This window comes from Telmatherina bonti (assembly GCF_933228915.1).
Source record: "Telmatherina bonti genome assembly, chromosome: 6".
In the NCBI taxonomy this organism is placed as follows: Eukaryota; Metazoa; Chordata; class Actinopteri; order Atheriniformes; family Telmatherinidae; genus Telmatherina; species Telmatherina bonti.
In genome coordinates, this window is record NC_136624.1 from 8,651,830 (window position 1) to 8,796,008 (window position 144,179).

The 144,179-nt window shown below is 42.8% G+C and overlaps 1 long non-coding RNA gene across 1 annotated transcript; it reads right to left on the reverse strand.

Annotated features, from left to right (window-relative positions):
• Positions 1-10,963: 10,963 nt before the first annotated feature.
• LOC306757524 lies at positions 10,964-50,330 on the reverse strand. Its single transcript, XR_013771353.1, has 3 exons — positions 50,266-50,330; positions 50,097-50,171; positions 10,964-11,048 (listed from the first exon to the last, which is right to left on the reverse strand). It is a non-coding gene; the product is annotated as an uncharacterized lncRNA (long non-coding RNA).
• Positions 50,331-144,179: the final 93,849 nt, after the last annotated feature.

Genomic DNA, 144,179 nt, shown 5'->3' on the forward strand with positions numbered 1-144,179 from the left:
TCAAACATTCTGGCGGCAGTGACAGGATTACGACGCAGCAGATCGCATCTATCAGTCCAGTCCAAGTCTTCTAACGTTTGTGTTCGACCTTCCTGTTTTAAAATCGTTTTAAGAAGATTTTGCCATCTCAGATCCGCGGAAGAGAATGAACAAAACCATGTAGGAATCCCAAGTTGCCGAACACAAGCCATTAGGTCTTTCTGTACTCCCTGCCAAAAGGCTGGAGTCCCTCTAATAGGCTTAAGGAACCGGAAACCATCATCTACCTCTAACAACTGCTTCAAGGACTCCTCGTTTTCTACATTCACCTCACCTCCTTTTCCTTTTCTTAATGCTATGCTAACCTTAGAAACAACCTGCTCTACTTCTGACATGTACTGAGCAAAGAAAATATACTCTATATTCTGCGCAAACCTTCTATCCGCATGTAAAACTCGGTTATTAAAGTAACGAGACAGTGTCAGATCGTAAGCACGACTTTCATGGAACATATTACAACCTCTAGGAAACAACACTGGAAAACACTTTGCTTCATTTTCTTTATCTGTCAACAACTTAACTGGGTTATTACCCTCAGCTGGGGCAACATTAACTATACTGTCAAAATACTGATCTAGAACTTCCTGACCAATATCTACCGGCATCAGACACGTGTCTGAAAACATGCAATGTTGCTGCCGATCATGCAGCATCTCCTCATTGTCAGCATCATCTGCAGCACTCTCAACTACTTCCCCCTTTTCCTTTTCTTCATCCTCAAGATGATCTAAACTACACAACTCATTAACCCATTCCTCATTAAAATCTATGTCTTTATAAAACTTATTTGATTGCTTTAAAACCCGTAAAGCTTGCCTAATGTGCATCGTATCTACAAACTCGTACTCATAATGGCCTTTATAGGTTAATTTACGTTTTAATTTTACTGCTAATAAAGAGCCCTCCATATTTGAGCGGGGCAGCATGTTAGATGTTTGAACTACATTCGATGGAACGCAGGTTACTGGTCCATGAACTCCATTTTGACCACCTTTGGGCAATGCAAGCATTTTCATGAACGGAATATTTAAAGCAATCAAATGTTGTTCTAACCTATTCAAACAAGCTAATTCTGGGGGAACTGGATCTACTGCCAACCTATTTGTTACACTTTCAGCAGGCATTTGGCCAAGTGAAAGTTTACGATGACAAGTGTAACAAATCCAAAGATGGCCTCTACTAGAACTCATTATCTGACAGGGCTGAACACAATCCTCACTACATTCATGCAAGTAGTCAGTTTTAATACACCTGTCTGCTAAAGAAGCTATTATCTCAGTCTTGTTATAAGCAGCCTCCCTACAACTCAACACCTGATGAGGAAACAACAGCCTGAAACAGACACAACAAACATACTCAGGACCATGTTCAACTTTGTTTAAAAACCTGTCTGTGAAGAACTCAATATTCTGTGTTTTATCTTTATCTTTAATTTCTTGCCTCTTTAGTTTCACTACTCTTTTCGCCATTTCTCTGTGACGCGCATCCTTCGCATATCTCATTTTGCTTTGGTCCTTTACATTTTGTCGATGACGCTCATCCTTTGCATATTTTAGTTTGCTTTGGTCCTTTACGTTTTGCCGATGACGCGCATCCTTTGCATATTTTAGTTTGCTTTGGTCCTTTACGTTTTGTCGGTGATGCGCATCTACTGCATATCTTTTTTTGTGTTGCTCCTTCATGTTTTGTCGGTGACGCGCATCCTTCTTATATTTTATGTTCTGTTGGTCTTTTACGTTTTGTCGGTGATATGCGTCCTTTGCATATTTTATTTTGTGTTGATCCTTCACGTTTTCTCGGTGACAAGCATCTACTGCATATTTTGTTTTCTCTATATTTCTAATTTGATTTCTTCTCATTACTTTCTTATATTTAGACATATACAAACTTTTGTCATGCTCTTTGTCCTTTTTGGAAGTGGATGTGTCACTTTTGGATGAAGTATCTTTCATAAAAACTTTACCTGACAATCTGGTACGATACGCTTCTGAACAATCTACTTTACAGTACCCATAACAACTTTCTAGTTGTGGTTCTTTAACGCAAACTACAGTCTCATAATGATTACCCTGGCAGTTTTCCAAATAAATGGATTTTTCTGGCACACTGCTACTGCATCCATATTTTAACCAACGACCATCTAATAAGGTGAAGACATTAATACCCAATAAATCTGCTGTCGCTTGTATTTCTAATTCTGTGGCCCAGGTGCTAACATATTTCATTTTTGATTTGTCTATGTAATCTGCCACAGAGGAATAACCTTCTCTTAGACTAGTTCTATATTGGAAGTCATTTTTTATTAAATGTTTAACAACCGCTCTCCTAATTTTGATGTGATGCTTTTGTGTGCCACTCACTGCCTGAGAAACGGCCCTAAAGTAGCAGCTACCGTCAGCAACTATGTCCCTATTTTGGCATGGAACGCCTAACACGCCGACACGACTAGACGCAGCACTATTTACACTTTCAAACTCTATTTTTAATTTGGTACACAATCTTTGGCAAGTACTTTCACAGAGAGGGTTAAACATAAGCTGTTCATGTTCTTCACTGACTAGCTCCACATCTGAACTAACATGCTGACTTAGCAAAACCTGTTCCTCAACATCAAACTCTTCATCTGAAACATGACGACGTTTCTTTGCCACATGTTCAGATGGGCTGGAAAGGTCCGTTTCATCCCAATCTGCTGACACCTGACGTTTTACTCCTCGCTTGTCATCATCAGAATCACAACCAAATAAGCTACTCGGCACATTGTCAACACACTCCCTGCTAACATCAACACCATTTATCTCAAAAGGCTTGCTACGACCACCTAACATCACTGCCAAACGACTGAAGTGATCAAACACTTCCCTAATGGAACCAAAGTACAAAACTACACTGGTACCATTCACATTCAAGAGACCGGTAGGACCACGTGAATGAGAGTCTACCACGGCATACCTACCACCAGCAGATATGACAGCACATGTATTTGAACACAAGGTCAAAAGACATGTCTGGTACTGAGATAACATCCTTTCCAGCCCATTTTCTAAAGTCACATATGCTCCACACTCAATAAACTCTCCCTCTGTCACAGTGACATCCCCACTCAGAGTATCGGGGAACTCAAACTTAAAGTTCTGCCAGTACAAAACCCTCTGTCTCGGCAACTCTGGGACCATCAAAAAGTTTTCTCCTGAAGGGATTATACCACGGTCCTTTAGATCACTATAGAGGTCATCTCCTAACCACAGAGCTAAATCTAAATCTTGTGTCCTCCAATTCATCACACTAGACACCATATGTCTGGCTAAACTGACCAAAGCTATCGCCATGCACTGAACTCCTGGATTCCTAAACTGACCGTGCCCCTGGTGAAATGAACCCCGAACAACATCAACATTAGCCATACTCACCTCACTTACCTCCACAGTAGCTTCCTCATCTTCATCAGTAGAAGACAACACACCCTGGCTCTGTGATGTCTCAACCTAAGCAAGGAAATCAACAAGCAATGGGCTCAAAACACTGTCATGTGTAATAATAAAAATATTTGATGCTAGTCTTTAAGAACAATATTCCTTACCGTCTTCACCTCCACAGTGGTCTCGGACTCCGACGACGACCCCCGGCTGGATGAAGTGTCGGTCTAAAGAGAAACCAAAACAAGTGTATCTTACTATACATCTACCCAAAATAGAAATAAATAAAATACATGAGAAATTCCCCCCCCCCATACAATACAGAAATATGAACATATACACACATTTATAATTTAAAAAGACCTTAAAACACAAAATAACATTTCTTACCTTCTTCGACTCCACAGTAGCCTTGGAGTCAGACGACATCCCTCGGCTGGATGTCGTCTCGGTCTGGGGATTTAAAAAAAAAAAAAACCAACAACTTTATTTTACTACATCGTCACAGGAAAAAGATTCAATACAAAAATTTTCATTGCCAAATCTCCTTACCCTTTGCTTGTCCGGGCGAGTCCTCTTGGACTGGTGTTTCACACGCCGCCTCTGTCCAAAACACAAACAGATTTGCACACCATGAATTTGATATGGACACTGAACACATTCAGCATTATAGAAGTCTATCGTTAATCAATGACTCTTTCAGAACAAAACATTTTATGACAACCCATAAACATGTTTGTCTTTATGCACTTTACCTTTGGTGGTGAAACACCAGCGAAGACAGCAGGAGATGTCAGATTCGATGGTGAAACCTTCTCCATCTCCTCCAACATCTCACTGCTGAACAGCACAGGATTCAGGGGGATGCCAGCAAGCTAGAAATACAAAAACAGAAACACAAGCAGTGACTTTTACTGCTTTTCCAATTGGAGCAAACCTTTCTTCAAACGTCTTTCTGTACAATTATCACACTGACCTCCCGCTGAACTGCACTGCATTTTCCAGAGGACTGAAAAAAAGGAAAAAAAGAAAAAAAAAAGAAAATTAAAAAATAAACAGGGATAATTTTTGTCTGTGGAACTGTGACAACAATAAAAACCTTAGAGCTGTGACATTTCCTGCCATATTATTATTACCTTGCCACCCGGACGAACAGCAATCCACTCCTCGGGGCCTGGACTCCGACGGACACGCACCTCTCCCTTCACAACCACACGGGGAGTGAAGCGAGGAGGTGGTGACGGACGACACACCGGGGGGGCTGGTGGCACGGTCTCCAGTTGCTTCAATAAAAAATGAAGACATAATAATTATAAACAACATAGCTTTTTACATACTTGGTCAGCAGCCAAAATCACATCCAGCTGAATGTTTGTAAGGTAAAAAGTGTTTTAAATAAAAAAGGGCAAACCAGGTAAGCGACGTCGAACAGCAACTCTGCAAAGCGCACCATCCCGACGTCATCACTCAGGTGCACCTAGTACGACGACATGAATGAAATGTTAAGTTTCTCCACAACATCTCTCACTAAATACACACAGCTCTATTCAAACAGTTTGTCATCTCTGGATCAGAAGGTCCTGGATTCCATCCCAGCCACTGACTTGAGCATGAGTGCAACAAACTTCATCAAGATAAAAGATTTACTTACACCGTCACGACTCCACATGCTGAGGCACCGCCGGGGGAAGTAATCCACGAGGTGGTAGTACTTCACAGCTTTCAAAGAAAAACACATAGCACAGCTCTTTATGCTTGCAAAACAACACAATTACATACATCTATATACCACGATGCAGAAGATAAAATACAATCACGACACATGTCTGATGTCTTCTTTGATAAACATGCAACAGCACAAGTACATATTTTAACGTACCCATGCGGGTTGCCACGCGGTGAAACTCCTGACGGTAGAGCTCTTGCAGGGATTCCTCGACAGTCAGCCTCGGGGGAAAGTCCAGCACACACACCTGTAGAGAAACAACTCATCAACATCTCTCGTTTTCTAATCTTTTCTTGAACAGTCAGAAGGCTATCAATTTACACATTTTTCTGTCAACTTTTATCTGATGAAATTCTGTTCACACTACTGAGTTTAAACATACTGCAAAAACACTTTAGTCATTTAGGAAAACAGACTTCTCAAAGACTGCTCTTACATATGCAGTATCAAAACATTACAAACAAAAATATGCATTTTACATAAGTGTTTGAGCTGTATTCAGAGAAAACAGCTTTTACATGTAAAATACAAGTGAGAAGCCTGCCACATGCCTGCCACAAAGACTGTAATTTCAGGGTGTGCTTACCTTAGGCCAGCGACTGCAGACGGCGGCCAGGTACCCCTCAAAGTCTGCAGCCACATGACCGATGGTGTGCTTGGAAGTCAAGTCATTGCTCGGAGCTAAAACGCACACCAAGTCGGGTGTCAGAGGGACTACTGCGTTAATCACCTCTGTCCTCAACTCTCGGGCGCTAGCTCCAGGCGTTGACATGAACCCCCACGCCAGACGCTTCCCGTCGACCTGCACGATGCCATCTAAAATAAAATTTAAAAAAAAAAAAAAAAAAGTTTCTACTGTAATTGTTTTTATCTGTAAAACATTTTTATAAAACACATCAATACAGCACAAATGAATACTTTATTGAACATACAAAATAGTGATGTAAATACCTGCAAGGCTTCGAAGATGGGAGTCACCAATGGCTAAGACCACCTGAATGAGAAGATTTTTGTATTTATATCAATATGGACTGTTCACTTGGGTAACTATTATGTTAGTCTATTTCAAACACAACATTACCTTCTTGCCATGGGACTCCTGCGGGAGGACCAGTTTGTGCTGCCGCCCGGTGAACACCGACGTCTCCCACTTCTCCACCTGATGTCGGTGCCCAGTTCCGTGCGCTACAGACATACAGAGAAAATAGATCAACAACAGAATAACAACTAACTAAAAATACTTGAATACTTGGATTAGAACTTTATCAGGCAACTGGTGTGCAGGGGTTGCCATACAGTAAAAACTATTAAAATATACAAAGATGAAAAATATATGAAGTATAAAAATATATGAAATATGAATACAGGCAGATAAGGTGCAAATAAGAGATACATACGCGCACAGTGGACCTTGGGAGGCTGAGGAGAGGCCTCGATCGTCAGTCTGTTGGCTGCCCTCCTCATGGCTGCCTGGCATCTCCGGAAGTTCTTCTTTCTCGGCATCTCTGCAAAAAAAAAAAAAGAAAAACCACAACACACACACTCACCTGCACACACACAAACACCCCCAACAGAGAAACAGGCGCTCACACAAACAGTCTTACACAAATGCTGTATAAAGAGACAAAATAGGTTAGACAAAATACAGAAAAATAAGCATCAAGAAAAAAACTGAATATGTGGTACGTCTACGTGAATGATAGTGGTATAACACAAACATTTGCAAGCCATCATCAATTGCAATGAAGACAACATATTTTTGCTTTTACCAAATAAAACTCCACAAGACTAAAGAAAAGGTAAATCACCACAATTATGGAAAAGGACAAAAAATCACAAGTGACACATTCATAATTAATTTTTATTGCCTCTAGAGTGGGTAGAAGCATAAGCTTATAATGAAACCTGTCCCAGTGATAAAGAAATATAACAAAAACAGCAGTAGCAGAAACACAACAGCAGCAACCATCCATCAGTGATACCTGTACAATGATATCCTCACTATCTCATAATCGATAAGAATACAAGAATCAACTACAGTGATGAAGAAACAACAACTGGTCAAGCCAGCCTACACTTTATTTTAAGTGCGCGTTCACTTTCAACTTTATGGTAAAGCCAACTTCTACCAACGATTACTTCGGATTTCAAAATAAAGCATCTCACAAATAAAGCACAAAAACAATGAAATACTTTTATTGTGTACTTTACCTGTAATGCATTCAGAAAGTTCCTTACACACAGAAATAAAATGCATTATCAGCTAACTTTGAAGTATGATATAATTCATTTCTTGAATGGTTAGTACACCAAACCTGTACTGTAAGTACTTCATAGTTTCTGCACAAGTAGTATATGAGGTACTGTATGGGTTTGGCGGACTAACTATTAAGGAAATTAATTTTAATCCACTTCAAAGTCATCCAAAAAGGTCTTTCATTTTACGTGTTTGACACTTTATAAATGAATAACAGGAAAAGTACACAGTAAAAGTACTTCATAGTTTCTGTGCAAGTAATATATGAGGTACTGAGTCCAACTGTATAGGTTTAGTGGACTTGAAATGATAATAATGAAACCTGCCCCCAGTGATAAAGAAATAGAACAAAATACAACAGCAGCAGTAGCAGCAACACAAAAACAACCACCCAGTATATCAGTGATACCTGTACAATAATATCCTCAATATCTCATAATCTATAAGAATACAACAATCAACTACAGTAATGGAGCAATGCAGCAAGACCAACAACAATAGCAACAATTATATCAATAATAACAGAACTACTCAGTTTATATAATACATCTGCATTCTATACTATTTCTGCCTTGCTCAGTTATCATTTCTGGACATTTGATAAGTGTGGTTTTGTCATTGTTACCCCACACCTCCACACAGTACTGTAACTACAGTAATATCAATTAACAAAACAGAGTGTGAAGCGACTGGTAATCCAGAATCAGCCTAATACTCATGACTGCCTCTTTCATGTCATATTTAACACTACTGTTACCAGCAAAATATCTGGATATTTCGTTTTCTTTGTCCCACTCTTTCTAAGTTGATTTAATATTCCTCAAATGTTTTTTTTTATATCATTTTTAGTCTTATTTAGCTTTTTTCTGTAATACAATTTCTTAGTATATTAATTATTATTCTTATATATGAGTTAATATATCAATTAAATTGTTAACTTTTAAATTTATTTTCAGATTCTTCAGAACTTACTCTAAAAACATCCCAACTTTATAGCATCATCTCACTAAATATTCAGTAAGATCAAGCCATTTTCACAGAAAAACTAAATAAGATGCTCAGCAAATTTAGAGCTTTGAGCAGAAATCTCCATTCATGTCCAGTGAAACTTATGCTGAATCATCTCCTAAGCTAAATTAGCTTAGCTTAGATATCCATGTAAGAGAGGCATTTAGTTAATAAAAACACTGTTCGCTGTTAAGACATATATATATATTTTTTTTAGCTCACGTTAAAAAAACAAAACAATACAAACCAAAAACCCCAAAACACATCGAACTATAATTTCAATGCAGAGGGATAAACAGGTTACAGGCTACACGAAGCTAAGCTCGACTTAAGCTAAGCTAAGCTAAGCTAAGCTAAGCTAAGTGAGCCAACACGGTGAAAAACATCTAATTGATCAAAATAAAAATGATAAACTTACCAGTCAAAGACACGAAGGCTTTATAAGAAGTTCTCCCGGTTGAAAAGCTCGAAAATCTCTGGATGAAGTGACAATAATCCACCAATATTCAGACAGGCTCTCAACGAGACGTGCGGTCAGGTCAGAAGCTCGATCTGAAAGACCGGAGAAGCTTCTGGAAGCTTCTAGAAAACAAGACGTCCGACCGGACACATCAAAGGAGCTGACGTGCACCTGCAGTTTGCAGCGCAGCAGCAGCTCTGACGAACGTTTTTTTTTTTTTTCTCAATAAACTTTATTGAACAAAGCCAGTTTTACAAAACGAATTTTCTATTGAATATCAACTACATTTAGGAGTTATTCGCTGAATCGTGGTTTTTGTGTTTATAATGACTGTGGGGATGCTGCTAGTTTTATGAATGACAGCCCTGTTGTGTCAATAAACAAATAAATAACACAAAAAGTCTCTCTTCCATATAAGGAAAACAGGAGAGTGAAGGCTTTTTTTTTTTTTATACACAAAAGCCTGCATGATTTTGTGACGCAGCGTTGAAGCACTTCTCCGCAGCTCCACGGTAAAATTATCCGGATGTGAGAAAGCTGAGATGAGAAAAAGGTGGATTGGAACACAAAGATGAGGATGACAGCTGGAAAAAGCGCTTCTTGTGGATGTGCCAGTGAAAGACAAACCACTGTGGTACAAGAAAGGGAACACCTCGTTGTCATCTTGAAGACGGAGGGGATTAAGGTGATGACACCTTGGACATGGATGAATAAAGGAAAATAAATAAACAAATAAAATGGAAAAAAATACAGTATATTTTGTATTCAGTGACCCATAAATGTCCACATGTACATACATACATACACACACACACACATTATATATATATATATATATATATATATATATATATATATATATATATATATATATATATATATATATATATATATATGTGTGTGTGTGTGTGTATATATATAATTTATTATTTTTTAGGTGGGGCTTTGTCAAATCTGCCTATTGTTGAAGACAAACAATAATTATAGCAATAAAAAAAATTCTACTTTAAAAGTTATGTATTTCACAAGTACTTTATTATATCATAAAATGACAACAATGACAAATACCAGAAATTCATAATGTAGCTCAAAAGAAAATTTTGTTTTATAATGACAGGATTGTATTTAACATCTTATTTTATACAAATATTTTTGTAAAAAAAAAAAAAAAAAATGACATTAATTAGCTCATAATATATTTTGAAATATAAACAGTGGTAAAACAAATCTACACATAAATATTTGTCACAAGCCTTAATAAGACAATAGGCATGAGAAGTGCTTTTGGTGGCGGCTACAGAAAGTAAACACCAGCATACCTTTCCTTAAAAAATCTAACCTCACTCAAACTTTTGACAGGACTTTTGCAACAATCTACATTCAGTAATAATTCTTTGACTACTAAATAATGAACACTAGAACCTGATGAATGAACTGATTTCATATTTGGTTTTCTCCAAGAACAACAAAAAATCAAATAAAACTGGTAGAAGAATTTAGTTTTCCTCTCCTTATTTAAGGCAAATCTCTCAATAATCCTCCTATTAAAGTCTGAATGTCCCCCACAAGCTTATTCTCCATGCATGGCATGGCGTTGAGGCGATCCTGTGTCATGGAGTTTCTCACAGTCGAGTAGAAAAGCATTTCTCAGATTCAGCAGTTGTTATGGTGTTGACATAATGATCTGGAGAAGGCTGTGACTCATCTGAAGGTTGTTCTTTATGAAAAACTGCTACAGAGGCACTTCTGCACCACAACCTTTAACTTCACCGTTCTTGTAGAAGAGGGATAGTTCTGCCTTGGCCTTGTCCAACATGGGACATGCCTCAACAGTCGTGTTTAGCTGCTTCTCAGCGTGCACCAGGATGGTCTCACAGACCTGAAGCAAACATCAAAAGTTTTCAATTATAAGGAAGTTAGACCTTAGCAATTCTATTGATAAGGGGTGTCAATAATTCTGTACCAGATCTTCAGTATTGTTCTAGCATCATGTGACCAAAGTAAGAATATAAACTACATGGATTTGACTGAAAATATGACTGACCTCTGTAGCCAGCCTCTGTTGTTCTCCTGGTCCCAGCATCCTGTCTCTTCACCGGCTGTCCAGCAGTGCTGTCCTCACAGAGAGACGGGACTGACATCCTGGTCCAAACAACATAATAACATAATGAAGGTTTTTATGCACTAAAAACATTCATGAAACACCATAATAATCTAAATCTGTCGATCACTTGACCTGTTTAGGTCACAGTCTGGATTAAGAAAAGGTTTATCATAAAACTTAAAAGAATCTTTCTTTGAATACCAAAAGAATAAAATGCGATGTGCTTCATAAGAATAATTTGCTGTGATGTCAAGTCAATAAACTTATGGCTTTTACAGTCTTAAATGAGTGACTGCTCTATTTAACAATAACTTTCTGAATAAACAATAAATTATAATTTATATAAATATAAATATTTACCTGATGTTGAGCATGTTGTCTTTGAACCTCTGAAAAAGAGTTTTAATCCAGACAGGGTTGATGTTTAATTTCTGAAACTGGTTGAACAGCATATCCACATGAGTCATGGTTTGGTGGACCAGTACATTTTTTTTTTTTCCCACTGGATAGACATTGTTTATGTCCATAAAAATACATTGGATCGGCATCAAAGTTAACTGCATTTCTATTTTGTAGGTCCTTAACATGGTCCACAATGGAGGGGGGGGCGGGGTGTCTCCGGCATGAGGCGAGGACCCGATGGATGCCGCTTGCGGCTTTAATTAGGGTCCGAGCCATACGAAGTATGGCAGGGCCCTATTGTTATTGTAATGTTTATTATTATTCTCCTCGTTCTGAGCACAACTCGGCTATTTTTCACCCCCTTAGGCCCCGTGAAAAGTTGCGAAACTTGGCACACACCTCAGTCCCGGCGAAAATAGCGATATTCTGGGGTCCGCGTGCACGCCAATGCAAAAATGCCTCGACGGCGCCCCCTAGAAACGCCAAAAATGGCCTCTAGAATGGGGTCAAAAAAATTTAGTTTGACGTAGGACGACAAAATTCGGTACACATGTCTATCACATCAAGACAAGTAAAAAAGTCATTGAAACGCCTGTTGTCATGGCAACGGGCTTTCCGCCATCTTGGCGTTTGCGGCCATTTTTTGGCCCGTTTTTGTCAATTTGGGCGCATCGCATTTGAACGAACTAGTCTGAGGCGATTCATGCTATTGGCTCCACATTCGCCATGGAGCTTCGTGACAAGATGGGTACCAAAAGTTATTCAAATCTTTTTGATAGGAGAAAGCGTGTTACCGTGGCAACCCATGGAAAAAAGCGTTCTCGCCATGAAACACGGTTCACTCATATCTTCGCAGAAATACATCCGATCGGAACCAAAATTAAAATAATTCATGTTTGGTAGGTCCTTCACGCATTGTAATATGTATTGTGGGTGGGGCGCATTTTGGGGGGGGGCCCCTAGGGGCCCGATAGTCTACTTTGACCTATGGCTATGAAATTCGGTACACATGTATAAGTAACCAAGACGAGCAAAAAACTCTATTGAGAACCTGTTACCATGGCAACGGGGTGTCCGCCATCTTGGCGTTTATGCCCTTTTTATCACTTTAAGCGCATCGCATTTGAACGAACTAGTCTGAGGGGATTCAGGCTATTGGCTCCACATTCGCGATGGAGCTTCGTGACAATATGGGGACCAAAAGCTATTCAAATCTTTCTGATAGGAGAAAGCGTGTTACCGTGGCAACCCATGGAAAAAAGCGTTCTCGCCATGAAACACGGTTCACTCATATCTTCGCAGAAATACATCCGATCGGAACCAAAATTCAGATAATTCATATTTGGTAGGTCCTTAACGCATTGTAATATGTATTGTGGGGGGGGGCACATTTTCGGGGGGGCCCCTAGGGGCCCGATTGTCTACTTTGACCTATGGCTACGAAATTCGGTACACATGTATAAGTAACCAAGACGAGCAAAAAAACTCTATTGAGAACCTGTTACCATGGCAACGGGGTGTCCGCCATCTTGGCGTTTATGCCCTTTTTATCACTTTAAGCGCATCGTATTTGAACGAACTAGTCTGAGGCGATTCATGCTATTGGCTCCACATTCGCCATGGAGCTTCGTGACAAGATGGGGACCAAAAGTTATTCAAATCTTTCTGATAGGAGAAAGCTTGTTACCGTGGCAACCCATGGAAAAAAGCGTTCTCGCCATGAAACACGGTTTGCTTATATCTCTGCAGAAATGCATCCGATCGGAACCAAAATTCCAATCATTCATATTTGGTAGGTCCTTAACGCATTGTAATATGTATTGTGGAGGGGGCACATTTTGGGGGCGGCCCCTAGGGGCCCGATCGTCTACTTTGACCTAGGGCTACGAAATTCGGTACACATGTATAAGTAACCAAGACGAGCAAAAAACTCTATTGAGAACCTGTTACCATGGCAACGGGGTGTCCGCCATCTTGAAAAAAATACTCCTCTCCATGAAACACGGTTCACTCATATCTTCGCAGAAATACATCCGATCGGAACCAAAATTCCAATACTTCATATTTGGTAGGTCCTTAACGCATTGTAATATGTATTGTAGGGGGGGGGGGCACATTTTGGGGGGGCCCCTAGGGGCCCGATCGTCTACTTTGAGCTAGGGCTACGAAATCCGGCACACATGTGTATCAACCCTAGACAAGCAAAAAACTCAATTAAGCACCTGTTACCATGGCAATGGAGTGTCCGCCATCTTGGAAAAAAACCTTCTCGCCATGAAACACGGTTTGCTTATATCTTTGCACAAATTCATGCGATGTGCACCAAAACTTTAACTATTCATATTTGGTAGGTCCTTAACACATTATAGAATGTATTGTGGGGGGGGGGGCACTTTCTGGGGGGGGCCCTCAGGAGCCCGATTGTCTACTTTCACCTATGGCTACGAAATCCGGCACACATGTGTAACAACCCAAGGCGAGTAAAAAAGTGCATTGACCACCTGTTACCATGGCAACGGGGTGTCCGCCATCTTGGTGTTTACGCCCATTTAGCACTGTATGTACATTGTTTTTGAACAAACTAGTTTTGGATTCGTGCCTTTTACTTCACATCCACCCGGAAGCTTTGTGGCGAGTTCGGGTGGAGGGTTCGGCATGAGGCGAGGACCCGATGGATGCCGCTTGCGGCTTTAATTAGGGTCCGAGCCATACGAAGTATGGCAGGGCCCTATTGTTATTGTAATGTTTATTATTATTCTCCTCGTTCTGAGCACAACTCGGCTATTTTTCACCCCCTTAGGCCCCGTGAAAAGTTGCGAAACTTGGCACACACCTCAGTCCCGGCGAAAATAGCGATATTCTGGGGTCCGCGTGCACGCCAATGCAAAAATGCCTCAACGGCGCCCCCTAGAAACGCCAAAAATGGCCTCTAGAATGGGGTCAAAAAAATTTAGTTTGACGTAGGACGACAAAATTCGGTACACATGTCTATCACATCAAGACAAGTAAAAAAGTCATTGAAACGCCTGTTGTCATGGCAACGGGCTTTCCGCCATCTTGGCGTTTGCGGCCATTTTTTGGCCCGTTTTTGTCAATTTGGGCGCATCGCATTTGAACGAACTAGTCTGAGGCGATTCATGCTATTGGCTCCACATTCGCCATGGAGCTTCGTGACAAGATGGGTACCAAAAGTTATTCAAATCTTTTTGATAGGAGAAAGCGTGTTACCGTGGCAACCCATGGAAAAAAGCGTTCTCGCCATGAAACACGGTTCACTCATATCTTCGCAGAAATACATCCGATCGGAACCAAAATTAAAATAATTCATGTTTGGTAGGTCCTTCACGCATTGTAATATGTATTGTGGGTGGGGCGCATTTTGGGGGGGGGCCCCTAGGGGCCCGATAGTCTACTTTGACCTATGGCTATGAAATTCGGTACACATGTATAAGTAACCAAGACGAGCAAAAAACTCTATTGAGAACCTGTTACCATGGCAACGGGGTGTCCGCCATCTTGGCGTTTATGCCCTTTTTATCACTTTAAGCGCATCGCATTTGAACAAACTAGTCTGAGGGGATTCAGGCTATTGGCTCCACATTCGCGATGGAGCTTCGTGACAAGATGGGGACCAAAAGCTATTCAAATCTTTCTGATAGGAGAAAGCGTGTTACCGTGGCAACCCATGGAAAAAAGCGTTCTCGCCATGAAACACGGTTCACTCATATCTTCGCAGAAATACATCCGATCGGAACCAAAATTCAGATAATTCATATTTGGTAGGTCCTTAACGCATTGTAATATGTATTGTGGGGGGGGGCACATTTTCGGGGGGGCCCCTAGGGGCCCGATTGTCTACTTTGACCTATGGCTACGAAATTCGGTACACATGTATAAGTAACCAAGACGAGCAAAAAAACTCTATTGAGAACCTGTTACCATGGCAACGGGGTGTCCGCCATCTTGGCGTTTATGCCCTTTTTATCACTTTAAGCGCATCGTATTTGAACGAACTAGTCTGAGGCGATTCATGCTATTGGCTCCACATTCGCCATGGAGCTTCGTGACAAGATGGGGACCAAAAGTTATTCAAATCTTTCTGATAGGAGAAAGCTTGTTACCGTGGCAACCCATGGAAAAAAGCGTTCTCGCCATGAAACACGGTTTGCTTATATCTCTGCAGAAATGCATCCGATCGGAACCAAAATTCCAATCATTCATATTTGGTAGGTCCTTAACGCATTGTAATATGTATTGTGGAGGGGGCACATTTTGGGGGCGGCCCCTAGGGGCCCGATCGTCTACTTTGACCTAGGGCTACGAAATTCGGTACACATGTATAAGTAACCAAGACGAGCAAAAAACTCTATTGAGAACCTGTTACCATGGCAACGGGGTGTCCGCCATCTTGAAAAAAATACTCCTCGCCATGAAACACGGTTCACTCATATCTTCGCAGAAATACATCCGATCGGAACCAAAATTCCAATAATTCATATTTGGTAGGTCCTTAACGCATTGTAATATGTATTGTAGGGGGGGGGGGCACATTTTGGGGGGGCCCCTAGGGGCCCGATCGTCTACTTTGAGCTAGGGCTACGAAATCCGGCACACATGTGTATCAACCCTAGACAAGCAAAAAACTCAATTAAGCACCTGTTACCATGGCAATGGAGTGTCCGCCATCTTGGAAAAAAACCTTCTCGCCATGAAACACGGTTTGCTTATATCTTTGCACAAATTCATGCGATGTGCACCAAAACTTTAACTATTCATATTTGGTAGGTCCTTAACACATTATAGAATGTATTGTGGGGGGGACACTTTTTGGGGGGGCCCCTAGGGGCCCGACCGTCTACTTTCATCTCGGGCTACGAAATTCGGCACACATGTGTATCATCCCAAGACAAGCTAAAAAGTCAATGAAACACATGTTGCCATGGTAACGGGCTGTCCGCCATCTTGGCCTTTACACACATTCTTTTCTCAATATGTGAATTGTATTTCTCTATTAAAATGAACTGGCTGTGTGGGTCCTTCACATGTAGCATTAGGAGAACCAGGACTCGGGTGGAGGGTTCGGCATGAGGCGAGGACCCGATGGATGCCGCTTGCGGCTTTAATTATTATTATTATTCTTCTCAGCACAACTCGGTCATTTTTGACCCCCTTAGGCCCCGTGAAAAGTTGCGAAACTTGGCACACACCTCAGTCCCGGCGAAAATAGCGATATTCTGGGGTCCGCGTGCACGCCAATGTAAAAATGCCTCGACGGCGCCCCCTAGAAACGCCAAAAATGGCCTCTAGAATGGGGTCAAAAAAATTTAGTTTGACGTAGGACGATGAAATTCGGTACACATGTCTATCATATGAAGACAAGTAAAAAAGTCATTGAAACGCCTGTTGTCATGGCAACGGGCTGTCCGCCATCTTGGCGTTTGCGGCCATTTTTTTGCCCGTTTTTGTCGATTTGGGCGCGTCGCATTTGAACGAACTAGTCTGAGGCGATTCATGCTATTGGCTCCACATTCGCCATGGAGCTTCGTGACAAGATGGGGACCAAAAGTTATTCAAATCTTTTTGATAGGAGAAAGCGTGTTACCGTGGCAACCCATGGAAAAAAGCGTTCTCGCCATGAAACACGGTTCACTCATATCTTCGCAGAAATACATCCGATCGGAACCAAAATTAAAATAATTCATGTTTGGTAGGTCCTTCACGCATTGTAATATGTATTGTGGGGGGGGGGGCGCATTCTGGGGGGGCCCCTAAGGGCCCGATAGTCTACTTTGACCTATGGCTACGAAATTCGGTACACATGTATAAGTAACCAAGACGAGCAAAAAACTCTATTGAGAACCTGTTACCATGGCAACGGGGTGTCCGCCATCTTGGCGTTTATCACTTTTTAATCACTTTAAGCGCATCGTATTTGAACGAACTAGTCTGAGGGGATTCAGGCTATTGGCTCCACATTCGCCATGGAGCTTCGTGACAAGATGGGGACCAAAAGTTATTCATATCTTTCTGATAGGAGAAAGCTTGTTACCGTGGCAACCCATGGAAAACAGCGTTCTCGCCATGAAACACGGTTTGCTTATATCTCTGCAGAAATGCATCCGATCGGAACCAAAATTCCAATAATTCATATTTGGTAGGTCCTTAACGCATTGTAATATGTATTGTGGGGGGGGCACATTTTGGGGGGGGGCCCTAGGGGCCCGATTGTCTACTTTGAGCTAGGGCTACGAAATTCGGCACACATGTGTATCAACCCGAGACAAGCATAAAACTCAATTAAGAACCTTTTACCATGGCAACGGGGTGTCCGCCATCTTGGAAAAAAAAACCTTCTCGCCATGAAACACGGTTTGCTTGTATCTTTGCACAAATTCATGTGATGTGCACCAAAACTGTAACTATTCATATTTGGTAGGTTCTTAACACATTATAGAATGTATTGTGGGGGGGGCACTTATTGGGGGGGGCCCCTAAGGGCCCGATCGTCTACTTTGAGCTAGGGCTACGAAATTCGGCACACATGTGTATCAACCTGAGACAAGCATAAAACTCAATTAAGCACCTGTTACCATGGCACTGGAGTGTCCGCCATCTTGGAAAAAAGCCTTCTCGCCATGAAACACGGTTTGCTTATATCTTTGCACAAATTCATGCGATGTGCACCAAAACTTTAACTATTCATATTTGGTATGTCCTTGACACATTACAGAATGTATTGTGGGGGGGGCAGTTTTTTGGGGGGGGCTCTCAGGGGCCCGATCGTCTACTTTCACCTATGGCTATGAAATTCTACACACATGTGTAACAACGCAAGGCGAGTAAAAAAGTGCATTGACCACCTGTTACCATGGCAACGGGGTGTCCACCATCTTGGCGTTTTCGCCCATTTAGCACTGTATGTGCATTGTTTTTGGACAAACTACTTTTGGATTCGTGCCTTTTACTTCACATCCACCCGGAAGCTTTGTGCTGAGTTCGGGTGGAGGGTTCGGCATGAGGCGAGGACCCGATGGATGCCGCTTGCGGCTTTAATTAGGGTCCGAGCCATACGAAGTATGGCAGGGCCCTATTGTTATTGTAATGTTTATTATTATTATTTTTGTCAGCACAACTCGGCCATTTTTGACCCACTCAGCCCCCGTGAAAAGTTGCGAAACTTGGCACACACCTCAGTCCCGGCGAAAATAGCGATATTCTGGGGTCCGCGTGCACGCCAATGTGAAAATGCCTCGACGGCGCCCCCTAGAAACGCCAAAAATGGCCTCTAGAATGGGGGAAAAAAATTTTAGTTTGACGTAGGACGACGAAATTCGGTACACATGTCTATCACATCCAGACAAGTAAAAAAGTCATTGAAACGTCTGTTGTCATGGCAACGGGCTTTCCGCCATCTTGGCGTTTGCGGCCATTTTTTTGCCCGTTTTTGTCAATTTGGGCGCATCGCATTTGAACGAACTAGTCTGAGGCGATTCATGCTATTGGCTCCACATTCGCCATGGAGCTTCGTGACAAGATGGGTACCAAAAGTTATTCAAATCTTTTTGATAGGAGAACGCGTGTTACCGTGGCAACCCATGGAAAAAAGCGTTCTCGCCATGAAACACGGTTCACTCATATCTTCGCAGAAATACATCCCATCGGAACCAAAATTAAAATAATTCATATTTGGTAGGTCCTTCACGCATTGTAATATGTATTGTGGGTGGGGCGCATTTTGGGGGGGGCCCCTAGGGGCCCGATCGTCTATTTTGACCTATGGCTACGAAATTCGGTACACATGTATAAGTAACCAAGACGAGCAAAAAACTCTATTGAGAACCTGTTACCATGGCAACGGGGTGTCCGCCATCTTGGCGTTTATGCCCTTTTTATCACTTTAAGCGCATCGAATTTGAACGAACTAGTCTGAGGGGATTCATGCTATTGGCTCCACATTCACCATGGAGCTTCCTGACAAGATGGGGACCAAAAGTTATTCAAATCTTTCTGATAGGAGAAAGTGTGTTACCGTGGCAACCCATGGAAAAACGCGTTCTCGCCATGAAACACGGTTTGCTTATATCTTCGCAGAAATGCATCCGATCGGAACCAAAATTCCAATAATTCATATTTGGTAGGTCCTTCACGCATTGTAATATGTATTGTGGGGGGGGGGCACATTTTGGGGGGGGCCCCTAGGGGCCGATCGTCTACTTTGAGCTAGGGCTACGAAATTCGGCACACATGTGTATCAACCCGAGACAAGCATAAAACTCAATTAAGCACCTGTTACCATGGCACTGGAGTGTCCGCCATCTTGGAAAAAAACCTTCTCGCCATGAAACACGGTTTGCTTATATCTTTGCACAAATTCATGCGATGTGCACCAAAACTTTAACTATTCATATTTGGTAGGTCCTTAACACATTATAGAATGTATTGTGGGGGGGGCACTTTTTGGGGGGGGCCCTCAGGGGCCCGATTGTCTACTTTCATCTTAGGCTACGAAATTCGGCACACATGTGTAACAACCCAAGGCGAGTAAAAAAGTGCATTGACCACCTGTTAACATGGCAACATGGTGTCCGCCATCTTGGCGTTTATGCCTATTTATTACTGAATGTGCATTATTTTTTAACAAACTAGTTTTGGATTCATGCCTTTTACTTCACATCTACCCGGAAGCTTTGTGGTGAGTTCGGGTGGAGGGTTCAGCATGAGGCGAGGACCCGATGGATGCCGCTTGCGGCTTTAATTATTATTATTTTTGTCAGCACAACTCGGCCATTTTTGACCCCCTTAGACCCCGTGAAAAGTTGCGAAACTTGGCACACACCTCAGTCCCGGCGAAAATAGCGATATTCTGGGGTCCGTGTGCACGCCAATGTAAAAATGCCTCGACGGCGCCCCCTAGAAACGCCAAAAATGGCCTCTAGAATGGGGAAAAAAAATTTTAGTTTGACGTAGGACGACGAAATTCGGTACACATGTCTATCACATCAAGACAAGTAAAAAAGTCATTGAAACGCCTGTTGTCATGGCAACGGGCTGTCCGCCATCTTGGCGTTTGCGGCCATTTTCTTGCCCGTTTTTTCAATTTGGGCGCATCGTATTTGAACGAACTAGTCTGAGGCGATTCATGCTATTGGCTCCACATTCGCCATGGAGCTTCATGACAAGATGGGGACCAAAAGTTATTCAAATCTTTTTGATAGGCGAAAGCGTGTTACCGTGGCAACCCATGGAAAAAAGCGATCTCGCCATGAAACACGGTTCACTCATATCTTCGCAGAAATACATCCGATCGGAACCAAAATTCCAATAATTCATATTTGGTAGGTCCTTCACGCATTGTAATATGCATTGTGGGGGGGGCGCTTTTTGGGGGGGGCCCCTAGGGGCCCGATCGTCTACTTTGACCTATGGCTACGAAATTCGGTACACATGTATAAGTAACCAAGACGAGCAAAAAACTCTATTGAGAACCTGTTACCATGGCAACGGGGTGGCCGCCATCTTGGCGTTTATGCTCTTTTTATCAATTTGGGCGCATCGCATTTGAACGAACTAGTCTGAGGGGATTCATGCTATGTGCTCCACGTTCGCCATGGAGCTTTGTGACAAGATGGGGACCAAAAGTTATTCAAATCTTTCTGATAGGAGAAAGCGTGTTACCGTGGCAACCCATGGAAAAAAGCGTTCTCGCCATGAAACACGGTTCACTCATATCTTCGCAGAAATACATCCGATCGGAACCAAAATTAAAATAATTCATGTTTGCTAGGTCCTTCACGCTTTGTAATATGTATTGTGGGGGGGGGGGGCGCATTTTGGGGGGGGGCCCTAGGGGCCCGATAGTCTACTTTGACCTATGGCTACGAAATTCGGTACACATGTATAAGTAACCAAGACGAGCAAAAAACTCCATTGAGAACATGTTACCATGGCAACGGGGTGTCCGCCATCTTGGCGTTTATGCCCTTTTTATCACTTTAAGCGCATCGTATTTGAACGAACTAGTCTGAGGCGATTCATGGTATTGGCTCCACATTCGCCATGGAGCTTCGTGACAAGATGGGGACCAAAAGTTATTCAAATCTTTCTGATAGGAGAAAGCTTGTTACCGTGGCAACCCATGGAAAAAAGCGTTCTCGCCATGAAACACGGTTTGCTTATATCTCTGCAGAAATGCATCCGATCGGAACCAAAATTCCAATAATTCATATTTGGTAGGTCCTTAACGCGTTGTAATATGTATTGTGGGGGGGGCACATTTTGGGGGCGGCCCTTAGGGGCCCGATCGTCTACTTTGAGCTAGGGCTACGAAATTCGGCACACATGTGTATCAACCCAAGACAAGCAAAAAACTTCATTGTGCAGCCGTTACCATGGCAACGGGGTGTCCGCCATCTTGGAAAAAAAACTTCTCGCCATGAAACACGGTTTGCTTATATCTTTGCACAAATTCATACGATGTGTACCAAAACTGTAACTATTCATATTTGGTAGGTCATTAACACATTATAGAATGTATTGTGGGGGGGACACTTTTTGGGGGGGCCCCAAGGGGCCCGATCGTCTACTTTCATCTCGAGCTACGAAATTCAGCACACATGTGTATCATCACAAGACAAGCTAAAAAGGCAATGAAACACATCTTGCCATGGTAACGGGGTGTCCGCCATCTTGGCGTTTACACACATTCTTTTCTCAATATGTGAATTGTATTTCTCTATTAAAATGAAGTGGCTGTGCGGGTCCTTCACATGTAGCATTAGGAGAACCAGGACTCGGGCGGAGGGTTCGGCATGAGGCGAGGACCCGATGGATGCCGCTTGCGGCTTTAATTAGGGTCCGAGCCATACGAAGTATGGCAAGGCCCTATTGTTTTCCAAATGTTTATTATTATTCTCCTAAGCACAACTCACTCAATTTTGACCCCCTTAGGCCCCGTGAAAAGTTGCGAAACTTGGCACACACCTCACGTCCCGTGAAAATTTCGATAATTTGGCGTTTGTATGCACGCCAATGCAAAAATGCCTCGACAGCGCCCCCTAGAAACGCCAAAAATGGCCTCTAGAATGGGGAAAAAAAATTTTAGTTTGACGTAGGACGACGAAATTCGGTACACATGTCTATCACATCAAGACAAGTAAAAAAGTCATTGAAACGCCTGTTGTCATGGCAACGGGCTTTCCGCCATCTTGGCGTTTGCGGCCATTTTTTTGCCCGTTTTTGTCAATTTGGGCGCATCGCATTTGAACGAACTAGTCTGAGGCGATTCATGCTATTGGCTCCACATTCGCCATGGAGCTTCGTGACGAGATGGGGACCAAAAGTTATTCAAATCTTTTTGATAGGCGAAAGCGTGTTACCGTGGCAACCCATGCAAAAAAGCGATCTCGCCATGAAACACGGTTCACTCATATCTTCGCAGAAATACATCCGATCGGAACCAAAATTAAAATAATTCATATTTGGTAGGTCCTTCACGCTTTGTAATATATATTGTGGGGGGGTCGCATTTTGGGGGGGGCCCCTAGGGGCCCGATCGTCTACTTTGAGCTAGGGCTACGAAATTCGGTACACATGTATAAGTAACCAAGACGAGCAAAAAACTCTATTGAGAACCTGTTACCATGGCAACGGGGTGGCCGCCATCTTGGCGTTTATGCCCTTTTTATCACTTTAAGCGCATCGTATTTGAACGAACTAGTCTGAGGGGATTCATGCTATTGGCTCCACATTCCCCATGGAGCTTCGTGACAAGATGGGGACAAAAAGTTATTCAAATCTTTCTGATAGGAGAAAGCGTGTTACCGTGGCAACCCATGGAAAAACGCGTTCTCGCCATGAAACACGGTTTGCTTATATCTCTGCCAAAATGCATCCGATTGGAACCAAAATTCCAATAATTCATATTTGGCAGGTCCTTAACGCGTTGTAATATGTATTGTGGGGGGGGCACATTTTGGGGGCGGCCCCTAGGGGCCCGATCGTCTACTTTGAGCTAGGGCTACGAAATTCGGCACACATGTGTATCAACCCAAGACAAGCAAAAAACTTCATTGTGCAGCCGTTACCATGGCAACGGGGTATCCGCCATCTTGGAAAAAAAACCTTCTCGCCATGAAACACGGTTTGCTTATATCTTTGCACAAATTCATACGATGTGCACCAAAACTGTAACTATTCATATTTGGTAGGTCCTTAACACATTATAGAATGTATTGTGGGGGGGACACTTTTTGGGGGGGCCCCTAGGGGCCCGATCGTCTACTTACATCTCGGGCTACGAAATTCGGCACACATGTGTATCATCCCAAGACAAGCTAAAAAGTCAATGAAACACATGTTGCCATGGTAACGGGCTGTCCGCCATCTTGGCGTTTACACACATTCTTTTCTCAATATGTGAATTGTATTTCTCTATTAAAATGAACTGGCTGTGCGGGTCCTTCACATGTAGCATTAGGAGAACCAGGACTCGGGTGGAGGGTTCGGCATGAGGCGAGGACCCGATGGATGCCGCTTGCGGCTTTAATTAGGGTCCGAGCCATACGAAGTATGGCAGGGCCCTATTGTTATTGTAATGTTTATTATTATTCTCCTCGTTCTGAGCACAACTCGGCTATTTTTCACCCCCTTAGGCCCCGTGAAAAGTTGCGAAACTTGGCACACACCTCAGTCCCGGCGAAAATAGCGATATTCTGGGGTCCGCGTGCACGCCAATGCAAAAATGCCTCAACGGCGCCCCCTAGAAACGCCAAAAATGGCCTCTAGAATGGGGTCAAAAAAATTTAGTTTGACGTAGGACGACAAAATTCGGTACACATGTCTATCACATCAAGACAAGTAAAAAAGTCATTGAAACGCCTGTTGTCATGGCAACGGGCTTTCCGCCATCTTGGCGTTTGCGGCCATTTTTTGGCCCGTTTTTGTCAATTTGGGCGCATCGCATTTGAACGAACTAGTCTGAGGCGATTCATGCTATTGGCTCCACATTCGCCATGGAGCTTCGTGACAAGATGGGTACCAAAAGTTATTCAAATCTTTTTGATAGGAGAAAGCGTGTTACCGTGGCAACCCATGGAAAAAAGCGTTCTCGCCATGAAACACGGTTCACTCATATCTTCGCAGAAATACATCCGATCGGAACCAAAATTAAAATAATTCATGTTTGGTAGGTCCTTCACGCATTGTAATATGTATTGTGGGTGGGGCGCATTTTGGGGGGGGGCCCCTAGGGGCCCGATAGTCTACTTTGACCTATGGCTATGAAATTCGGTACACATGTATAAGTAACCAAGACGAGCAAAAAACTCTATTGAGAACCTGTTACCATGGCAACGGGGTGTCCGCCATCTTGGCGTTTATGCCCTTTTTATCACTTTAAGCGCATCGCATTTGAACAAACTAGTCTGAGGGGATTCAGGCTATTGGCTCCACATTCGCGATGGAGCTTCGTGACAAGATGGGGACCAAAAGCTATTCAAATCTTTCTGATAGGAGAAAGCGTGTTACCGTGGCAACCCATGGAAAAAAGCGTTCTCGCCATGAAACACGGTTCACTCATATCTTCGCAGAAATACATCCGATCGGAACCAAAATTCAGATAATTCATATTTGGTAGGTCCTTAACGCATTGTAATATGTATTGTGGGGGGGGGCACATTTTCGGGGGGGCCCCTAGGGGCCCGATTGTCTACTTTGACCTATGGCTACGAAATTCGGTACACATGTATAAGTAACCAAGACGAGCAAAAAAACTCTATTGAGAACCTGTTACCATGGCAACGGGGTGTCCGCCATCTTGGCGTTTATGCCCTTTTTATCACTTTAAGCGCATCGTATTTGAACGAACTAGTCTGAGGCGATTCATGCTATTGGCTCCACATTCGCCATGGAGCTTCGTGACAAGATGGGGACCAAAAGTTATTCAAATCTTTCTGATAGGAGAAAGCTTGTTACCGTGGCAACCCATGGAAAAAAGCGTTCTCGCCATGAAACACGGTTTGCTTATATCTCTGCAGAAATGCATCCGATCGGAACCAAAATTCCAATCATTCATATTTGGTAGGTCCTTAACGCATTGTAATATGTATTGTGGAGGGGGCACATTTTGGGGGCGGCCCCTAGGGGCCCGATCGTCTACTTTGACCTAGGGCTACGAAATTCGGTACACATGTATAAGTAACCAAGACGAGCAAAAAACTCTATTGAGAACCTGTTACCATGGCAACGGGGTGTCCGCCATCTTGAAAAAAATACTCCTCGCCATGAAACACGGTTCACTCATATCTTCGCAGAAATACATCCGATCGGAACCAAAATTCCAATAATTCATATTTGGTAGGTCCTTAACGCATTGTAATATGTATTGTAGGGGGGGGGGGGCACATTTTGGGGGGGCCCCTAGGGGCCCGATCGTCTACTTTGAGCTAGGGCTACGAAATCCGGCACACATGTGTATCAACCCTAGACAAGCAAAAAACTCAATTAAGCACCTGTTACCATGGCAATGGAGTGTCCGCCATCTTGGAAAAAAACCTTCTCGCCATGAAACACGGTTTGCTTATATCTTTGCACAAATTCATGCGATGTGCACCAAAACTTTAACTATTCATATTTGGTAGGTCCTTAACACATTATAGAATGTATTGTGGGGGGGACACTTTTTGGGGGGGCCCCTAGGGGCCCGACCGTCTACTTTCATCTCGGGCTACGAAATTCGGCACACATGTGTATCATCCCAAGACAAGCTAAAAAGTCAATGAAACACATGTTGCCATGGTAACGGGCTGTCCGCCATCTTGGCCTTTACACACATTCTTTTCTCAATATGTGAATTGTATTTCTCTATTAAAATGAACTGGCTGTGTGGGTCCTTCACATGTAGCATTAGGAGAACCAGGACTCGGGTGGAGGGTTCGGCATGAGGCGAGGACCCGATGGATGCCGCTTGCGGCTTTAATTAGGGTCCGAGCCATATGAAGTATGGCAAGGCCCTATTGTTATTGTAATGTTTATTATTATTATTTTTTTCCTCAGCACAACTCACTCAATTTTGACCCCCTTAGACCCCGTGAAAAGTTGCGAAACTTGGCACACACCTCACGTCCGGCGAAAATAGCGATATTCTGGGGTCCCCGTGCACGCCAATGCAAAAATGCCTCGACGGCGCCCCCTAGAAACGCCAACAATGGCCTCCAGAATGGGGTCAAAAAAATTTAGTTTTACGTAGGACGACGAAATTTGGTACACATGTCTATCACATCAAGACAAGTAAAAAAGTAATTGAAACGCCTGTTGTCATGGCAACGGGCTGTCCGCCATCTTGGCGTTTGCGGCCATTTTTATGCCCGTTTTTGTCAATTTGGGCGCATCGCATTTGAACGAACTAGTCTGAGGGGATTCATGCTATTGGCTCCACATTCGCCATGGAGCTTCGTGACAAGATGGGGACCAAAAGTTATTCAAATCTTTTTGATAGGAGAAAGCGTGTTACCGTGGCAACCCATGGAAAAAAGCGATCTCGCCATGAAACACGGTTCACTCATATCTTCGCAGAAATACATCCGATCGGAACCAAAATTCTGATAATTCATGTTTGGTAGGTCCTTCACGCATTGTAATATGTATTGTGGGGGGGGGCGCATTTTGGGGGGGGCCCCCAGGGGCCCGATCGTCTACTTTGACCTATGGCTACAAAATTCTGTACACATGTATAAGTAACCAAGACGAGCAAAAAACTCTATTGAGAACCTGTTACCATGGCAACGGGGTGTCCGCCATTTTGGCGTTTATGCCCTTTTTATCACTTTAAGCGCATCATATTTGAACGAACTAGTCTGAGGGGATTCATGCTATTGGCTCCACATTCGCCATGGAGCTTCGTGACAAGATGGAGACCAAAAGTTATTCAAATCTTTTTGATAGGAGAAAGCGTGTTACCGTGGCAACCCATGGAAAAAAGCGTTCTCGCCATGAAACACGGTTCACTCATATCCCTGCAGATATACATCCGATCGGAACCAAAATTCCAATAATTAATATTTGGTAGGTACTTAACGCATTGTAATATGTATTGTGGGGGGGGCACATTTTGGGGGGGGCCCCTAGGGGCCCGATCGTCTACTTTGACCTAGGGCTACGAAATTCGGCACACATGTGTATCAACCCAAGACAAGCAGAAAACTTCATTGTGCAGCCGTTACCATGGCAACAGGGTGTCCGCCATCTTGCAAAAAAACCTTCTCGCCATCAAACACGGTTTGCCTATATCTTTGCACAAATTCATACGATGTGCACCAAAACGGTAACTATTCATATTTGGTAGGTCCTTAACACATTATAGAATGTATTGTGGGGGAGACACTTTTTGGGGGGGCCCCAAGGGGCCCGATCGTCTACTTTCATCTCGGGCTACGAAATTCGGCACACATGTGTATCATCCCAAGACAAGCTAAAAAGTCAATGAAACACATGTTGCCATGGTAACGGGCTGTCCGCCATCTTGGCGTTTACACACATTCTTTTCTCAATATGTGAATTGTATTTCTCTATTAAAAGGAACTGGCTGTGCGGGTCCTTCACATGTAGCATTAGGAGAACCAGGACTCGGGTGGAGGGTTCGGCATGAGGCGAGGACCCGATGGATGCCGCTTGCGGCTTTAATTATTATTCTCCTCGTTCTGAGCACAACTCACTCAATTTTGACCCCCTTAGACCCCGTGAAAAGTTGCGAAACTTGGCACACACCTCAGTCCCGGCGAAAATAGCGATGTTCTGGGGTCCGCGTGCACGCCAATGCAAAAATGCCTCGACGGCGCCCCCTAGAAACGCCAACAATGGCCTCCAGAATGGGGTCAAAAAAATTTAGTTTGACGTAGGACGACGAAATTCGGTACACATGTCTATCACATGAAGACAAGTAAAAAAGTCATTGAAACGCCTGTTGTCATGGCAACGGGCTGTCCGCCATCTTGGCGTTTGCGGCCATTTTTTTGCCCGTTTTTGTCAATTTGGGCGCATCGCATTTGAACGAACTAGTCTGAGGCGATTCATGCTATTGGCTCCACATTCGCCATGGAGCTTCGTGACAAGATGGGGACCAAAAGTTATTCAAATCTTTTTGATAGGCGAAAGCGTGTTACCGTGGCAACCCATGGAAAAAAGCGATCTCGCCATGAAACACGGTTCACTCATATCTTCGCAGAAATACATCCGATCGGAACCAAAATTAAAATAATTCATATTTGGTAGGTCCTTCACGCATTGTAATATGTATTGTGGAGGGGGGGCGCATTTTGGGGGGGCCCCTAGGGGCCTGATCGTCTACTTTGAGCTAGGGCTACGAAATTCAGTACACATGTATAAGTAACCAAGACGAGCAAAAAACTCTATTGAGAACCTGTTACCATGGCAACGGGGTGTCCGCCATCTTGGCGTTTATGCCCTTTTTATCACTTTAAGCGCATCGTATTTGAACGAACTAGTCTGAGGGGATTCATGCTATTGGCTCCACATTCACCATGGAGCTTCCTGACAAGATGGGGACCAAAAGTTATTCAAATCTTTCTGATAGGAGAAAGCGTGTTACCGTGGCAACCCATGTAAAAAAGCGTTCTCGCCATGAAACACGGTTTGCTTATATCTTCGCAGAAATGCATCCGATCGGAACCAAAATTCAAATTATTCATATTTGGTAGGTCCTTCACGTATTGTAATATGTATTGTGGGGGGAGGCACATTTTGGGGGGGCCCCTAGGGGCCCGATCGTCTACTTTGAGCTAGGGCTACGAAATTCGGCACACATGTGTATCAACCCGAAACAAGCATAAAACTCAATTAAGCACCTGTTACCATGGCACTGGAGTGTCCGCCATCTTGGAAAAAAACCTTCTCGCCATGAAACACGGTTTGCTTATATCTTTGCACAAATTCATGAGATGTGCACCAAAACTTTAACTATTCATATTTGGTAGGTCCTTAACACATTATAGAATGTATTGTGGGGGGGGCACTTTTTGGGGGGGGCCCTCAGGGGCCCAACTGTCTACTTTCATCTTAGGCTACGAAATTCGAAACACATGTATAACAACCCAAGGCGAGTAAAAAAGTGCATTGACCACCTGTTACCATGGCAACATGGTGTCCGCCATCTTGGCGTTGATGCCTATTTATTACTGAATGTGCATTATTTTTTAACAAACTAGTTTTGGATTCATGCCTTTTACTTCACATCTACCCGGAAGCTTTGTGGTGAGTTCGGGTGGAGGGTTCGGCATGAGGCGAGGACCCGATGGATGCCGCTTGCGGCTTTAATTAGGGTCCTCGCCATACGAAGTATGGCAGGGCCCTATTGTTATTGTAATGTTTATTATTATTATTCTCCTAAGCACAACTCACTCAATTTTGACCCCCTTAGACCCCGTGAAAAGTTGCGAAACTTGGCACACACCTCAGTCCCGGCGAAAATAGCGATATTCTGGGGTCCGCGTGCACGCCAATGTGAAAATGCCTCGACGGCGCCCCCTAGAAACGCCAAAAATGGCCTCTAGAATGGGGGAAAAAAAATTTAGTTTGACGTAGGACGACGAAATTCGGTACACATGTCTATCACATCCAGACAAGTAAAAAAGTCATTGAAACGCCTGTTGTCATGGCAACGGGCTTTCCGCCATCTTGGCGTTTGCGGCCATTTTTTTGCCCGTTTTTGTCAATTTGGGCGCATCGCATTTGAACGAACTAGTCTGAGGCGATTCATGGTATTGGCTCCACATTCGCCATGGAGCTTCGTGACAAGATGGGGACCAAAAGTTATTCAAATCTTTTTGATAGGCGAAAGCGTGTTACCGTGGCAACCCATGGAAAAAAGCGATCTCGCCATGAAACACGGTTCACTCATATCTTCGCAGAAATACCTCCGATCGGAACCAAAATTAAAATAATTCATGTTTGGTAGGTCCTTCACGCATTGTAATATGTATCGTGGGGGGGGGCGCATTTTGGGGGGGCCCCTAGGGGCCCGATAGTCTACTTTGACCTAGGGCTACGAAATTCGGTACACATGTATAAGTAACCAAGACGAGCAAAAAACTCTATTGAGAACCTGTTACCATGGCAACGGGGTGGCCACCATCTTGGCGTTTATGCTCTTTTTATCAATTTGGGCGCATCGCATTTGAACGAACTACTCTGAGGGGATTCATGCTATTGGCTCCACGTTCGCCATGGAGCTTTGTGACAAGATGGGGACCAAAAGCTATTCAAATCTTTTTGATAGGTGAAAGCGTGTTACCGTGGCAACCCATGGAAAAATGCGTTCTCGCCATGAAACACGGTTTGCTTATATCTCTGCAGAAATGCATCCGATCGGAACCAAAATTCCAATAATTCATATTTGGCAGGTCCTTAACGCATTGATATATGTATTGTCGGGGGGGGCACACTTTGGGGGGGGGGCCCTAGGGGCCGATCGTCTACTTTGAGCTCGGGCTACGAAATTCGGCACACATGTGTATCAACCCTAGACAAGCAAAAAACTATATTAAACACCTGTTACCATGGCACTGGAGTGTCCGCCATCTTGGAAAAAAACCTTCTCGCCATGAAACACGGTTTGCTTATATCTTTGCACAAATTCATGCGATGTGCACCAAAACTTTAACTATTCATATTTGGTAGGTCCTTAACACATTATAGAATGTATTGTGGGGGGGGCACTTTTTGGGGGGGGCCCTCAGGGGCCCGATTGTCTACTTTCATCTTAGGCTACGAAATTCGGCACACATGTGTAACAACCCAAGGCGAGTAAAAAAGTGCATTGACCACCTGTTACCATGGCAACATGGTGTCCGCCATCTTGGCGTTTATGCCTATTTATTACTGAATGTGCATTATTTTTTAACAAACTACTTTTGGATTCATGCCTTTTACTTCACATCTACCCGGAAGCTTTGTGGTGAGTTCGGGTGGAGGGTTCGGCATGAGGCGAGGACCCGATGGATGCCGCTTGCGGCTTTAATTAGGGTCCGAGCCATACGAAGTATGGCAAGGCCCTATTGTTTTCCAAATGTTTATTATTATTCTCCTAAGCACAACTCACTCAATTTTGACCCCCTTAGGCCCCGTGAAAAGTTGCGAAACTTGGCACACACCTCACGTCCGGTGAAAATTTCGATAATTTGGCGTTTGTATGCACGCCAATGCAAAAATGCCTCGACGGCGCCCCCTAGAAACGCCAAAAATGGCCTCTAGAATGGGGCAAAAAATTTTTAGTTTGACGTAGGACGACGAAATTCGGTACACATGTCTATCACATCAAGACAAGTAAAAAAGTCATTGAAACGCCTGTTGTCATGGCAACGGGCTGTCCGCCATCTTGGCGTTTGCGGCCATTTTTTTGCCCGTTTTTGTCAATTTGGGCGCATCGCATTTGAACGAACTAGTCTGAGGCGATTCATGCTATTGGCTCCACATTCGCCATGGAGCTTCGTGACAAGATGGGGACCAAAAGTTATTCAAATCTTTTTGATAGGACAAAGCGTGTTACCGTGGCAACCCATGGAAAAAAGCGTTCTCGCCATGAAACACGGTTCACTCATATCTTCGCAGCAATGCATCCGATCGGAACCAAAATTCTGATAATTCATGTTTGGTAGGTCCTTCACGCATTGTAATATGTATTGTGGGGGGTTCGCATTCTGGGGGGGGCCCCTAGGGGCCCGATCGTCTACTTTGACCTAGGGCTACGAAATTCGGTACACATGTATAAGTAACCAAGACGAGCAAAAAACTCCATTGAGAACCTGTTACCATGGCAACGGGGTGCCCGCCATCTTGGCGTTAATGCCCTTTTTATCACTTTAAGCGCATCGTATTTGAACGAACTAGTCTGAGGCGATTCATGCTATTGGCTCCACATTCGCCATGGAGCTTCGTGACAAGATGGGGACCAAAAGTTATTCAAATCTTTCTGATAGGAGAAAGCGTGTTACCGTGGCAACCCATGGAAAAAAGCGTTCTCGCCATGAAACACGGTTTGCTTATATCGCTGCAGAAATGCATCCGATCGGAACCAAAATTCCAATAATTCATATTTGGTAGGTCCTTAACGCGTTGTAATATGTATTGTGGGGGGGGGGGCACATTTTGGGGGGGGGCCCTAGGGGCCCGATCGTCTACTTTGAGCTAGGGCTACGAAATTCGGCAGACATGTGTATCAGCCCGAGACAAGCATAAAACTCAATTAAGCACCTGTTACCATGGCACTGGAGTGTCCGCCATCTTGGAAAAAAGCCTTCTCGCCATGAAACACGGTTTACTTATATCTTTGCACAAATTCATGCGATGTGCACCAAAACTTTAACTATTCATATTTGGTAGGTCCTTGACACATTACAGAATATATTGTGGGGGGGCAGTTTTTTGGGGGGGGCCCTCAGGGGCCCGATCGTCTACTTTCACCTATGGCTATGAAATTCGACACACATGTGTAACAACGCAAGGCGAGTAAAAAAGTGCATTGACCACCTGTTACCATGGCAACGGGATGTCCGCCATCTTGGCGTTTACGCCCTTTTAGCACTGTATGTGCATTGTTTTTGGACAAACTACTTTTGAATTCGTGCCTTTTACTTCACATCCACCACGAAGCTATGTGGCGAGTTCGGGCTGAGGGTTCGGCATGAGGCGAGGACCCGATGGATGCCGCTTGCGGCTTTAATTAGGGTCCGAGCCATACGAAGTATGGCAGGGCCCTATTGTTATTGTAATGTTTATTATTATTCTCCTCGTTCTGAGCACAACTCGGCTATTTTTCACCCCCTTAGGCCCCGTGAAAAGTTGCGAAACTTGGCACACACCTCAGTCCCGGCGAAAATAGCGATATTCTGGGGTCCGCGTGCACGCCAATGCAAAAATGCCTCGACGGCGCCCCCTAGAAACGCCAAAAATGGCCTCTAGAATGGGGTCAAAAAAATTTAGTTTGACGTAGGACGACAAAATTCGGTACACATGTCTATCACATCAAGACAAGTAAAAAAGTCATTGAAACGCCTGTTGTCATGGCAACGGGCTTTCCGCCATCTTGGCGTTTGCGGCCATTTTTTGGCCCGTTTTTGTCAATTTGGGCGCATCGCATTTGAACGAACTAGTCTGAGGCGATTCATGCTATTGGCTCCACATTCGCCATGGAGCTTCGTGACAAGATGGGTACCAAAAGTTATTCAAATCTTTTTGATAGGAGAAAGCGTGTTACCGTGGCAACCCATGGAAAAAAGCGTTCTCGCCATGAAACACGGTTCACTCATATCTTCGCAGAAATACATCCGATCGGAACCAAAATTAAAATAATTCATGTTTGGTAGGTCCTTCACGCATTGTAATATGTATTGTGGGTGGGGCGCATTTTGGGGGGGGGGCCCTAGGGGCCCGATAGTCTACTTTGACCTATGGCTATGAAATTCGGTACACATGTATAAGTAACCAAGACGAGCAAAAAACTCTATTGAGAACCTGTTACCATGGCAACGGGGTGTCCGCCATCTTGGCGTTTATGCCCTTTTTATCACTTTAAGCGCATCGCATTTGAACGAACTAGTCTGAGGGGATTCAGGCTATTGGCTCCACATTCGCGATGGAGCTTCGTGACAAGATGGGGACCAAAAGCTATTCAAATCTTTCTGATAGGAGAAAGCGTGTTACCGTGGCAACCCATGGAAAAAAGCGTTCTCGCCATGAAACACGGTTCACTCATATCTTCGCAGAAATACATCCGATCGGAACCAAAATTCGGATAATTCATATTTGGTAGGTCCTTAACGCATTGTAATATGTATTGTGGGGGGGGGCACATTTTCGGGGGGGCCCCTAGGGGCCCGATTGTCTACTTTGACCTATGGCTACGAAATTCGGTACACATGTATAAGTAACCAAGACGAGCAAAAAAACTCTATTGAGAACCTGTTACCATGGCAACGGGGTGTCCGCCATCTTGGCGTTTATGCCCTTTTTATCACTTTAAGCGCATCGTATTTGAACGAACTAGTCTGAGGCGATTCATGCTATTGGCTCCACATTCGCCATGGAGCTTCGTGACAAGATGGGGACCAAAAGTTATTCAAATCTTTCTGATAGGAGAAAGCTTGTTACCGTGGCAACCCATGGAAAAAAGCGTTCTCGCCATGAAACACGGTTTGCTTATATCTCTGCAGAAATGCATCCGATCGGAACCAAAATTCCAATCATTCATATTTGGTAGGTCCTTAACGCATTGTCATATGTATTGTGGAGGGGGCACATTTTGGGGGCGGCCCCTAGGGGCCCGATCGTCTACTTTGACCTAGGGCTACGAAATTCGGTACACATGTATAAGTAACCAAGACGAGCAAAAAACTCTATTGAGAACCTGTTACCATGGCAACGGGGTGTCCGCCATCTTGAAAAAAATACTCCTCGCCATGAAACACGGTTCACTCATATCTTCGCAGAAATACATCCGATCGGAACCAAAATTCCAATACTTCATATTTGGTAGGTCCTTAACGCATTGTAATATGTATTGTAGGGGGGGGGGGCACATTTTGGGGGGGCCCCTAGGGGCCCGATCGTCTACTTTGAGCTAGGGCTACGAAATCCGGCACACATGTGTATCAACCCTAGACAAGCAAAAAACTCAATTAAGCACCTGTTACCATGGCAATGGAGTGTCCGCCATCTTGGAAAAAAACCTTCTCGCCATGAAACACGGTTTGCTTATATCTTTGCACAAATTCATGCGATGTGCACCAAAACTTTAACTATTCATATTTGGTAGGTCCTTAACACATTATAGAATGTATTGTGGGGGGGACACTTTTTGGGGGGGCCCCTAGGGGCCCGACCGTCTACTTTCATCTCGGCCTACGAAATTCGGCACACATGTGTATCATCCCAAGACAAGCTAAAAAGTCAATGAAACACATGTTGCCATGGTAACGGGCTGTCCGCCATCTTGGCCTTTACACACATTCTTTTCTCAATATGTGAATTGTATTTCTCTATTAAAATGAACTGGCTGTGTGGGTCCTTCACATGTAGCATTAGGAGAACCAGGACTCGGGTGGAGGGTTCGGCATGAGGCGAGGACCCGATGGATGCCGCTTGCGGCTTTAATTAGGGTCCGAGCCATACGAAGTATGGCAGGGCCCTATTGTTATTGAAATGTTTATTATTATTATTATTATTATTATTCTCGTTCTAAGCACAACTCACTCAATTTTGACCCCCTTAGACCCCGTGAAAAGTTGCCAAACTTGGCACACACCTCACGTCCGGTGAAAATTTCGATAATTTGGCGTTTGTATGCACGCCAATGCAAAAATGCCTCGACAGCGCCCCCTAGAAACGCCAAAAATGGCCTCTAGAATGGGGCAAAAAAATTTTAGTTTGACGTAGGACGACGAAATTCGGTACACATGTCTATCACATCAAGACAAGTAAAAAAGTCATTGAAACGCCTGTTGTCATGGCAACGGGCTGTCCGCCATCTTGGCGTTTGCGGCCATTTTTTTGCCCGTTTTTGTCAATTTGGGCGCATCGTATTTGAACGAACTAGTCTGAGGGGATTCATGTTATTGGCTCCACGTTCGCCATGGAGCTTCGTGACAAGATGGGGAGCAAAAGTTATTCAAATCTTTTTGATAGGAGAAAGCGTGTTACCGTGGCAACCCATGGAAAAAAGCGTTCTCGCCATGAAACACGGTTCACTCATATCTTCGTAGAAATACATCCGATCGGAACCAAAATTAAAATAATTCGTGTTTGGTAGGTCCTTCACGCTTTGTAATATGTATTGTTGGGGGGGGCGCATTTTGGGGGGGCCCCTAGGGGCCCGATAGTCTACTTTGACCTAGGGCTACGAAATTCGGTACACATGTATAAGTAACCAAGATGAGCAAAAAACTCTATTGAGAACCTGTTACCATGGCAACGGGGTGTCCGCCATCTTGGCGTTTATGCCCTTTTTATCACTTTAAGCGCATCGTATTTGAACGAACTAGTCTGAGGCGATTCATGCTATTGGCTCCACGTTCGCCATGGAGCTTCGTGACAAGATGGGGACCAAAAGTTATTCAAATCTTTCTGATAGGAGAAAGCTTGTTACCGTGGCAACCCATGGAAAAAAGCGTTCTCGCCATGAAACACGGTTTGCTTATATCTCTGCAGAAATGCATCCGATCGGAACCAAAATTAAAATAATTCATGTTTGGTAGGTCCTTCACGCATTGTAATATGTATTGTGGGGGGGCGCATTTTGGGGGGGGCCCCTAGGGGCCCGATAGTCTACTTTGACCTAGGGCTACGAAATTCGGCACACATGTATAAGTAACCAAGACGAGCAAAAAACTCTATTGACAACCTGTTACCATGGCAACGGGGTGTCCGCCATCTTGGCGTTTATGCCCTTTTTATCACTTTAAGCACATCGTATTTGAACGAACTAGTCTGAGGGCATTCATGCTATTGGCTCCACATTCGCCATGGAGCTTCGTGACAAGATGGGGACCAAAAGTTATTCAAATCTTTTTGATAGGCGAAAGCGTGTTACCGTGGCAACCCATGGAAAAAAGCGTTCTCGCCATGAAACACGGTTCACTCATATCTTCGCAGAAATACATCCGATCGGAACCAAAATTAAAATAATTCATGTTTGGTAGGTCCTTCACGCATTGTAATATGTATTGTGGGGGGGGCGCATTTTGGGGGGGGCCCCTAGGGGCCCGATAGTCTACTTTGACCTAGGGCTACGAAATTCGGCACACATGTCTATCACATCAAGACAAGTAAAAAACTCATTGAAACGCCTGTTGTCATGGCAACGGGCTGTCCGCCATCTTGGCGTTTGCGGCCATTTTTTTGCCGGTTTTTGTCAATTTGGGCGCATCGTATTTGAACGAACTAGTCTGAGGCGATTCATGCTATTGGCTCCACATTCGCCATGGAGCTTCGTGACAAGATGGGGACCAAAAGTTATTCAAATCTTTCTGATAGGAGAACGCGTGTTACCGTGGCAACCCATGGAAAAAAGCGTTCTCGCCATTAAACACGGTTCACTCATATCTTCGCAGGAATGCATCCGATCGGAACCAAAATTCTGATAATTCATGTTTGGTAGGTCCTTCACGCATTGTAATATGTATTGTGGGGGGGGCGCATTTTGGGGGGGGCCCCGAGGGGCCCGATAGTCTACTTTGACCTAGGGCTACGAAATTTGGTACACATGTATAAGTAACCAAGACGAGCAAAAAACTCTATTGACAACCTGTTACCATGGCAACGGGGTGTCCGCCATCTTGGCGTTTATGCCCTTTTTATCACTTTAAGCACATCGTATTTCAACGAACTAGTCTCAGGGGATTCAGGCTATTGGCTCCACATTCGCCATGGAGCTTCGTGACAAGATGGGGACCAAAAGTTATTCAAATCTTTCTGATAAGAGAAAGCGTGTTACCGTGGCAACCCATGGAAAAAAGCGTTCTCGCCATGAAACACGGTTTGCTTATATCTCTGCAGAAATACATCCGATCGGAACCAAAATTAAAATAATTCATATTTGGTAGGTCCTTCACGCATTGTAATATGTATTGTGGGGGGAGCGCATTTTGGGGGGGGCCCCTAGGGGCCCGATCGTCTACTTTGAGCTATGGCTACGAAATTCGGCACACATGTATAAGTAACCAAGACGAGCAAAAAACTCTATTAAGAACCTGTTACCACGGATACAGGGTGTCCGCCATCTTGGCGTTTATGCCCTTTTTATCACTTTAACACATCGTATTTGAACGAACTAGTCTGAGGGGATTCAGGCTATTGGCTCCACATTCGCCATGGAGCTTCGTGACAAGATGGGGACCAAAAGTTATTCAAATCTTTCTGATAAGCGAAAGCGTGTTACCGTGGCAACCCATGGAAAAAAGCGATCTCGCCATGAAACACGGTTCACTCATATCTTCGCAGAAATACATCCGATCGGAACCAAAATTAAAATAATTCATATTTGGTAGGTCCTTCACGCATTGTAATATGTATTGTGGGGGGAGTGCATTTTGGGGGGGGCCCCTAGGGGCCCGATCGTCCACTTTGAGCTAGAGCTGCGAAATTCGGCACACATGTGTATAAACCCTAGACAAGCGTAAAACTCAATTAAGCACCTGTTACCATGGCAACGGTGTGTCCGCCATCTTGAAAAAAATACTCCTCGCCATGAAACACGGTTCACTCATTTCTTCGCAGAAATACATCCGATTGGAACCTAAATTCCAATAATTCTTATTTGGTAGGTCCTTAACGCATTGTAATATGTATTGTGGGGGTGGGGGCACATTTTGGGGGGGCCCCTAGGGGCCCGATCGTCTACTTTGACCTAGGTCTACGAAATTCGGCACACATGTGTAGCACCCCACGACGAGCAAAAAACTCAATTGACCACCTGTTACCATGGCAACGGGGTGTCCGCCATCTTGGCGTTCATGCCCTTTTAATCCCTTTAAGCGCATCGTATTTGAACGAACTAGTCTGAGGGGATTCATGCGATTGGCTCCATACTCAGCAGGAAGCTTCGTTACAAGATGGGGAGCAAAAGTTGGTGAAATCTTTCCAGTAGGACAAAGCATGTTACCGTGGCAACCCATGGAAAAAAGCGTTCTCGCCATGAAACACGGTTTGCTTATATCTCTGCAGAAATACATCCGATCGGAACCAAAATTAAAATAATTCATATTTGGTAGGTCCTTCACGCATTGTAATATGTATTGTGGGGGGAGCACATTTTGTGGGGGGCCCCTAGGGGCCCCTATCGTCTACTTTGACCTAGGGCTATGAAATTTGGTACACATGTATAAGTAACCAAGACGAGCAAAAAAAGTCAATTAAGAACCTGTTACCATGGCAACGGGGTGTCCGCCATCTTGGCGTTTGTGCCCTTTTGATCACTTTAAGTGCATCATATTTGAACAAACTAGTCTGAGGGAATTCATGCGATTGACTCCATGCTCAGCAAGGAGCTTCGTTACAAGATGGGGAACAAAAGTTAGTGAAATCTTTCCAACAGGACAGAACGTGTCACTGTGGCAACCCATGGAAAAATGTGTTCTCGCCATGAAAGACGGTTTGCTTATATCTCTGCAAAAATGCATGCGATCTGCACCAAAAATGTAAACTTTCATATTTGGTAGGTCCTTAACACATTGGAACATGCATTGTGGAGGGGGGGGGGGGGGGGGGGTCCCCGAGGGTCCGGAACAACTACTTTGACAGAGGGCTATGAAATTTGGCACACATGTATTAACCCAAGACAAGCAAAAAAAAACTCAATTAAGCACCTGTTACCAGTACAACGGGTTGTCCGCCATCTTACCATTTATGCACTTTTTATCACTTGAAGCGCATTGTATTTGAACGAAGTAGTCTGAGGAGCTTCATGCGACTCGTGTCTACTTTTACGTAGGAAATTCAAATTCCGCACAGATAATAACTCACATGGAGTATAAAAGTCCATTACGCACCTGTTGGAATGGCAACAGGGTGTCCGCCATCCTGCCGTTTTAAAGCTTTTTTTTTTTCCCCCACTTATTGCACACTGTACCTAAACAATTTTGTGGGAATTTATGCGACTGACTCCAAATTTGGAAGTAAGCTTAGTGACAAGATCAAAAGTTGTTCTAATCTTTCTAATAGGAGAAACGGTGTTACCATGGCAACCAATGAAACAAAGCCTTCTCTCCATGCAAAACAGTTTACTCACATCTCTGCAGAAATACATGTGATCTGCACCAATATTTACAGCATTTATATTTGTTAGGCCCATGACACATTACACTATGCACTGTGGGGGCTGCTTATAGGGGGGGTCATGTGGGTCCCCAAATCTCCACTTTGATGGGGGAAAATGAAATTTGCCACACGTATAACACAAGAACAGCAAAAGTAGTCCATAAAGTCCATTACCATGGCAACAGATTGTCTGCCATCTTGGATTTTGTGTCCATTTGTTTACTGAATGCATATTGTGTTTAAAGAAAATTGATTGACTGACTGATTGGGATTCCTGCAGATGACAGCAGGGAGCTTTGTCACACGATGGGGATCAAAAGTTATTCCAATCTTTCCAATAGGAATGGCAACCCACAGAAAAACAGTCCTCTCTCATAAAGTAAAATTCACCCATATATACACTAAAATTGGCAGCATTTATTTTCCTTTTTGCTTCCAACCACATTATACTCTGCCTAAATAGGCACGATATGGTCGGCGGGGGGCCATAGTGCTAACCAAAATGCCAGTATGTAATCAAAAAGGTTAGCTGGCTACAATAACACAACCATTATTACTAAGCAGATCATGTTAGCAAGTATATCACCATGTTGTATTTTTGATGTCTTCTGAATTTCTTCCATTTTGTTTTATAAAGTCTTTTAGCATAAAACATGCATTTTGTGAATACAAAATAATTTTACATAAATTCATGGAAAATGCTTTGCAGCAATAAATAACATGACCTCCTTTGTCAGCTGTACATTCTTCCTTGGGGTTCACAGTGCTCCTGCACCTACCTTTATTTCTGCACACTTCACACTCACCATGACTCTGATAAAATGCTGTGTATTTCAAGTTTTTACAATTGAGTGCAAATGCTCAGAAAACAACTGTGTGTGCCCTAACCAATGACAAATATTTTCAATGACTAAATATTTACTTCAGACTTTTGTTAGAAAATAAATAGCAAAAAATTGGTTTATTATAATCCGTTTTGACCATAACATTCATGTGTTTATAGTAAACCAGTTCACCAATTACAACAGATACATCATATCTATACAATATTTTTTTCTCATTTGCATTATTTTTTTGTACCATGACCGACAAAAACTCCAAAGACATGCTGTATAACTTAAAAAGGAATTTATTCATATGGCAACAAATTAGAACTCAAGTTCATTAAAAAATGCTATGTATAGACTATTATCTAAACTCCACTGTTGCTACAATTCTACAGTTTATTTTTACCACTATACACAGGATATGTAATGGGTTAAAAAAATAAGAAAGGGAAAAATTAGGGAAAATAATACAAAAGACTGTCTTCCAATTCATCTTGGTGAACACCTTCTTGCCAACTGCTACAAGCCAAAGTCTCCTAGGGAAATGACAAAAAAAATGTATGAGTTTGTGCATATGTAAATGTACATATGCCCCGCACGCATACACACACATGCATATTGCAAGCATCAATCACATGAAAGATACATAATTGCATCAGGCAATGTTTTATTCTAGACATCACTTCTCTACTCAATATAGTAACACTATAAAATACAGTTTTGGATTACTATAACACAAGCGATACTAATGCTACAGACTGGTCAAGGTCTAACAAGGATACAGCGACTGTGCCTCTGTAATAACCGTAAATACACAGTGCAACTATTAAATATGAAGCCTCAGGTTACAGCTTTTTTCATGCTCTTCACAGGCCTAATGAGGATCAGGACCACCAACAGAGCTCAGTGTAACTTTGTTCATCATTGGCTTCTGTTAGCTAAAGATAAACTACTAATATAAACCAGATATAAAAACACTCAAGAATATTTTTTTTAAACCAAGACTTACTGAAGTGTGTCACGAGTCTAATTGTGTGAAAAAGTAACTGTATAGGATAATGAATACTTACATTTACTTGTGTACCTACCTTGGCTGCAGTTACCTGTTCACTTAATTATCTCTGTAATTACACTTAAACACAACAGTTACATACAACTAAAATGATCCAATTTAATAAAACCAATAGAAAAAGAGGCATGATCCTAAACAACATCCAACAACCTAACCACACAGCGCAACAAAGCCTGTATCGACAACTTTGCAACTTGGATCGCTACACTACACTAACACTAACAAATTAAAAACCATTTATTTTCTATTCAACCACCAACAAATCTAACTATTTTAACACTTTCACTACTTCCTAGACAGGGAGCACAGAATACCTTGGAACATGGACTAACAGTTGTACACAATATAATGGATACCAAGAGAGGACTAAATTAACTTATTACGCGCAAATGATTTCAAACAGGGAACTCAGGTGAAGAGCAGCACAGCAACTACATGTTAAATATATTGACAGTGGAGAAAACATTTCTTAAGTTAAAAGCATGTGGGCTGCCTTACTTAAAGGAACATATGATGCCCTCATGATCACTAAAATATGTAGGCACCACTACCGCTTCTACTCTATAATTACTATTTTTAACATAAACATGGTCAATTAAGGTGCCTTTCTCTGTTGTGGCTGACGAAACATGTTGTTCATATCCTCTGTCTTTCATTTTCTGACAAATTGTTGAGGACTTCAAAATGTCCTCATTGAAATCACCAAAAACAACTATTGTTCCACTATGTGACTCTAATACATTTAGCAATGCTTCAAAATGTCTGAAAAAGAGAGAAACAGGATATGATGGTGGCCTGTAAATGACTGCTATTAAAATGTTGTATGTGGCACATTTTACAGCTAAACACTCTACATTTAAACCTGCTACTGTGACACTTTCAAATTCTACATTACTGTCACAGTACATACCAACGCCACCACGCTGTTGACTTTTAAGTGAAGTTAACACTGGATTAATGTTTGTGTAGGCTAAACTACGTGGAGCATTACTAAACCTATATCCAGTGATTTCTACAGAATCTAAGCTAACATCAGCAGGTATCCATGTCTCTGTCACAGCAATACAGTTAGGCTGCAAATGCTGTGTACAGTGGGCCAAATCTGAAACATGGCGATTTAAACTCTGAACATTCATTAGAAATACTCTAAAACCATCCTTTTCTACTGTGTGGCTTTCAGATATAAATGGTGGCATATTATTGATGGCCTCTTTAATGCTGTCATTACAATAAACAACTTTTTCTTTAAACTTCTGAATAATCAAACCAGACAAGCTTCTAACTCTACTTAATGCCACATAAGCCTGTCCTGGTGCAAAGATCTTAGCTAAAGAGACGACAGCACTATCTACTGTAAGGCCCTGTACTTTGTGTACAGTACAGGCCCAGGCTAACTTTAATGGAAACTGTCGTCTCATGCCTTTTTTATTGGCTCTCTCTTCCTGAGGTTCAATTGGTACTGAACCTACTAACTCTGCTGATGGATAAGTGGTTTGTTTCTTCGTCTTGATGCCTATCTTCTCATCATCAAATTTAACATAAACTCTGAGAGGAAACTCATTTTTAACAGGCTGTTCAATGTGAATCACTGTGCCACATACACCATTTACTAAACCATCATTTACATCAATGTTCTGAGACAACATGACTCGAGCATTTTTACCCAAATACAACTCCCTTGGTAAACTAGTTTTCTTGGCCCTAACATGATGATCTGACTTTAATTCTAATTTACCAGTTTTTTTATTGTAACCAAAGTCCTGAGCAGTTATAATTATGTAGTCAGGACATATGCTTGTTAACTGTTTCTCATTATATTCATCAACCTGGGAATTTGTAGCAAAAATGTGTAAGGCTGTGCTCTCTTCACCTGTTTCACACTTTTTCAAGATGTTTATATCGCGTGCTAACATCTGTGTGCCTTTTTTATGCGTTCGCATCCTATTTAATAATTGCGCAAACTCTTCATCTTGTTGCCGAACGACTGTTGTTAACTCGACGAGCTGAAATAAACTAGACCACAACGTCATATTTACATCCTGCACATACAACGCTTTTCCCTTTACCGGGGGCAACTGATAAAAATCTCCGACCGCGATAATGCTGACGTTACCGAAAGGGTTATAGTCACCAGTTTGTTTGATTTGTCTCAATCTGCCATGGATATAAGCCAATAGATTATGATTGACCATGGAGATTTCGTCAATTATGACTATCTGCAAATCAGCATATTTAACACGCAAAGAGTTCAGCTTTTCCTCACTCAAAGGTGTGTAAGGAAGGCTGACGTCTTTGCCAATGCCAAATGTACTGTGGATAGTCGCTGCATTTAAATGATAAGCAGCTATTCCTGTAGGAGCCGTTAATAAAACACAAATATTATCTGGCTTCTGACAAGTTGGTGACAATAACCTCGTAGCCTCATACTGAATCGCTCTAACTAGGTAGCTCTTTCCGACTCCAGCTCCTCCAGATATAAACACGTGGAGGGGTTCTGGGTTTCTACCATTTACTTTGTCTAAACACCAGTTGCGGATTTTATAAAAGACCGAGAGCTGCTTCTCATTCAGAGATCTAATTAATTCTAGGCCCTCACTTCTACTCATTAGGTTATTAGTTTTTTCTAACTGACACGCCTGATCGTTCCTAAGAGCTAAATCTGGAATGTTGTCGATGGGCTCCTGACCTACTTCTACATCTTCCTCTGGTGCCTGTTCTTTTGCTTTAACTTCTTCTTTACATTCTAAACGCTCTACTTCCTGTTCAGGGCAGAGATTTGCCCAAGCATCTACTGGGCCTTCCTCATTTTCAAGTTTATTCTGTAACTCTTCTAATTCGTCTGAATCTTCTACCTCGAATTTGTTCCTATTCTCATCGACGACAGATTTAACTGTGTGTTCTGATCCATCACTAAAGATCACGGAACCATTTTCATAAAACTGTTCGAACGTCGCACAGTCAGCAGCTTTTAGATCGTCTTCGACGCGGTACGGAAGAAACAACTGTAACTGACTTTTGTAATATAATTCGGGGTTTTTTGTTTTTGAAAAGCGCGCATAACGAACTACAGCGGGTTTTGTTCGTGTTCGTTTTAGAATAAACCCTAACCCCCTTTGCAACTGTATCGCATCCTTTGACTTTTCATTTCCTCTCATAACACGATATTCAGACACGAACGTCGCAATGCACATATCATTAAAAGTGCTATTATTAGGCCTACTTTTATAGCGATCTACGACACTAACCATCCACACGTCGTCTCCAGATAGTCCACTTTCTTGGATTAAACTAATCGGTTTACTCATTTTAACTATTTTGTCCCCTGTTGGTATAAACTCTACTTTACGTGAATTCTCCTTTAAATGCATTCCCGTTAATCTATAAACTGCCTCTTGAGCAGACACGTCACGACTGTTGAGATAAACGCTGCCAATTGTTTTCAGTGCATGTTGAGCATTCACGTTTCCATCTTTTGTCGCTTCTTTATGCGCTTTACTAAGTAACAGTCCTACCTCTTTTTCTGATTTACTGATGTATGAAATAATGTAAACTATAACGGCGTACGCATCGGTTACATATTGAATATCTAAATTTGCATTCCAGCATTTTAAAAGAGACTTGTTATATGGATTTATCCATGCCTCTTTAATGTCTCTTTTATAAATAATTTTGGTTTTGCACATATTCAGTCGCTTGTAACAAATCTCAAATATTTGCTGATTAATATTTAGATGCTGGAACAACTCATCTAGACTATTAAAAGTCTCCTCTTTTACCGCTTTTTTCACTGCCTCCAGAGTTTTTAATGCCAAATCCTTATCTACCTTAAGCAGGTTATAATAGTACTCATTACCACATGTGCACCTTTTTACTTCATATTTTTTATCCGAATCAGAATCTGAATCACTTATTTTCTTTTCTTTTCGTTTCTTGCATTTATCACACTCATTTGGATTCAAATTAACATTAACAACAAATGTCCTACCTGACACTGGTCTGGGGAAATTAAAGCGACATTCAGTGCCACCTTTTTTACAACTTTTTGAATGTCTCTTTGAATGTTGCTGCACAGATGTGACCTTCTCCAATAATGTCTCATCCTGTGCTGGTAGCTCGCATGTTACATACTTATCAATAAAAGCTACCACTTCTTCATCTGTGTTTGTATCTATTTTAGGTGCATTTTCTATCCAGAAAAGACAGTGCACATGAGGACTCCCGCGGCATTGAAACTCTACCCGGTAAAAGTAATCAATAATTTTTCCTATTGGATTTGAAGAAGACATAAGGACCTCCTTCAGAAAACAATGCCAGCGGAAATCAAACATTCTGGCGGCAGTGACAGGATTACGTCGCAACAGATCACATCTATCAGTCCACTCCAAGTCTTCTAATGTTTGTGTTCGACCTTCCTGTTTTAAAATCGTTTTAAGAAGGTTTTGCCATCTCAGATCCGCGGAAGAGAATGAACAAAACCACGTTGGAATCCCAAGTTGCCGAACACAAGCCATCAGGTCTTTCTGTACTCCCTGCCAAAACGCTGGAGTCCCTCTAATAGGCTTAAGAAACCGGAAACCATCATCCACCTCTAACAACTGCTTCAGGGACTCCTCATTTTCTACATTCACCTCACCTCCTTTTCCTTTTCTTAATGCTATGCTAACCTTAGAAACAACTTGCTCTACCTCAGACATGTACTGAGCAAAGAAAATATACTCAATATTCTGCGCAAACCTTCTATCAGCATGTAGAATTCTGTTGTTAAAGTAACGCGACAATGTCACATCATAAGCACGCCTTTCATGATACATATTACGGCCACTAGGAAACAACACCGGGAAACACTTTGCTTCATTTTCATGATCCGACAACAACTTAACTGGGTTATTGCCCTCAGCTGGTGCAACATTAACTATACTGTCAAAATACTGATCTAAAACTTCCTGACCAATATCTACCGGCATCAGACACGTGTCTGAAAACATGCAATGTTGCTGCCGATCATGCAGCATGTCCTCATTGTCAGCATCATCTGCAGCACTCTCAACTACTTCCTTCTTTTCCTTTTCTTCATCCTCAAGATGGTCTAAGCTACACAACTCATTCACCCATTCCTCATTAAAATCTATGTCTTTATAAAACTTATTTGATTGCTTTAAAACCCGTAAAGCTTGCCGAATGTGCATTGTATCTACAAACTCATACTCATAATGGCCTTTATAAGTTAACTTGCGTTTTAATTTTACTGCCAATAAAGAGCCCTCCATATTTGAGCGGGGCAACATGTTAGATGTCTGAACTACGTTTGATGGAACGCAGGTTACTGGTCCATGAACTCCATTTTGGCCGCCTTTGGGCAACGCGAGCATTTTCATGAACGGAATATTTAAAGCAATCAAATGTTGTTCTAACCTATTTAAACAAGCTAATTCTGGGGGAACTGGATCTACTGCCAAATTATTTGTTACACTTTCAGCAGGCATTTTGCCATTTGAAATTTTATGGCGACAAGTGTAACAAATCCAAAGATGTCCTCTACTTGAAGTCAGTATCTGACAGGGCTGAACACAATCCTCACTACATTCATGTAAATAGTCAGTTCTAATACACCTATCTGCTAAAGAAGCTATTATCTTAGTCTTGTTATAGGCAGCCTTCCTACAACTCAACACCTGATGGGGAAACAACAGCCTGAAACAGACACAACAGACATACTCTGGACCATCTTCAACTTTGTTTAAAAACCTCTCTGTGAAGAACTCAATATTCTGTGTTTTATCTTTGTCTTTTATTTCTTGCCTCTTTAATTTCACTACTCTTTTAACCATTTCTCTGTGACGCGCATCCTTTGCATATTTTATTTTGCTCTGGTCCTTCACGATTTGTCGGTGACGCGCATCCTTTGCATATTTTATTTTGCTCTGGTCCTTCACGATTTGTCGGTGACGCGCATCCTTTGCATATTTTATTTTGCTCTGGTCCTTCACGATTTGTCGGTGACGCGCATCCTTTGCATATTTTATTTTGCTCTGGTCCTTCACGATTTGTCGGTGACGCGCATCCTTTGCATATTTTATTTTGCTCTGGTCCTTCACGATTTGTCGGTGACGCGCATCCTTTGCATATTTTATTTTGCTCTGGTCCTTCACGATTTGTCGGTGACGCGCATCCTTTGCATATTTTATTTTGCTCTGGTCCTTCACGATTTGTCGGTGACGCGCATCCTTTGCATATTTTATTTTGCTTTTTTCCTTCACGTTTTGCCGATGATGCGCATCCTGAGCATATTTTCTTTTCTTTTGGTCCTTCACGTTTTGTCGGTAACGCGCATTAACTGCATATTTTATTTTGTGTTGGCCCTTCACGTTTTCCCGGTGACGCGCATCAACTGCATATTTTATTTTATTTATATCCTTAATTTGAGTTTTTCTCATTACGTTTCGATATTTTGACATATAGTTCTTTTTGTAACTGGATGTGTCACTTTCAGGTGAAGCCTCTCTACTTAAACCTTTGCCTGACAATCTAGTACGATACGCTTCTGAACAATCTACTTTACAGTACTCATAACAACTTTCTAGTTCAGGTTCTTTAACACAAACTACAGTCTCATAATGATTACCCAGGCAGTTTTCCAAATAAATGGATTTTTCTGACACACTGCTACTGCATCCATACTTTAACCAACGACCACCATAAAATGTAAATACATTAATGCCCAATAAATCTGCTGTCGCTTGGATTTCTAATTCTGTGGCCCAGGTGCTAACATATTTCATTTTTGATTTGTCTATGTACTCTGCCACAGAGGAATAACCTTCTCTTAGACTAGTTCTATATTGGTAGTCATTTTTTATTAAATGTTTAATAACCGCTCTCCTAATTTTGATGTGATGCTTTTGTGTGCCACTCACTGCCTGAGAAACGGCCCTAAAGTAGCAGCTACCGTCAGCAACTATGTCTCTATTTTGGCACGGAACGCCTAACACGCCGACACGACTAGACGCAGCACTATTTACACTTTCATACTCTATTTTTAATTTGGTACACAAGCTTTGGCAAGTACTTTCACAGAGAGGGTTAAACATAAGCTGTTCATGTTCTTCACTGACTAGCTCCACATCTGAACTAACTAGCTGACTTAAGAAAACCTGTTCCTCAACAGCAAACTCTTCATCTGAAACATGATGACGTTTCTTTGCCACATGTTCAGATGGGCTGGAAAGGTCTGTTTCATCCCAATCTGCTGACACCTGACGTTTTACTCCTCGCTGACTGTCATCATCAGAATCACAACCAAATAAGCTACTTGGCACATCGTCAACACACTCCCTGCTAACATCAACACCATTGATCTCAAAAGGCTTGCTACGACCACCTAACATCACTGCCAAACGACTGACGTGATTAAACACTTCCCTAATGGAACCAAAGTACAAAACTACACTGGTACCATTGACGTCCAACAGGCCAGTAGCACTACGGGAATGAGAGTCTACCACAGCATACCTACCACCAGCAGAAATGACAGCACATGTATTTGAACACAAGGTCAAAAGACATGTCTGGTACTGAGATAGCATCCTTTCCAGCCCATTTTCTAAAGTCACATATGCTCCACACTCAATAAACTCTCCCTCAGTCACAGTGACATCCCCACTCAGAGTATCGGGGAACTCAAACTTAAAGTTCTGCCAGTACAAAACTCTCTGTCTCGGCAACTCTGGGACCATCAAAAAGTTTTCTCCTGAAGGGATTATACCACGGTCCTTTAGATCACTATAGAGGTCATCTCCTAACCACAGAGCTAAATCTAAATCTTGTGTCCTCCAATTCATCACACTAGACACCATATGTCTGGCTAAACTGACCAAAGCTATCGCCATGCACTGAACTCCTGGATTCCTAAACTGACCGTGCCCCTGGTGAAATGAACCCCGAACAACATCAGCATTAGCCATACTCACCTCACTTACCTCCACAGTAGCTTCCTCATCTTCATCAGTAGAAGACAACACACCCTGGCTCTGTGATGTCTCAACCTAAGCAAGGAAATCAACAAGCAATGGGCTCAAAACACTGTCATGTGTAATCATAAAATATTTGATGGTAGTCTTTAAGAATAATATTCCTTACCGTCTTCACCTCCACAGTGGTCTCGGACTCCGACGACGACCCCCGGCTGGATGAAGTGTCGGTCTAAAGAGAAACCAAAACAAGTGTATTTTACTTTACATATACCCAAAATAGAAATAAATAAAATACATGAGAAATTTCCCCCCCCCCATACAATACAGAAATATGAACATATACACACATTTATAATTTAAAAAGACCTTTAAACACAAAATAACATTTCTTACCTTCTTCGACTCCACAGTAGCCTTGGAGTCAGACGACATCCCTCGGCTGGATGTCGTCTCGGTCTGGGGATTAAAAAAAAAAAAAACAAAAAAACAACAACTTTATTTTACTACATCGTCACAGGAAAAAGATTCAATACAAAAATTTTCATTGCCAAATCTCCTTACCCTTCGCTTGTCCGGGCGAGTCCTCTTGGACTGGTGTTTCACGCGCCGCCTCTGTCCAAAACACAAAGATTTGCACACCGTGAATTTGATATGGACACTGAACACATTCAGCATTATAGAAGTCTATCGTTAATCAATGACTCTTTCAGAACAAAACATTTTATGACAACCCATAAACATGTTTGTCTTTATGCACTTTACCTTTGGTGGTGAAACACCAGCGAAGACAGCAGGAGATGTCAGATTTGATGGTGAAACCTTCTCCATCTCCTCCAACATCTCACTGCTGAACAGCACAGGATTCAGGGGGATGCCAGCAAGCTAGAAATACAAAAACAGAAACATAAGCAGTGACTTTTACTGCTTTTCCAATTGGAGCAAACATTTCTTCAAACGTCTTTCTGTACAATTATCACACTGACCTCCCGCTGAACTGCACTGCATTTTCCAGAGGACTGAAAAAAAAAAAAAATTAAAAATATAAACACGGATAATTTTTGTCTGTGGAACAGTGACAACAATAAAAACCTTAGAGCTGTGACATTTCCTGCCATATTATTACCTTGCCGCCCGGACGAACAGCAATCCACTCCTCGGGGCCTGGACTCCGACGGACACGCACCTCTCCCTTCACAACCACACGGGGAGTGAAGCGAGGAGGTGGTGACGGACGACACACCGGGGGGGCTGGTGGCACGGTCTCCAGTTGCTTCAATAAAAAATGAAGACATAATAATTATAAACAATATAGCTTTTTACATACTTGGTCAGCAGCCAAAATCACATCCAGCTGAATGTTTGTAAGGTAAAAAGTGTTTTAAATGAAAAAGGGCAAACCAGGTAAGCGACGTCGAACAGCAACTCTGCAAAGCGCACCATCCCGACGTCATCACTCAGGTGCACCTAGTACGACGACATGAATGAAATGTTAAGTTTCTCCACAACATCTCTCACTAAATACACACAGCTCTATTCAAACAGTTTTTCATCTCTGGATCAGAAGGTCCTGGATCCCAGCCACTGACTTGAGCATGAGTGCATCAAACTTCATCAAGACAAAAGATTTACTTACACCATCATGACTCCACATGCTGAGGCAACGTCGGGGGAAGTAATCCACGAGGTGGTAGTACTTCACAGCTTTCAAAGAAAAACACATAGCACAGCTCTTTATGCTTGCAAAACAACACAATTACATACATCTATATACCACGATGCTGAAGGAAAATACAATCACGACACATGTCTGATGTCTTCTTTGATAAACATGCAACAGCACAAGTACATATTTTAACGTACCCATGCGGGTTGCCACGCGGTGAAACTCCTGACGGTAGAGCTCTTGCAGGGATTCCTCGACAGTCAGCCTCGGGGGAAAGTCCAGCACACACACCTGTAGAGAAACAACTCATCAACATCTCTCGTTTTCTGATCTTTTCTTGAACAGTCAGAAGGCTATCAATTTACACATTTTTCTGTCAACTTTTATCGGATGAAATTCTGTTCACACTACTGAGTTTAAACATACTGCAAAAACACTTTTAGTCATTTAGGAAAACAGACTTCTCAAAGACTGCTCTTACATATGCAGTATCAAAACATTAAAAACAAAAATATGCATTTTACATAAGTGTTTGAGCTGTATTCAGAGAAAACAGCTTTTACATGTAAAATACAAGGGAGAAGCTAATCATGCCTGCCACAAAGACTGTAATTTCAGGGTGTGCTTACCTTAGGCCAGCGACTGCAGACGGCGGCCAGGTACCTCTCAAAGTCTGCAGCCACGTGACCGATGGTGTGCTTGGAAGTCAAGTCATTGCTCGGAGCTAAAACGCACACCAAGTCGGGTGTCAGAGGGACTACTGCGTTAATCACCTCTGTCCTCAACTCTCGGGCGCCAGCTCCGGGCGTTGACATGAACCCCCACGCCAGACGCTCCCCGTCGACCTGCACGATGCCATCTAAAATAAAATCAAAGAAGGTTTCTACTGTAATTGTTTTTATCTGTAAAACATTTTTATAAAACACATCAATACAGCACAAATGAATACTTTATTGAACATACAAAATAGTGATGTAAATACCTGCAAGGCTTCGAAGATGGGAGTCACCAATGGCTAAGACCACCTGAATGAGAAGATTTTTGTATTTATTTCAACATGTGCTGTTCACTTGGGTAACTATTATGTTAGTCTATTTCAAACACAACATTACCTTCTTGCCATGGGACTCCTGCGGGAGGACCAGTTTGTGCTGCCGCCCGGTGAACACCGACGTCTCCCACTTCTCCACCTGATGTCGGTGCCCAGTTCCGTGCGCTACAGACATACAGAGAAAATAGATCAATAACAGAATAACAACTAACTAAAAGTACATAAAATGCTTGGATAAGAACTTTATTAGGCAGGCAATTGTTGTGCAGGGGTAGCCATACAGTAAAAACTATTAAAATATACAAAGATAAAAAATATATGAATATAAAGTATAAAAATATATGAAATATGAATACAGGCAGATAAGGTGCGAATAAGAGATACATACGCGCACAGTGGACCTCGGGAGGCTGAGGAGAGGCCTCGATCGTCAGTCTGTTGGCTGCCCTCCTCATGGCTGCCTGGCATCTCCGGAAGTTCTTCTTTCTCGGCATCTCTGCAAAAAAAAAAAAAAAAAGAAACCACAACACACACTCACTCGCACACACACAAACACCCCCAACAGAGAGACAGGCGCTCACACAAACAGTCTTACACAAAAGCTGTATAAAAAGAGAAAATAGGTTAGACAAAATACAGAAAAATAAGCATAAAGAAAACAACAGAATGATACTGGTATAACACAAACATTTGCAAGCCATCATCAATTGCAATGAAGACAACATATTTCTGCTTCTACCAAATAAAACTCCACAAGACTAAACAGAAGGTAAATCACACACAATTATGGAAGAGTGACACATTCATAATTAATTTTTATTGCCTCTATGTCATGTGTTGGATAACATGCAGTAATCCAACCATTAACTTGTGTGTTCCACCCTCATAGATTTAAGTGTAACTACTATCAGGCAAAAATATTTTACTAGAAAATTTAGGTTTAAAAGTTGATTTGAACATGATGATAAATCTAAAAACAAAACAAAAACAGAAATAAAACATGAAAAAATGTTCAAAAGGAGTGGGTAGAAGCATAAGCTTATAATGAAAGTCATAAAGAAATGTAACAAAAACAGCAGTAGCAGAAACACAACAGCAGCAACCACCCATCAGTGATACCTGTACAATGATATCCTCACTATCTCATAATCTATAAGAATACAAGAATCAACTACAGTGATGAAGAAACAACAACTGGTCAAGCCAGCCTACACTTTATTGTAAGTGCGCGTTCACTTTCAACTTTATGGTAAAGCCAACTTCTACCAACGATTACTTCGGATTTCAAAATAAAGCATCTCTTTTTTTCTTAGTGATATGATAATTATAAAAACTAAATAAAAAATTTGTTGCTCAACACGTGAAAAGTGCAATAAAATGAATATATTCAATAGTTTGTCCACCAAACCTGTACAGTTGGACTTAGTACCTCATATACTACTTGCATAAACACTATGACTTACTTTTCCTGTAATCAGTTAATAAAATCTCATACACGTGAATAATCAGACCTTTTTGGATGATTTTCAAATGTAATAAAATTAATTTCTTCAATAGTAACTTTTTCAATAGTTAGTCCACCAAACCCATATGGTTGGACTCAGTACCCTATGTACTGCTTGCACAAAAACAATGAAGTATTTTTACTTTTCCTGTAATCTATTGATTAAATGTCTTACACATAATTGATTGACCTTTTGGGATGATTTTGAAGTGTAATAAAATTAATTTCTTCAATAGTTAGTCCACCAAACCCATATGGTTGGACTCAGTACCCTTTGTACTGCTTGCACAAAAACAATGAAGTATTTTTACTGTATACTTTTCCTGTTATCTATTGATTAAATGTCTTACACATAATTGATGAAAGACCTTTTGGGATGATTTTGAAGTGTAATAAAATTAATTTCTTCAATAGTTAGTCTACCAAACTGTACAGTTCTAAATACCTCATTTGCTTCTTGTACAGAAACTATGCAATACTTTTACTGTGTGCTTTTCCTGTAATCAATTCATAAAATCCCATACACGTGAATAATCAAAGACTTTTTTGGATGATTTTCAAATGTAATAAAATTAATTTTTTCAATAGTTAGTCCACCAAACCTGTACAGTTGGACTCAGTACTTTATGTACTACTTGCACAAAAACAATTAAATACTTTTATTGTGTACTTTACCTGTAATGCATTCAGAAAGTTCCTTACACATGGAAATAAAATGCATTATCAGCTAACTTTGAAGTATGATATAATTCATTTGTTGAATAGTTAGTACACCAAACCTGTACTGTAAGTACTTCATAGTTTCTGTACAAGTAATATATGAGGTACTGGGTCCAACTGTATGGGTTTGGCGGACTAACTATTAAGGAAATGAATTTTAATCCACTTCAAAGTCATCCAAAAAGGTATTTCATTTTACGTGTTTGACACTTTATAAATGAATAACAGGAAAAGTACACAGTAGAAGTACTTCATAGTTTCTGTGCAAGTAGTATATGAGGTACTGAGTCCAACTGTATGGGTGTAGCGGACTTGAAATGATAATAATGAAACCTACCCCCAGTGATAAAAAAAAATAGCACAACAAAATACAACAGCAGCAGCAGCAGTAGCAGCAACACAAAAACAACCACCCAGTATATCAGTGATACCTGTACAATATCCTCAATATCTCATAATCTATAAGAATACAACAATCAACTACAGTAATGGAGCAATGCAGCAAGACCAACAACAATAGCAACAATTATATCAATAATAACAGAACTACTCAGTTTATATAATACGTCTGTATTCTATACTATTTCTGCCTTGCTCAGTTATCATTTCTGGACATTTGATAAGTGTGGTTTTGTAATTGTTACCCCACACCTCCACACAGTACTGTAACTACAGTAATATCAGTTACCAAAACAGAGTGTAAAGCGACTGGTAATCCAGAATCAGCCTAATACTCATGACTGCCTCTTTCATGTCATATTTAACACTACTGTTACCAGCAAAATATCTGGATATGTCATTTTCTTTGTCCCACTCTTTCTAAGTTGATTTAATATTCCTCAAATGTTTTTTTTTTTTTTTTTAGATCATTTTTAGTCTTATTTAGCTTTTTTCTGTAATACAATTTCTTAGTATATTAATTATTATTCTTATATATCAATTAATATATCAATTAAATTGTTAACTTTTAAATTTATTTTCAGATTCTTCAGAACTTAATCTAAAAACATCCCAACTTTATAGCATCGTCTCACTAAATCTTCAGTAAAATAAAGCCATTTTCACAGAAAAACTAAATAAAATGCTCAGCAAATTTAGAGCTAGGAGCACAAATATCTCCATTCATGTGCAGTAAAACTTCTAATCATCTCCTAAGCTAAATTAGCTTAGCTTAGATATCCATGTAAGAGAGGCATTTAGTTAATAAAAACACTGTTCGCTGTTAAGACATATTTTTTTGAGCTCACGTTAAAAAAAACCAAAACAATACAAACAAAAAAAAACCCCCAAAAACATCTAACTATAATTTCAATGCAGAGGGATAAACAGGTTACAGGCTACACGAAGCTAAGGTCCACTTAAGCTAAGCGAAGCTAAGCTAAGCTAAGTAAGCCAACACGGTGGAAAAACATCTAATTGATCAAAATAAAAATGATAAACTTACCAGTCGAAGACACGAAGGCTTTATAAGAAGTTCTCCCGGTTGAAAAGCTCGAAAATCTCTGGATGAAGTGACAATAATCCACCAATATTCAGACAGGCTCTCAACGAGACGTGCGGTCAGGTCAGAAGCTCGATCTGAAAGACCGGAGAAGCTTCTGGAAGCTTCTAGAAAACAAGATGTCCGACCGGACACATCAAAGGAGCCGACGTGCACCTGCAGTTTGCAGCGCAGCAGCAGCTCTGACGAACGTTTTTTTTTTTTTTTTTCAATAAACTTTATTGAACAAAGCCAGTTTTACAAAACGAATTTTCTATTGAATATCAACTACATTTAGGAGTTATTCGCTGAATCGTGGTTTTTGTTTTTATAATGACTGTGGGGATGCTGCTAGTTTTATGAATGACAGCCCTGTTGTGTCAATAAACAAATAAATAACACAAAAAGTCTCTCTTCCATATAAGGAAAACAGGAGAGTGAAGGCTTTTTTTTTTTTTTTTTTTTTTTTTATACACAAAAGCCTGCATGATTTTGTGACGCAGCATTGATGCACTTCTCCGCAGCTCCACGGTAAAATTATCCGGATGTGATAAAGCTGAGACGAGAAAAAGGTGGATTGGAACACAAAAATGAGGATGACAGCTGGAAAAAGCACTTCTTGTGGATGTGCCAGTGAAAGACAAACCACTGTGGTACAAGACAGAGAACACCTCGTTGTCATCTTGAAGACGGAGGGGATTAAGGTGATGACACCTTGGACATGGATGAATAAAGGAAAATAAATAAACAAATAAAATGGAAAAAAATACTGTATATTTTGTATTCAGTGACCCATAAATGTCCACATGTACATACATACACACACACACACACACACACATACACACATTATATATATATATATATATATATATATATATATATATATATATATATATATATATATATATATGTATGTGTGTGTGTGTGTGTGTGTATATATATTTTATTATTTTTTAGGTGGGGCTTTGTCAAATCTATCTATTGTTGAAGACAAACAATAATTATAGCAATAAAAAAAAATCTACTTTAAAAGTTATGTATTTCACAAATACTTTATTATATCCTAAAATGACAACAATGACAAATACCAGAAATTCATAATTTAGCTCAAAGGAAAATTTTGTTTTATAATGACAGGATTGTATTTAACATTTTATTTAATACAAATATTTTTGTAAAAAAAAAAAAAAGACATTAATTAGCTCATAATATATTTTGAAATATAAACAGTGGTAAAACAAATCTACACATAAATATTTGTCACAAGCCTTAATAAGACAATAAGCATGAGAAGTGCTTTTGGTGGCGGCTACAGAAAGTAAACACCAGCATACCTTTCCTTAAAAAATCTAACCTCACTCAAACTTTTGACAGGACTTTTGCAACAATCTACATTCAGTAATAATTCTTTGACTACTAAATAATGAACACTAGAACCTGATGAATGAACTGATTTCATATTTGGTTTTCTCCAAGAACAACAAAAGATCAAATAAAACTGGTAGAAGAATTTAGTTTTCCTCTCCTTATTAAAGGCAAATCTCTCAATAACCCTCCTATTAAAGTCTGAATGTCCCCAACAAGCTTATTCTCCATGAAGAGCATGGCATGGCGTTGAGGCGATCCTGTGTCATGGAGTTTCTCACAGTCGAGTAGAAAAGCATTTCTCAGATTCAGCAGTTGTTATGGTGTTGACATAATGATCTGGAGAAGGCTGTGACTCATCTGAAGGTTGTTCTTTATGAGAAACTGCTACAGAGGCACTTCTGCACCACAACCTTTAACTTCACTGTTCTTGTAGAAGAGGGACAGTTCTGCCTTGGCCTTGTCCAACATGGGACATGCCTCAACAGTCGTGTTTAGCTGCTCCTCAGCGTGCACCAGGATGGTATCACAGACCTGAAGCAAACATCAAAAGTTTTCAATTATAAGAAAGTTAGACCTTAGCAATTCTATTGATAAGGGGTGTCAATAATTCTGTACCAGATCTTCAGTATTGTTCTAGCATCATGTCACCAAAGTAAGAATATAAACTACATGGATTTGACTGAAAATATGACTGACCTCTGTAGCCAGCCTCTGTTGTTCTCCTGGTCCCAGCATCCTGTCTCTTCACCGGCTGTCCAGCAGTGCTGTCCTCACAGAGAGACGGGACTGACATCCTGGTCCAAACAACATAATAACATAATTGAGGTTTTTATGCACTAAAAACACTCATGAAACACCATTATAATCTAAATCTGCCGATCACTTGACCTGTTTAGGTCACAGTCTGGATTAAGAAAAGGTTTATCATAAAACTTAAAAGAATCTTTCTTTAAATACCAAAAGAATAAAATGCGATGTGCTTCATAAGAATAATTTGCTGTGATGTCAAGTCAATAAACTTATGGCTTTTACAGTCTTAAATGAGTGACTGCTCTATTTAACAATAACTTTCTGAGTAAACAATAAATTATAATTTATATAAATATAAATATTTACCTGATGTTGAGCATGTTGTCTTTGAACCTCTGAAAAAGAGTTTTAATCCAGACAGGGTTGATGTTTAATTTCTGAAACTGGTTGAACAGCATATCCACATGAGTCATGATTTGGTGGACCAGTATATTTTTTTTTCACTGGATAGACATTGTTTATGTCCATAAAAATACATTGGATCGGCATCAAAGTTAACTGCATTTCTATTTTCTAGGTCCTTAACCTCGTCCACAATGGAGGGGGGGGCGGGGTGTCTTCGGCATGAGGCGAGGACCCGATGGATGCCGCTTGCGGCTTTAATTAGGGTCCGAGCCATACGAAGTATGGCAAGGCCCTATTGTTTTCCAAATGTTTATTATTATTCTCCTAAGCACAACTCACTCAATTTTGACCCCCTTAGGCCCCGTGAAAAGTTGCGAAACTTGGCACACACCTCACGTCCGGTGAAAATTTCGATAATTTGGCGTTTGTATGCACGCCAATGCAAAAATGCCTCGACAGCGCCCCCTAGAAACGCCAAAAATGGCCTCTAGAATGGGGAAAAAAAATTTTAGTTTGACGTAGGACGACGAAATTCGGTACACATGTCTATCACATCAAGACAAGTAAAAAAGTCATTGAAACGCCTGTTGTCATGGCAACGGGCTTTCCGCCATCTTGGCGTTTGCGGCCATTTTTTTGCCCGTTTTTGTCAATTTGGGCGCATCGCATTTGAACGAACTAGTCTGAGGCGATTCATGCTATTGGCTCCACATTCGCCATGGAGCTTCGTGACGAGATGGGGACCAAAAGTTATTCAAATCTTTTTGATAGGCGAAAGCGTGTTACCGTGGCAACCCATGCAAAAAAGCGATCTCGCCATGAAACACGGTTCACTCATATCTTCGCAGAAATACATCCGATCGGAACCAAAATTAAAATAATTCATATTTGGTAGGTCCTTCACGCTTTGTAATATATATTGTGGGGGGGTCGCATTTTGGGGGGGCCCCTAGGGGCCCGATCGTCTACTTTGAGCTAGGGCTACGAAATTCGGTACACATGTATAAGTAACCAAGACGAGCAAAAAACTCTATTGAGAACCTGTTACCATGGCAACGGGGTGGCCGCCATCTTGGCGTTTATGCCCTTTTTATCACTTTAAGCGCATCGTATTTGAACGAACTAGTCTGAGGGGATTCATGCTATTGGCTCCACATTCCCCATGGAGCTTCGTGACAAGATGGGGACAAAAAGTTATTCAAATCTTTCTGATAGGAGAAAGCGTGTTACCGTGGCAACCCATGGAAAAACGCGTTCTCGCCATGAAACACGGTTTGCTTATATCTCTGCCAAAATGCATCCGATTGGAACCAAAATTCCAATAATTCATATTTGGCAGGTCCTTAACGCGTTGTAATATGTATTGTGGGGGGGGCACATTTTGGGGGCGGCCCCTAGGGGCCCGATCGTCTACTTTGAGCTAGGGCTACGAAATTCGGCACACATGTGTATCAACCCAAGACAAGCAAAAAACTTCATTGTGCAGCCGTTACCATGGCAACGGGGTATCCGCCATCTTGGAAAAAAAACCTTCTCGCCATGAAACACGGTTTGCTTATATCTTTGCACAAATTCATACGATGTGCACCAAAACTGTAACTATTCATATTTGGTAGGTCCTTAACACATTATAGAATGTATTGTGGGGGGGACACTTTTTGGGGGGGCCCCTAGGGGCCCGATCGTCTACTTACATCTCGGGCTACGAAATTCGGCACACATGTGTATCATCCCAAGACAAGCTAAAAAGTCAATGAAACACATGTTGCCATGGTAACGGGCTGTCCGCCATCTTGGCGTTTACACACATTCTTTTCTCAATATGTGAATTGTATTTCTCTATTAAAATGAACTGGCTGTGCGGGTCCTTCACATGTAGCATTAGGAGAACCAGGACTCGGGTGGAGGGTTCGGCATGAGGCGAGGACCCGATGGATGCCGCTTGCGGCTTTAATTATTATTATTATTATTCTCCTAAGCACAACTCACTCAATTTTGACCCCCTTAGACCCCGTGAAAAGTTGCGAAACTTGGCACACACCTCACGTCCGGTGAAAATTTCGATAATTTGGCGTTTGTATGCACGCCAATGCAAAAATGCCTCGACAGCGCCCCCTAGAAACGCCAAAAATGGCCTCTAGAATGGGGAAAAAAATTTTTAGTTTGACGTAGGACGACGAAATTCGGTACACATGTCTATCACATCAAGACAAGTAAAAAAGTCATTGAAACGCCTGTTGTCATGGCAACGGGCTTTCCGCCATCTTGGCGTTTGCGGCCATTTTTTTGCCCGTTTTTGTCAATTTGGGCGCATCGCATTTGAACGAACTAGTCTGAGGCGATTCATGCTATTGGCTCCACATTCGCCATGGAGCTTCGTGACGAGATGGGGACCAAAAGTTATTCAAATCTTTTTGATAGGCGAAAGCGTGTTACCGTGGCAACCCATGGAAAAAAGCGATCTCGCCATGAAACACGGTTCACTCATATCTTCGCAGAAATACATCCGATCGGAACCAAAATTAAAATAATTCATATTTGGTAGGTCCTTCACGCTTTGTAATATATATTGTGGGGGGGGCGCATTTTGGGGGGGCCCCTAGGGGCCCGATCGTCTACTTTGAGCTAGGGCTACGAAATTCGGTACACATGTATAAGTAACCAAGACGAGCAAAAAACTCTATTGAGAACCTGTTACCATGGCAACGGGGTGGCCGCCATCTTGGCGTTTATGCCCTTTTTATCACTTTAAGCGCATCGTATTTGAACGAACTAGTCTGAGGGGATTCATGCTATTGGCTCCACATTCCCCATGGAGCTTCGTGACAAGATGGGGACAAAAAGTTATTCAAATCTTTCTGATAGGAGAAAGCGTGTTACCGTGGCAACCCATGGAAAAACGCGTTCTCGCCATGAAACACGGTTTGCTTATATCTCTGCCAAAATGCATCCGATTGGAACCAAAATTCCAATAATTCATATTTGGCAGGTCCTTAACGCGTTGTAATATGTATTGTGGGGGGGGCACATTTTGGGGGCGGCCCCTAGGGGCCCGATCGTCTACTTTGAGCTAGGGCTACGAAATTCGGCACACATGTGTATCAACCCAAGACAAGCAAAAAACTTCATTGTGCAGCCGTTACCATGGCAACGGGGTATCCGCCATCTTGGAAAAAAAACCTTCTCGCCATGAAACACGGTTTGCTTATATCTTTGCACAAATTCATACGATGTGCACCAAAACTGTAACTATTCATATTTGGTAGGTCCTTAACACATTATAGAATGTATTGTGGGGGGGACACTTTTTGGGGGGGCCCCTAGGGGCCCGATCGTCTACTTACATCTCGGGCTACGAAATTCGGCACACATGTGTATCATCCCAAGACAAGCTAAAAAGTCAATGAAACACATGTTGCCATGGTAACGGGCTGTCCGCCATCTTGGCGTTTACACACATTCTTTTCTCAATATGTGAATTGTATTTCTCTATTAAAATGAACTGGCTGTGCGGGTCCTTCACATGTAGCATTAGGAGAACCAGGACTCGGGTGGAGGGTTCGGCATGAGGCGAGGACCCGATGGATGCCGCTTGCGGCTTTAATTAGGGTCCGAGCCATACGAAGTATGGCAGGGCCCTATTGTTATTGTAATGTTTATTATTATTCTCCTCGTTCTGAGCACAACTCGGCTATTTTTCACCCCCTTAGGCCCCGTGAAAAGTTGCGAAACTTGGCACACACCTCAGTCCCGGCGAAAATAGCGATATTCTGGGGTCCGCGTGCACGCCAATGCAAAAATGCCTCGACGGCGCCCCCTAGAAACGCCAAAAATGGCCTCTAGAATGGGGTCAAAAAAATTTAGTTTGACGTAGGACGACAAAATTCGGTACACATGTCTATCACATCAAGACAAGTAAAAAAGTCATTGAAACGCCTGTTGTCATGGCAACGGGCTTTCCGCCATCTTGGCGTTTGCGGCCATTTTTTGGCCCGTTTTTGTCAATTTGGGCGCATCGCATTTGAACGAACTAGTCTGAGGCGATTCATGCTATTGGCTCCACATTCGCCATGGAGCTTCGTGACAAGATGGGTACCAAAAGTTATTCAAATCTTTTTGATAGGAGAAAGCGTGTTACCGTGGCAACCCATGGAAAAAAGCGTTCTCGCCATGAAACACGGTTCACTCATATCTTCGCAGAAATACATCCGATCGGAACCAAAATTAAAATAATTCATGTTTGGTAGGTCCTTCACGCATTGTAATATGTATTGTGGGTGGGGCGCATTTTGGGGGGGGGCCCCTAGGGGCCCGATAGTCTACTTTGACCTATGGCTATGAAATTCGGTACACATGTATAAGTAACCAAGACGAGCAAAAAACTCTATTGAGAACCTGTTACCATGGCAACGGGGTGTCCGCCATCTTGGCGTTTATGCCCTTTTTATCACTTTAAGCGCATCGCATTTGAACGAACTAGTCTGAGGGGATTCAGGCTATTGGCTCCACATTCGCGATGGAGCTTCGTGACAAGATGGGGACCAAAAGCTATTCAAATCTTTCTGATAGGAGAAAGCGTGTTACCGTGGCAACCCATGGAAAAAAGCGTTCTCGCCATGAAACACGGTTCACTCATATCTTCGCAGAAATACATCCGATCGGAACCAAAATTCAGATAATTCATATTTGGTAGGTCCTTAACGCATTGTAATATGTATTGTGGGGGGGGGCACATTTTCGGGGGGGCCCCTAGGGGCCCGATTGTCTACTTTGACCTATGGCTACGAAATTCGGTACACATGTATAAGTAACCACGTCTACTTTGACCTAGGGCTACGAAATTCGGTACACATGTATAAGTAACCAAGACGAGCAAAAAACTCAATTAAGCACCTGTTACCATGGCAACGGTGTGTCCGCCATCTTGAAAAAAATACTCCTCGCCATGAAACACGGTTCACTCATATCTTCGCAGAAATAGATCCCATTGGAACCAAAATTCCAATAATTCATATTTGATAGGTCCTTAATGCATTGTCATATGTATTGTGGGGGGGGTCACATTTTTGGGGGGCCCCTGGGGGCCCGATCGTCTACTTTCACTTAGGGCTATGAAATTCGGCACACATGTGTATCAACCCAAGTAAAGCAAAAAACTCAATTAACAACCTGTTACCATGGCAACGGAGTGTCCGCCATCTTGGAAAAAAACCTTCTCGCCATGAAACACGGTTTGCTTATATCTTCGCACATATTCATGCGATGTGCACCAAAACTGTAAATATTAATATTTGGTAGGTCCTTAACAAATTATAGAATGTATTGTGGGGGGGGCACTTTTTGGGGGTGGCCCCTAGGGGCCCGATTGTCTACTTAGACCTAGGGATACGAAATTCGGTACACATGTGTAACAACCCAAGGCGAGTAAAAAAGTGCATTGACCACCTGTTACCATGGCAATGGGGTGTCCGCCATCTTGGCGTTTACGCCCATTTAGCACTGTATGTGCATTGTTTTTGAACAAACTAGTTTTGGATTCGTGCCTTTTACTTCACATCCACCCGGAAGCTTTGTGGCGAGTTCGGGTGGAGGGTTCGGCATGAGGCGAGGACCCGATGGATGCCGCTTGCGGCTTTAATTAGGGTCCGAGCCATACGAAGTATGGCAGGGCCCTATTGTTATTGTAATGTTTATTATTATTCTCCTCGTTCTGAGCACAACTCGGCTATTTTTCACCCCCTTAGGCCCCGTGAAAAGTTGCGAAACTTGGCACACACCTCAGTCCCGGCGAAAATAGCGATATTCTGGGGTCCGCGTGCACGCCAATGCAAAAATGCCTCGACGGCGCCCCCTAGAAACGCCAAAAATGGCCTCTAGAATGGGGTCAAAAAAATTTAGTTTGACGTAGGACGACAAAATTCGGTACACATGTCTATCACATCAAGACAAGTAAAAAAGTCATTGAAACGCCTGTTGTCATGGCAACGGGCTTTCCGCCATCTTGGCGTTTGCGGCCATTTTTTGGCCCGTTTTTGTCAATTTGGGCGCATCGCATTTGAACGAACTAGTCTGAGGCGATTCATGCTATTGGCTCCACATTCGCCATGGAGCTTCGTGACAAGATGGGTACCAAAAGTTATTCAAATCTTTTTGATAGGAGAAAGCGTGTTACCGTGGCAACCCATGGAAAAAAGCGTTCTCGCCATGAAACACGGTTCACTCATATCTTCGCAGAAATACATCCGATCGGAACCAAAATTAAAATAATTCATGTTTGGTAGGTCCTTCACGCATTGTAATATGTATTGTGGGTGGGGCGCATTTTGGGGGGGGGGCCCTAGGGGCCCGATAGTCTACTTTGACCTATGGCTATGAAATTCGGTACACATGTATAAGTAACCAAGACGAGCAAAAAACTCTATTGAGAACCTGTTACCATGGCAACGGGGTGTCCGCCATCTTGGCGTTTATGCCCTTTTTATCACTTTAAGCGCATCGCATTTGAACGAACTAGTCTGAGGGGATTCAGGCTATTGGCTCCACATTCGCGATGGAGCTTCGTGACAAGATGGGGACCAAAAGCTATTCAAATCTTTCTGATAGGAGAAAGCGTGTTACCGTGGCAACCCATGGAAAAAAGCGTTCTCGCCATGAAACACGGTTCACTCATATCTTCGCAGAAATACATCCGATCGGAACCAAAATTCAGATAATTCATATTTGGTAGGTCCTTAACGCATTGTAATATGTATTGTGGGGGGGGGCACATTTTCGGGGGGGCCCCTAGGGGCCCGATTGTCTACTTTGACCTATGGCTACGAAATTCGGTACACATGTATAAGTAACCAAGACGAGCAAAAAAACTCTATTGAGAACCTGTTACCATGGCAACGGGGTGTCCGCCATCTTGGCGTTTATGCCCTTTTTATCACTTTAAGCGCATCGTATTTGAACGAACTAGTCTGAGGCGATTCATGCTATTGGCTCCACATTCGCCATGGAGCTTCGTGACAAGATGGGGACCAAAAGTTTTTCAAATCTTTCTGATAGGAGAAAGCTTGTTACCGTGGCAACCCATGGAAAAAAGCGTTCTCGCCATGAAACACGGTTTGCTTATATCTCTGCAGAAATGCATCCGATCGGAACCAAAATTCCAATCATTCATATTTGGTAGGTCCTTAACGCATTGTAATATGTATTGTGGAGGGGGCACATTTTGGGGGCGGCCCCTAGGGGCCCGATCGTCTACTTTGACCTAGGGCTACGAAATTCGGTACACATGTATAAGTAACCAAGACGAGCAAAAAACTCTATTGAGAACCTGTTACCATGGCAACGGGGTGTCCGCCATCTTGAAAAAAATACTCCTCGCCATGAAACACGGTTCACTCATATCTTCGCAGAAATACATCCGATCGGAACCAAAATTCCAATACTTCATATTTGGTAGGTCCTTAACGCATTGTAATATGTATTGTAGGGGGGGGGGGCACATTTTGGGGGGGCCCCTAGGGGCCCGATCGTCTACTTTGAGCTAGGGCTACGAAATCCGGCACACATGTGTATCAACCCTAGACAAGCAAAAAACTCAATTAAGCACCTGTTACCATGGCAATGGAGTGTCCGCCATCTTGGAAAAAAACCTTCTCGCCATGAAACACGGTTTGCTTATATCTTTGCACAAATTCATGCGATGTGCACCAAAACTTTAACTATTCATATTTGGTAGGTCCTTAACACATTATAGAATGTATTGTGGGGGGGACACTTTTTGGGGGGGCCCCTAGGGGCCCGACCGTCTACTTTCATCTCGGCCTACGAAATTCGGCACACATGTGTATCATCCCAAGACAAGCTAAAAAGTCAATGAAACACATGTTGCCATGGTAACGGGCTGTCCGCCATCTTGGCCTTTACACACATTCTTTTCTCAATATGTGAATTGTATTTCTCTATTAAAATGAACTGGCTGTGTGGGTCCTTCACATGTAGCATTAGGAGAACCAGGACTCGGGTGGAGGGTTCGGCATGAGGCGAGGACCCGATGGATGCCGCTTGCGGCTTTAATTAGGGTCCGAGCCATACGAAGTATGGCAAGGCCCTATTGTTATTGTAATGTTTATTATTTTAAGCACAACTCGCTCAATTTTGACCCCCTTAGACCCCGTGAAAAGTTGCGAAACTTGGCACACACCTCACGTCCGGTGAAAATTTCGATAATTTGGCGTTTGTATGCACGCCAATGCAAAAATGCCTCGACAGCGCCCCCTAGAAACGCCAAAAATGGCCTCTAGAATGGGGAAAAAAAATTTTAGTTTGACGTAGGACGACGAAATTCGGTACACATGTCTATCACATCAAGACAAGTAAAAAAGTCATTGAAACGCCTGTTGTCATGGCAACGGGCTTTCCGCCATCTTGGCGTTTGCGGCCATTTTTTTGCCCGTTTTTGTCAATTTGGGCGCATCGCATTTGAACGAACTAGTCTGAGGCGATTCATGCTATTGGCTCCACATTCGCCATGGAGCTTCGTGACGAGATGGGGACCAAAAGTTATTCAAATCTTTTTGATAGGCGAAAGCGTGTTACCGTGGCAACCCATGGAAAAAAGCGATCTCGCCATGAAACACGGTTCACTCATATCTTCGCAGAAATACATCCGATCGGAACCAAAATTAAAATAATTCATATTTGGTAGGTCCTTCACGCATTGTAATATATATTGTGGGGGGGGCGCATTTTGGGGGGGCCCCTAGGGGCCCGATCGTCTACTTTGAGCTAGGGCTACGAAATTCGGTACACATGTATAAGTAACCAAGACGAGCAAAAAACTCTATTGAGAACCTGTTACCATGGCAACGGGGTGGCCGCCATCTTGGCGTTTATGCCCTTTTTATCACTTTAAGCGCATCGTATTTGAACGAACTAGTCTGAGGGGATTCATGCTATTGGCTCCACATTCCCCATGGAGCTTCGTGACAAGATGGGGACAAAAAGTTATTCAAATCTTTCTGATAGGAGAAAGCGTGTTACCGTGGCAACCCATGGAAAAACGCGTTCTCGCCATGAAACACGGTTTGCTTATATCTCTGCCAAAATGCATCCGATTGGAACCAAAATTCCAATAATTCATATTTGGCAGGTCCTTAACGCGTTGTAATATGTATTGTGGGGGGGGCACATTTTGGGGGCGGCCCCTAGGGGCCCGATCGTCTACTTTGAGCTAGGGCTACGAAATTCGGCACACATGTGTATCAACCCAAGACAAGCAAAAAACTTCATTGTGCAGCCGTTACCATGGCAACGGGGTATCCGCCATCTTGGAAAAAAAACCTTCTCGCCATGAAACACGGTTTGCTTATATCTTTGCACAAATTCATACGATGTGCACCAAAACTGTAACTATTCATATTTGGTAGGTCCTTAACACATTATAGAATGTATTGTGGGGGGGACACTTCTTGGGGGGGCCCCTAGGGGCCCGATCGTCTACTTTCATCTCGGGCTACGAAATTCGGCACACATGTGTATCATCCCAAGACAAGCTAAAAAGTCAATGAAACACATGTTGCCATGGTAACGGGCTGTCCGCCATCTTGGCGTTTACACATTCTTTTCTCAATATGTGAATTGTATTTCTCTATTAAAATGAACTGGCTGTGCGGGTCCTTCACATGTAGCATTAGGAGAACCAGGACTCGGGTGGAGGGTTCGGCATGAGGCGAGGACCCGATGGATGCCGCTTGCGGCTTTAATGTTTATTATTATTATTCTCCTAAGCACAACTCACTCAATTTTGACCCCCTTAGACCCCGTGAAAAGTTGCGAAACTTGGCACACACCTCACGTCCGGTGAAAATTTCGATAATTTGGCGTTTGTATGCACGCCAATGCAAAAATGCCTCGACAGCGCCCCTTAGAAACGCCAAAAATGGCCTCTAGAATGGGGAAAAAAAAATTTAGTTTGACGTAGGACGACGAAATTCGGTACACATGTCTATCACATCAAGACAAGTAAAAAAGTCATTGAAACGCCTGTTGTCATGGCAACGGGCTTTCCGCCATCTTGGCGTTTGCGGCCATTTTTTTGCCCGTTTTTGTCAATTTGGGCGCATCGCATTTGAACGAACTAGTCTGAGGCGATTCATGCTATTGGCTCCACATTCGCCATGGAGCTTCGTGACGAGATGGGGACCAAAAGTTATTCAAATCTTTTTGATAGGCGAAAGCGTGTTACCGTGGCAACCCATGGAAAAAAGCGATCTCGCCATGAAACACGGTTCACTCATATCTTCGCAGAAATACATCCGATCGGAACCAAAATTAAAATAATTCATATTTGGTAGGTCCTTCACGCTTTGTAATATATATTGTGGGGGGGGCGCATTTTGGGGGGGCCCCTAGGGGCCCGATCGTCTACTTTGAGCTAGGGCTACGAAATTCGGTACACATGTATAAGTAACCAAGACGAGCAAAAAACTCTATTGAGAACCTGTTACCATGGCAACGGGGTGGCCGCCATCTTGGCGTTTATGCCCTTTTTATCACTTTAAGCGCATCGTATTTGAACGAACTAGTCTGAGGGGATTCATGCTATTGGCTCCACATTCCCCATGGAGCTTCGTGACAAGATGGGGACAAAAAGTTATTCAAATCTTTCTGATAGGAGAAAGCGTGTTACCGTGGCAACCCATGGAAAAACGCGTTCTCGCCATGAAACACGGTTTGCTTATATCTCTGCCAAAATGCATCCGATTGGAACCAAAATTCCAATAATTCATATTTGGCAGGTCCTTAACGCTTTGTAATATGTATTGTGGGGGGGGCACATTTTGGGGGCGGCCCCTAGGGGCCCGATCGTCTACTTTGAGCTAGGGCTACGAAATTCGGCACACATGTGTATCAACCCAAGACAAGCAAAAAACTTCATTGTGCAGCCGTTACCATGGCAACGGGGTATCCGCCATTTTGAAAAAAAAACCTTCTCGCCATGAAACACGGTTTGCTTATATCTTTGCACAAATTCATACGATGTGCACCAAAACTGTAACTATTCATATTTGGTAGGTCCTTAACACATTATAGAATGTATTGTGGGGGGGACACTTTTTGGGGGGGCCCCTAGGGGCCCGATCGTCTACTTACATCTCGGGCTACGAAATTCGGCACACATGTGTATCATCCCAAGACAAGCTAAAAAGTCAATGAAACACATGTTGCCATGGTAACGGGCTGTCCGCCATCTTGGCGTTTACACACATTCTTTTCTCAATATGTGAATTGTATTTCTCTATTAAAATGAACTGGCTGTGCGGGTCCTTCACATGTAGCATTAGGAGAACCAGGACTCGGGTGGAGGGTTCGGCATGAGGCGAGGACCCGATGGATGCCGCTTGCGGCTTTAATTATTATTATTATTATTCTCCTAAGCACAACTCACTCAATTTTGACCCCCTTAGACCCCGTGAAAAGTTGCGAAACTTGGCACACACCTCACGTCCGGTGAAAATTTCGATAATTTGGCGTTTGTATGCACGCCAATGCAAAAATGCCTCGACAGCGCCCCCTAGAAACGCCAAAAATGGCCTCTAGAATGGGGAAAAAAAATTTTAGTTTGACGTAGGACGACGAAATTCGGTACACATGTCTATCACATCAAGACAAGTAAAAAAGTCATTGAAACGCCTGTTGTCATGGCAACGGGCTTTCCGCCATCTTGGCGTTTGCGGCCATTTTTTTGCCCGTTTTTGTCAATTTGGGCGCATCGCATTTGAACGAACTAGTCTGAGGCGATTCATGCTATTGGCTCCACATTCGCCATGGAGCTTCGTGACGAGATGGGGACCAAAAGTTATTCAAATCTTTTTGATAGGCGAAAGCGTGTTACCGTGGCAACCCATGGAAAAAAGCGATCTCGCCATGAAACACGGTTCACTCATATCTTCGCAGAAATACATCCGATCGGAACCAAAATTAAAATAATTCATATTTGGTAGGTCCTTCACGCTTTGTAATATATATTGTGGGGGGGGCGCATTTTGGGGGGGCCCCTAGGGGCCCGATCGTCTACTTTGAGCTAGGGCTACGAAATTCGGTACACATGTATAAGTAACCAAGACGAGCAAAAAACTCTATTGAGAACCTGTTACCATGGCAACGGGGTGGCCGCCATCTTGGCGTTTATGCCCTTTTTATCACTTTAAGCGCATCGTATTTGAACGAACTAGTCTGAGGGGATTCATGCTATTGGCTCCACATTCCCCATGGAGCTTCGTGACAAGATGGGGACAAAAAGTTATTCAAATCTTTCTGATAGGAGAAAGCGTGTTACCGTGGCAACCCATGGAAAAACGCGTTCTCGCCATGAAACACGGTTTGCTTATATCTCTGCCAAAATGCATCCGATTGGAACCAAAATTCCAATAATTCATATTTGGCAGGTCCTTAGCGCGTTGTAATATGTATTGTGGGGGGGGCACATTTTGGGGGCGGCCCCTAGGGGCCCGATCGTCTACTTTGAGCTAGGGCTACGAAATTCGGCACACATGTGTATCAACCCAAGACAAGCAAAAAACTTCATTGTGCAGCCGTTACCATGGCAACGGGGTATCCGCCATCTTGGAAAAAAAACCTTCTCGCCATGAAACACGGTTTGCTTATATCTTTGCACAAATTCATACGATGTGCACCAAAACTGTAACTATTCATATTTGGTAGGTCCTTAACACATTATAGAATGTATTGTGGGGGGGACACTTTTTGGGGGGGCCCCTAGGGGCCCGATCGTCTACTTACATCTCGGGCTACGAAATTCGGCACACATGTGTATCATCCCAAGACAAGCTAAAAAGTCAATGAAACACATGTTGCCATGGTAACGGGCTGTCCGCCATCTTGGCGTTTACACACATTCTTTTCTCAATATGTGAATTGTATTTCTCTATTAAAATGAACTGGCTGTGCGGGTCCTTCACATGTAGCATTAGGAGAACCAGGACTCGGGTGGAGGGTTCGGCATGAGGCGAGGACCCGATGGATGCCGCTTGCGGCTTTAATTATTAGGGTCCGAGCCATACGAAGTATGGCAAGGCCCTATTGTTATTGTAATGTTTATTATTTTAAGCACAACTCGCTCAATTTTGACCCCCTTAGACCCCGTGAAAAGTTGCGAAACTTGGCACACACCTCACGTCCGGTGAAAATTTCGATAATTTGGCGTTTGTATGCACGCCAATGCAAAAATGCCTCGACAGCGCCCCCTAGAAACGCCAAAAATGGCCTCTAGAATGGGGAAAAAAAATTTTAGTTTGACGTAGGACGACGAAATTCGGTACACATGTCTATCACATCAAGACAAGTAAAAAAGTCATTGAAACGCCTGTTGTCATGGCAACGGGCTTTCCGCCATCTTGGCGTTTGCGGCCATTTTTTTGCCCGTTTTTGTCAATTTGGGCGCATCGCATTTGAACGAACTAGTCTGAGGCGATTCATGCTATTGGCTCCACATTCGCCATGGAGCTTCGTGACGAGATGGGGACCAAAAGTTATTCAAATCTTTTTGATAGGCGAAAGCGTGTTACCGTGGCAACCCATGGAAAAAAGCGATCTCGCCATGAAACACGGTTCACTCATATCTTCGCAGAAATACATCCGATCGGAACCAAAATTAAAATAATTCATATTTGGTAGGTCCTTCACGCATTGTAATATATATTGTGGGGGGGGCGCATTTTGGGGGGGCCCCTAGGGGCCCGATCGTCTACTTTGAGCTAGGGCTACGAAATTCGGTACACATGTATAAGTAACCAAGACGAGCAAAAAACTCTATTGAGAACCTGTTACCATGGCAACGGGGTGGCCGCCATCTTGGCGTTTATGCCCTTTTTATCACTTTAAGCGCATCGTATTTGAACGAACTAGTCTGAGGGGATTCATGCTATTGGCTCCACATTCCCCATGGAGCTTCGTGACAAGATGGGGACAAAAAGTTATTCAAATCTTTCTGATAGGAGAAAGCGTGTTACCGTGGCAACCCATGGAAAAACGCGTTCTCGCCATGAAACACGGTTTGCTTATATCTCTGCCAAAATGCATCCGATTGGAACCAAAATTCCAATAATTCATATTTGGCAGGTCCTTAACGCGTTGTAATATGTATTGTGGGGGGGGCACATTTTGGGGGCGGCCCCTAGGGGCCCGATCGTCTACTTTGAGCTAGGGCTACGAAATTCGGCACACATGTGTATCAACCCAAGACAAGCAAAAAACTTCATTGTGCAGCCGTTACCATGGCAACGGGGTATCCGCCATCTTGGAAAAAAAACCTTCTCGCCATGAAACACGGTTTGCTTATATCTTTGCACAAATTCATACGATGTGCACCAAAACTGTAACTATTCATATTTGGTAGGTCCTTAACACATTATAGAATGTATTGTGGGGGGGACATTTTTTGGGGGGGCCCCTAGGGGCCCGATCGTCTACTTACATCTCGGGCTACGAAATTCGGCACACATGTGTATCATCCCAAGACAAGCTAAAAAGTCAATGAAACACATGTTGCCATGGTAACGGGCTGTCCGCCATCTTGGCGTTTACACACATTATTTTCTCAATATGTGAATTGTATTTCTCTATTAAAATGAACTGGCTGTGCGGGTCCTTCACATGTAGCATTAGGAGAACCAGGACTCGGGTGGAGGGTTCGGCATGAGGCGAGGACCCGATGGATGCCGCTTGCGGCTTTAATTAGGGTCCGAGCCATACGAAGTATGGCAAGGCCCTATTGTTATTGTAATGTTTATTATTATTCTCCTCGTTCTGAGCACAACTCGGCTATTTTTCACCCCCTTAGGCCCCGTGAAAAGTTGCGAAACTTGGCACACACCTCAGTCCCGGCGAAAATAGCGATATTCTGGGGTCCGCGTGCACGCCAATGCAAAAATGCCTCGACGGCGCCCCCTAGAAACGCCAAAAATGGCCTCTAGAATGGGGTCAAAAAAATTTAGTTTGACGTAGGACGACAAAATTCGGTACACATGTCTATCACATCAAGACAAGTAAAAAAGTCATTGAAACGCCTGTTGTCATGGCAACGGGCTTTCCGCCATCTTGGCGTTTGCGGCCATTTTTTGGCCCGTTTTTGTCAATTTGGGCGCATCGCATTTGAACGAACTAGTCTGAGGCGATTCATGCTATTGGCTCCACATTCGCCATGGAGCTTCGTGACAAGATGGGTACCAAAAGTTATTCAAATCTTTTTGATAGGAGAAAGCGTGTTACCGTGGCAACCCATGGAAAAAAGCGTTCTCGCCATGAAACACGGTTCACTCATATCTTCGCAGAAATACATCCGATCGGAACCAAAATTAAAATAATTCATGTTTGGTAGGTCCTTCACGCATTGTAATATGTATTGTGGGTGGGGCGCATTTTGGGGGGGGGCCCCTAGGGGCCCGATAGTCTACTTTGACCTATGGCTATGAAATTCGGTACACATGTATAAGTAACCAAGACGAGCAAAAAACTCTATTGAGAACCTGTTACCATGGCAACGGGGTGTCCGCCATCTTGGCGTTTATGCCCTTTTTATCACTTTAAGCGCATCGCATTTGAACGAACTAGTCTGAGGGGATTCAGGCTATTGGCTCCACATTCGCGATGGAGCTTCGTGACAAGATGGGGACCAAAAGCTATTCAAATCTTTCTGATAGGAGAAAGCGTGTTACCGTGGCAACCCATGGAAAAAAGCGTTCTCGCCATGAAACACGGTTCACTCATATCTTCGCAGAAATACATCCGATCGGAACCAAAATTCAGATAATTCATATTTGGTAGGTCCTTAACGCATTGTAATATGTATTGTGGGGGGGGGCACATTTTCGGGGGGGCCCCTAGGGGCCCGATTGTCTACTTTGACCTATGGCTACGAAATTCGGTACACATGTATAAGTAACCAAGACGAGTTAAAAAACTCTATTGAGAACCTGTTACCATGGCAACGGGGTGTCCGCCATCTTGGCGTTTATGCCCTTTTTATCACTTTAAGCGCATCGTATTTGAACGAACTAGTCTGAGGCGATTCATGCTATTGGCTCCACATTCGCCATGGAGCTTCGTGACAAGATGGGGACCAAAAGTTATTCAAATCTTTCTGATAGGAGAAAGCTTGTTACCGTGGCAACCCATGGAAAAAAGCGTTCTCGCCATGAAACACGGTTTGCTTATATCTCTGCAGAAATGCATCCGATCGGAACCAAAATTCCAATCATTCATATTTGGTAGGTCCTTAACGCATTGTAATATGTATTGTGGAGGGGGCACATTTTGGGGGCGGCCCCTAGGGGCCCGATCGTCTACTTTGACCTAGGGCTACGAAATTCGGTACACATGTATAAGTAACCAAGACGAGCAAAAAACTCAATTAAGCACCTGTTACCATGGCAACGGTGTGTCCGCCATCTTGAAAAAAATACTCCTCGCCATGAAACACGGTTCACTCATATCTTCGCAGAAATAGATCCCATTGGAACCAAAATTCCAATAATTCATATTTGATAGGTCCTTAATGCATTGTCATATGTATTGTGGGGGGGGTCACATTTTTGGGGGGCCCCTGGGGGCCCGATCGTCTACTTTCACTTAGGGCTATGAAATTCGGCACACATGTGTATCAACCCAAGTAAAGCAAAAAACTCAATTAACAACCTGTTACCATGGCAACGGAGTGTCCGCCATCTTGGAAAAAAACCTTCTCGCCATGAAACACGGTTTGCTTATATCTTCGCACATATTCATGCGATGTGCACCAAAACTGTAAATATTAATATTTGGTAGGTCCTTAACAAATTATAGAATGTATTGTGGGGGGGGCACTTTTTGGGGGTGGCCCCTAGGGGCCCGATTGTCTACTTAGACCTAGGGATACGAAATTCGGTACACATGTGTAACAACCCAAGGCGAGTAAAAAAGTGCATTGACCACCTGTTACCATGGCAATGGGGTGTCCGCCATCTTGGCGTTTACGCCCATTTAGCACTGTATGTGCATTGTTTTTGAACAAACTAGTTTTGGATTCGTGCCTTTTACTTCACATCCACCCGGAAGCTTTGTGGCGAGTTCGGGTGGAGGGTTCGGCATGAGGCGAGGACCCGATGGATGCCGCTTGCGGCTTTAATTATTATTATTATTATTTTTTTCCTCAGCACAACTCACTCAATTTTGACCCCCTTAGACCTGGTGAAAAGTTGCGAAACTTGGCACACACCTCAGTCCCGGCAAAAATAGCGATATTCTGGGGTCCATGTGCACGCCAATGTAAAAATGCCTCGACGGCGCCCCCTAGAAACGCCAAAGATGGAAAATAAAATGGGGTGTCAAAAGTCTACTTTCACGTAGGACAACGAAATTCGGTACACATGTCTACCACCTCAAGACGACCAAAAAAGTCAATCGTAGACCTGGCGTCATGGCAACGGGATGTCAGCCATCTTGGCGTTTGCGGCCATTTTTTTGCCCGTTTTTGTCAATTTGGGCGCATCGCATTTGAACGAACTAGTCTGAGGCGATTCATGCTATTGGCTCCACATTCGCCATGGAGCTTCGTGACAAGATGGGGACCAAAAGTTATTCAAATCTTTTTGATAGGTGAAAGCGTGTTACCGTGGCAACCCATGGAAAAAAGCGATCTCGCCATGAAACACGGTTCACTCATATCTTCGCAGAAATACATCCGATCGGAACCAAAATTAAAATAATTCATATTTGGTAGGTCCTTCACGCATTGTAATATATATTGTGGGGGGGGCGCATTTTGGGGGGGCCCCTAGGGGCCCGATCGTCTACTTTGAGCTAGGGCTACGAAATTCGGTACACATGTATAAGTAACCAAGACGAGCAAAAAACTCTATTGAGAACCTGTTACCATGGCAACGGGGTGGCCGCCATCTTGGCGTTTATGCCCTTTTTATCACTTTAAGCGCATCGTATTTGAACGAACTAGTCTGAGGGGATTCATGCTATTGGCTCCACATTCCCCATGGAGCTTCGTGACAAGATGGGGACAAAAAGTTATTCAAATCTTTCTGATAGGAGAAAGCGTGTTACCGTGGCAACCCATGGAAAAACGCGTTCTCGCCATGAAACACGGTTTGCTTATATCTCTGCCAAAATGCATCCGATTGGAACCACAATTCCAATAATTCATATTTGGCAGCTCCTTAACGCGTTGTAATATGTATTGTGGGGGGGGCACATTTTGGGGGCGGCCCCTAGGGGCCCGATCGTCTACTTTGAGCTAGGGCTACGAAATTCGGCACACATGTGTATCAACCCAAGACAAGCAAAAAACTTCATTGTGCAGCCGTTACCATGGCAACGGGGTATCCGCCATCTTGGAAAAAAAACCTTCTCGCCATGAAACACGGTTTGCTTATATCTTTGCACAAATTCATACGATGTGCACCAAAACTGTAACTATTCATATTTGGTAGGTCCTTAACACATTATAGAATGTATTGTGGGGGGGACACTTTTTGGGGGGGCCCCTAGGGGCCCGATCGTCTACTTTCATCTCGGGCTACGAAATTCGGCACACATGTGTATCATCCCAAGACAAGCTAAAAAGTCAATGAAACACATGTTGCCATGGTAACGGGCTGTCCGCCATCTTGGCGTTTACACATTCTTTTCTCAATATGTGAATTGTATTTCTCTATTAAAATGAACTGGCTGTGCGGGTCCTTCACATGTAGCATTAGGAGAACCAGGACTCGGGTGGAGGGTTCGGCATGAGGCGAGGACCCGATGGATGCCGCTTGCGGCTTTAATTATTATTATTATTATTTTTTTCCTCAGCACAACTCACTCAATTTTGACCCCCTTAGACCTGGTGAAAAGTTGCGAAACTTGGCACACACCTCAGTCCCGGCGAAAATAGCGATATTCTGGGGTCCATGTGCACGCCAATGTAAAAATGCCTCGACGGCGCCCCCTAGAAACGCCAAAGATGGAAAATAAAATGGGGTGTCAAAAGTCTACTTTCACGTAGGACAACGAAATTCGGTACACATGTCTACCACCTCAAGACGACCAAAAAAGTCAATCGTAGACCTGGCGTCATGGCAACGGGATGTCAGCCATCTTGGCGTTTGCGGCCATTTTTTTGCCCGTTTTTGTCAATTTGGGCGCATCGCATTTGAACGAACTAGTCTGAGGCGATTCATGCTATTGGCTCCACATTCCCCATGGAGCTTTGTGACAAGATGGGGACCAAAAGTTATTCAAATCTTTTTGATAGGTGAAAGCGTGTTACCGTGGCAACCCATGGAAAAATGCGTTCTCGCCATGAAACACGGTTTGCTTATATCTCTGCAGAAATTCATCCGATCGGAACCAAAATTCCAATTATTCATATTTGGTAGGTCCTTAACGCATTGTAATATGTATTGTGGGGGGGGCACATTTTGGGGGGGGCCCCTAGGGGCCCGATCGTCTACTTTGAGCTAGGGCTACGAAATTCGGCACACATGTGTATCAACCCGAGACAAGCATAAAACTCAATTAAGAGCCTGTTACCATGGCACTGGAGTGTCCGCCATCTTGGAAAAAAGCCTTCTCGCCATGAAACACGGTTTGCTTATATCTTTGCACAAATTCATGCGATGTGCACCAAAATTTTAACTATTCATATTTGGTAGGTCCTTAACACATTATAGAATGTATTGTGGGGGGGGCACTTTTTGGGGGGGCCCTCAGGGGCCCGATTGTCTACTTTCATCTTAGGCTACGAAATTCGGCACACATGTGTAACAACCCAAGGCGAGTAAAAAAGTGCATTGACCACCTGTTACCATGGCAACATGGTGTCCACCATCTTGGCGTTTATGCCTATTTATTACTGAATGTGCATTATTTTTTAACAAACTAGTTTTGGATTCATGCCTTTTACTTCACATCTACCCGGAAGCTTTGTGGTGAGTTCGGGTGGAGGGTTCGGCATGAGGCGAGGACCCGATGGATGCCGCTTGCGGCTTTAATTATTAGGGTCCGAGCCATACGAAGTATGGCAGGGCCCTATTGTTATTGTAATGTTTATTATTATTCTCCTCGTTCTGAGCACAACTCGGCTATTTTTCACCCCCTTAGGCCCCGTGAAAAGTTGCGAAACTTGGCACACACCTCAGTCCCGGCGAAAATAGCGATATTCTGGGGTCCGCGTGCACGCCAATGCAAACATGCCTCGACGGCGCCCCCTAGAAACGCCAAAAATGGCCTCTAGAATGGGGTCAAAAAAATTTAGTTTGACGTAGGACGACAAAATTCGGTACACATGTCTATCACATCAAGACAAGTAAAAAAGTCATTGAAACGCCTGTTGTCATGGCAACGGGCTTTCCGCCATCTTGGCGTTTGCGGCCATTTTTTGGCCCGTTTTTGTCAATTTGGGCGCATCGCATTTGAACGAACTAGTCTGAGGCGATTCATGCTATTGGCTCCACATTCGCCATGGAGCTTCGTGACAAGATGGGTACCAAAAGTTATTCAAATCTTTTTGATAGGAGAAAGCGTGTTACCGTGGCAACCCATGGAAAAAAGCGTTCTCGCCATGAAACACGGTTCACTCATATCTTCGCAGAAATACATCCGATCGGAACCAAAATTAAAATAATTCATGTTTGGTAGGTCCTTCACGCATTGTAATATGTATTGTGGGTGGGGCGCATTTTGGGGGGGGGCCCCTAGGGGCCCGATAGTCTACTTTGACCTATGGCTATGAAATTCGGTACACATGTATAAGTAACCAAGACGAGCAAAAAACTCTATTGAGAACCTGTTACCATGGCAACGGGGTGTCCGCCATCTTGGCGTTTATGCCCTTTTTATCACTTTAAGCGCATCGCATTTGAACGAACTAGTCTGAGGGGATTCAGGCTATTGGCTCCACATTCGCGATGGAGCTTCGTGACAAGATGGGGACCAAAAGCTATTCAAATCTTTCTGATAGGAGAAAGCGTGTTACCGTGGCAACCCATGGAAAAAAGCGTTCTCGCCATGAAACACGGTTCACTCATATCTTCGCAGAAATACATCCGATCGGAACCAAAATTCAGATAATTCATATTTGGTAGGTCCTTAACGCATTGTAATATGTATTGTGGGGGGGGGCACATTTTCGGGGGGGCCCCTAGGGGCCCGATTGTCTACTTTGACCTATGGCTACGAAATTCGGTACACATGTATAAGTAACCAAGACGAGCAAAAAAACTCTATTGAGAACCTGTTACCATGGCAACGGGGTGTCCGCCATCTTGGCGTTTATGCCCTTTTTATCACTTTAAGCGCATCGTATTTGAACGAACTAGTCTGAGGCGATTCATGCTATTGGCTCCACATTCGCCATGGAGCTTCGTGACAAGATGGGGACCAAAAGTTATTCAAATCTTTCTGATAGGAGAAAGCTTGTTACCGTGGCAACCCATGGAAAAAAGCGTTCTCGCCATGAAACACGGTTTGCTTATATCTCTGCAGAAATGCATCCGATCGGAACCAAAATTCCAATCATTCATATTTGGTAGGTCCTTAACGCATTGTAATATGTATTGTGGAGGGGGCACATTTTGGGGGCGGCCCCTAGGGGCCCGATCGTCTACTTTGACCTAGGGCTACGAAATTCGGTACACATGTATAAGTAACCAAGACGAGCAAAAAACTCTATTGAGAACCTGTTACCATGGCAACGGGGTGTCCGCCATCTTGAAAAAAATACTCCTCGCCATGAAACACGGTTCACTCATATCTTCGCAGAAATACATCCGATCGGAACCAAAATTCCAATACTTCATATTTGGTAGGTCCTTAACGCATTGTAATATGTATTGTAGGGGGGGGGGGGCACATTTTGGGGGGGCCCCTAGGGGCCCGATCGTCTACTTTGAGCTAGGGCTACGAAATCCGGCACACATGTGTATCAACCCTAGACAAGCAAAAAACTCAATTAAGCACCTGTTACCATGGCAATGGAGTGTCCGCCATCTTGGAAAAAAACCTTCTCGCCATGAAACACGGTTTGCTTATATCTTTGCACAAATTCATGCGATGTGCACCAAAACTTTAACTATTCATATTTGGTAGGTCCTTAACACATTATAGAATGTATTGTGGGGGGGGGGGCACTTTCTGGGGGGGGCCCTCAGGAGCCCGATTGTCTACTTTCACCTATGGCTACGAAATCCGGCACACATGTGTAACAACCCAAGGCGAGTAAAAAAGTGCATTGACCACCTGTTACCATGGCAACGGGGTGTCCGCCATCTTGGTGTTTACGCCCATTTAGCACTGTATGTACATTGTTTTTGAACAAACTAGTTTTGGATTCGTGCCTTTTACTTCACATCCACCCGGAAGCTTTGTGGCGAGTTCGGGTGGAGGGTTCGGCATGAGGCGAGGACCCGATGGATGCCGCTTGCGGCTTTAATTATTATTATTATTCTTCTCAGCACAACTCGGTCATTTTTGACCCCCTTAGGCCCCGTGAAAAGTTGCGAAACTTGGCACACACCTCAGTCCCGGCGAAAATAGCGATATTCTGGGGTCCGCGTGCACGCCAATGTAAAAATGCCTCGACGGCGCCCCCTAGAAACGCCAAAAATGGCCTCTAGAATGGGGTCAAAAAAATTTAGTTTGACGTAGGACGATGAAATTCGGTACACATGTCTATCATATGAAGACAAGTAAAAAAGTCATTGAAACGCCTGTTGTCATGGCAACGGGCTGTCCGCCATCTTGGCGTTTGCGGCCATTTTTTTGCCCGTTTTTGTCGATTTGGGCGCGTCGCATTTGAACGAACTAGTCTGAGGCGATTCATGCTATTGGCTCCACATTCGCCATGGAGCTTCGTGACAAGATGGGGACCAAAAGTTATTCAAATCTTTTTGATAGGAGAAAGCGTGTTACCGTGGCAACCCATGGAAAAAAGCGTTCTCGCCATGAAACACGGTTCACTCATATCTTCGCAGAAATACATCCGATCGGAACCAAAATTAAAATAATTCATGTTTGGTAGGTCCTTCACGCATTGTAATATGTATTGTGGGGGGGGGGCGCATTCTGGGGGGGCCCCTAAGGGCCCGATAGTCTACTTTGACCTATGGCTACGAAATTCGGTACACATGTATAAGTAACCAAGACGAGCAAAAAACTCTATTGAGAACCTGTTACCATGGCAACGGGGTGTCCGCCATCTTGGCGTTTATCACTTTTTAATCACTTTAAGCGCATCGTATTTGAACGAACTAGTCTGAGGGGATTCAGGCTATTGGCTCCACATTCGCCATGGAGCTTCGTGACAAGATGGGGACCAAAAGTTATTCATATCTTTCTGATAGGAGAAAGCTTGTTACCGTGGCAACCCATGGAAAACAGCGTTCTCGCCATGAAACACGGTTTGCTTATATCTCTGCAGAAATGCATCCGATCGGAACCAAAATTCCAATAATTCATATTTGGTAGGTCCTTAACGCATTGTAATATGTATTGTGGGGGGGGCACATTTTGGGGGGGGGCCCTAGGGGCCCGATTGTCTACTTTCACTTAGGGCTATGAAATTCGGCACACATGTGTATCAACCCAAGTAAAGCAAAAAACTCAATTAACAACCTGTTACCATGGCAACGGAGTGTCCGCCATCTTGGAAAAAAACCTTCTCGCCATGAAACACGGTTTGCTTATATCTTCGCACATATTCATGCGATGTGCACCAAAACTGTAAATATTAATATTTGGTAGGTCCTTAACAAATTATAGAATGTATTGTGGGGGGGGCACTTTTTGGGGGTGGCCCCTAGGGGCCCGATTGTCTACTTAGACCTAGGGATACGAAATTCGGCACACATGTGTAACAACCCAAGGCGAGTAAAAAAGTGCATTGACCACCTGTTAACATGGCAACATGGTGTCCGCCATCTTGGCGTTTATGCCTATTTATTACTGAATGTGCATTATTTTTTAACAAACTAGTTTTGGATTCATGCCTTTTACTTCACATCTACCCGGAAGCTTTGTGGTGAGTTCGGGTGGAGGGTTCAGCATGAGGCGAGGACCCGATGGATGCCGCTTGCGGCTTTAATTATTATTATTTTTGTCAGCACAACTCGGCCATTTTTGACCCCCTTAGACCCCGTGAAAAGTTGCGAAACTTGGCACACACCTCAGTCCCGGCGAAAATAGCGATATTCTGGGGTCCGTGTGCACGCCAATGTAAAAATGCCTCGACGGCGCCCCCTAGAAACGCCAAAAATGGCCTCTAGAATGGGGAAAAAAAATTTTAGTTTGACGTAGGACGACGAAATTCGGTACACATGTCTATCACATCAAGACAAGTAAAAAAGTCATTGAAACGCCTGTTGTCATGGCAACGGGCTGTCCGCCATCTTGGCGTTTGCGGCCATTTTCTTGCCCGTTTTTTCAATTTGGGCGCATCGTATTTGAACGAACTAGTCTGAGGCGATTCATGCTATTGGCTCCACATTCGCCATGGAGCTTCATGACAAGATGGGGACCAAAAGTTATTCAAATCTTTTTGATAGGCGAAAGCGTGTTACCGTGGCAACCCATGGAAAAAAGCGATCTCGCCATGAAACACGGTTCACTCATATCTTCGCAGAAATACATCCGATCGGAACCAAAATTCCAATAATTCATATTTGGTAGGTCCTTCACGCATTGTAATATGCATTGTGGGGGGGGCGCTTTTTGGGGGGGGCCCCTAGGGGCCCGATCGTCTACTTTGACCTATGGCTACGAAATTCGGTACACATGTATAAGTAACCAAGACGAGCAAAAAACTCTATTGAGAACCTGTTACCATGGCAACGGGGTGGCCGCCATCTTGGCGTTTATGCTCTTTTTATCAATTTGGGCGCATCGCATTTGAACGAACTAGTCTGAGGGGATTCATGCTATGTGCTCCACGTTCGCCATGGAGCTTTGTGACAAGATGGGGACCAAAAGTTATTCAAATCTTTCTGATAGGAGAAAGCGTGTTACCGTGGCAACCCATGGAAAAAAGCGTTCTCGCCATGAAACACGGTTCACTCATATCTTCGCAGAAATACATCCGATCGGAACCAAAATTAAAATAATTCATGTTTGCTAGGTCCTTCACGCTTTGTAATATGTATTGTGGGGGGGGGGGGCGCATTTTGGGGGGGGGCCCTAGGGGCCCGATAGTCTACTTTGACCTATGGCTACGAAATTCGGTACACATGTATAAGTAACCAAGACGAGCAAAAAACTCCATTGAGAACATGTTACCATGGCAACGGGGTGTCCGCCATCTTGGCGTTTATGCCCTTTTTATCACTTTAAGCGCATCGTATTTGAACGAACTAGTCTGAGGCGATTCATGGTATTGGCTCCACATTCGCCATGGAGCTTCGTGACAAGATGGGGACCAAAAGTTATTCAAATCTTTCTGATAGGAGAAAGCTTGTTACCGTGGCAACCCATGGAAAAAAGCGTTCTCGCCATGAAACACGGTTTGCTTATATCTCTGCAGAAATGCATCCGATCGGAACCAAAATTCCAATAATTCATATTTGGTAGGTCCTTAACGCGTTGTAATATGTATTGTGGGGGGGGCACATTTTGGGGGCGGCCCTTAGGGGCCCGATCGTCTACTTTGAGCTAGGGCTACGAAATTCGGCACACATGTGTATCAACCCAAGACAAGCAAAAAACTTCATTGTGCAGCCGTTACCATGGCAACGGGGTGTCCGCCATCTTGGAAAAAAAACTTCTCGCCATGAAACACGGTTTGCTTATATCTTTGCACAAATTCATACGATGTGTACCAAAACTGTAACTATTCATATTTGGTAGGTCATTAACACATTATAGAATGTATTGTGGGGGGGACACTTTTTGGGGGGGCCCCAAGGGGCCCGATCGTCTACTTTCATCTCGAGCTACGAAATTCAGCACACATGTGTATCATCACAAGACAAGCTAAAAAGGCAATGAAACACATCTTGCCATGGTAACGGGGTGTCCGCCATCTTGGCGTTTACACACATTCTTTTCTCAATATGTGAATTGTATTTCTCTATTAAAATGAAGTGGCTGTGCGGGTCCTTCACATGTAGCATTAGGAGAACCAGGACTCGGGCGGAGGGTTCGGCATGAGGCGAGGACCCGATGGATGCCGCTTGCGGCTTTAATTAGGGTCCGAGCCATACGAAGTATGGCAAGGCCCTATTGTTTTCCAAATGTTTATTATTATTCTCCTAAGCACAACTCACTCAATTTTGACCCCCTTAGGCCCCGTGAAAAGTTGCGAAACTTGGCACACACCTCACGTCCCGTGAAAATTTCGATAATTTGGCGTTTGTATGCACGCCAATGCAAAAATGCCTCGACAGCGCCCCCTAGAAACGCCAAAAATGGCCTCTAGAATGGGGAAAAAAAATTTTAGTTTGACGTAGGACGACGAAATTCGGTACACATGTCTATCACATCAAGACAAGTAAAAAAGTCATTGAAACGCCTGTTGTCATGGCAACGGGCTTTCCGCCATCTTGGCGTTTGCGGCCATTTTTTTGCCCGTTTTTGTCAATTTGGGCGCATCGCATTTGAACGAACTAGTCTGAGGCGATTCATGCTATTGGCTCCACATTCGCCATGGAGCTTCGTGACGAGATGGGGACCAAAAGTTATTCAAATCTTTTTGATAGGCGAAAGCGTGTTACCGTGGCAACCCATGCAAAAAAGCGATCTCGCCATGAAACACGGTTCACTCATATCTTCGCAGAAATACATCCGATCGGAACCAAAATTAAAATAATTCATATTTGGTAGGTCCTTCACGCTTTGTAATATATATTGTGGGGGGGTCGCATTTTGGGGGGGGCCCCTAGGGGCCCGATCGTCTACTTTGAGCTAGGGCTACGAAATTCGGTACACATGTATAAGTAACCAAGACGAGCAAAAAACTCTATTGAGAACCTGTTACCATGGCAACGGGGTGGCCGCCATCTTGGCGTTTATGCCCTTTTTATCACTTTAAGCGCATCGTATTTGAACGAACTAGTCTGAGGGGATTCATGCTATTGGCTCCACATTCCCCATGGAGCTTCGTGACAAGATGGGGACAAAAAGTTATTCAAATCTTTCTGATAGGAGAAAGCGTGTTACCGTGGCAACCCATGGAAAAACGCGTTCTCGCCATGAAACACGGTTTGCTTATATCTCTGCCAAAATGCATCCGATTGGAACCAAAATTCCAATAATTCATATTTGGCAGGTCCTTAACGCGTTGTAATATGTATTGTGGGGGGGGCACATTTTGGGGGCGGCCCCTAGGGGCCCGATCGTCTACTTTGAGCTAGGGCTACGAAATTCGGCACACATGTGTATCAACCCAAGACAAGCAAAAAACTTCATTGTGCAGCCGTTACCATGGCAACGGGGTATCCGCCATCTTGGAAAAAAAACCTTCTCGCCATGAAACACGGTTTGCTTATATCTTTGCACAAATTCATACGATGTGCACCAAAACTGTAACTATTCATATTTGGTAGGTCCTTAACACATTATAGAATGTATTGTGGGGGGGACACTTTTTGGGGGGGCCCCTAGGGGCCCGATCGTCTACTTACATCTCGGGCTACGAAATTCGGCACACATGTGTATCATCCCAAGACAAGCTAAAAAGTCAATGAAACACATGTTGCCATGGTAACGGGCTGTCCGCCATCTTGGCGTTTACACACATTCTTTTCTCAATATGTGAATTGTATTTCTCTATTAAAATGAACTGGCTGTGCGGGTCCTTCACATGTAGCATTAGGAGAACCAGGACTCGGGTGGAGGGTTCGGCATGAGGCGAGGACCCGATGGATGCCGCTTGCGGCTTTAATTATTATTATTCTCCTCGTTCTGAGCACAACTCACTCAATTTTGACCCCCTTAGACCCCGTGAAAAGTTGCGAAACTTGGCACACACCTCAGTCCCGGCGAAAATAGCGATATTCTGGGGTCTGCGTGCACGCCAATGTAAAAATGCCTCGACTGCGCCCCCTAGAAACGCCAAAAATGGCCTCTAGAATGGGGAAAAAAAATTTTAGTTTGACGTAGGACGACGAAATTCGGTACACATGTCTATCACATGAAGACAAGTAAAAAAGTCATTGAAACGCCTGTTGTCATGGCAACGGGCTTTCCGCCATCTTGGCGTTTGCGGCCATTTTTTGGCCCGTTTTTGTCAATTTGGGCGCATCGCATTTGAACGAACTAGTCTGAGGGGATTCATGCTATTGGCTCCACGTTCGCCATGGAGCTTCGTGACAAGATGGGGACCAAAAGTTATTCAAATCTTTTTGATAGGCGAAAGCGTGTTACCGTGGCAACCCATGGAAAAAAGCGATCTCGCCATGAAACACGGTTCACTCATATCTTCGCAGAAATACATCCGATCGGAACCAAAATTAAAATAATTTATATTTGGTAGGTCCTTCATGCATTGCAATATGTATTGTGGGGGGGGCGCATTTTGGGGGGGCCCCTAGGGGCCCGATAGTCTACTTTGACCTAGGGCTACGAAATTAGGTACACATGTATAAGTAACCAAGACGAGCAAAAAACTCTATTGAGAACCTGTTACCATGGCAACGGGGTGTCCGCCATCTTGGCGTTTATGCCCTTTTTATCACTTTAAGCGCATCGTATTTGAACGAACTAGTCTGAGGGGATTCATACTATTGGCTCCACATTCCCCATGGAGCTTCGTGACAAGATGGGGACAAAAAGTTATTCAAATCTTTATGATAGGAGAAAGCATGTTACCGTGGCAACCCATGGAAAACAGAGTTCTCGCCATGAAACACGTTTTGCTTATATCTCTGCCAAAATGCATCCGATCGGAACCTAAATTCCAATAATTCATATTTGGCAGGTCCTTAACGCATTGTAATATGTATTGTGGGGGGGGCACATTTTAGGGGGGGCCCCTAGGGGCCCGATCGTCTACTTTGACCTAGGGCTACGAAATTCGGCACACATGTGTATCAACCCAAGACAAGCAAAAAACTTCATTGTGCAGCCGTTACCATGGCAACAGGGTGTCCGCCATCTTGCAAAAAAACCTTCTCGCCATCAAACACGGTTTGCCTATATCTTTGCACAAATTCATACGATGTGCACCAAAACGGTAACTATTCATATTTGGTAGGTCCTTAACACATTATAGAATGTATTGTGGGGGAGACACTTTTTGGGGGGGCCCCAAGGGGCCCGATCGTCTACTTTCATCTCGAGCTACGAAATTCAGCACACATGTGTATCATCACAAGACAAGCTAAAAAGGCAATGAAACACATCTTGCCATGGTAACGGGGTGTCCGCCATCTTGGCGTTTACACACATTCTTTTCTCAATATGTGAATTGTATTTCTCTATTAAAATGAAGTGGCTGTGCGGGTCCTTCACATGTAGCATTAGGAGAACCAGGACTCGGGCGGAGGGTTCGGCATGAGGCGAGGACCCGATGGATGCCGCTTGCGGCTTTAATTAGGGTCCGAGCCATACGAAGTATGGCAAGGCCCTATTGTTTTCCAAATGTTTATTATTATTCTCCTAAGCACAACTCACTCAATTTTGACCCCCTTAGGCCCCGTGAAAAGTTGCGAAACTTGGCACACACCTCACGTCCCGTGAAAATTTCGATAATTTGGCGTTTGTATGCACGCCAATGCAAAAATGCCTCGACAGCGCCCCCTAGAAACGCCAAAAATGGCCTCTAGAATGGGGAAAAAAAATTTTAGTTTGACGTAGGACGACGAAATTCGGTACACATGTCTATCACATCAAGACAAGTAAAAAAGTCATTGAAACGCCTGTTGTCATGGCAACGGGCTTTCCGCCATCTTGGCGTTTGCGGCCATTTTTTTGCCCGTTTTTGTCAATTTGGGCGCATCGCATTTGAACGAACTAGTCTGAGGCGATTCATGCTATTGGCTCCACATTCGCCATGGAGCTTCGTGACGAGATGGGGACCAAAAGTTATTCAAATCTTTTTGATAGGCGAAAGCGTGTTACCGTGGCAACCCATGCAAAAAAGCGATCTCGCCATGAAACACGGTTCACTCATATCTTCGCAGAAATACATCCGATCGGAACCAAAATTAAAATAATTCATATTTGGTAGGTCCTTCACGCTTTGTAATATATATTGTGGGGGGGTCGCATTTTGGGGGGGGCCCCTAGGGGCCCGATCGTCTACTTTGAGCTAGGGCTACGAAATTCGGTACACATGTATAAGTAACCAAGACGAGCAAAAAACTCTATTGAGAACCTGTTACCATGGCAACGGGGTGGCCGCCATCTTGGCGTTTATGCCCTTTTTATCACTTTAAGCGCATCGTATTTGAACGAACTAGTCTGAGGGGATTCATGCTATTGGCTCCACATTCCCCATGGAGCTTCGTGACAAGATGGGGACAAAAAGTTATTCAAATCTTTCTGATAGGAGAAAGCGTGTTACCGTGGCAACCCATGGAAAAACGCGTTCTCGCCATGAAACACGGTTTGCTTATATCTCTGCCAAAATGCATCCGATTGGAACCAAAATTCCAATAATTCATATTTGGCAGGTCCTTAACGCGTTGTAATATGTATTGTGGGGGGGGCACATTTTGGGGGCGGCCCCTAGGGGCCCGATCGTCTACTTTGAGCTAGGGCTACGAAATTCGGCACACATGTGTATCAACCCAAGACAAGCAAAAAACTTCATTGTGCAGCCGTTACCATGGCAACGGGGTATCCGCCATCTTGGAAAAAAAACCTTCTCGCCATGAAACACGGTTTGCTTATATCTTTGCACAAATTCATACGATGTGCACCAAAACTGTAACTATTCATATTTGGTAGGTCCTTAACACATTATAGAATGTATTGTGGGGGGGACACTTTTTGGGGGGGCCCCTAGGGGCCCGATCGTCTACTTACATCTCGGGCTACGAAATTCGGCACACATGTGTATCATCCCAAGACAAGCTAAAAAGTCAATGAAACACATGTTGCCATGGTAACGGGCTGTCCGCCATCTTGGCGTTTACACACATTCTTTTCTCAATATGTGAATTGTATTTCTCTATTAAAATGAACTGGCTGTGCGGGTCCTTCACATGTAGCATTAGGAGAACCAGGACTCGGGTGGAGGGTTCGGCATGAGGCGAGGACCCGATGGATGCCGCTTGCGGCTTTAATTATTATTATTCTCCTCGTTCTGAGCACAACTCACTCAATTTTGACCCCCTTAGACCCCGTGAAAAGTTGCGAAACTTGGCACACACCTCAGTCCCGGCGAAAATAGCGATATTCTGGGGTCTGCGTGCACGCCAATGTAAAAATGCCTCGACTGCGCCCCCTAGAAACGCCAAAAATGGCCTCTAGAATGGGGAAAAAAAATTTTAGTTTGACGTAGGACGACGAAATTCGGTACACATGTCTATCACATGAAGACAAGTAAAAAAGTCATTGAAACGCCTGTTGTCATGGCAACGGGCTTTCCGCCATCTTGGCGTTTGCGGCCATTTTTTGGCCCGTTTTTGTCAATTTGGGCGCATCGCATTTGAACGAACTAGTCTGAGGGGATTCATGCTATTGGCTCCACGTTCGCCATGGAGCTTCGTGACAAGATGGGGACCAAAAGTTATTCAAATCTTTTTGATAGGCGAAAGCGTGTTACCGTGGCAACCCATGGAAAAAAGCGATCTCGCCATGAAACACGGTTCACTCATATCTTCGCAGAAATACATCCGATCGGAACCAAAATTAAAATAATTTATATTTGGTAGGTCCTTCATGCATTGCAATATGTATTGTGGGGGGGGCGCATTTTGGGGGGGCCCCTAGGGGCCCGATAGTCTACTTTGACCTAGGGCTACGAAATTAGGTACACATGTATAAGTAACCAAGACGAGCAAAAAACTCTATTGAGAACCTGTTACCATGGCAACGGGGTGTCCGCCATCTTGGCGTTTATGCCCTTTTTATCACTTTAAGCGCATCGTATTTGAACGAACTAGTCTGAGGGGATTCATACTATTGGCTCCACATTCCCCATGGAGCTTCGTGACAAGATGGGGACAAAAAGTTATTCAAATCTTTATGATAGGAGAAAGCATGTTACCGTGGCAACCCATGGAAAACAGAGTTCTCGCCATGAAACACGTTTTGCTTATATCTCTGCCAAAATGCATCCGATCGGAACCTAAATTCCAATAATTCATATTTGGCAGGTCCTTAACGCATTGTAATATGTATTGTGGGGGGGGCACATTTTAGGGGGGGCCCCTAGGGGCCCGATCGTCTACTTTGACCTAGGGCTACGAAATTCGGCACACATGTGTATCAACCCAAGACAAGCAAAAAACTTCATTGTGCAGCCGTTACCATGGCAACAGGGTGTCCGCCATCTTGCAAAAAAACCTTCTCGCCATCAAACACGGTTTGCCTATATCTTTGCACAAATTCATACGATGTGCACCAAAACGGTAACTATTCATATTTGGTAGGTCCTTAACACATTATAGAATGTATTGTGGGGGAGACACTTTTTGGGGGGGCCCCAAGGGGCCCGATCGTCTACTTTCATCTCGGGCTACGAAATTCGGCACACATGTGTATCATCCCAAGACAAGCTAAAAAGTCAATGAAACACATGTTGCCATGGTAACGGGCTGTCCGCCATCTTGGCGTTTACACACATTCTTTTCTCAATATGTGAATTGTATTTCTCTATTAAAAGGAACTGGCTGTGCGGGTCCGTCACATTTAGCATTAGGAGAACCAGGACTCGGGTGGAGGGTTCGGCATGAGGCGAGGACCCGATGGATGCCGCTTGTTATTATTAGGCCCGAGCACCTTGGCAGTGCGAAGGCCTATTGTAATTGCAGTGTTTATTATTATTATTATTATTATTATTATTATTATTATTATTATTTTTATTCGGACACTTCGCGTGCTTTTTTGGAGGCCTGAACGTGCTCAAAAACTCACCAAATTTTGCGTACCCCCCCAAGGGAATACGAAAAATTTGATATTTTGAGGTGCTCCAGAATGTTTGAGCGAAACTGAAGGAGAGCGCCACCTATTTTAGGTGCCCCGTCACTGCATGTCGTTAATCTTTATGAAAATTCATACACATGATCTACATGCTAGGGCGAACAAAAAATCCTTTTAATGTCATGGTGAAATGTCGACAGGAAGGCGGCCATTTTAGGTCAAAGTCAATATTTTGGCGTTTTAGCACCTCGCATTTTAACGAACTTGTCCTAGAGCTTTTATCCCACTGAGCCACAAAGTGTTCAGGATGTTCAGGAGGCATGTGTGATTAAATGTTGTGTTATTTCTTCTAATAGGAGACTTAGTTTACGAGGGGCGGGGCCTCAAAGGTTGATGTCTCGCCAGGAAAAATTAAACGGATATAACTCCCACATAAAGCAACATTTCTGCACCACATTTGCTAGATATGATGGCAGTCCGCTCCTACAGAGTTCTATATGTCAATATTTTGATTATGAAATAGCCACGCCCCCTGGAGGTCAAAAGTGTTGTTTTTTGCTCACACACCCATAACTCTGGCTTGGTGGACACCACATGGCCCAAATTCACTCAGGCATCACAAAACATGTTGGTGAAGAGATCTGGTAAAGGACGTTGCTCTACGCTGCACGGCGTGCCCGTGACGCCATGGCGAAGTTCCATGCGGCGGCGTGACATCATAAATCACTATAAAATTCTCAATTTTGATCTGATCACCCTAAAACTTATAGGGATTAATAAGGGATCAGTCCTGAACAGATTAATGTGACCATTGCTGGTCTAGACCTAAGCCCCGCCCACTTACAACAGGAAGTGGTTTTTTCCACATTTGAGGGTCATGCTTCTAAGCAAATGGTCCCAAACACTTGAGACTCCTTCAAAACATGTCAAACCCTTTCATGATGCCACAATAAAAACCTCAAGTTGCTACGCTAAACGGGACATGGCGAATGGCGGTCCAACGCCATGAAACAGGAAGTACCTGTGACCAAGCCATGGAACCTTGGACCGCCACCATACTTGCCATGACTGATGACAGTAAGGCCCTGAACTAAGCCCCATTGAAACATTATGGAATAAATGGAGCATGTCTCCATAGCGCCCCCTACAAAATTTCAATCAATCAGCCCCGCCCACTACATGGACCGACATGGATAAAATTCAGCACAGTTGGAGAACCTTCCAGTACCTTCAAAAAAGTCTCTTGGACATATGGGCTAAATTAAACAGGAAGTCGGCCATGTGTAAAAATGTGCCATTTTTGGGGTCATTTCTTTGCCATGCATTTTAAACAACTCCTCCTAGGGATATTGTCCAACTGACACCCAACTTGCACAGGATGCTCAGGAGGCATGTGTGATGTAAAGTTGTGTTATTTCTTCTAATAGAAGATTTAGTTTAGGAGGGGCGGGCCCTCAAAGTTTGATGTCTCATTAACAAAGACTTATTGCTAAAACTCCCACATAAAACAACATATCAGCACAGGAATCACCACATTTGATGCCAGTCCCATGATGAACAAAATCTACATTGCAATAATATGACTCTGAATTAGCCCCACCCCTTGGCAACAACAAGTGTCTGATATCATGAACCAGGAAGTACCTGTAACAAATCCATGAAACCTTTGATCTTCACCATACTTGCCATGACTCATGACAGTTATGTCCTTAATAGAATAAAATTACAATATAGTGGAAAAGATAGTAAATGGCTCCATAGCGCCCCCTAAAATATTTAAATCAATCAGCCCCGCCCACTACATTGACTGACATGGATCAAATTCAGCACACATGTAGACCCCTCCAGTACCTTCAAAAAAGTCTCTTGGACATATGGGTTAAATCAAACAGGAAGTCGGCCATTTTGAAAAAGGTGACATTTTTGGGGTCATTTCTGTGACTTTCTTTGCCATGCATTTTGAGGAACTTCTCCTAAGAATTTTATCCAACTATAACCCAAATGAGTCAGGATGCTCAAGAGACGTGTGATTCAAAGTTGTGCTATTTATTTTAATAGGGGATATCATTTAGGAGAGGCGGGGCAGCAAAGCAGATGTGATGCAACAAAAAGAAAAACTGACATAACTCCCACAAAAAACAACCAACCTGCACCAAATTTGCTACAGATGATGCCAGTCATATCCTTCACATTTCTGCATGGCAATAATTAGATGATGAGTTAGCCCCGCCCCTTGGTGACAGGAAGTGACCCTTCATAAGGCCTAAATGGCCTGAAGTGCAGTCTGGCTGCACTTTAGGTTGAGAGAGACATGGGAAGGATGTTGCCAGGGGAGGCGGTGGCATTATGCCGAGTGGCGCCATGGTGCGAGGGCCTATATCACCGCTTGCGGTTTTAATTAGGCCCGAGCACCTTGGCGGTGCGAAGGCCTATTGTAATTGCAGTGTTTATTATTATTATTATTATTATTATTATTTTTATTCGGACACTTCGCGTGCTTTTTTGGAGGCCTGAACGTGCTCGAAAACTCACCAAATTTTGCGTACCCCCCCAAGGGAATATGAAAAATTTGATATTTTGAGGTGCTCCAGAATGTTTGAGCGAAACTGAACGAGAGCGCCACCTATTTTAGGTGCCCCGCCACTGCATGTCGTTAATCTTTATGAAAATTCATACACATGATCTACATGCTAGGGCGAACAAAAAATCCTCTTAATGTCATGGTGAAATGTCGACAGCAAGGCGGCCATTTTAGGTCAAAGTCAATATTTTGGCGTTTTAGCACCTCGCATTTTAACGAACTCGTCCTAGAGCTTTTAACCCACTGAGCCACAAATTGCTGAGGATGTTCAGGAGGCATGTGTGATTAAATGTTGTGTTATTTCTTCTAATAGGAGACTTAGTTTACGAGGGGCGGGGCCTCAAAGTTTGATGTCTCGCCATGAAAAATTAAACGGATATAACTCCCACATAAAGCAACATTTCTGCACCACATTTGCTAGATATGATGGCAGTCCCCTCCTACAGAGTTCTATATGTCAATATTTTGATTATGAAATAGCCACGCCCCCTGGAGGTCAAAAGTGTTGTTTTTTGCTCACACACCCATAACTCTGGCTTGGTGGACACCACATGGCCCAAATTCACTCAGGCATCACAAAACATGTCGGTGAAGAGATCTGGTAAAGGACGTTGCTCTACGCTGCACGGCGTGCCCGTGACGCCATGGCGAAGTTCCATGCGGCGGCGTGACATCATAAATCACTATAAAATTGTCAATTTTGATCTGATCACCCTAAAACTTATAGGGATTATTAAGGGATCAGTCCTGAACAGATTAATGTGACCATTGCTGGTGTAGACCTAAGCCCCGCCCACTTACAACAGGAAGTGGTTTTTTCCACGTTTGAGGGTCATGCTTCTAAGCAAATGGTCCAAAACACTTGAGACTCCTCCAAAACATGTCAAACCCTTTCATGATGCCACAATAAAAACCTCAAGTCGCTACGCTAAACGGGACATGGCGAATGGCGGTCCAACGCCATGAAACAGGAAGTACCTGTGACCAAGCCATGGAACCTTGGACCGCCACCATACTTGCCATGACTGATGACAGTAAGGCCCTGAACTAAGCCCCATTGAAACATTATGGAATAAATGCAGCAATCCTCCATAGCGCCCCCTACAAAATTTCAATCAATCAGCCCCGCCCACTACATTGACCGACATGGATAAAATTCAGCACAGTTGGAGAACCTTCCAGTACCTTCAAAAAAGTCTCTTGGACATATGGGCTAAATTCAACAGGAAGTCGGGCATTTAGAAAAAGGTGCCATTTTTGGGGTCATTTCTTTGCCATGCATTTTAAACAACTCCTCCTAGGGATATTGTCCAACTGACACCCAACTTGCACAGGATGCTCAGGAGGCATGTGTGATTTAAAGTTGTGTTATTTCTTCTAATAGAAGATTTAGTTTAGGAGGGGCGGGCCCTCAAAGTTTTATGTCTCATTAACAAAGACTTATTGCTAAAACTCCCACATAAAACAACATATCAGCACAGGAATCGAGACATTTGATGCCAGTCCCATGATGAACAAAATATACAATGCAATAATATGACTCTGAACTAGCCCCACCCCTTGGCAACAACAAGTGTCTGATATCATGAACCAGGAAGTACCTGTAACAAAGCCATGAAATTGTTGATCTTCACCATACTTGTCATGAGTCATGACAGTTATGTCCTTAATAGAGTAAAATTACAATATAGTGGAGAAAATCGTAAACGGCTCCATAGCGCCCCCTACAATATTTCAATCAATCAGCCCCGCCCACTGCATTGACTGACATGGATATGATTCGGCACAGTTGTAGAACCTTCCAGTACCTTGAAAAAAGTCTCTTGGACATATGGGCTAAATCAAACAGGAAGTCGGCCATTTTGGAAAAAGGTGTCATTTTTGGGGCAATTTCTGTCATTTTCTTTGCCATGCATTTTGAGAAGTTCCTTCTAAGAATTTTGTCCAACTTTAACCCAAATGAGTCAGGATGCTCAAGAGGCATGTGTGATTAAAAGTTGTGCTATTTATTTTAATAGGGGATATCATTTAGGAGAGGCGGGGCAGCAAAGCAGATGTGATGCAATGAAAAGGAAAACTGACATAACTCCCACAAAAAACAACCAACCTGCACCAAATTTGATACAGATGATGTCAGTCATATCCTTCACATTTGTGCATGGCAATAATTAGATTATGAATTAGCCCCGCCCCTTGGTGACAGGAAGTGACCCTTCATAAGGCATAAATGACCTGAAGTGCAGTCTTGCTGCACTTTAGGTTGAGAGAGGCATGGGAAGGATGTTGCCAGGGGAGGCGGTGGCATTATGCCGAGCGGCGCCATGGTGCGAGGGCCTATATCACCGCTTGCGGTTTTAATTATTATTATTATTATTATTTTTATTCGGACACTTCGCGTGCTTTTTTGGAGGCCTGAACGTGCTCGAAAACTCACCAAATTTTGCGTACCCCCCCAAGGGAATACGAAAAATTTGATATTTTGAGGTGCTCCAGAATGTTTGGGCGAAACTGAACGAGAGCGCCACCTATTTTAGGTGCCCCGCCACTGCATGTCGTTAATCTTTATGAAAATTCATACACATGATCTACATGCTAGGGCGAACAAAAAATCCTCTTAATGTCATGGTGAAATGTCGACAGGAAGGCGGCCATTTTAGGTCAAAGTCAATATTTTGGCGTTTTAGCACCTCGCATTTTAACGAACTCGTCCTAGAGCTTTTATCCCACTGAGCCACAAATTGCTCAGGATGTTCAGGAGACATGTGTGATTAAATGTTGTGTTATTTCTTCTAATAGGAGACTTACTTTACGAGGGGCGGGGCCTCAAAGTTTGATGTCTCGCCATGAAAAATTAAACGGATATAACTCCCACATAAAGCAACATTTCTGCACCAAATTTGCTAGATATGATGGCAGTCCCCTCCTACAGAGTTCTATATGTCAATATTTTGATTATGAAATAGCCACGCCCCCTGGAGGTCAAAAGTGTTGTTTTTTGCTCACACACCCATAACTCTGGCTTGGTGGACACCATATGGCCCAAATTCACTCAGGCATCCCAAAACATGTTGGTGAAGAGATCTGGTAAAGGACGTTGCTCTACGCTGCACGGCGTGCCCGTGACGCCATGGCGAAGTTCCATGCGGTGGCGTGATATCATAAATCACTATAAAATTGTCAATTTTGATCTGATCACCCTAAAACTTATAGGGATTAATAAGGGATCAGTCCTGAACAGATTAATGTGACCATTGCTGGTCTAGACCTAAGCTCCGCCCACTTACAACAGGAAGTGGTTTTTTCCACGTTTGAGGGTCATGCTTCTAAGCAAATGGTCCCAAACACTTGAGACTCCTCCAAAACATGTCAAACCCTTTCATGATGCCACAATAAAAACCTCAAGTTGCTACGCTAAACGGGACATGGCGAATGGCGGTCCAACGCCATGAAACAGGAAGTACCTGTGACCAAGCCATGGAACCTTGGACCGCCATCAAACTTGCCATGACTGATGGCAGTAAGGCCCTGAACTAAGCCCCATTGAAACATTATGGAATAAATGGAGCATGTCTCCATAGCGCCCCCTACAAAATTTCAATCAATCAGCCCCGCCCACTACATGGACCGACATGGATAAAATTCAGCACAGTTGGAGAACCTGCCAGTACCTTCAAAAAAGTCTCTTGGACATATGGGCTAAATTAAACAGGAAGTCGGCCATGTTGAAAAATGTGCCATTTTTGGGGTCATTTCTTTGCCATGCATTTTAAACAACTCCTCCTAGGGATATTGTCCAACTGACACCCAACTTGCACAGGATGCTCAGGAGGCATGTGTGATTTAAAGTTGTGTTATTTCTTCTAATAGAAGATTTAGTTTAGGAGGGGCGGGCCCTCAAAGGTTGATGTCTCATTAACAAAGACTTATTGCTAAAACTCCCACATAAAACAACATATCAGCACAGGAATCGACACATTTGATGCCAGTCCCATGATGAACAAAATATACAATGCAATAATATGACTATGAATTAGCCCCACCCCTTGGCAACAACAAGTGTCTGATATCATGAACCAGGAAGTACCTGTAACAAATCCATGAAACCTTTGAACTTCACCATACTTGCCATGAGTCATGACAGTTATGTCCTTAATAGAATAAAATTACAATATAGTGGAAAAGATAGTAAATGGCTCCATAGCGCCCCCTAAAATATTTCAATCAATCAGCCCCGCCCACTACATTGACTGACATGGATAAAATTCAGCACACATGTAGACCCCTCCAGTACCTTCAAAAAAGTCTCTTGGACATATGGGCTAAATCAAACAGGAAGTCGGTCATTTTGAAAAAGGTGACATTTTTGGGGTCATTTCTGTGACTTTCTTTGCCATGCATTTTGAGGAACTTCTCCTAAGAATTTTATCCAACTATAACCCAAATGAGTCAGGATGCTCAAGCTGCATATCTGATTAAAAGTTGTGTTATTTCTTTTAATAGGGGATATCGTTTAGGAGAGGCGGGGCAGCAAAGCAGATGTGATGCAATGAAAAGGAAAACTGACATAACTCCCACAAAAAACAACCAACCATATTTATAGACATGTATGTACAGATGAACATGCAGGTCCATCTGAAGGAATTATTAATTATGTGAATCAGTTTCATATGTGTTTTCTTGTTTAGAAGCAGACTGATTGCTCTTTGATTTATAGACATTTGTTCAGATTCTTGGATAGAGTGGTATTGGATCAGCTCTGTTGATGGATTGATTAAAACATCCAGTGCGGCTAATACTTACAACAATAAGTTACTGAAAACTATATTTATGTAAATGATGTTAACAGTTTTTAACAAATGTCACAGGCATGTTAATAAGCATAATGAATTAAAACTAAACTTGAAGCATTTATGTATTATTCCTCCCTGTTGCTCTTTGTCTGTACTGTGGGGGATTACATGAAAAAGAAAAAATCTGAGGCTTTGGTTCTGAGAATGAGCAGCTAATTCTTGTTTTGAATAAAGTAAAAATAATGTAACATCCATTTATGGAAAACTGGTGGGATTTTTTTTTCAATTTCATTAAACACTGTGGCATATTTGATCCACTTTTAGATTATTTTTTTCAATTTATTGAAGCCAGAGTATGTAAGATTTCAAAGCGATTCTTTCCAACACTAGGTGGCAAACACCATGTAGTGAGCAAAACCACACAACTGCTACCTCTACAAACCACCACAGGGCGGAAGTAGTGAGCTAAACTTGCTCCTCACCCCTCCCATCCTCTAAATACAGCGGAACCGTCACCGTCCACAAGACTCAAAGTTTATTTACAAACTGTGTGATGACATCCAGTATTTCAGCTCCACATGAACCGGTAAGTAACTGTTAACACAACAGGCTCTTCGTCATGCTGAAAATGATACTCTCTTATGGTGTTTTTTTTGCAAAGTAGTACGTAAAAATGACAATATCGCGTATGGAATAAACGGTGGTACTAAGAAGAGGCTAAGCTACGTGCTAAGCTAGCTATAGTTGTTAGGCTAATTCTAACTTTATTAATATTTCTGCATATATTCAGCTGATGTTAGACTGAATCAGCCTAACACAGGCAGTCAGACACTGACATAATGCAGAATTTACATGTTTGAATGTTGTTACAGCGATGATCCGTGTACACACTTGTTTTCAGTGATGAATATGACATGTTAAGGTTGCCAGGAAGGCCGAGGCAGGGCTGGTGGACGGTCCGAGGACAAGCGGGTCAGTCTAAGGAAGACGAGCTGCAGCTTCCAGAGATGTGACTGGCTAGCTGTAGTACAGGTAAAATGCAGTTTCATGTTCACTGTTTTGTCTCAAGATATTACTGATAAAAAAACATTTATTACAGGAATTCCACAGTATTCCAATAACCAACAATGGTAAACGAGGCTGAAGTTAGCTTCCGATTCGCAATATGTGTAAAGGGCAATTCCACTGAATTTTTCGGAAACACCACATTAGACCAGGTCCTGACAAAAAACTACAACACTTGGACTCTTAAAACCTGGGTTAAAATATTCCACATACTATGCAGATTCAATAAAACATAGTGTCTGATTTGTGAAATCTTTATTCTATTTGTGAAAATGCAAATAAGGGTCATTTCATGACTTTTTTGGCATCTGGACCACATTACATCAGGTCCTGACAAAAAACTAAAACACTTAGACTCTTCAAATGTGGGCTAAAATATTCCACATACTATACCAGTTTTTTGTCAGTACCTGGTCTAATGTGGTGGTGTTTCCAAAAAATTCAGTGTAATTGCCCTTTACACATATTGCAGCCATAAGCTGCGGATCGGAAGCTAACTTCAGCCTCGTCAATGGTAACTGTTTTATGTATTATTTGTTGTTGTAACATAAATGTAATTTTATATTTGAGCTTGTTACCTACTGCTCTGTCTTCCATATGTTACTTGTTGCTTTGGCATCCAGACATTAGTTTTAGATATTACAGTAATATATTAACTTAGTCTCTGAACAAAGTTGGTAGACACAGACCTTCACTAAAAAATCTGATCTTTCACTTTTCACTTTGTTTTCCATCAGTTAGTAAAATGTGGCTCTATTTATCTAACCAATCTTTTGTATAATTTTGCAGAGACGTCTTGATGACATAAATGTGAAGGACCTAAGAAGACTCACATCCCAGCTCCTCAGAAGGAAACAAGGCTTGATTCCCAGTTGCTGTGTGGCTACTGAAGAGCAGTTTCCTGATCTGCACAGACACAACATTGGTTTTGTTTTTGGTGTTTGATTCTTTTTTTTTTCTTCTAGTAAACCACAATTTAATAGCATTTCTGTGGAATCTATTGTTTACATGTTCGTTGATTGTATTGTTTCTTACTTATAACTTTGTGTTACTAATTAAGTAATTTGAGCTACTTTGTACACTTTGAAGCGTTTTTAAAATAAAGAAATTTAAATGCTTTTCCCCATTTATTCAATACATTCAAGTCATCTAAATAACTGCAGTAGGATGTGATCATACAGGAACAAGATAAAAGTTTATTACAATTTATGACTGTAATAAATACAGATCTAACAGTGTATAAACACAGCACAAATCCCACAGAGAAAAGTCTATGATCCACAAACAGAAGACACAACTATATACAAAAGATGTGAAGTTTAGATTCCACAATAGAAGGTCAATAATTCCTGTTCATGTTTTATGTGTTGCACCCTCGCTGCTGACTTCATACACATTTGTAAACTTTTTTGTTCATTACACTTATGGAAATAATTATAAGATGCAGTGGCCCAAATTCACTCAGGCATCACAAAACATGTTGGTGAAGAGATCTGATAAAGGACGTTGCTCTACGCTGCACGGCGTGCCCGTGACGCCATGGCAAAGTTCCATGCGGCGGCGTGACATCATAAATCACTATAAAATTGTCAATTTTGATCTGATCACCCTAAAACTTATAGGGATTAATAAGGGATCAGTCCTGAACAGATTAATGTGACCATTGCTGGTCTAGACCTAAGCCCCGCCCACTTACAACAGGAAGTGGTTTTTTCCACGTTTGAGGGTCATGCTTCTAAGCAAATGGTCCCAAACACTTGAGCCTCCTCCAAAACATGTCAAACCCTTTCATGATGCCACAATAAAAACCTCAAGTCGCTACGCTAAACGGGACATGGCGAATGGCGGTCCAACGCCATGAAACAGGAAGTACCTGTGACCAAGCCATGGAACCTTGGACCGCCACCATACTTGCCATGACTGATGACAGTAAGGCCCTGAACTAAGCCCCATTGAAACATTATGGAATAAATGGAGCATGTCTCCATAGCGCCCCCTACAAAATTTCAATCAATCAGCCCCGCCCACTACATTGACTGACATGGATATGATTCGGGAAACTTGTAGACCCTCCCAGTACCTTCAAAAAAGTCTCTTGGACATATGGGCTAAATCAAACAGGAAGTCGGCCATTTTGAAAAAGGTGTCATTTTTGGGGCAATTTCTGTCATTTTCTTTGTCATGCATTTCTAGAAGTTCCTTCTAAGAATTTTGTCCAACTTTAACCCAAATGAGTCAGGATGCTCAAGAGACATGTGTGATTAAAAGTTGTGCTATTTCGTTTAATAGGGGATATCGTTTAGGAGAGGCGGGGCAGCAAAGCAGATCGTGATGCAATGAAAAAGAAAACTGACATAACTCCCACAGAAAACAACCAACCTGCACCAAATTTGCTACAGATGATGCCAGTCATATCCTTCACATTTCTGTATGTCAATAATTAGATTATAAATTAGCCCCGCCCCTTGGTGACAGGAAGTGACCGTTCATAAGGCCTAAATGGCCTGAAGAGCAGTCTGGCTGCACTTTAGGTTGAGAGAGGCATGGGAAGGATGATTCCAGGGGAGGCGGTGGCATTATGCCGAGCGGCGCCATGGTGCGAGGGCCTATATCACCGCTTGCGGTTTTAATTATTATTATTATTATTATTATTATTCTCCTAATAAATGAATTGCTTTTTTGGAGGCCTGAACGTGCTCGAAAACTCACCAAATTTTGCGTACCCCCCCAAGGGAATGCGAAAAATTTGATATTTTGAGGTGCTCCAGAATGTTTGGGCGAAACTGAATGAGAGCGCCACCTATTTTAGGTGCCCCGCCACTGCATTTCGTTAATCTTTATGAAAATTCATACACATGATCTACATGCAAGGGCGAACAAAAAATCCTCCTAATGTCATGGTGAAATGTCGACAGGAAGGCGGCCATTTTAGGTCAAAGTCAATATTTTGGCGTTTTAGCACCTCGCATTTTAACGAACTCGTCCTAGAGCTTTTATCCCACTGAGCCACAAATTGCTCAGGATGTTCAGGAGGCATGTGTGATTAAATGTTGTGTTATTTCTTCTAATAGGAGACTTAGTTTACGAGGGGCGTGGCCTCAAAGTTTGATGTCTCGCCAGGAAAAATTTAACGGATATAACTCCCACATAAAGCAACATTTCTGCACCAAATTTGCTAGATATGATGGCAGTCCCCTCCTACAGAGTTCTATATGTCAATCTTTTGATTATGAAATAGCCACGCCCCCTGGAGGTCAAAAGTGTTGTTTTTTGCTCACACACCCATAACTCTGGCTTGGTAGACACCACATGGCCCAAATTCACTCAGGCATCACAAAACATGTTGGTGAAGATATCTGGTAAAGGACATTGCTCTACGCTGCACGGCGTGCCCGTGACGCCATGGCGAAGTTCCATGCGGCGGCGTGACATCATAAATCACTATAAAATTGTCAATTTTGATCTGATCACCATAAAACTTATAGGGATTAATAAGGGATCAGTCCTGAACAGATTAATGTGACCATTGCTGGTCTAGACCTAAGCCCCGCCCACTTACAATAGGAAGTGGTTTTTTCCACGTTTGAGGGTCATGCTTCTAAGCAAATGGTCCAAAACACTTGAGCCTCCTCCAAAACATGTCAAACCCTTTCATGATGCCATAATAAAAACCTCAAGTCGCTACGCTAAACGGGACATGGCGAATGGCGGTCCAACGCCATGAAACAGGAAGTACCTGTGACCAAGCCATGGAACCTTGGACCGCCACCATACTTGTCATGACTGATGACAGTAAGGCCCTGAACTAAGCCCCATTGAAACATTATGGAATAAATGGAGCATGTCTCCATAGCGCCCCCTACAAAATTTCAATCAATCAGCCCCGCCCACTACATGGACCGACATGAATAAAATTCAGCACAGTTGGAGAACCTGCCAGTACCTTCAAAAAAGTCTCTTGGACATATGGGCTAAATTCAACAGGAAGTCGGCCATTTTGAAAAAGGCGCCATTTTTGGGGTCATTTCTTTGCCATGCATTTTAAACAACTCCTCCTAGGGATATTGTCCAACTGACACCCAACTTGCACAGGATGCTCAGGAGGCATGTGTGATTTAAAGTTGTGTTATTTCTTCTAATAGAAGATTTAGTTTAGGAGGAGCGGGCCCTCAAAGTTTGATGTCTTATTAACAAAGACTTATTGCTAAAACTCCCACATAAAACAACATATCAGCACAGGAATCGACCCATTTGATGCCAGTCCCATGATGAACAAAATCTACAATGCAATAATATGACTATGAACTAGCCCCGCCCCTTGGCAACAACAAGTGTCTGATATCATGAACCAGGAAGTACCTGTAACAAAGCCATGAAATTGTTGATCTTCACCATACTTGCCATGAGTCATGACAGTTATGTACTTAATAGAATAAAATTACAACATAGTGGAGAAGATAGTAAATGGCTCCATAGCGCCCCCTACAATATTTCAATCAATCAGCCCCGCCCACTACATTGACTGACATGGATAAAATTCAGCACACTTATAGACCCTCCCAGTACCTTCAAAAAAGTCTCTTGGATATATGGGCTAAACCAACAGGAAGTCGGCCATTTTGAAAAGGGTGCCATTTTTGGGGTCATTTTGTCATTTTCTTTGCCATGCATTTTGAGGAACTTGTCCTAAGAATTTTGTCCAACTTTAACCCAAATGAGTCAGGATGCTCAAGAAGCATGTGTGATTAAAAGTTGTGCTATTTCTTTTAATAGGGGATATCGTTTAGGAGAGGCGGGGCAGCAAAGCAGATGTGATGCAATGAAAAGGAAAACTGACATAACTCCCACAAAAAACAACCAACCTGCACCAAATTTGCTACAGATGACGCCAGGCATATCCTTCACATTTGTGCATGTCAATAATTAGATAATAAGTTAGCCCCGCCCCTTGGTGACAGGAAGTGACCGTTCATAAGGCCTAAATGGCCTGAAGTGCAGTCTGGCTGCACTTTAGGTTGAGAGAGGCATGGGAAGGATGTTGCCAGGGGAGGCGGTGGCATTCTGCCGAGCGGCGCCATGGTGCGAGGGCCTATATCACCGCTTGCGGTTTTAATTATTATTATTATTATTATTTTTATTCGGACACTTCGCGTGCTTTTTTGGAGGCCTGAACGTGCTCGAAAACTCACCAAATTTTGCGTACCCCCCCAAGGGAATACGAAAAATTTGATATTTTGAGGTGCTCCAGAATGTTTGGGTGAAACTGAACGAGAGCGCCACCTATTTTAGGTGCCCCGCCACTGCATATCGTTAATCTTTATGAAAATTCATACACATGATCTACATGCTAGGGCAAACAAAAAATCCTCTTAATGTCATGGTGAAATGTCGACAGGAAGGCGGCCATTTTAGGTCAAAGTCAATATTTTGGCGTTTTAGCACCTCGCATTTTAACGAACTCGTCCTAGAGCTTTTATCCCACTGAGCCACAAATTGCTCAGGATGTTCAGGAGGCATGTGTGATTAAATGTTGTGTTATTTCTTCTAATAGGAGACTTAGTTTACGAGGGGCGGGGCCTCAAAGTTTGATGTCTCGCCATGAAAAATTAAACGGATATAACTCCCACATAAAGCAACATTTCTGCACCAAATTTGCTAGATATGATGGCAGTCCCCTCCTACAGAGTTCTATATGTCAATATTTTGATTATGAAATAGCCACGCCCCCTGGAGGTCAAAAGTGTTGTTTTTTGCTCACACACCCATAACTCTGGCTTGGTGGACACCACATGGCCCAAATTCACTCAGGCATCACAAAACATGTTGGTGAAGAGATCTGGTAAAGGACGTTACTCTACGCCTCACGGCGTGCCCGTGACGCCATGGCGAAGTTCCATGCGGCGGCGTGACATCATAAATCACTATAAAATTGTCAATTTTGATCTGATCACCCTAAAACTTATAGGGATTAATAAGGGATCAGTCCTGAACAGATTAATGTGACCATTGCTGGTGTAGACCTAAGCCCCGCCCACTTACAACAGGAAGTGGTTTTTTCCACGTTTGAGGGTCATACTTCTAAGCAAATGGTCCCAAACACTTGAGACTCCTCCAAAACATGTCAAACCCTTTCATGATGCCACAATGAAAACCTCAAGTTGCTACGCTAAACGGGACATGGCGAATGGCGGTCCAACGCCATGAAACAGGAAGTACCTGTGACCAAGCCATGGAACCTTGGACCGCCACCATACTTGTCATGACTGATGACAGTAAGGCCCTGAACTAAGCCCCATTGAAACATTATGGAATAAATGGAGCATGTCTCCATAGCGCCCCCTACAAAATTTCAATCAATCAGCCCCGCCCACTACATGGACCGACATGGATAAAATTAAGCACAGTTGGAGAACCTTCCAGTACCTTCAAAAAAGTCTCTTGGACATATGGGCTAAATTCAACAGGAAGTCGGCCATTTTGAAAAAGGTGCCATTTTTGGGGTCATTTCTTTGCCATGCATTTTAAACAACTCCTCCTAGGGATATTGTCCAACTGACACCCAACTTGCACAGGATGCTCAGGAGGCATGTGTGATTTAAAGTTGTGTTATTTCTTCTAATAGAAGATTTAGTTGAGGAGGGGCGGGCCCTCAAAGTTTGATGTCTCATTAACAAAGACTTATTGCTAAAACTCCCACATAAAACAACATATCAGCACAGGAATCGACCCATTTGATGCCAGTTCCATGTTGAACAAAATCTACAATGCAATAACATGACTATGAATTAGCCCCACCCCTTGGCAACAACAAGTGTCTGATATCATGAACCAGGAAGTACCTGTAACAAAGCCATGAAATTGTTGATCTTCACCATACTTGCCATGACTCATGACAGTTATGTCCTTAATAGAATAAAATTACAATATAGTGGAGAAGATAGTAAATGGCTCCATAGCGCACCCTACAATATTTCAATCAATCAGCCCCGCCCACTACATTGACTGACAAGGATAAAATTAAGCACACTTATAGACCATTCCAGCACCTTCAAAAAAGTCTCTTGGACATATGGGCTAAATGAAACAGGAAGTCGGCCATTTTGAAAAAGGTGTCATTTTTGGGGCAATTTCTGTCATTTTCTTTGTCATGCATTTTGAGAAGTTCCTTCTAAGAATTTTGTCCAACTTTAACCCAAATGAGTCAGGATACTCAAGAGGCATGTGTTATTAAAAGTTGTGCTATTTCTTTTAATAGGGGATATCATTTAGGAGAGGCGGGGCAGCAAAGCAGATGTGATGAAATGAAAAGGAAAACTGACATAACTCCCACAAAAAACGACCAACCTGCACCAAATTTGCTAGAGATGATGCCAGGCATATCCTTCACATTTCTGCATGTCAATAATTAGATTATAAATTAGCCCCGCCCCTTGGTGACAGGAAGTGACCCTTCATAAGGCCTAAATGGCCTGAGGTGCATTTTGGCTGCACTTTAGGTTGAGAGAGGCATGGGAAGGATGATTCCAGGGGAGGCGGTGGCATTATGCCGAGCGGCGCCATGGTGCGAGGGCCTATATCACCGCTTGCGGTTTTAATTAGGCCCGAGCACCTTGGCGGTGCGAAGGCCTATTGTAATTGCAGTGTTTATTATTATTATTATTATTATTATTATTATTATTATTATTATTATTTTTATTCGGACACTTCACGTGCTTTTTTGGAGGCCTGAACGTGCTCGAAAACTCAACAAATTTTGCGCACCCCCCCAAGGGAATACGAAAAATTTGATATTTTGAGGTGCTCCAGAATGTTTGGGCGAAACTGAATGAGAGCGCCACCTATTTTAGGTGCCCCGCCACTGCATGTCATCAATCATTATGAAAATTCATACACATGATCTACATGACAGGGCAAACAAAAAATCCTCTTAATGTCATGGTGAAATGTCGACAGGAAGGCGGCCATTTTAGGTCAAAGTCAATATTTTGGCGTTTTAGCACCTCGCATTTTAACGAACTCGTCCTAGAGCTTTTATCCTACTGAGCCACAAATTGTTCAGGATGTTCAGGAGGCATGTGTGATTAAATGTTGTGTTATTTCTTCTAATAGGAGACTTAGTTTACGAGGGGCGGGGCCTCAAAGTTTGATGTCTCGCCAGGAAAAATTAAACGGATATAACTCCCACATAAAGCAACATTTCTGCACCAAATTTGCTAGATATGATGGCAGTCCCCTCCTACAGAGTTCTATATGTCAATATTTTGATTATGAAATAGCCACGCCCCCTGGAGGTCAAAAGTGTTGTTTTTTGCTCACACACCCATAACTCTGGCTTGGTGGACACCACATGGCCCAAATTCACTCAGGCATCACAAAACATGTTGGTGAAGAGATCTGATAAAGGACGTTGCTCTACGCTGCACGGCGTGCCCGTGACGCCATGGCAAAGTTCCATGCGGCGGCGTGACATCATAAATCACTATAAAATTGTCAATTTTGATCTGATCACCCTAAAACTTATAGGGATTAATAAGGGATCAGTCCTGAACAGATTAATGTGACCATTGCAGGTGTAGACCTAAGCCCCGCCCACTTACTACAGGAAGTGGTTTTTTCCACATTTGAGGGTCATGCTTCTAAGCAAATGGTCCCAAACACTTGAACCTCCTCCAAAACATGTCAAACCCTTTCATGATGCCACAATAAAAACCTCAAGTCGCTACGCTAAACGGGACATGGCGAATGGCGGTCCAACGCCATGAAACAGGAAGTACCTGTGACCAAGCCATGGAACCTTGGACCACCACCAAACTTGCCATGACTGATGACAGTAAGGCCCTGAACTAAGCCCCATTGAAACATTATGGAATAAATGGAGCATGTCTCCATAGCGCCCCCTACAATATTTCAATCAATCAGCCCCGCCCACTACATGGATTGACATGGATAAAATTCAGCACAGTTGGAGAACCTGCCAGTACCTTCAAAAAAGTCTCTTGGACATATGGGCTAAATTCAACAGGAAGTCGGCCATTTTGAAAAAGGTTCCATTTTTGGGGTCATTTCTTTGCCATGCATTTTAAACAACTCCTCCTAGGGATATTGTCCAACTGACACCCAACTTGCACAGGATGCTCAGGAGGCATGTGTGATTTAAAGTTGTGTTATTTCTTCTAATAGAAGATTTAGTTTAGGAGGGGCGGGCCCTCAAAGTTTTATGTCTTATTAACAAAGACTTATTGCTAAAACTCCCACATAAAACAACATATCAGCACAGGAATCGCCACATTTGATGCCAGTCCCATGATGAACAAAATCTACAATGCAATAATATGACTCTGAACTAGCCCCACCCCTTGGCAACAACAAGTGTCTGATATCATGAACCAGGAAGTACCTGTGACAAAGCCGTGAAATTGTTGATCTTCACCATACTTGCCATGAGTCATGACAGTTATGTCCTTAATAGAGTAAAATTACAATATAGTGGAGAAGATCGTAAATGGCTCCATAGCGCCCCCTACAATATTTCAATCAATCAGCCCCGCCCACTACATTGACTGACATGGATATGATTCGGCACAGTTTTAGAACCTTCCAGTACCTTCAAAAAAGTCTCTTGGACATATGGGCTAAATCAAACAGGAAGTCAGCCATTTTGAAAAAGGTGACATATTTGGGGTAATTTCTGTCATTTTCTTTGCCATGCATTTTGAGCAACTCCTCCCAAAAAATTTCATCCAACTTTAACCCAAATGAGTCAGGATGCTCAAGAGACATGTGTGATTAAAAGTTGTGCTATTTCTTTTAATAGGGGATATCGTTTAGGAGAGGCGGGGCAGCAAAGCAGATGTGATGCAACGAAAAGGAAAACTGACATAACTCCCACAACAAACAACCAACCTGCACCAAATTTGCTACAGATGATGTCAGTCATATCCTTCACATTTCTGTATGTCAATAATTAGATGATAAGTTAGCCCCGCCCCTTGGTGAAAGGAAGTGACCCTTCATAAGGCCTAAATGGCCTGAGGTGCAGTCTGGCTGCACTTTAGGTTGAGAGAGGCATGGGAAGGATGTTGCCAGGGGAGGCGGTGGCATGATGCCGAGCGGCGCCATGGTGCGAGGGCCTATATCACCGCTTGCGGTTTTAATTATTATTATTATTTTTATTCGGACACTTCGCGTGCTTTTTTGGAGGCCTGAACGTGCTCGAAAACTCACCAAATTTTGCGTACCCCCCCAAGGGAATACGAAAAATTTGATATTTTGAGGTGCTCCAGAATGTTTGGGCGAAACTGAATGAGAGCGCCACCTATTTAAGGTGCCCCGCCACTGCATGTCATTAATCTTTATGAAAATTCATACACATGATCTACATGACAGGGCAAACAAAAAATCCTCTTAATGTCATGGTGAAATGTCGACAGGAAGGCGGCCATTTTAGGTCAAAGTCAATATTTTGGCGTTTTAGCACCTCGCATTTTAACGAACTCGTCCTAGAGCTTTTATCCCACTGAGCCACAAATTGCTGAGGATGTTCAGGAGGCATGTGTGATTAAATGTTGTGTTATTTCTTCTAATAGGAGACTTAGTTTACGAGGGGCGGGGCCTCAAAGTTTGATGTCTCGCCATGAAAAATTAAACGGATATAACTCCCACATAAAGCAACATTTCTGCACCAAATTTGCTAGATATGGTGACAGTCCTCTCCTACAGAGTTCTATATGTCAATATTTTGATTATGAAATAGCCACGCCCCCTGGAGGTCAAAAGTGTTGTTTTTTGCTCACACACCCATAACTCTGGCTTGGTGGACACCACATGGCCCAAATTCACTCAGGCATCGCAAAACATGTTGGTGAAGAGATCTGATAAAGGACGTTTCTCTACGCTGCACGGCGTGCCCGTGACGCCATGGCGAAGTTCCATGCGGCGGCGTGACATCATAAATCACTATAAAATTCTCAATTTTGATCTGATCACCCTAAAACTTATAGGGGTTAATAAGGGATCAGTCCTGAACAGATTAATGTGACCATTGCTGGTGTAGACCTAAGCCCCGCCCACTTACAACAGGAAGTGGTTTTTTCCACGTTTGAGGGTCATGCTTCTAAGCAAATGGTCCAAAACACTTGAGCCTCCTCCAAAACATGTCAAACCCATTCATGATGCCACAATAAAAACCTCAAGTTGCTACGCTAAACGGGACATGGCGAATGGCGGTCCAACGCCATGAAACAGGAAGTACCTGTGACCAAGCCATGGAACCTTGGACCGCCACCAAACTTGCCATGACTGATGACAGTAAGGCCCTGAACTAAGCCCCATTGAAACATTAAGGAATAAATGGAGCATGTCTCCATAGCGCCCCCTACAATATTTCAATCAATCAGCCCCGCCCACTACATTGATCGACATGGATAAAATTCAGCACAGTTGGAGAACCTGCCAGTACCTTCAGAAAAGTCTCTTGGAAATATGGGCTAAATTCAACAGGAAGTCGGCCATTTTGAAAAAGGTGCCATTTTTGGGGTCATTTCTTTGCCATGCATTTTAAACAACTCCTCCTAGGGATATTGTCCAACTGACACCCAACTTGCACAGGATGCTCAGGAGGCATGTGTGATTTAAAGTTGTGTTATTTCTTCTAATAGAAGATTTAGTTTAGGAGGGGCGGGCCCTCAAAGTTTGATGTCTCATTAACAAAGACTTATTGCTAAAACTCCCACATAAAACAACATATCAGCACAGGAATCGACACATTTGATGCCAGTCCCATGATGAACAAAATCTGCAATGCAATAATGGGACTATGAATTAGCCCCACCCCTTGGCAACAACAAGTGTCTGATATCATGAACCAGGAAGTACCTGTAACAAAGCCATGAAACCTTTGATCTTCACCATACTTGCCATGAGTCATGAAAGTTATGCCCTTAATAGAGTAAAATTACAATATAGTGGAGAAGATAGTAAATGGCTCCATAGCGCCCCCTACAATATTTTAATTAATCAGCCCCGCCCACTACATTGACTGACATGGATATGATTCGGGAAACTTGTAGACGCTCCCAGTACCTTCAAAAAAGTCTCTTGGACATATGGGCTAAATCCAACAGGAAGTCGGCCATTTTGAAAAAGGTGCCATTTTTGGGGTCATTTCTGTCATTTTCTTTGCCATGCATTTGGAGGAACTTGTCCTAAGAATTTTGTCCAACTTTAACCCAAATGAGTCAGGATGCTCAAGAGGCATGTGTGATTAAAAGTTGTGCTATTTCTTTTAATAGGGGATATCGTTTAGGAGAGGCGGGGCAGCAAAGCAGATGTGATGCAATGAAAAGGAAAACTGACATAACTCCCACAAAAAACAACCAACCTGCACCAAATTTGCTACAGATGATGCCAGTCATATCCTTCACATTTCTGTATGTCAATAATTAGATTATAAATTAGCCCCGCCCCTTGGTGACAGGAAGTGACCGTTCATAAGGTCTAAATGGCCTGAAGTGCAGTCTGGCTGCACTTTAGGTTGAGAGAGGCATGGGAAGGATGTTGGCAGGGGAGGCGGTGGCATTATGCCGAGCGGCGCCATGGTGCGAGGGCCTATATCACCGCTTGCGGTTTTAATTATTATTATTATTTTTATTCGGACACTTCGCGTGCTTTTTTGGAGGCCTGAACGTGCTCGAAAACTCACCAAATTTTGCGTACCCCCCCAAGGGAATACGAAAAATTTGATATTTTGAGGTGCTCCAGAATGTTTGGGCGAAACTGAACGTGAGCGCCACCTATTTTAGGTGCCCCGCCACTGCATGTTGTTAATCTTTATGAAAATTCATACACATGATCTACATGGTAGGGCGAACAAAAAATCCTCTTAATGTCATGGTGAAATGTCAACAGGAAGGCGGCCATTTTAGGTCAAAGTCAATATTTTGGCGTTTTAGCACCTCGCATTTTAACGAACTCGTCCTAGAGCTTTTATCCCACTGAGCCACAAATTGCTGAGGATGTTCAGGAGGCATGTGTGATTAAATGTTGTGTTATTTCTTCTAATAGGAGACTTAGTTTACGAGGGGCGGGACCTCAAAGTTTGATGTCTCGCCATGAAAAATTAAACAGCTATAACTCCCACATAAAGCAACATTTCTGCACCAAATTTGCTAGATATGATGGCAGTCCCCTCCTACAGAGTTCTATATGTCAATATTTTGATTATGAAATAGCCACGCCCCCTGGAGGTCAAAAGTGTTGTTTTTTGCTCACACACCCATAACTCTGGCTTGGTGGACACCACATGGCCCAAATTCACTCAGGCATCACAAAACATGTTGGTGAAGAGATCTGATAAAGGACGTTGCTCTACGCTGCACGGCGTGCCCGTGACGCCATGGCGAAGTTCCATGCGGCGGCGTGACATCATAAATCACTATAAAATTGTCAATTTTGATCTGATCACCCTAAAACTTATAGGGATTAATAAGGGATCAATCCTGAACAGATTACTGTGACCATTGCTGGTCTAGACCTAAGCTCCGCCCACTTACAACAGGAAGTGTTTTTTTCCACGTTTGAGGGTCATGCTTCTAAGCAAATGGTCCCAAACACTTGAGACTCCTCCAAAACATGTCAAACCCTTTCATGATGCCACAATAAAAACCTCAAGTCGCTACGCTAAACGGGACATGGCGAATGGCGGTCCAACGCCATGAAACAGGAAGTACCTGTGACCAAGCCATGGAACCTTGGACCGCCACCAAACTTGCCGTGACTGATGACAGTAAGGCCCTGAACTAAGCCCCATTGAAACATTATGGAATAAATGGAGCATGTCTCCATAGCGCCCCCTACAAAATTTCAATCAATCAGCCCCGCCCACTACATGGACCGACATGGATAAAATTCAGCACAGTTGGAGAAACTTCCAGTACCTTCAAAAAAGTCTCTTGGACATATGGGCTAAATTCAACAGGAAGTCGGCCATTTTGAAAAAGGTGCCATTTTTGGGGTCATTTCTTTGCCATGCATTTTAAACAACTCCTAGGGATATTGTCCAACTGACACCCAACTTGCACAGGATGCTCAGGAGGCATGTGTGATTTAAAGTTGTGTTATTTCTTCTAATAGAAGATTTAGTTTAGGAGGGGCGGGCCCTCAAAGTTTGATGTCTCATTAACAAAGACTTATTGCTAAAACTCCCACATAAAACAACATATCAGCACAGGAATCGACACATTTGATGCCAGTCCCATGATGAACAAAATCTGCAATGCAATAATATGACTCTGAACTAGCCCCACCCCTTGGCAACAACAAGTGTCTGATATCATGAACCAGGAAGTACCTGTAACAAAGCCACGAAATTGTTGATCTTCACCATACTTGCCATGAGTCATGACAGTTATGTCCTTAATAGAGTAAAATTACAATATAGTGGAAAAGATAGTAAGTGGCTCCATAGCGCCCCCTACAATATTTCAATCAATCAGCCCCGCCCACTACATTGACTGACAAGGATATGATTCGGCACAGTTGTAGAACCTTCCAGTACCTTCAAAAAAGTCTCTTGGACATATGGGCTAAATCCAACAGGAAGTCGGCCATTTTGAAAAAGGTGCCATTTTCGGGGTCATTTCTGTCATTTGCTTTGCCATGCATTTTGAGGAAGTCCTGCTAAGAATTTTATCTAACTTTAACGAAAATGATTCAGGATGCTCAAGAGGCATGTGTGATTAAAAGTTGGGTTATTTCTTTTAATAGGGGATATCGTTTAGGAGAGGCGGGGCAGCAAAGCAGATGTGATGCAATTAAAAGGAAAACTGACATAACTCCCACAAAAAACAACCAACCTGCACCAAATTTGCTACAGATGTCAGTCATATCCTTCACATTTGTGCATGTCAATAATTAGATGATAAGTTAGCCCCGCCCCTTGGTGACAGCAAGTGACCCTTAATAAGGCCTAAATGGCCTGAAGTGCAGTCTGGCTACACTTTAGGTTGAGAGAGACATGGGAAGGATGTTGGCAGGGGAGGCGGTGGCATTATGCCGAGCGGCGCCATGGTGCGAGGGCCTATATCACCGCTTGCGGTTTTAATTAGGCCCGAGCACCTTGGCGGTGCGAAGGCCTATTGTAATTGCAGTGTTTATTATTATTATTATTATTATTATTATTATTATTAGGCCCGAGCACCTTGGCGGTGCGAAGGCCTATTGTAATTGCAGCGTTTATTATTATTATTATTATTATTATTATTATTATTATTATTCTCCTAATAAATGAATTGCTTTTTTGGAGGCCTGAACATGCTCAAAAACTCACCAAATTTTGCGTACCCCCCCAAGGGAATGCGAAAAATTTGATATTTTGAGGTGCTCCAGAATGTTTGGGCGAAACTGAATGAGAGCGCCACCTATTTTAGGTGCCCCGCCACTGCATGTCATTAATCTTTATGAAAATTCATACACATGATCTACATGCTAGGGCGAGCAAAAAATCCTCTTAATGTCATGGTGAAATGTCGACAGGAAGGCGGCCATTTTAGGTCAAAGTCAATATTTTGGCGTTTTAGCACCTCGCATTTTAACGAACTCGTCCTAGAGCTTTTATCCCACTGAGCCACAAATTGCTGAGGATGTTCAGGAGGCATGTGTGATTAAATGTTGTGTTATTTCTTCTAATAGGAGACTTAGTTTACGAGGGGCGGGGCCTCAAAGTTTGATGTCTCGCCAGGAAAAATTAAACGGATATAACTCCCACATAAAGCAACATTTCTGCACCAAATTTGCTAGATATGATGGCAGTCCGCTCCTACAGAGTTCTATATATCAATATTTTGATTATGAAATAGCCACGCCCCCTGGAGGTCAAAAGTGTTGTTTTTTGCTCACACACCCATAACTCTGGCTTGGTAGACACCACATGGCCCAAATTCACTCAGGCATCACAAAACATGTTGGTGAAGAGATCTGATAAAGGACGTTGCTCTACGCTGCACGGCGTGCCCGTGACGCCATGGCGAAGTTCCATGCGGCGGCGTGACATCATAAATCACTATAAAATTGTCAATTTTGATCTGATCACCCTAAACCTTATAGGGATTAATAAGGGATCAGTCCTGAACAGATTAATGTGACCATTGCTGGTGTAGACCTAAGCCCCGCCCACTTACAATAGGAAGTGGTTTTTTCCACGTTTGAGGGTCATGCTTCTAAGCAAATGGTCCAAAACACTTGAGCCTCCTCCAAAACATGTCAAACCCTTTCATGATGCCACAATAAAAACCTCAAGTCGCTACGCTAAACGGGACATGGCGAATGGCGGTCCAACGCCATGAAACAGGAAGTACCTGTGACCAAGCCATGGAACCTTGGACCGCCACCATACTTGTCATGACTGATGACAGTAAGGTCCTGAACTAAGCCCCATTGAAACATTATGGACTAAATGGAGCATGTCTCCATAGCGCCCCCTACAAAATTTCAATCAATCAGCCCCGCCCACTACATGGACCGACATGAATAAAATTCAGCACAGTTGGAGAACCTGCCAGTACCTTCAAAAAAGTCTCTTGGACATATGGGCTAAATTCAACAGGAAGTCGGCCATTTTGAAAAAGGTGCCATTTTTGGGGTCATTTCTTTGCCATGCATTTTAAACAACTCCTCCTAGGGATATTGTCCAACTGACACCCAACTTGCACAGGATGCTCAGGAGGCATGTGTGATGTAAAGTTGTGTTATTTCTTCTAATAGAAGATTTAGTTTAGGAGGAGCGGGCCCTCAAAGTTTGATGTCTCATTAACAAAGACTTATTGCTAAAACTCCCACATAAAACAACATATCAGCACAGGAATCGACCCATTTGATGCCAGTCCCATGATGAACAAAATCTACAATGCAATAATATGACTATGAACTAGCCCCGCCCCTTGGCAACAACAAGTGTCTGATATCATGAACCAGGAAGTACCTGTAACAAAGCCATGAAATTGTTGATCTTCACCATACTTGCCATGAGTCATGACAGTTATGTACTTAATAGAATAAAATTACAACATAGTGGAAAAGATAGTAAATGGCTCCATAGCGCCCCCTACAATATTTCAATCAATCAGCCCCGCCCACTACATTGACTGACATGGATAAAATTCAGCACACTTATAGACCCTCCCAGTACCTTCAAAAAAGTCTCTTGGATATATGGGCTAAATCCAACAGGAAGTCGGCCATTTTGAAAAGGGTGCCATTTTTGGGGTCATTTCTGTCATTTTCTTTGCCATGCATTTTGAGGAACTTGTCCTAAGAATTTTGTCCAACTTTAACCCAAATGAGTCAGGATGCTCAAGAAGCATGTGTGATTAAAAGTTGTGCTATTTCTTTTAATAGGGGATATCGTTTAGGAGAGGCGGGGCAGCAAAGCAGATGTGATGCAATGAAAAGGAAAACAGACATAACTCCCACAAAAAACAACCAACCTGCACCAAATTTGCTACAGATGATGCCAGGCATATCCTTCACATTTGTGCATGTCAATAATTAGATGATAAGTTAGCCCCGCCCCTTGGTGACAGGAAGTGACCGTTCATAAGGCCTAAATGGCCTGAAGTGCAGTCTGGCTGCACTTTAGGTTGAGAGAGGCATGGGAAGGATGTTGCCAGGGGAGGCGGTGGCATTCTGCCGAGCGGCGCCATGGTGCGAGGGCCTATATCACCGCTTGCGGTTTTAATTATTATTATTATTTTTATTCGGACACTTCGCGTGCTTTTTTGGAGGCCTGAACGTGCTCGAAAACTCACCAAATTTTGCGTACCCCTCCAAGGGAATACGAAAAATTTGATATTTTGAGGTGCTCCAGAATGTTTGGGCGAAACTGAAGGAGAGCGCCACCTATTTTAGGTGCCCCGCCACTGCATGTCGTTAATCTTTATGAAAATTCATACACATGATCTACATGCTAGGGCGAACAAAAAATCCTCTTAATGTCATGGTGAAATGTCGACAGGAAGGCGGCCATTTTAGGTCAAAGTCAATATTTTGCCGTTTTAGCACCTCGCATTTTAACGAACTCGTCCTAGAGCTTTTATCCCACTGAGCCAAAAATTGCTCAGGATGTTCAGGAGGCATGTGTGATTAAATGTTGTGTTATTTCTTCTAATAGGAGACTTAGTTTACGAGGGGCGGGGCCTCAAAGTTTGATGTCTCGCCATGAAAAATTAAACGGATATAACTCCCACATAAAGCAACATTTCTGCACCAAATTTGCTAGATATGATGGCAGTCCCCTCCTACAGAGTTCTATATGTCAATATTTTGATTATGAAATAGCCACGCCCCCTGGAGGTCAAAAGTGTTTTTTTTTGCTCACACACCCATAACTCTGGCTTGGTGGACACCACATGGCCCAAATTCACTCAGGCATCACAAAACATGTTGGTGAAGAGATCTTATAAAGGACGTTGCTCTACGCTGCACGGCGTGCCCGTGACGCCATGGCGAAGTTCCATGCGGCGGCGTGACATCATAAATCACTATAAAACTCTCAATTTTGATCTGATCACCCTAAAATTTATAGGGATTAATAAGGGATCAGTCCTGAACAGATTAATGTGACCATTGCTGGTGTACACCTAAGCTCCGCCCACTTACAACAGGAAGTGGTTTTTTCCACGTTTGAGGGTCATGCTTCTAAGCAAATGGTCCCAAACACTTGAGACTCCTCCAAAACATGTCAAACCCTTTCATGATGCCACAATAAAAACCTCAAGTCGCTACGCTAAACGGGACATGGCGAATGGCGGTCCAACGCCATGAAACAGGAAGTACCTGTGGCCAAGCCATGGAACCTTGGACCGCCACCATACTTGCCATGACTGATGACAGTAAGGCCCTGAACTAAGCCCCATTGAAACATTATGGAATACATGGAGCATGTCTCCATAGCGCCCCCTACAAAATTTCAATCAATCAGCCCCGCCCACTACATGGACCGACATGGATAAAATTCAGCACAGTTGGAGAACCTTCCAGTACCTTCAAAAAAGTCTCTTGGACATATGGGCTAAATTCAACAGGAAGTCGGCCATTTTGAAAAAGGCGCCATATTTGGGGTCATTTCTTTGCCATGCATTTTAAACAACTCCTCCTAGGGATATTGTCCAACTGACACCCAACTTGCACAGGATGCTCAGGAGGCATGTGTGATTTAAAGTTGTGTTATTTCTTCTAATAGAAGATTTAGTTTAGGAGGGGCGGGCCCTCAAAGTTTTATGTCTTATTAACAAAGACTTATTGATAAAACTCCCACATAAAACAACATATCAGCACAGGAATCGCCACATTTGATGCCAGTCCCATGATGAACAAAATATACAATGCAATAATATGACTATGAATTAGCCCCACCCCTTGGCAACAAGAAGTGTCTGATATCATGAATCAGGAAGTACCTGTAACAAAGCCATGAAATTGTTGATCTTCACCATACTTGCCATGAGTCATGAAAGTTATGCCCTTAATAGAGTAAAATTAAAATATAGTGGAGAAGATGGTAAATGGCTCCATAGCGCCCCCTACAATATTTTAATTAATCAGCCCCGCCCACTACATTGACTGACATGGATATGATTCGGGAAACTTGTAGACCCTCCCAGTACCTTCAAAAAAGTCTCTTGGACATATGGGCTAAATTCAACAGGAAGTCAGCCATTTTGAAAAAGGTGCCATTTTTTGCACAGGATGCTCAGGAGGCATGTGTGATTTAAAGTTGTGTTATTTCTTCTAATAGAAGATTTAGTTTAGGAGGGGCGGGCCCTCAAAGTTTTATGTCTCATTAACAAAGACTTATTGATAAAACTCCCACATAAAACAACATATCAGCACAGGAATCGACACATTTGATGGCAGTCCCATGATGAACAAAATATGCAATGCAATAATGGGACTATGAATTAGCCCCACCCCTTGGCAACAAGAAGTGTCTGATATCATGAACCAGGAAGTACCTGTAACAAAGCCATGGAACCTTTCATCTTCACCATACTTGCCATGAGTCATGACAGTTATGTCCTTAATAAAATAAAATTACAATATAGTGGAAAATATAGTAAATGGCTCCATAGCGCCCCCTACAATATTTCAATCAATCAGCCCCGCCCACTACATTGACTGACATGGATAAAATTCAGCATACTTGTAGACCCTCCCAGTACCTTCAAAAAAGTCTCTTGGACATATGGGCTAAATCAAACAGGAAGTCGGCCATGTTGAAAAAGGTGCCATTTTTGGGGTCATTTCTGTCATTTTCTTTGCCATGCATTTTGAGAAGGTCCTCCTAAGAATTTTCTCCAACTGTAACCCAAATGAGTCAGGATGCTCAAGCTGCATATCTGATTAAAAGTTGTGTTATTTCTTTTAATAGGGGATATCATTTAGGAGAGGCGGGGCAGCAAAGCAGATGTGATGCAATGAAACGGAAAACTGACATAACTCCCACAAAAAACAACCAACCTGCACCAAAATTACCACAGATGATGCCAGTCATATCCTTCACATTTGTGCATGTCAATAATTAGATGATAAGTTAGCCCCGCCCCTTGGTGACAGGAAGTGACCCTTCATAAGGCCTAAATGGCGTGAAGTGCAGTCTGGCTGCACTTTAGGTTGAGAGAGGCATGGGAAGGATGTTGCCAGGGGAGGCGGTGGCATTATGCCGAGCGGCGCCATGGTGCGAGGGCCTATATCACCGCTTGCGGTTTTAATTAGGCCCGAGCACCTTGGCGGTGCGAAGGCCTATTGTAATTGCTGTGTTTATTATTATTATTATTAGGCCCGAGCACCTTGGCGGTGCGAAGGCCTATTGTAATTGCAGCGTTTATTATTATTATTATTATTATTATTATTATTATTCTCCTAATAAATGAATTGCTTTTTTGGAGGCCTGAACATGCTCAAAAACTCACCAAATTTTGCGTACCCCCCCAAGGGAATGCGAAAAATTTGATATTTTGAGGTGCTCCAGAAGGTTTGGGCGAAACTGAACGAGAGCGCCACCTATTTTAGGTGCCCCGCCACTGCATGTCATTAATCTTTATGAAAATGCATACACATGATCTACATGCTAGGGCGAACAAAAAATCCTCTTAATGTCATGGTGAAATGTCGACAGGAAGGCGGCCATTTTAGGTCAAAGTCAATATTTTGGCGTTTTAGCACCTCGCATTTTAACGAACTCGTCCTAGTGCTTTTATCCCACTGAGCCACAAATTGCTCAGGATGTTCAGGAGGCATGTGTGATTAAATGTTGTGTTTTTTCTTCTAATAGGAGACTTAGTTTACGAGGGGCGGGGCCTCAAAGTTTGATGTCTCGCCATGAAAAATTAAACGGATATAACTCCCACATAAAGCAACATTTCTGCACCAAATTTGCTAGATATGATGGCAGTCCCGTCCTACAGAGTTCTATATGTCAATATTTTGATTATGAAATAGCCACGCCCCCTGGAGGTCAAAAGTGTTGTTTTTTGCTCACACACCCATAACTCTGGCTTGGTGGACACCACATGGCCCAAATTCACTCAGGCATCACAAAACATGTTGGTGAAGAGATCTTATAAAGGACGTTGCTCTACGCTGCACGGCGTGCCCGTGACGCCATGGCGAAGTTCCATGCGGCGGCGTGACATCATAAATCACTATAAAATTGTCAATTTTGATCTGATCACCCTAAAACTTATAGGGATTAATAAGGGATCAGTCCTGAACAGATTACTGTGACCATTGCTGGTGTAGACCTAAACTCCGCCCACTTACAACAGGAAGTGTTTTTTTGCACGTTTGAGGATCATGCTTCTAAGCAAATGGTCCAAAACACTTGAGACTCCTCCAAAACATGTCAAACCCTTTCATGATGCCACAATACAAACCTCAAGTCGCTACGCTAAACGGGACATGGCGAATGGCGGTCCAACGCCATGAAACAGGAAGTACCTGTGACCAAGCCATGGAACCTTGGACCGCCACCATACTTGCCATGACTGATGACAGTAAGGCCCTGAACTAAGCCCCATTGAAACATTATGGAATACATGGAGCATGTCTCCATAGCGCCCCCTACAAAATTTCAATCAATCAGCCCCGCCCACTACATGGACCGACATGGATAAAATTCAGCACAGTTGGAGAACCTTCCAGTACCTTCAAAAAAGTCTCTTGGACATATGGGCTAAATTCAACAGGAAGTCGGCCATTTTGAAAAAGGTGCCATATTTGGGGTCATTTCTTTGCCATGCATTTTAAACAACTCCTCCTAGGGATATTGTCCAACTGACACCCAACTTGCACAGGATGCTCAGGAGGCATGTGTGATTTAAAGTTGTGTTATTTCTTCTAATAGAAGATTTAGTTTAGGAGGGGCGGGCCCTCAAAGTTTGATGTCTTATTAACAAAGACTTATTACTAAACCTCCCACATAAAACAACATATCAGCACAGGAATCGCCACATTTGATGCCAGTCCCATGATGAACAAAATATACAATGCAATAATGGGACTATGAATTAGCCCTACCCCTTGGCAACAACAAGTGTCTGATATCGTGAACCAGGAAGTACCTGTAACAAAGCCATGAAATTGTTGATCTTCACCATACTTGTCATGAGTCATGAAAGTTATGCCCTCAATAGAGTAAAATTACAATATAGTGGAGAAGATAGTAAATGGCTCCATAGCGCCCCCTACAATATTTTAATTAATTAGCCCCGCCCACTACATTGACTGACATGGTTATGATTCGGGAAACTTGTAGACGCTCCCAGTACCTTCCAAAAAGTCTCTTGGACATATGGGCTAAATCAAACAGGGAGTCGGCCATTTTGAAAAAGGTGCCATTTTTGGGGTCATTTCTGTCATTTTCTTTGCCATGCATTTTGAGGAACTTCTCCTAAGAATTTTGTCCAACTTTAACCCAAATGAGTCAGGATGCTCAAGAGGCATGTGTGATTAGAAGTTGTGCTATTTCTTTTAATAGGGGATATCATTTAGGAGAGGCGGGGCAGCAAAGCAGATGTGATGCAACAAAAAGAAAAACTGACATAAATCCCCCAAAAAACAACCAACCTGCACCAAATTTGCTACAGATGATGCCAGTCATATCCTTCACATTTGTGCATGTCAATAATTAGATGATAAGTTAGCCCCGCCCCTTGGTGACAGGAAGTGACCCTTCATAAAACCTAAATGGTCTGAAGTGCAGTCTGGCTGTACTTTAGATTGAGAGAGGCATGGGAAGGATGTTGCCAGGGGAGGCGGTTGCATTATGCCGAGCGGCGCCATGGTGCGAGGGCCTATATCACCGCTTGCGGTTTTAATTATTATTATTATTATTATTATTATTTTTATTCGGACACTTCGCGTGCTTTTTTGGAGGCCTGAACGTGCTCGAAAACTCACCAAATTTTGCGTACCCCCCCAAGGGAATACGAAAAATTTGATATTTTGAGGTGCTCCAGAATGTTTGAGCGAAACTGAAGGAGAGCGCCACCTATTTTAGGTGCCCCGCCACTGCATGTCGTTAATCTTTATGAAAATTCATACACATGATCTACATGCTAGGGCGAACAAAAAATCCTCTTAATGTCATGGTGAAATGTCCACAGGAAGGCGGCCATTTTAGGTCAAAGTCAATATTTTGGCGTTTTAGCACCTCGCATTTTAACGAACTCGTCCTAGAGCTTTTATCCCACTGAGCCACAAATTGCTCAGGATGTTCAGGAGACATGTGTGATTCAATGTTGTGTTATTTCTTCTAATAGGAGACTTAGTTTACGAGGGGCGGGGCCTCAAAGTTTGATGTCTCGCCATGAAAAATTAAACGGACATAACTCCCACATAAAGCAACATTTCGGCACCAAATTTGCTAGATATGATGGCAGTCCCCTCCTACAGAGTTGTATATGTCAATATTTTGATTATGAAATAGCCACGCCCCCTGGAGGTCAAAAGTGTTGTTTTTTGCTCACACACCCATAACTCTGGCTTGGTGGACACCACATGGCCCAAATTCACTCAGGCATCACAAAACATGTTGGTGAAGAGATCTGATAAAGGACGTTGCTCTACGCTGCACGGCATGTCCGTGACGCCATGGCGAAGTTCCATGCGGCGGCGTGACAACATAAATCACTATAAAATTGTCAATTTTGATCTGATCACCCTAAAACTTATAGGGATTAATAAGGGATCAGTCCTGAACAGATTAATGTGACCATTGCTGGTGTAGACCTAAGCCCCGCCCACTTACAACAGGAAGTGGTTTTTTCCACGTTTGAGGGTCATGCTTCTAAGCAAATGGTCCCAAACACTTGAGACTCCTCCAAAACATGTCAAACCCTTTCATGATGCCACAATAAAAACCTCAAGTCGCTACGCTAAACGGGACATGGCGAATGGCGGTCCAACGCCATGAAACAGGAAGTACCTGTGACCAAGCCATGGAACCTTGGACCGCCACCAAACTTGCCATGACTGATGACAGTAAGGCCCTGAACTAAGCCCCATTGAAACATTATGGAATAAATGGAGTATGCCTCCATAGCGCCCCCTACAAAATTTCAATCAATCAGCCCCGCCCACTACATGGACCGACATGGATAAAATTCAGCACAGTTGGAGAACCTGCCAGTACCTTCAAAAAAGTCTCTTGGACATATGGGCCAAAACCAACAGGAAGTCGGCCATTTTGAAAAAGGTGCCATTTTTGGGGTCATTTCTTTGCCATGCATTTTAAACAACTCCTCCTAGGGATATTGTCCAACTGACACCCAACTTGCACAGGATGCTCAGGAGGCATGTGTGATTTAAAGTTGTGTTATTTCTTCTAATAGAAGATTTAGTTTAGGAGGGGCGGGCCCTCAAAGTTTGATGTCTCATTAACAAAGACTTATTGCTAAAACTCCCACATAAAACAACATATCAGCACAGGAATCGACACATTTGATGGCAGTCCCATGATGAACAAAATATACAATGCAATAATATGACTATGAATTAGCCCCACCCCTTGGCAACAACAAGTGTCTGATATCATGAACCAGGAAGTACCTGTAACAAAGCCATGGAACCTTTCATCTTCACCATACTTGCCATGAGTCATGACAGCTATGTCCTTAATAAAATAAAATTACAATATAGTGGAAAATATTGTAAATGGCTCCATAGCGCCCCCTACAATATTTCAATCAATCAGCCCCGCCCACTACATTGACTGACATGGATAAAATTCAGCATACTTGTAGACCCTCCCAGTACCTTCAAAAAAGTCTCTTGGACATATGGGCTAAATCAAACAGGAAGTCGGCCAAGTTGAAAAAGGTGCCATTTTTGGGGTCATTTCTGTCATTTTCTTTGCCATGCATTTTGAGAAGGTCCTCCTAAGAATTTTCTCCAACTATAACCCAAATGAGTCAGGATGCTCAAGCTGCATATCTGATTAAAAGTTGTGTTATTTCTTTTAATAGGGGATATCGTTTAGGAGAGGTGGGGCAGCGAAGCAGATGTGATCCAATGAAAAGGAAAACTGACATAACTCCCACAAAAAACAACCAACCATATTGATAGACATGTATGTACAGATGAACATGCAGGTCCATCTGAAGGAATTATTAATTATGTGAATCAGTTTCATATGTGTTTTCTTGTTTAGAAGCAGACTGATTGCTCTTTGATTTATAGACATTTGTTCGGATTCTTGGATAGAGTGGTATTGGATCAGCTCTGTTGATGGATTGATTAAAACATCCAGTGCGGCTAATACTTACAACAATAAGTTACTGAAAACTATATTTATGTAAATGATGTTAACAGTTTTTAACAAATGTCACAGGCATGTTAATAAGCATAATGAATTAAAACTAAACTTGAAGCATTTATGTATTATTCCTCCCTGTTGCTCTTTGTCTGTACTGTGGGGGATTACATGAAAAAGAAAAAATCTGAGGCTTTGGTTCTGAGAATGAGCAGCTAATTCTTGTTTTGAATAAAGTAAAAATAATGTAACATCCATTTATGGAAAACTGGTGGGATTTTTTTTTCAATTTCATTAAACACTGTGGCATATTTGATCCACTTTTAGATTATTTTTTTCAATTTATTGAAGCCAGAGTATGTAAGATTTCAAAGCGATTCTTTCCAACACTAGGTGGCAAACACCATGTAGTGAGCAAAACCACACAACTGCTACCTCTACAAACCACCACAGGGCGGAAGTAGTGAGCTAAACTTGCTCCTCACCCCTCCCATCCTCTAAATACAGCGGAACCGTCACCGTCCACAAGACTCAAAGTTTATTTACAAACTGTGTGATGACATCCAGTATTTCAGCTCCACATGAACTGGTAAGTAACTGTTAACACAACAGCCTCTTCGTCATGCTGAAAATGATACTCTCTTATGGTGTTTTTTTTGCAAAGTAGTACGTAAAAATGACAATATCGCGTATGGAATAAACGGTGGTACTAAGAAGAGGCTAAGCTACATGCTAAGCTAGCTATAGTTGTTAGGCTAATTCTAACTTTATTAATATTTCTGCATATATTCAGCTGATGTTAGACTGAATCAGCCTAACACAGGCAGTCAGACACTGACATAATGCAGAATTTACATGTTTGAATGTTGTTACAGCGATGATCCGTGTACACACTTGTTTTCAGTGATGAATATGACATGTTAAGGTTGCCAGGAAGGCCGAGGCAGGGCTGGTGGACGGTCCGAGGACAAGCGGGTCAGTCTGAGGAAGACGAGCTGCAGCTTCCAGAGATATGACTGGCTAGCTGTAGTACAGGTAAAATGCAGTTTCATGTTCACTGTTTTGTCTCAAGATATTAATGATAAAAAAAACATTTATTACAGGAATTCCACAGTATTCCAATAACCAACAATGGTAAACGAGGCTGAAGTTAGCTTCCGATTCGCAATATGTGTAAAGGGCAATTCCACTGAATTTTTCGGAAACACCACATTAGACCAGGTCCTGACAAAAAACTACAACACTTGGACTCTTAAAACCTGGGTTAAAATATTCCACATACTATGCAGATTCAATAAAACATAGTGTCTGATTTGTGAAATCTTTATTCTATTTGTGAAAATGCAAATAAGGGTCATTTCATGACTTTTTTGGCATCTGGACCACATTACATCAGGTCCTGACAAAAAACTAAAACACTTAGACTCTTCAAATGTGGGCTAAAATATTCCACATACTATACCAGTTTTTTGTCAGTACCTGGTCTAATGTGGTGGTGTTTCCAAAAAATTCAGTGTAATTGCCCTTTACACATATTGCAGCCATAAGCTGCGGATCGGAAGCTAACTTCAGCCTCGTCAATGGTAACTGTTTTATGTATTATTTGTTGTTGTAACATAAATGTAATTTTATATTTGAGCTTGTTACCTACTGCTCTGTCTTCCATATGTTACTTGTTGCTTTGGCATCCAGACATTAGTTTTAGATATTACAGTAATATATTAACTTAGTCTCTGAACAAAGTTGGTAGACACAGACCTTCACTAAAAAATCTGATCTTTCACTTTTCACTTTGTTTTCCATCAGTTAGTAAAATGTGGCTCTATTTATCTAACCAATCTTTTGTATAATTTTGCAGAGACGTCTTGATGACATAAATGTGAAGGACCTAAGAAGACTCACATCCCAGCTCCTCAGAAGGAAACAAGGCTTGATTCCCAGTTGCTGTGTGGCTACTGAAGAGCAGTTTCCTGATCTGCACAGACACAACATTGGTTTTGTTTTTGGTGTTTGATTCTTTTTTTTTTTTTTTTTCTAGTAAACCACAATTTAATAGCATTTCTGTGGAATCTATTGTTTACATGTTCGTTGATTGTATTGTTTCTTACTTATAACTTTGTGTTACTAATTAAGTAATTTGAGCTACTTTGTACACTTTGAAGCGTTTTTAAAATAAAGAAATTTAAATGCTTTTCCCCATTTATTCAATACATTCAAGTCATCTAAATAACTGCAGTAGGATGTGATCATACAGGAACAAGATAAAAGTTTATTACAATTTATGACTGTAATAAATACAGATCTAACAGTGTATAAACACAGCACAAATCCCACAGAGAAAAGTCTATGATCCACAAACAGAAGACACAACTATATACAAAAGATCAACCAACCTGCACCAAATTCACTACAGATGATGCCAGTCATATTCTTCACATTTGTGCATGTCAATAATTAGATGATAAGTTAGCCCCGCCCCTTGGTGACAGGAAGTGACCGTTCATAAGGCCTAAATGGCCTGAAGTGCAGTCTGGCTGCACTTTAGGTTGAGAGAGGCATGGGAAGGATGTTGCCAGGGGAGGCGGTGGCATTATGCCGAGCGGCGCCATGGTGCGAGGGCCTATATCACCGCTTGCGGTTTTAATTATTAGGCCCGAGCACCTTGGCGGTGCGAAGGCCTATTGTAATTGCAGCGTTTATTATTATTATTATTATTATTATTATTCTCCTAATAAATGAATTGCTTTTTTGGAGGCCTGAACATGCTCAAAAACTCACCAAATTTTGCGTACCCCCCCAAGGGAATGCGAAAAATTTGATATTTTGAGGTGCTCCAGAATGTTTGGGCGAAACTGAACGAGAGCGCCACCTATTTTAGGTGCCCCGCCACTGCATGTCATTAATCTTCATGAAAATTCATACACATGATCTACATGCTAGGGCGAACAAAAAATCCTCTTAATGTCATGGTGAAATGTCGACAGGAAGGCGGCCATTTTAGGTCAAAGTCAATATTTTGGCGTTTTAGCACCTCGCATTTTAACGAACTCGTCCTAGGGCTTTTATCCCACTGAGCCACAAATTGCTCAGGATGTTCAGGAGGCATGTGTGATTAAATGTTGTGTTATTTCTTCTAATAGGAGACTTAGTTTACGAGGGGCGGGGCCTCAAAGTTTGATGTCTCGCCATGAAAAATTAAACGGATATAACTCCCACATAAAGCAACATTTCTGCACCAAATTTGCTAGATATGATGGCAGTCCCCTCCTACAGAGTTCTATATGTCAATATTTTGATTATGAAATAGCCACGCCCCCTGGAGGTCAAAAGTGTTGTTTTTTGCTCACACACCCATAACTCTGGCTTGGTGGACACCACATGGCCCAAATTCACTCAGGCATCACAAAACATGTTGGTGAAGAGATCTTATAAAGGACGTTGCTCTACGCTGCACGGCGTGCCCGTGACGCCATGGCAAAGTTCCATGCGGCGGCGTGACATCATAAATCACTATAAAATTGTCAATTTTGATCTGATCACCCTAAAACTTATAGGGATTAATAAGGGATCAGTCCTGAACAGATTAATGTGACCATTGCTGGTGTAGACCTAAACTCCGCCCACTTACAACAGGAAGTGTTTTTTTGCACGTTTGAGGGTCATGCTTCTAAGCAAATGGTCCCAAACACTTGAGCCTCCTCCAAAACATGTCAAACCCTTTCATGATGCCACAATAAAAACCTCAAGTCGCTACGCTAAACGGGACATGGCGAATGGCGGTCCAACGCCATGAAACAGGAAGTACCTGTGACCAAGCCATGGAACCTTGGACCGCAACCATACTTGCCATGACTGATGACAGTAAGGCCCTGAACTAAGCCCCATTGAAACATAATGGAATACATGGAGCATGTCTCTATAGCGCCCCCTACAAAATTTCAATCAATCAGCCCCGCCCACTACATGGACCGACATGGATAAAATTCAGCACAGTTGGAGAACCTTCCAGTACCTTCAAAAAAGTCTCTTGGACATATGGGCTAAATTCAACAGGAAGTCGGCCATTTTGAAAAAGGCGCCATTTTTGGGGTCATTTCTTTGCCATGCATTTTAAACAACTCCTCCTAGGGATATTGTCCAACTGACACCCAACTTGCACAGGATCCTCAGGAGGCATGTGTGATTTAAAGTTGTGTTATTTCTTCTAATAGAAGATTTAGTTTAGGAGGGGCGGGCCCTCAAAGTTTGATGTCTTATTAACAAAGACTTATTGCTAAACCTCCCACATAAAACAACATATCAGCACAGGAATCGCCACATTTGATGCCAGTCCCATGATGAACAAAATATACAATGCAATAATGGGACTATGAATTAGCCCCACCCCTTGGCAACAACAAGTGTCTGATATCGTGAACCAGGAAGTACCTGTAACAAAGCCATGAAACCTTTGATCTTCACCATACTTGCCATGACTTATGACAGTAAAGTCCTTAATAGAGTAAAATTACAATATAGTGGAGAAGATAGTAAATGGCTCCATAGCGCCCCCTACAATATTTTAATTAATTAGCCCCGCCCACTACATTGACTGACATGGTTATGATTCGGGAAACTTGTAGACGCTCCCAGTACCTTCAAAAAAGTCTCTTGGACATATGGGCTAAATCAAACAGGGAGTCGGCCATTTTGAAAAAGGTGCCATTTTTGGGGTCATTTCTGTCATTTTCTTTGCCATGCATTTTGAGGAACTTCTCCTAAGAATTTTGTCCAACTTTAACCCAAATGAGTCAGGATGCTCAAGAGGCATGTGTGATTAGAAGTTGTGCCATTTCTTTTAATAGGGGATATCGTTTAGGAGAGGCGGGGCAGCAAAGCAGATGTGATGCAATGAAAAGGAAACTGACATAAATCCCCCAAAAAACAACCAACCTGCACCAAATTTGCTACAGATGATGCCAGTCATATCCTTCACATTTGTGCATGTCAATAATTAGATGATAAGTTAGCCCCGCCCCTTGGTGACAGGAAGTGACCCTTCATAAAACCTAAATGGTCTGAAGTGCAGTCTGGCTGCACTTTAGGTTGAGAGAGGCATGGGAAGGATGTTGCCAGGGGAGGCGGTGGCATGATGCCGAGCGGCGCCATGGTGCGAGGGCCTATATCACCGCCTGCGGTTTTAATTATTATTATTATTATTATTTTTATTCGGACACTTCGCGTGCTTTTTTGGAGGCCTGAACGTGCTCGAAAACTCACCAAATTTTGTGTACCCCCCCAAGGGAATACGAAAAATTTGATATTTTGAGGTGCCCCAGAATGTTTGGGCGAAACTGAACGAGAGCGCCACCTATTTTAGGTGCCCCGCCACTGCATGTCGTTAATCTTTATGAAAATTCATACACATGATCTACATGCTAGGGCGAAGAAAAAATCCTCTTAATGTCATGGTGAAATGTCGACAGGAAGGCGGCCATTTTAGGTCAAAGTCAATATTTTGGCGTTTTAGCACCTTGCATTTTAACGAACTCGTCCTAGGGCTTTTATCCCACTGAGCCACAAATTGCTCAGGATGTTCAGGAGACATGTGTGATTAAATGTTGTGTTATTTCTTCTAATAGGAGACTTAGTTTACGAGGGGCGGGGCCTCAAAGTTTGATGTCTCGCCATGAAAAATTAAACAGCTATAACTCCCACATAAGGCAACATTTCTGCACCAAATTTGCTAGATATGATGGCAGTCCCCTCCTACAGAGTTCTATATGCCAATATTTTGATTATGAAATAGCCACGCCCCCTGGAGGTCAAAAGTGTTGTTTTTTGCTCACACACCCATAACTCTGGCTTGGTGGACACCACATGGCCCAAATTCACTCAGGCATCACAAAACATGTTGGTGAAGAGATCTGATAAAGGACGTTGCTCTACGCCGCACGGCGTGCCCGTGACGCCATGGCAAAGTTCCATGCGGCGGCGTGACATCAAAAATCACTATAAAATTGTCAATTTTGATCTGATCACCCTAAAACTTATAGGGATTAATAAGGGATCAGTCCTGAACAGATTCATGTGACCATTGCTGGTGTAGACCTAAGCCCCGCCCACTTACAACAGGAAGTGTTTTTTTCCACGTTTGAGGGTCATGCTTCTAAGCAAATGGTCCCAAACACTTGAGCCTCCTCCAAAACATGTCAAACCCTTTCATGATGCCACAATAAAAACCTCAAGTCGCTACGCTAAACGGGACATGGCGAATGGCGGTCCAACGCCATGAAACAGGAAGTACCTGTGACCAAGCCATGGAACCTTGGACCGCCACCATACTTGCCATGACTGATGACAGTAAGGCCCTGAACTAAGCCCCATTGAAACATTATGGAATACATGGAGCATGTCTCCATAGCGCCCCCTACAAAATTTCAATCAATCAGCCCCGCCCACTACATGGACCGACATGAATAAAATTCAGCACAGTTGGAGAACCTTCCAGTACCTTCAAAAAAGTCTCTTGGACATATGGGCTAAATTCAACAGGAAGTCGGCCATTTTGAAAAAGGTGCCATTTTTGGGGTCATTTCTTTGCCATGCATTTTAAACAACTCCTCCTAGGGATATTGTCCAACTGACACCCAACTTGCACAGGATGCTCAGGAGGCATGTGTGATTTAAAGTTGTGTTATTTCTTCTAATAGAAGATTTAGTTTAGGAGGGGCGGGCCCTCAAAGTTTTATGTCTTATTAACAAAGACTTATTGATAAAACTCCCACATAAAACAACATATCAGCACAGGAATCGACACATTTGATGCCAGTCCCATGATGAACAAAATCTACAATGCAATAATATGACTCTGAAGTAGCCCCACCCCTTGGCAACAACAAGTGTCTGATATCATGAACCAGGAAGTACCTGTAACAAAGCCATGAAATTGTTGATCTTCACCATACTTGCCATGAGTCATGACAGTTATGTCCTTAATAGAGTAAAATTAAAATGTAGTGGAAGAGATGGTAAATGGATCCATAGCGCCCCCTACAATATTTTAATCGTTTAGCCCCTCCCACTACATTGACTGACATGGATAAAATTAAGCACACTTGTAGAAGCTTCCAGTACCTTCAAATAAGTCTCTTGGACATATGGGCTAAATCAAACAGGAAGTCGGCCATTTTGAAAAAGGTGCCATTTTTGGGGTCATTTCTGTCATTTTTTTTTGCCATGCATTTTGAGGAAGTCCTGCTAAGATTTTTATCTAACTTTAACCCAAATGAGTCAGGATGCTCAAGAGGCATGTGTGATTAAAAATTGTGCTATTTCTTTTAATAGGGGATATCGTTTAGGAGAGGCGGGGCAGCAAAGCAGATGTGATGCAATGAAAAGGAAAACTGACATAACTCCCACAAAAAACAACCAACCTGCACCAAATTCACTACAGATGATGCCAGGCATATCCTTTACATTTCTGTATGTCAATAATTTGATTATAAATTAGCCCCGCCCCTTGGCGACAGGAACTGACCGTTCATAAGGCCTAAACGGCCTGAAGTGCAGTTTGGCTGCACTTTAGATTGAGAGAGGCATGGGAAGGATGTTGCCAGGGGAGGCGGTGGCATTATGCCGAGCGGCGCCATGGTGCGAGGGCCTATATCACCGCTTGCGGTTTTAATTAGGCCCGAGCACCTTGGCGGTGCGAAGGCCTATTGTAATTGCAGTGTTTATTATTATTATTATTATTATTAGGCCCGAGCACCTTGGCGGTGCGAAGGCCTATTGTAATTGCAGTGTTTATTATTATTATTATTATTATTATTATTATTATTATTATTATTATTATTATTTTTATTCGGACACTTCGCGTGCTTTTTTGGAGGCCTGAACGTGCTCGAAAACTCACCAAATTTTGCGTACCCCCCCAAAGGAATACGAAAAATTTGATATTTTGAGGTGCTCCAGAATGTTTGGGCGAAACTGAACGAGAGCGCCACCTATTTTAGGTGCCCCGCCACTGCATGTTGTTAATCTTTATGAAAATTCATACACATGATCTACATGCAAGGGCGAACAAAAAATCCTCTTAATGTCATGGTGAAATGTCGACAGGAAGGCGGCCATTTTAGGTCAAAGTCAATATTTTGGCGTTTTAGCACCTCGCATTTTAACGAACTCGTCCTAGGGCTTTTATCCCACTGAGCCACAAATTGCTGAGGATGTTCAGGAGACATGTGTGATTAAATGTTGTGTTATTTCTTCTAATAGGAGACTTAGTTTACAAGGGGCGGGGCCTCAAAGTTTGATGTCTCGCCATGAAAAATTAAACGGATATAACTCCCACATAAAGCAACATTTCTGCACCAAATTTGCTAGATATGATGGCAGTCCCCTCCTACAGAGTTCTATATGTCAATATTTTGATTATGAAATAGCCACGCCCCCTGGAGGTCAAAAGTGTTGTTTTTTGCTCACACACCCATAACTCTGGTTTGGTGGACACCACATGGCCCAAATTCACTCAGGCATCACAAAACATGTTGGTGAAGAGATCTGGTAAAGGACGTTGCTCTGCGCCGCACGGCGTGCCCGTGACGCCATGGCGAAGTTCCATGCGGTGGCGTGACATCATAAATCACTATAAAATTGTCAATTTTGATCTGATCACCCTAAAACTTATAGGGATTAATAAGCGATCAGTCCTGAACAGATTAATGTGACCATTGCTGGTGTAGACCTAAGCCCCGCCCACTTACAACAGGAAGTGGTTTTTTCCACGTTTGAGGGTCATGCTTCTAAGCAAATGGTCCCAAACACTTGAGCCTCCTCCAAAACATGTCAAACCCTTTCATGATGCCACAATAAATACCTCAAGTCGCTACGCTAAACGGGACATGGCGAATGGCGGTCCAACGCCATGAAACAGGAAGTACCTGTGACCAAGCCATGGAACCTTGGACTGCCACCATACTTGCCATGACTGATGACAGTAAGGCCCTGAACTAAGCCCCATTGAAACATTATGGAATACATGGAGCATGTCTCCATAGCGCCCCCTACAAAATTTCAATCACTCAGCCCCGCCCACTACATGGACTGACATAGATAAAATTCAGCACAGTTGGAGAACCTTCCAGTACCTTCAAAAAAGTCTCTTGGACATATGGGCTAAATCCAACAGAAAGTCGGCCATTTTGAAAAAGGTGCCATTTTTGGGGTCATTTCTTTGCCACGCATTTTAAACAACTCCTCCTAGGGATATTGTCCAACTGACACCCAACTTGCACAGGATGCTCAGGAGGCATGTGTGATTTAAAGTTGTGTTATTTCTTCTAATAGAAGATTTAGTTTAGGAGGGGCGGGCCCTCAAAGTTTTATGTCTCATTAACAAAGACTTATTGATAAAACTCCCACATAAAACAACATATCACCACAGGAATCGACACATTTGATGGCAGTCCCATGATGAACAAAATATACAATGCAATAATGGGACTATGAATTAGCCCCACCCCTTGGCAACAAGAAGTGTCTGATATCATGAACCAGGAAGTACCTGTAACAAAGCCATGGAACCTTTCATCTTCACCATACTTGCCATGAGTCATGACAGTTATGTCCTTAATAAAATAAAATTACAATATAGTGGAAAATATAGTAAATGGCTCCATAGCGCCCCCTACAATATTTCAATCAATCAGCCCCGCCCACTACATTGACTGACATGGATAAAATTCAGCATACTTGTAGACCCTCCCAGTACCTTCAAAAAAGTCTCTTGGACATATGGGCTAAATCAAACAGGAAGTCGGCCATGTTGAAAAAGGTGCCATTTTTGGGGTCATTTCTGTCATTTTCTTTGCCATGCATTTTGAGAAGGTCCTCCTAAGAATTTTCTCCAACTGTAACCCAAATGAGTCAGGATGGTCAAGCTGCATATCTGATTAAAAGTTGTGTTATTTCTTTTAATAGGGGATATCGTTTAGGAGAGGCGGGGCAGCGAAGCAGATGTGATCCAATGAAAAGGAAAACTGACATAACTCCCACAAAAAACAACCAACCATATTTATAGACATGTATGTACAGATGAACATGCAGGTCCATCTGAAGGAATTATTAATTATGTGAATCACTTTCATATGTGTTTTCTTGTTTAGAAGCAGACTGATTGCACTTTGATTTATAGACATTTGTTCGGATTCTTGGATAGAGTGGTATTGGATCAGCTCTGTTGATGGATTGATTAAAACATCCAGTGCGGCTAATACTTACAACAATAAGTTACTGAAAACTATATTTATGTAAATGATGTTAACAGTTTTTAACAAATGTCACAGGCATGTTAATAAGCATAATGAATTAAAACTAAACTTGAAGCATTTATGTATTATTCCTCCCTGTTGCTCTTTGTCTGTACTGTGGGGGATTACATGAAAAAGAAAAAATCTGAGGCTTTGGTTCTGAGAATGAGCAGCTAATTCTTGTTTTGAATAAAGTAAAAATAATGTAACATCCATTTATGGAAAACTGGTGGGATTTTTTTTTCAATTTCATTAAACACTGTGGCATATTTGATCCACTTTTAGATTATTTTTTTCAATTTATTGAAGCCAGAGTATGTAAGATTTCAAAGCGATTCTTTCCAACACTAGGTGGCAAACACCATGTAGTGAGCAAAACCACACAACTGCTACCTCTACAAACCACCACAGGGCGGAAGTAGTGAGCTAAACTTGCTCCTCACCCCTCCCATCCTCTAAATACAGCGGAACCGTCACCGTCCACAAGACTCAAAGTTTATTTACAAACTGTGTGATGACATCCAGTATTTCAGCTCTACATGAACCGGTAAGTAACTGTTAACACAACAGGCTCTTTGTCATGCTGAAAATGATACTCTCTTATGGTGTTTTTTTTGCAAAGTAGTACGTAAAAATGACAATATCGCGTATGGAATAAACGGTGGTACTAAGAAGAGGCTAAGCTACGTGCTAAGCTAGCTATAGTTGTTAGGCTAATTCTAACTTTATTAATATTTCTGCATATATTCAGCTGATGTTAGACTGAATCAGCCTAACACAGGCAGTCAGACACTGACATAATGCAGAATTTACATGTTTGAATGTTGTTACAGCGATGATCCGTGTACACACTTGTTTTCAGTGATGAATATGACATGTTAAGGTTGCCAGGAAGGCCGAGGCAGGGCTGGTGGACGGTCCGAGGACAAGCGGGTCAGTCTGAGGAAGACGAGCTGCAGCTTCCAGAGATGTGACTGGCTAGCTGTAGTACAGGTAAAATGCAGTTTCATGTTCACTGTTTTGTCTCAAGATATTACTGATAAAAAACATTTATTACAGGAATTCCACAGTATTCCAATAACCAACAATGGTAAACGAGGCTGAAGTTAGCTTCCGATTCGCAATATGTGTAAAGGGCAATTCCACTGAATTTTTCGGAAACACCACATTAGACCAGGTCCTGACAAAAAACTACAACACTTGGACTCTTAAAACCTGGGTTAAAATATTCCACATACTATGCAGATTCAATAAAACATAGTGTCTGATTTGTGAAATCTTTATTCTATTTGTGAAAATGCAAATAAGGGTCATTTCATGACTTTTTTGGCATCTGGACCACATTACATCAGGTCCTGACAAAAAACTAAAACACTTAGACTCTTCAAATGTGGGCTAAAATATTCCACATACTATACCAGTTTTTTGTCAGTACCTGGTCTAATGTGGTGGTGTTTCCAAAAAATTCAGTGTAATTGCCCTTTACACATATTGCAGCCATAAGCTGCGGATCGGAAGCTAACTTCAGCCTCGTCAATGGTAACTGTTTTATGTATTATTTGTTGTTGTAACATAAATGTAATTTTATATTTGAGCTTGTTACCTACTGCTCTGTCTTCCATATGTTACTTCTTGCTTTGGCATCCAGACATTAGTTTTAGATATTACAGTAATATATTAACTTAGTCTCTAAACAAAGTTGGTAGACACAGACCTTCACTAAAAAATCTGATCTTTCACTTTTCACTTTGTTTTCCATCAGTTAGTAAAATGTGGCTCTATTTATCTAACCAATCTTTTGTATAATTTTGCAGAGACGTCTTGATGACATAAATGTGAAGGACCTAAGAAGACTCACATCCCAGCTCCTCAGAAGGAAACAAGGCTTGATTCCCAGTTGCTGTGTGGCTACTGAAGAGCAGTTTCCTGATCTGCACAGACACAACATTGGTTTTGTTTTTGGTGTTTGATTCTTTTTTTTTTTTTTTCTAGTAAACCACAATTTAATAGCATTTCTGTGGAATCTATTGTTTACATGTTCGTTGATTGTATTGTTTCTTACGTATAACTTTGTGTTACTAATTAAGTAATTTGAGCTACTTTGTACACTTTGAAGCGTTTTTAAAATAAAGAAATTTAAATGCTTTTCCCCATTTATTCAATACATTCAAGTCATCTAAATAACTGCAGTAGGATGTGATCATACAGGAACAAGATAAAAGTTTATTACAATTTATGACTGTAATAAATACAGATCTAACAGTGTATAAACACAGCACAAATCCCACAGAGAAAAGTCTATGATCCACAAACAGAAGACACAACTATATACAAAAGATCAACCAACCTGCACCAAATTCACTACAGATGATGCCAGTCATATTCTTCACATTTGTGCATGTCAATAATTAGATGATAAGTTAGCCCCGCCCCTTGGTGACAGGAAGTGACCCTTCATAAGGCCTAAATGGCCTGAAGTGCAGTCTGGCTGCACTTTAGGTTGAGAGAGGCATGGGAAGGATGTTGGCAGGGGAGGCGGTGGCATTATGCCGAGCGGCGCCATGGTGCGAGGGCCTATATCACCGCTTGCGGTTTTAATTATTATTATTATTTTTATTCGGACACTTCGCGTGCTTTTTTGGAGGCCTGAACGTGCTCGAAAACTCACCAAATTTTGCGTACCCCCCCAAGGGAATACGAAAAATTTGATATTTTGAGGTGCTCCAGAATGTTTGGGCGAAACTGAACGAGAGCGCCACCTATTTTAGGTGCCCCGCCACTGCATGTCATTAATCTTTATGAAAATTCATACACATGATCTACATGCTAGGGCGAACAAAAAATCCTCTTAATGTCATGGTGAAATGTCGACAGGAAGGCGGCCATTTTAGGTCAAAGTCAATATTTTGGCGTTTTAGCACCTCGCATTTTAACGAACTCGTCCTAGAGCTTTTATCCCACTGAGCCACAAATTGCTCAGGATGTTCAGGAGGCATGTGTGATTAAATGTTGTGTTATTTCTTCTAATAGGAGACTTAGTTTACGAGGGGCGGGGCCTCAAAGTTTGATGTCTCGCCATGAAAAATTAAACGGATATAACTCCCACATAAAGCAACATTTCTGCACCAAATTTGCTAGATATGATGGCAGTCCCCTCCTACAGAGTTCTATATGTCAATATTTTGATTATGAAATAGCCACGCCCCCTGGAGGTCAAAAGTGTTGTTTTTTGCTCACACACCCATAACTCTGGCTTGGTGGACACCACATGGCCCAAATTCACTCAGGCATCACAAAACATGTTGGTGAAGAGATCTTATAAAGGACGTTGCTCTACGCTGCACGGCGTGCCCGTGACGCCATGGCGAAGTTCCATGCGGCGGCGTGACATCATAAATCACTATAAAATTGTCAATTTTGATCTGATCACCCTAAAACTTATAGGGATTAATAAGGGATCAGTCCTGAACAGATTACTGTGACCATTGCTGGTGTAGACCTTAACTCCGCCCACTTACAACAGGAAGTGTTTTTTTGCACGTTTGAGGGTCATGCTTCTAAGCAAATGGTCCAAAACACTTGAGACTCCTCCAAAACATGTCAAACCCTTTCATGATGCCACAATAAAAACCTCAAGTCGCTACGCTAAACGGGACATGGCGAATGGCGGTCCAACGCCATGAAACAGGAAGTACCTGTGACCAAGCCATGGAACCTTGGACCGCCACCATACTTGCCATGACTGATGACAGTAAGGCCCTGAACTAAGCCCCATTGAAACATAATGGGATACATGGAGCATGTCTCTATAGCGCCCCCTACAAAATTTCAATCAATCAGCCCCGCCCACTACATGGACCGACATGGATAAAATTCAGCACAGTTGGAGAACCTTCCAGTACCTTCAAAAAAGTCTCTTGGACATATGGGCTAAATTCAACAGGGTTAAATTCAACTGACATAACTCCCACAAAAAACAACCAACCTGCACCAAATTTGCTACAGATGATGCCAGTCATATCCTTCACATTTCTGTATGTCAATAATTAGATGATAAGTTAGCCCCGCCCCTTGGTGAAAGGAAGTGACCCTTCATAAGGCCTAAATGGCCTGAAGTGCAGTCTGGCTGCACTTTAGGTTGAGAGAGATATGGGAAGGATGTTGCCAGGGGAGGCGGTGGCATTATGCCGAGCGGCGCCATGGTGCGAGGGCCTATATCACCGCTTGCGGTTTTAATTAGGCCCGAGCACCTTGGCGGTGCGAAGGCCTATTGTAATTGCAGTGTTTATTATTATTATTATTATTATTATTATTTTTATTCGGACACTTCGCGTGCTTTTTTGGAGGCCTGAACGTGCTCGAAAACTCACCAAATTTTGCGTACCCCCCCAAGGGAATGCGAAAAATTTGATATTTTGAGGTGCTCCAGAATGTTTGGGCGAAACTGAACGAGAGCGCCACCTATTTTAGGTGCCCCGCCACTGCATGTCGTTAATCTTTATGAAAATTCATACACATGATCTACATGACAGTACAAACAAAAAATCCTCTTAATGTCATGGTGAAATGTCGACAGGAAGGCGGCCATTTTAGGTCAAAGTCAATATTTTGGCGTTTTAGCACCTCGCATTTTAACGAACTCGTCCTAGAGCTTTTATCCCACTGAGCCACAAATTGCTCAGGATGTTCAGGAGACATGTGTGATTAAATGTTGTGTTATTTCTTCTAATAGGAGACTTAGTTTACGAGGGGCGGGGCCTCAAAGTTTGATGTCTCGCCATGAAAAATTAAACGAATATAACTCCCACATAAAGCAACATTTCTGCACCACATTTGCTAGATATGATGGCAGTCCTTTCCTACAGAGTTCTATATGTCAATATTTTGATTATGAAATAGCCACGCCCCCTGGAGGTCAAAAGTGTTGTTTTTTGCTCACACACCAATAACTCTGGCTTGGTGGACACCACATGGCCCAAATTCACTCAGGCATCACAAAACATGTTGGTGAAGAGATCTGATAAAGGACGTTGCTCTACGCTGCACGGCGTGCCCGTGACGCCATGGCGAAATTCCATGCGGCGGCGTGACATCATAAATCACTATAAAATTCTCAATTTTTATCTGATCACCCTAAAACTTATAGGGATTAATAAGGGATCAGTCCTGAAAAGATTAATGTGACCATTGCTGGTCTAGACCTAAGCCCCGCCCACTTACAACAGGAAGTGGTTTTTTCCACGTTTGAGGGTCATGCTTCTAAGCAAATGGTCCAAAACACTTGAGCCTCCTCCAAAACATGTCAAACCCTTTCATGATGCCACAATAAAAACCTCAAGTCGCTACGCTAAACGGGACATGGCGAATGGCGGTCCAACGCCATGAAACAGGAAGTACCTGTGACCAAGCCATGGAACCTTGGACCGCCATCAAACTTGCCATGACTGATGACAGTAAGGCCCTGAACTAAGCCCCATTGAAACATTATGGAATAAATGGAGCATGTCTCCATAGCGCCCCCTACAATATTTCAATCAATCAGCCCCGCCCACTACATTGATCAACATGGATAAAATTGAGCACAGTTGGAGAACCTGCCAGTACCTTCAAAAAAGTCTCTTGGACATATGGGCTAAATTCAACAGGAAGTCGGCCATTTTGAAAAAGGTGCCATTTTTGGGGTCATTTCTTTGCCATGCATTTTAAAAAACTCCTCCTAGGGATATTGTCCAACTGACACCCAACTTGCACAGGATGCTCAGGAGGCATGTGTGATGTAAAGTTGTGTTATTTCTTCTAATAGAAGATTTAGTTTAGGAGGGGCGGGCCCTCAAAGTTTTATGTCTCATTAACAATGACTTATTGCTAAAACTCCCACATAAAACAACATATCAGCACAGGAATCGACACATTTGATGCCAGTCCCATGATGAACAAAATCTCCAATGCAATAATGGGACTATGAATTAGCCCCACCCCTTGGCAACAAGAAGTGTCTGATATCATGAACCAGGAAGTACCTGTAACAAAGCCATGAAACCTTTGATCTTCACCATACTTGCCATGAGTCATGAAAGTTATGCCCTTAATAGAGTAAAATTAAAATATAGTGGAGAAGATAGTAAATGGCTCCATAGCGCCCCCTACAATATTTTAATTAATCAGCCCCGCCCACTACATTGACTGACATGGATATGATTCGGGACACTTGTAGACCCTCCCAGTACCTTCAAAAAAGTCTCTTGGACATATGGGCTAAATCCAACAGGAAGTCGGCCATTTTGAAAAGGGTGACATTTTTGGGGTCATTTCTGTCATTTTCTTTGCCATGCATTTGGAGGAACTTGTCCTAAGAATTTTGTCCAACTTTAACCCAAATAAGTCAGGATGCTCAAGAGGCATGTGTGATTAAAAGTTGTGCTATTTCTTTTAATAGGGGATATCATTTAGGAGAGGCGGGGCAGCAAAGCAGATGTGATGCAATGAAAAGGAAAACTGACATAACTCCCACAAAAAACAACCAACCTGCACCAAATTTGCTACAGATGATGCCAGTCATATCCTTCACATTTCTGTATGTCAATAATTAGATTATAAATTAGCCCCGCCCCTTGGTGACAGGAAGTGACCGTTCATAAGGTCTAAATGGCCTGAAGTGCAGTCTGGCTGCATTTTAGGTTGAGAGAGGCATGGGAAGGATGTTGCCAGGGGAGGCGGTGGCATTATGCCGAGTGGCGCCATGGTGCGAGGGCCTATATCACCGCTTGCGGTTTTAATTATTATTATTATTATTAGGCCCGAGCACCTTGGCGGTGCGAAGGCCTATTGTAATTGCAGCGTTTATTATTATTATTATTATTATTATTATTATTATTATTATTCTCCTAATAAATGAATTGCTTTTTTGGAGGCCTGAACATGCTCAAAAACTCACCAAATTTTGCGTACCCCCCCCAAGGGAATGCGAAAAATTTGATATTTTGAGGTGCTCCAGAATGTTTGGGCGAAACTGAATGAGAGCGCCACCTATTTTAGGTGCCCCGCCACTGCATGTCATTAATCTTTATGAAAATTCATACACATGATCTACATGCTAGGGCGAGCAAAAAATCCTCTTAATGTCATGGTGAAATGTCGACAGGAAGGCGGCCATTTTAGGTCAAAGTCAATATTTTGGCGTTTTAGCACCTCGCATTTTAACGAACTCGTCCTAGAGCTTTTATCCCACTGAGCCACAAATTGCTGAGGATGTTCAGGAGGCATGTGTGATTAAATGTTGTGTTATTTCTTCTAATAGGAGACTTAGTTTACGAGGGGCGGGGCCTCAAAGTTTGATGTCTCGCCAGGAAAAATTAAACGGATATAACTCCCACATAAAGCAACATTTCTGCACCAAATTTGCTAGATATGATGGCAGTCCGCTCCTACAGAGTTCTATATGTCAATATTTTGATTATGAAATAGCCACGCCCCCTGGAGGTCAAAAGTGTTGTTTTTTGCTCACACACCCATAACTCTGGCTTGGTAGACACCACATGGCCCAAATT